Here is a 120,974-nt window from a genome sequence, read left to right as displayed (position 1 = left end):
CTCACAAAAATGAAGGGAGGTGGGGAAGCGCATTCAGACTTGAAGGCTTTTGTTACTATAAACTTAAAATGAAAGTAGTAATGGCCTGCATGTTTTTGTTTTCCTAGTCTGTTCTACTTTGAAGGGCTGACATAAACAGACAGTTCTAGGGTCTAGCTGCCCCTCTGATAGTCACAGTGAAAATAGCCATGGAAGTGCAGACCCCAGTGATGGGACCGGTGGTGGGTCAATCTAGCAGTAGGCCAATTGGAGACTAGCAGAGTGCTGACCTCTGAGGGGTCATCTCCCATGAGACCTAAAACATCCACATGGGAAATCTTCTCCTAGCTTGGAATGGAAAACAATAGCTTTATGCTAGAATACTTCAGTCAGATTTCAATCTTCTTCAGCAGTATGCTGGCAATCAGATGGAAGCTTCATTGTGAGAAAATGTTTGTGTTAAGAGGGGCATTTTCACACCATAGCAACCAGGAGATGTGGATGAGCTCACAATTACTTGTCCCTATTCTCTATTCCAAATCTTGAGGTCAGAATTTCTGACAACAGCTGTTTCTGGGAACTATTCGTGTTAAGCAATCCTGTCAGTTTCTCAGCTGCTGAGATAGTTGATTCACTGTGTGTCATAAGCCTCTCTGAGGCTCTGGCATGGAGAAATATAAGATTTTTATACCTATTTGCAATGTTCCTGAATCTTCTAGCCCTCCATAGTTATTCAAAAGCAACCTCATCTGAGTTCACTGGAACTTATTCCTAACTAAACTGTTACTAGGTAACAATCAGAGGTCGGTTTCAGCAGGTTCTGACCAGTTCTGAAGAACTGGTAACAGAAATTTTGAGTAGTTCAAAGAACCGGTAAATACCACCTCTGACTGGCCCCACCCCCATCTATTCTCTGCCTCCCGAGTCCCAGCTGATCGGGAGGGAATGGAGATTTTGCAGTACCCTTCCCCTGAAGTGGGGAGGGAATGGAGATTTTACAGTATCCTTCCCCTGCCATGCCCACCAAGCCATGCCATGCCCACCAAGCCACACCTACAGAACTGGTAGTAAAAAAGTTTGAAACCCACCACTGGTAACAATCCATAAAACCCTTTGGTTTAATAATCCCACGATTCCAACTTTGTCCCAACACTTATCCTGGTTCCAGTCTGCACCCTTGAGATAAGTAGATGAGCCTCAGCTTTTTGCATGCGATGTGCTATGATGCAACAAGGAAGTGAGGAAGAGCCTTTGGCAGCAAGGGCCTTTGGCCTAGACCCCCAGCCCTAGTCACTGAAGAGTTCTTCTCTAATAGAAGTCCCTAAGATTGGCTTTGTTAGAATAATGCAGTGACCAATGGAGTCATGAAGTTGTGGCAAGCTGTGGGTGCTCCAACACTGGAGGTTTTTAAGAAGAGATTGGACAACCATTTGCCTGAAATGTTACGGGGTTTCCTGCTTGAGCAGAGGGCTGGACTAGAAGACCTCCAAGATCCCTTCCAATGTTGTTATTCTGTTACTATATTCTTCCCTTCCATTTGAGAGAAATGAAAACATGACTCCTGCTGTTGGGAGAAGGCTATTGGGTGTGCTGACCAACATGGTATATGGGCTAGAACACCACAGGAGGTATTTTCATTCCGCTCATTCTTAAAAGAAGTCATTGACAACTGGAGCTCATAAATAATTCCCGAAAGTGTTTTTAGGTGAGGAGTGTTAACACTTAAATTATGGCTGGAGTCCAAGTTGAGTAGCTGAATGACATGCTTCCTCGAGATGGAATATGTATTCCCTCTGCTTTTAACTCACCAGCATCTAATCAAATCATCAAGATCTTTGCTCAAGAGCTATGACCATAATTAATAGTTTCCAATCTATGAATGTAATGAAAATTAAAATTTTCTGGGTAAGATAACTTCAGGTTGCTTTCCTCTTTCAAAACAGGGAGAGATTCTGGGTGTTTGAACAGCTGAGAAATGCTCTTCTAACAACTTAAAGCTTCTCTTCGCTGGGTTGGGTCCTGTTGACCTGCTTTGTTAACCATGATACACTCCCTCTTTCCCTTTGTTCACTTTGATCATAGTTATGGTGGGCAGCTTGTGTGATGTGTGGTAAGTGGGCAGCAGAGAAATGCCTTCTCATAGTAGCCAAAATGACTTCTTCCCTTAGTAGGGCTGCAAAAAATAATAATAATATTCCAATGTGCTTCTCCTCAAACAGTGCTCCTTTATCATCTGCCTTTCCCCTTTTGGATCTTTTTAATATTCTAATGTTCACTTGTTAAGAACATAGCAAACTATTTTCTGCAGAAAGGTGGGAAATAAATTTCAGCAAGTAAATGCAATTAGTCACCATGTCTGGAAAACCCATGCAGAGTTGCTCTACCTGCCTGTTTGACTTGGCTAAAAGAGAGATGGAAATAAATTAATATAGCTGTGCAGTGGAGCATTTAAATCAAGGGCATCTTACTTATCTTCCATATTTTATGCCAGTGATCCATCAAAGTTAGACTCAAGAATGGATCACTGAGAGAGGAGATGCTGACAAGTTTTTGTTCTGGTGGCAGTCCTGGTGCCATATAACGATAATATTCACACCAGTCAAAATGTTTTGTGGAACAATTTAAAATGCATGGATTGGTTTCGGTAGGGAAGTTGAATGTCAAACTTCTCTCTTAGAACCCTGGTGGTGAAGTGGTTAGAATACAGTATTGCAGGCAAATTTTATTTATTTATTTATTTATTTGTTTGTTTGTTTGTTTGTTTGTTTATTTATTTATTTATTTATTTATTTATTTATTTATTTATTTATTTATTTATTTATTTATTTATTTATTTGCTTTTATTTATATGCTGCCCTTCTCCGGAGACTCAGGGTGGCTTACAGTGTGTTAAGCAATAGCCTTCATACTTTTGTATATTTATACAAAGTCAGCTTATTGCCCCCACAATCTGGGTCCTCATTTCACCTACCTTTGAAAGGATGGAAGGTTGAGTCAACCTTGAGCCTGGTGAGATTTGAACTTGCAGTAATTGCAAGCAGCAGATGTTAATAACAGTGTGCTTTAGTCCACTGTACTACAGGCTCCGTAGTGCTGTGATGCTGCCCACATCCTGGTGTTTGATCCTGATGGGTTCAAAATTGACTCAGCCTTCCATCCTTCCGGGGTCGGCAAAAAGAGGACCCAGATTTTTTTGCGGGGGAGGCATATGCAGACATTGTAAACTGCCCAGAGAGCGCTGTAAAACATTATGGGGCAGTATATTAAGACTAAGTTCTATTGCTATCACTGAAACCAATGGGACTGAAAGTTACTTTACTTTGACTGGACTGCGTCCTCACTGCGACCATTAAGAAGAAGCAAGCTATGTTTAGTATGCGTTCAGAAAAGAAAGTTCATTTTTAAATACCGTGTTTCCCCCAAAATAAGACCGTGTTATATTTTTTTGAACCCCGAAATAAGCGCTTGGCCTTATTTTCAGGGAGGTCTTATTATTTTGGGGCGCGTGGACCAAGATGGGGCTCCTCTTGCCGTCTTAGCTGATTTCCAACTCTGCATTTAAATATTTTCAGGGAGGGCTTATTTTCGGGGGGAGGCTTATTTTAGTGCATGCACTCAAAAGCCCGATTGGGCTTATTATCAGGGGATGTCTTATTTTCATGGAAACAGGGTACATTAGTATACAGTGTAATGCCTTTTATTTTTATCAGCTCCTCCTTATGATTCTCACCAGAAAAGTTAATCAGTTGAAAGCTTTGAAAATGGAAGGCAAGTGGTACTGTCTAGCCCGCTTAAAGAGTAGGGAAAGTTCTAAATTTGAACAATTTCCTTTCATCCATAGAGATGATCCTCAAGCTTTGCCCATCCCAGGCACTGCCTTCCAAGGAAATAGCAATTTTGACTGTCTTTGAAGTATTCAACATGATCTTGTGGGTTAGTTTTTTTTTTATTATTTTATTTTAATTTGAATTATATGCCGCCCTTCTCCGGAGACTCAGGGCAGCTTACAATGCGCTAAGCAATAGCCTTCATTCTTTTGTATATTTATACAAAGTCAACTTATTGCCCCCACAACTGGGTCCTCAATTTACTTACCTTAGAAAGGATGGAAGGCTGAGTCAACCTTGAGCCTTGGCGAGATTCGAACCTGCAGTAATTGCAGGCAGCTGGTCTTAATAATAGGGTGCCTTAGACCACTGTACTACCAAGGCTCCCAGATCTAGTTCCCAGATCCATCTACCTGACACAGGTGATTCAAGGCAGGCATTAAAGCCAATGGACCCTAACAGTTTTACATACATACTGTAATAATATTATAAACAGAACACTAAACTGACTGAATCCTGGCTAGGCCAGCCCTACTAGCAAACTTGTAGTGGAAATGAAATGTGAACTAAGGATGTCACTATTACATGTCCAGTAACTGTAGCCCATTGGTCCTAAACATGTACCTTTTATAGGCTAGACCCTATCTGATTAGCAAAGAAAGGAGACCAAAGTAGTGGTGAAATCCAAATTTTTTTACAAAATCCACATTCCCTCCCCACTCCAGGGGAAGGATATTGCAAAATCTCCATTCCCACCCCACTCTGGGGCCAGCCAGAGGTGGTATTTGCAGGTTCTCTGAACTACTCAAAATTTCTGCTACCGGTTCTCCAGAACCTGTCAGAACCTGCTGGATTTCACTCCTGGACCAAAGCCATTACTTTGAACTTCTAGGATGAGATCTTTCCTACACAAACCTTCATGTAGGGCTGGGCAGACCCTGCAATGAACAAGGGTCTACCCAGTGGTGGGATTCAGCCAGTTCGCACCACTTCGGGAGAACTGGTTGTTAACTTTCTGAGCAGTTTGGTGAACTGGTTGTTGGAAGAAATCATTAGGGCAGAGAAGCAATTGTTAAATTATTTGAATCCCACCACTGTGTCTACCCATTGATGAGATTTTATCATTATTTAAAAACCTTGATTTTTGTTGGAAAACAGGCACTTCTATAGGATGAGTTCCCTTCCCTTTGGTAGACAATATGTCTCTGTCCAGGCCAAGGAAAACAACAAGCCTCCCTTGTAAAGAAAGGAAGACACTGCCTATTAGCCTTCTTCTTGGCATTGCCCAATGTCAAGTATCTGGGTCACCATGGACAAGTTATGAATGGCTTTAGACAAAGACTGAATCATGTCAGACATTAATCAGGAGATGCCAGAAGCTGAAGTCAGTTAGCTCTCGCTTCCAGTCACATGCTGACAGCTGCAAAAACAGGTGAAGAGCATATCTGCTTTGCCAGCTAGCAGCTGATGGCCTTGGAGAGGAGCCAAGAGATTACTCTGAATGTGTCCTGTCCACCCTCTTCCTGGGCTTGGTGTGCCATTTCTATTCTAAGAGCAAGAGAGCTGACAGAGAGCTTTTCTTCTTGCCCCTGTGAGTACCCACACAGATTTCCAGCAGTTGGATGAATCGCAACAGCTGGAAGAGCTAACCTTAAAGAATTGGAAGTTTCCCCCTTTTTCTTGGCTGAGTATTTATCGAAGGGCTGACACCTGTCAAGAGACAAATCCATAATTGCTAAATTCTTCCTTGGGACATCTGACGGGAAGCCCTGTGAAATCCACCACATCTAGGTGTCATTGGGGTAGAACAAATACTGTGGAACACACAACCTGTGCTATTGATCGCTTGGCCTCCAAATCAGATAGGTTCTCGAGGTCCTGCCCCATTCATCAATGTGGAGGCAGATAGCAGCTGTTTCTGTTGGGTATTTTACCTGAGAAAATTAGTAAAGAAAATGTATATTCGATTATTCATGTAATAACTGCAGCGAGAATTGTATTTGCACAAAATAGAAAAGCAGGGGAAAAAATCCCTACAGAGGGAGAGGTAATTTAAGAAAATATTAGAATGTGCAGAAATGAATAGATTAACATTAGCAATTAAAGGGAAGGACGAATAGGAATATTACAACATATGGGGACAATTTTATTATTGGGTAGAAAATGAATATGAACAAAAAGCGGTGTAAGATTAAATATATCCGGAAGAAAAATGTTCTAATAGGAGATATATTAAATTGAAATGTAAAAGCAAATAAATATTTATTTAAATTTACGTAAAAGCAAATAAATAAATATTTATATTTGCCGGGTCCAGGGAAGGCCTCAAGAAGCCTTCCCTGGCAGTATTAGCCAACTATCGTCCTGTCTCCAACATTCGCTTTCTGGCAAAGGTTGTTGAGAGTGTGGTCGCGCGACAGTTTCCACAATTCCTGGAGGAAACATCTTATCTAGATCCATTCCAGTCGGGTTTCAGGTCTGGGCACAGCATGGAAATGGCATTGGTCGTGTTGGTAGATGATCTCTGGAGGGCTCGGGACAGGGGTTGCTCCTCTGTTCTGGCCCTGTTAGACCTCTCAGCGGCTTTTGATACCATCGACCATGGTATCATGCTGCACTGGTTGGAAGAGTTGGGGATGGGGGGCACCGTGTTACAGTGGTTCTCCTCCTTTCTCTCAGACCGGTCGCAGTTTGTGTTGACAGGGGGGCAGAGGTCGACCTCGATGCCTCTCATTTGTGGAGTGCCTCAGGGGTCGGTCTTCTCGCCCCTTCTGTTCAACATTTATGTGAAGCCGCTGGGTGAGATCATCCATGGCTTTGGGGTGACGTACCATCAGTATGCTGATGACACCCAGCTGTACATCTCCACCCCAGGCCACCCCAACGATGCCCTTGAAGTGATGTCCCAGTGCCTGGAGGCTGTGCGGATCTGGATGGGGAGGAACAGGCTCAAGATCAACCCTTCCAAGACTGAATGGCTGTGGTTCCCGGCATCCCGATATAGTCAATTGACTCCATCACTGACTATCGGGGGCGAGTCTTCAGCCCCCGCGGAGAGGGCCCGCAATCTGGGAGTCCTCCTGGATACGCAGCTGTCCTTGGAGGAACATCTGACGGCTGTAGCCAGGGGGACCTTCTGTCAGGTTCGCCTGATTCGCCAGTTGCGGCCCTTTCTTGATCGGGATTCCCTGTGCACAGTCACCCACGCCCTCATCACCTCGCGCCTTGACTACTGCAATGCTCTCTACATGGGGCTCCCCTTGAGGAGCACCCGGAGGCTCCAACTGGTCCAGAATGCGGCCGCGCGGGTAATCACGGGAGCCGCCTGGCGCTCCCACATAACACCGCTCCTGCGTGAGCTGCACTGGCTCCCAGTGGTCTTCCGGGTGCGCTTCAAGGTGTTGGTTACCACCTTTAAAGTGCTCCATGGCATAGGACCTAGTTATCTTCGAGACCGCCTGCTGCTACCGATGACCTCCCACCGACCTGTGTGCTCCCACAGAGAGGGCCTCCTTGGGGTGCCATCAGCCAAACAATGTAGGCTGGTGACCCCCAGGGGGAGGGCCTTCTCTGTGGGGGCACCTACCCTCTGGAATCAGCTGCCACCAGAGATAAGGAGAATCCAAGACCTCGGTGCCTTCCGCCATGCCCTTAAAACTTTCTTTTTTCAGCAAGCTGGGCTGGCTTAACATATTTTTTAACATATTTTTAATTTTTTAATTGGTTTGTTATCTTAAATTGGAGCCAAATTAATATATATCCTTTTAATTGTTTTTAATGTTTGTATTGTATGTTTTTATCTGGCTGTACACTGCCCTGAGTCCTTCGGGAGAAGGTGCGGTATATAAATTCGAAATAAAATAAAATAAAAAAATAAATATATTATGATGACACAAAAATTTGTACCCAGATGACACACTGAATGATAAATGAGGTAATGTTTGTTTTAAAAAAAATATATATATATACCAAAAAAATGTGGAGGCAAATGGTGTCCATGCTTATGAATTAAGCAGCCTTTTCAGCACAGCCAATCACTGTTTCCTGGACTATTAAGCTTGCTATAAAAGGGGTGACTTTTTTGTGGGGACTGTAAATACTAGCTAGACCACTTTGCTTTATGCTAAGATCGGTCCATCTTAAGGGAAAGCATATTGCTACAAAGACAGATAATTAAGTCTGCCCCATTATGCTTTGGCACTGAAAGATAAGAAAACTCAGGCAAAGCCCTTTTTTGCCCATTCCTAGTGTTCAAATCTCATGTCCAAAAAGTTTTTGCTCATTACAGATGCAATTGATTGGAGCAATACCAGGGGTGGGTTCTAAATTTTTTTACTACCGGTTCGGTGGGCATGGCTTATTTTGTGGGCGTGGCTTGATGGTCATGTGACAATTATTTAGAATTTAGCAGAGGTACTGGTCTACTAGGCTTTTAACTGCTTGCAGAGCTGTACCGATCTACCCATTTATTTTTTGCAGGCACTGATCTACTCATGTATTTTTGCCGGCACTGGTCTACCTATTTATTTTTGCAGGCACTGGTCTACCTATTTATTTTTGCAGGCACCGGACTACTCATTTGTTTTCTTTTACCACTGATCAGCTGTAGGGCAGCCCTTTGAAGCCCCCTGGCAAGAGTTTAAACAGTTTTTTTTCCCTCTAGCCATCAGCTGGGACTCAGGAGGCAGCAATAGATTGGGGGTGGGGCCAAATAAAAGGTAAGAATAATGTGGGGGGTGGGGAGCGGGGGGGCAGAACCGGTTTGGTGACATCATATCATCACCGCTACCGGCTTGGGAGAACCGGACTGAACCGGGAGGAACCCACCACTGAGCAATATCCTTGTCATAATTACAAATGTATAGAGCTAGCTGTTATAGAAGACTGAAACCTATTTGGCGGGGTGTGTGTGTGAATGAGACTGCCAAAATAAGCAGATGTAATTATTTGGTATGTGAACTCACTTGTGGATGACAATTTCTGGAGAGCCAAAAAGGAACAAGAGTCTAGGCCAGGGGTATCAAAACTTGTGGCGTCACATTGTCATCCTGTGACGTATCGTGACTTTTTTCCCCCTTGCTAAAATGGCTGTGGGTGTGGCCAGCACATGACGCATCCGGCCCAGGGGCCGCGAGTTTGACACCCCTGGTCTAGGCAAACACTGAAAAGTAGCTTAACTTGAGAAGGGCTTCCACTTTGTGTGCTCCTGAAAGAATTTTAAATTCTGCTTGAAGACGAATCAGATAAATTCAGTGAGAAGAGCTCCAGTGATACCTATTCACCCTGATAAAAATGTTGAAGCAGGGCTTCTGTCCGGAGGAAGTGCTTCCCTTCGGGCATGAAGTCATCATAGTCATTCTGCAAGCTACTCTTGCAGATTGTGTCTCAATCATGACAACCAACTGGAAGATGTGTGGACTTCCAACTTCCAGAAATTCCCCCAACTGGCAAGGTTGGCTGGGGAATTCTGGGTGTTGAAGTCCACGCATCTTCAAGCTGCCAAGTTTGAGAAACACTGTTCTAAGCTATGAAGGATTGAACAAAGGAATCTTCCTTCAAAAAAATAATTGTTTTTGACTCGGGGCTCAGGTATAAGTGTACCACGGGTGGGTTCTACTTACCTTTACTACCAGTTTGCAATGGGGCCGTGCACACGTGCTCGTTTCACGCATGCATGCATGCGCAGAAGTATTCTGATGACATTGGGGTTGGTGGGCGGAGCCTCCCTCTGGTTTTACTACTGGTTCTATAGAACCGGTCCGAATCGGGGGCAACCCACCACTGAAGTGTACCCATTGGCTATGCTGATTGGGGATGATAGGAGTTAGGGTATATTCCTCTACTAACAGTTTTCTGAGTTCTAATCCACCATCTGCCCTGATGCTGATACAAAACAAAGGAGAAAGGTACCCTTATTTGTATAAGGGCAAAACACTAAATGATTTTGTCAGGATGGAATCCCAGCAGTAGGCCAGACGGTTTCTGTGAATTCCACAAAAGTAAAAATAAAATGTCTCCTTGCTTTCCTTTCCTAGGTTGTTTGTATTCCCACTGCACAGCCTGATTTCACTTCATAAAGGGCAGGGGAAGTTTATGGAGCAAAGACCTTAGAGTCTACTATATCAAATGGTGAGGTGACCTGAAAGAGAAACATATTCCTCAGAGGGGTGGGGGGGGAAATAGGAGAAAACAAATCCTCCAGCCGCCTCCCCCCACACTCCATACAGAAATATATGGTCTCTTCACAAGCCTTGGATGTTTTACCCACCCAGATCTGCTTTGGTGCTAACATGTGTTTCATATGAAGCTATATTAAGATGAATTTTACCCTACAAATAACTAGATACAGCTATGCAGTAGGAGGGAATTCCTCCAAGATGATGTCAAGTCTCTTAAGCAGTCAAATTAAAAATAGCACATAAAACCTGACCAGTCATTTTGGCTCTGAGTCCAACCAACACATTTGGGAAACATTATCAGGTTTATTGGGAGGAAACGTATCACAGTAAATCTGCTTCTGTTTATATATCATTTTATTATTCATTTTTGACATTTTCCTTTTTTCTTTAACCAGTTCTTCCTTTGCCCCCAGCAAATAAACATTACCCTGAGTTGAAATGCAAAACAACAGTGAGATTTTTCCCCTGTGCCACCCCAAAAATCACTTTGAAGCATATACAATGGGAAAACATTGATTTTTTTTTTTAACATTTAGAAGTTCTTGACTGTTGAAAAAAGCATGATAAATTTTGTGGTAGGCTAAACTGTTGAATAAAAGTAAAATAAATGAAATAAAACAAAATGGAACAATATGTCAGATGAGAAGAAAATTGGATAAAATAAAGTTTTACAAGATACTTTGCATATAGATTGTCGGTAAAGTTTGGGATGACAATTTATTTACTATTGTATTACATCTAATAACCAGAGTTCTTTTTGCTGTTTACAAAGTCTTTTAAAAGTATAAAATGGTGAAAAAATACATAATTATATCAATATAATTGCTTAATATATTGCTTAACGCATTGTAAGCCGCCCTGAGTCTCCGGAGAAGGGCGGCATATAAATCAAAGTAAAAAAAAAAAAAATAGCACAGGAAGTACAATTCCACAAAAGCATATATTTTAAAAGCAGGCATTTAAAATAAAACAATCAAAACCTATATGACTATTCCTTTATAAACTTTCAAAGGGCTGATTCAATTCCGAAAATTCAAACTAATTTTCAAATCAGATCAGGTCCCTATGAAGCTATTCAAAGGCAATCCAGAAAGTCAGTGAACATTCTGATGCTTACTGATTTTACAAAATGTCTATCATTATAGCTTTTTTTTTTTTCCATATTTGGAAGGTTGACTGGCCTAACAGGCTGTTTGATATTGGTATGTGTAGCTAGCTAATTAGTTTTCTCATCTCCATTAATTTATCCATAAGAGTACCTGAGACAATGCTGCTTTGCTGCTTGTGTGTCTCAATGTTGTGAGGTTTTGTTTAGGCAGGTTGACTTGGAGAAAGAGACACCTGGATTTTACTTATTTTGATTTTTACATCACCTTTATTACTTTGTAAGTAATTCAAGGCAGCAAACATACCTAATCCTCCTTCCTCCTCCTATTTTCCCCACAACAATAAACCTGTGAGGAGGGTTGGGTTGAGAGAGAGTGACTGGCCCGAGGTCACCCAGCTGGCTTTCATGATGAAGGTGGGACTAGAACTCACAGTCGCCCGATTTCTAGACTGGTGCCTTAAGTACTACACTAAACTGGTTCTTACTATTTATGATTTTGCTTTTGGTTCTTTCTACATTTCTCCAATTCAATATTCTTTTATCCTTCTTCTTCTCTAACCTGTTTATTAAATCTGTAGTACAGATGGTAATAAGCTCTTTTCATCTGTCTGTAATTAGTTTTCAGGACTGAGGTTTCAGAACTACATACCAACTAGTCTTGAAATCTAGTAGCATGTCTAATGATGCAGGTGGTAGATAGCATATTTGTCATTGATGCTACTGGTGCTTCCAGTGGAATCAGAAACACCCTAAATTGCAAACCTGATTCCCCCCACTTCCATTGAAAGCTCAACACTCTCCCAAGAGGTGAAATGCAACTCATCTGGGCAACTGGACCATACATTACTTCCTTCTGGATTGAGCTTTAAGTTAAGTTTCTCGTGAACTTATCCCACTCAGAGTCAATTCAGAACATCCATTGCCTCACCTGGTTAGATGAAAAGATGAGGTAACCTTTGACATTATCTCCATACTGATGACAGCCAGTTATCTCTTCCACAACTGATTTCATAGAACTAGTTAATAGTATTATTCATGTATATCTGTGTATTGGCAGGGAACAAATTGAGTAGGAAGTAGGAATCTTACCCCAAATAAGTTATTTCAGAAGGATACAATTTTTGGTAGTATTAAAACTACCCCCAGGCTTAATAGTAGAAACATCAGCTCTGAGAAACATCAGGGTTGCATTTAACAATGAAGGTGGTTTCCGCCCCCAAACTGGATACAGAACTGATTTGAAATGGATCTAGAACAATATTATCTAAGGCAGGAGTGTCAAACTTGATTTCATTGAGGGCCACATCAGGGTTGTGTTTGACTTCGGGGAGGCGGGGTGGGCGTGGCCAGCTCGACATCACTCGTCGGGGCACCTGTAGTGGCCCAAGTGCTCTGCCAATGAAAACGGGCTCCCGAGGTCTGTTTTCGGCTGCAACGGCCTCCTGCAACCTTCTGCCGGCAAAAACAGCCCTTGGGAGGGCTGCCTGCGGCCCTCGCGAGCACCGTTTTCTCTGGCAGAGGCACCGGGGCCAGTCCTTGGCTATTTCCAAAGCAGCCCCGTGGGCCAGATCTAAGCACCCTGTGGGCTGGATCTGGCCCCCAGGCCTTGAGTTTGACACCCCAGATCTAAGGGATGGAGTCAAGTTTGCAACCACTTACTGGAACATCTAATCTAAGGAAGTGGTGTTAGCAACTGGCCTGAAGGCCTACATATTTTTTTCTCTGTTAGTTTTCTTCAAAAGAAGAATTAATCTGGAGAATGTCTAGAAAGCTGCTGAAGCACAAGAAAATTTATGCCTTATGACTCTCCATTTCAGCATTGCCTGCTGAGTATCTGCGTATGCATTAAATCTGCAGGTTGCAAAATCTACAAATGGAAGAAAAATGCTTCTTTGGTGTGTAAAGTGCACATATGGGATGAGATTATAATATTCTGGAGCAAACATAATCTGGTCATGATTTCATTGCATCCTTTCAGGTTTGGCTATCTAATCTATCCATTATCCTTTGTAGCACAAGTGAGTGATTGAGACTGTGATTAGGTGTTTCTGCTACTGAAGTGTGTACCTGGTATCACACTAACAGTTATGGAACAATTTTGTGTATTTCTTTTGTCTTGTCTTAAATTAAGTGCTTCAAAAGCCCCAGCTTCAAGGATATAGACACTGCCAAAAATAGTTAAAAGTATAATTTCCATTTGTCTCCTCCTCAACAGGAGCAAGGAGCAAGAGAACAGATATAGGAGATATTCTTGGCTTCAGAACCTCTAGAGTAGGGATGTCCAATCTTGGCAACTGTAGGACTTGTGGACTTCAACTGCTGGTTGGGGAAGTCTGGGAGTTGAAGTCCAAAAGTCTTAAAGTTGCCAAGGTTGGACATGCCTGCTATAGACTATGAAGGCCAGCGTGCATACATCCAATCAAAGAGAACATTGTTCTATGAAGGAGGTGCCTGTCATTGCATTACTCAAGTCTATATGGTTAGACTTATTCCAAGGTAGCAGTTTCCTAATTGTTATGCACACCAAAAGCACAACAAATGTAATCTCATTCACGAGTTATAGAAAACTTCAGATCAGTAGGAAATATGGTAAGAAGGAACTATAGAACATCTACTTTGTGCATTCGGGAATGGAGATTTTTTTATTTGATGTTTTATATTTTTTACAAGTTTTTTATAACTAAGAAAAATATGTTCAACTATTAGCCTAAGATTTTCTTTAGGGTACCTAAGTAACTTTAAATTCAGGTTTTTAGAATATCAAAAAGCCATGCCCCCTTTTTAGATAGATCAAGCAATTAAAAAATTCATTGTGTCTGTAAACAACCTTTGTCCATTATATTTAGTAATTAATGCCTAGTGATAATGCTGGAATTTTCCATTAAAACATTTTTTTTTCATATTCTGCTTAAAGCAGCAAACCGCAAGGAGCTACATTGTCATGGCAAAAGTTCAACATGTATTTGATTCATGTGTGAATATACTACATAATAAAACATCAAGAGGTCAATTGTCAACACAATTTCTGTCCAAATTAGCCTTCATTTGGATTAAGATTTATTTTTTTTTAAATTTGATTTATATGCTGCCCTTCTCCGGAGACTCAGGGCGGCTTACAATGCGTTAAGCAATAGCCTTCATACTTTTGTATATTTATACAAAGTCAGCTTATTGCCCCCACAATCCGGGTCCTCATTTTACCTACCTTAGAAAGGATGGAAGACTGAGTCAACCTTGAGCCTGGCGAGATTCGAACTTGCAGTAATTGCAGGCAGCTGATGTTATTAACAGTGCTTTAGTCTGCTGCGCCACCAGGGCTCAGAGAGAAGACATGATTCAATATGAGTTTATGTTCCAAGAGTCAAGTCAAGGGCAACCAGATTTAAGATTTGTTTGAAAGGAAATTTGATACCCAATCTATAATGGGGAAACTTCAAAATTGCTGCTGCTTAATTTGGAGGTGGGGGCAGAATGTGATGAAAATAGCAATCGCGTCTTTTGAGACAAATGTGGCAGGGGCGAGGACAGTACACGAATCTCCAACATTTCCATAACACCTAAACAGAAATTAGCTGAACAAATGAAGAAAGAATCCTATTCTAAATTGAAAATGCAATCTTTCAAAGACATTTTAAAAAAAAGAAATGTGCCTTTCCACTTGCTTGGAGCAACACTAAAAAAACTGGTCACTGACTTCCCTTTGTGGTGTGCTTTGCTGTCTTTAATAAGAGGATCCTCTGCAATGTCTGGAGAACTGATGTATCTATTCAGTTCAGTGAAGGACCTTCTTCACTGTCAGTTTCGGTGCCAAATTCTGACAACTCTTTGCATTCGCAAGGCAAATTTCTATGGAAAACTCCAGTGAAGGATCACTGACTTGCCCTTGTGGGATGGAACAGTTTTGCTGCTTTTGATAACTGGGATTTTTGGAGTACACGAAGAGTTGTCAGGGCTCATTTACTTTTCACATTTCTACCTTGCTGCAATCCAGAAACTCTCGGTGGTTTATTTAGAGCTTAAAAACCCAGTAAATATGCACCCTGTAACAACTTATAAAAACAATAGACCACTACCCACCCAAATAGAAAAACAATAAATGAAACTGAAAATGGCTCATTAGCAAACTTCTTCTCTTACATAAGGATGCCCTTAACATTAGCTTTAATGAAATGCCAGGTTGGGCACAGCATATGGCAAATTGGCAAGTCTAGGATGTCTGGGTGCCAGGAAGGTTGGCATTACAAATGGCAAGCTTGACCTCCCCTGGAAAATCCCTCCTCTCCACTGGACAAAGCTCAGCTGTATCAGGGCCATGGCTTACTTGCAGTAATCTTTGTTAGCAGAAGCAGAATGGCCCAGCCTGACACTGTGTGAAAAAAGCATTCCTTTAGAGCAATTCACTCTCTTAAAAAACAACGGCCATTGTGTTATGCTGTATTTTATATGTCTTCAATCAGGTCTTTTATTGCTTTCAGCTTTACCGCAATGGTGAACCACCACAAAGTTGTTGTCCAGGTTTTTTTATAATTGCATTCCCCCCCCCCCCAAGTAGACTGCTGCAACGTGAACTCAAACAGAACAGGTCCATGTGTGCTCAAAATTGCAAGAATAACACAATTGGTTTTTGATTTTTTTTTTATTATACAGAAGGCAAATAATCATTCTTTTGGTTTTTGTTTTGTTTTTTAAAACAGAACTCCATTGTTAAAACGTTAATTCTAAATACAGTAAAATCTGAATATTCCATTATGAATAAAAGGAATGAAGTGCATCCCTCTATTGTAGAGAGATCTGTATGGACTGTTGCTTTTCCAATGGCAGGAAGATTTTACTCTGAAGCTAGGATAGGCGTTCCTCGCTTGAGCGGTGAAATCTGCTACAAATGGATCCTGGTTTTTTTTTTTTTAATAGATGATAGCATCTCCTCTTCTCGATCAAGCTCTGGGGTAACCAGTTCCATGTGAATACAACACAATAATTTAGATGGTGCAATCATGACCCTCCTTTACCCATACGTACAACACAAGGAAAATAGAAAAAGAGGGATTGTCCACTTAAAAATGGGGACAGAGGCAAGAAATGAAGAACTTGGTCTCTGATACATTATGAAGTAGATCAAGCCATTTGCCCTAAGAAGCAAGAGTCACTTCATGGAGAATCCTGTATTGCTGAGTCTTCAAACCTGGCAGCTTTAAGACTTGTGGACTTCAACTCCCAGAATTTTCCAGCCAGCATGGCTGGAGAATTCTGGGAATTGAAGTCCACAAGTCTTAAAGCTGCCAAGTTTGGGGACCCTTGCTGTATTGCAACATTGCCCCTTTCTCAGTATTATCTGGACTATTTCTATGTAAAAAATAACCATCCAGAGGTCTAAACCAGAGATGGGTAAACTCTTGGCTCTCTACATGTAGCTGAGAATCTCGGCACCTTTTACTGTGGCAGACCAGCTCTTCTGTGAATGTTTCTTCAAAGGCAATTCTGCAATGACTTGGCAAGATTTTTATTTTTATTATTATTATTGCTATCCAATAAACAGCCAGGACAGCTGTATTCAGTTCATTTCCTGATTCTAGTCTGGTTGAAAAGGGATAAAAGCTCCCTGCATAGAACATAATAATTTGAATAATTATCAAAGAAGGGTAGTGAGAAGCAATAGTTTGGTTTAATGCAGGAGTTGAAGTCCACAAGTCTTAAAGTTGCCAAAGTTGGACACCTCTGTTTAACGCATCAGGCTATATACGTATAACTGAATTTATTTTAATCATACTGATCTAGTTTGATTTCTGTATTGAATACTTCAATATATTAGCTTGACTGCACAATAGGAAAATATTTCATCAAGCTATGTTCTGTGATAAAATGTGCAATGTTTTCTAGAATTTTGAAATCTAATAAAATTACTTTATGAAAAAACTGTCAAATCTAAACACTCACAAAGAGAGAGGGGAGAAAAACTATATATGCTGAGAGGCTCACTGCTACAATTGTCTATTTTCCTCCTAGCATTAAGTAGGTAGAAAATGGGGTCCATTCAGAGCTAGCTGAGTGGGGATGAGATAAAATCTCTTGACATTATTTTGGCCAAGATAGCTGAACCTACTGCAAGATGTAGTTTAGCAATACTTTAAGTCAACCCTTTGAGATTCTTCATTCATGAATTGCCTGCCTAGATGTTGGAGAAGAGCAGGTTGAGCTGGAAGGCAGAGTTAAATGTGTCATCAGTTTGGAGTCATTGTGTTACCCCAAGAGATCTAATTCCAGCCCAGTCCCCCCATGAATTCCATTGACCCTTTATCTAGTGCCAGTTTAGCTTTGACCATTAGTTAATTAGATTCTTGTGTATGGGTAGCAATAATAACCTGTTCTGTGCTTTGAACTCAACAAATGCTCCTGGGTATTTGTGCATGACATTAGCATCACAAAATGGCAGTGGTGAGGATTTCAGATCTACACAACAAATTTATAAATTCAGTAAGAGATATAAAAATAGAGAGTTTCCACTTGTCTTAAACAACTTTCAACAAGGCTTACAAGACTGGCACCCCAAATAGCACAACCTTATGAGTTCAAATCAACATTGCCAGGATTGCTCTTAAATCCCTGGTTTCTAAATTTGTACCAAGAAGTCATGTTTCCAATTTAGGCCCTTTTATCTCCTAATTTTTTGAGGAATCCAAGTTTCTACAAACATACAAATATTTATTTTAGCTAATCTGCACAAACGTAGTCGAAGTTAGACATACATTTAAATCAACTGATTTAAATATATGAATACCATATTCCATATACTGTACAAAATGAGCATGTTTTCTAAGAAATCTTACAAGTTGAGCATTTCACAGCTGCAGCTCATCATTTAGAAGAAACATTCAAAAGAGAAACAGGCAAAAAGTTCCTTGTCTAAGGACCGCAATATGAATTAAAACAAATGCAGCTCCAGGAAGATTCTAGCACCACATTTAAAGATACTAGCTAGTTCAAATTGATTAATATGCAGAAAATCAACACAATGCTATGCCGAGTGTTTTGAGTTATACAATCTGAACCATATTTCTGAACTTTAGGAGATCTGTGAGTACGAAGAACTGCATTCCCAAATCAGTAGTGTTGGGTAACATAAAACTATCTAGGGAAATTGGCAGCAACTGGAGTGTCATTAAAAACTATTGACTGTTGTTTAGATACCATGACTTGGGGCCCCTGGAAGCTAAACTCACATTTGTTTTTCAGAAGTATTTCTTTCTATTATACATAGGTGGAATCTGTGAAAGGAAACAACCATAACAACTCCAGCAGTATCAGCATAGTATCAGATATGATGTTGCTCAGAAAAGGCAAAAAAAATAATTTTACAAGTTGTATTCCTAGGAATAGATATATTGAGAGTTAATCATGCCATGCAGTCAACCGAACTAGGTTTCATGAGAGAATCTCTTTCTACCCAAGATCTCTTCCAATGCCACAAATAAAACTATTTATTTTTTTTATATTAAAAAATCTTACTATGTGGCTCATAGTAAGTAGAGTGGAGTAGAGCCACTTCACTTTCAGCATTAGAATGCACAACACAGTTAACAGAGATAGCTGAATTACAATTTCAAGTTGCTTGAATTGTGAAATACCTGTTAAATACATCTTTTAAAATGTCAAAAATAAATGCTTCTTAGTGTCTCCCCACCCCCTTATTTACCTAGTGAATTTATTGGATGTTATACAAAGAAAGAACTAGGCCTTAAGTAAGGTCTAAATCAAAAATGGCACACATATTAATGCCAAGATGCAGTGCATGGTTAAGGAATCATTGTGGTAGGTCATGTTTCAATCTTCTAAAATAGAAATATGAAGAAGACAGCAAAAAAGTGCCTTATACCACAAAGCGACTCAGTGCTGCTGTTGGTATGGTCACAAGCATACATAGACACAGGCAATACTATACACAACAGCATTGTCTCTCATTAGGTTTCTGCACAGTCCTGCATTCTGGCCTGGTTCGAATAATATCTTGCGTTTACTGAGTCCAAGAGATGCATAGGCCTTGTGCTGCATATATGTCCTTGCACTGCTCCTTCTCTCCTCCAGTTGGAAGTTTGTTTTAAGATTGGGGCTTCTTCTGATACTAGGAAGGAAAATTTCCAGGTATGGACATGATAAGAAATTATGGCTAATTAATCCATGAAGCACTGCTTATGGTTCACAATGGGAAAAAAGAGAAGATAATACAATGAGAGAATGCAAGGGTGCAAGTCTTACACATATTCTATCTTGGCTTAATAAGCTGAGAATTCTACATCAAAACTCGGCTGGCATTGGTTTACATCCATTATTCATAGCTCACTTATCTGCCTAAAGGCACAAGGCAAGCATTACGCATATAAATTTAAAAACTTAACAAAATTATTGTATATACATGTGCAGGCCTTGGTGAAAACCCTGCTAAATTGGTTAGAAAAGGAGTTTACCAGTCTCAGAAAGAACTGGCTAACTGGAACACACTCCTTGCTCCACACAACACATGCACTCGGTGTTGCAAAAGTTAAATGAACGTGGAGACCAAGGGGGGGGGTGTTGCACCAAGATCTTCACAGGCACACCGTCAAGAGTTATGACTGTTTAGAGATTATCCCAAAGAGTTATTCTGCATACAGCCACACACACACACGCACACACAAAAACCACCTCTCCCCAAAACACAACCCTCTTAACATAACAAAAAACAAAGGCACATAGACACTTTCATTATTTATATAGTCAAATTAAAAGGTACCTCTTAAAACTTTTTGAATGGTAATACAAGCACATAAATGGATGTCGTGCATTACGAAGTCAGTCATGTTATTGATACAAATCCACACACACTGCAGCAACAGGAAGAAATCAATTGTTATATCATGAAAATTATGCATCTTTACTAACACCACCACAAACTATTAAATTATGTAAACAAACACCTTCTCTAAATAATTTAAAAGTCCATTTCTCAAAGGGGGGGCATTACTGAAGCATTGCTCGAACTTGCTTCGAAGTGGATTCATCATTCAGGTGTTTTGTGGTGAACCTAAAAGTGAGAAAGACAAAAATCAAAAGGCTGGTATTACTTCCATGCAGAAAAGCAATTCTACACATCCCTTCACAGCAATAGAGCTGACTCCCAGATTTAATCTGTAGGGCTTTCGGTCTTAATTATATAACAATTTCCCCCAAAGCCATTTTGAGAATAACTGATAACTGATACCAAACACCATCTTTATACTCGCATTATACTACCGCAAATGCAAGATGAGCATGTAATGAGTAACCTTAAGAAATTCATGGATTGAAATGTGGCTTATGCTACTTTTACTATAAACCTAGTTACAAATGAGCTTGTGGTACTGCTTCTCTAATGCAGATATTGTATACTCCAAGCTCATCAACATTTCCTATTTTTCTCCAGCCTTGTCCCCATTTCCCTCCTTCCAAGTTTCTCTCGGGAGACCCGTTTCCTTGCAAAATGCAATCTACTTAACTAGTCAACCATATACCTCCATAGCTGATGTTTTAAAACCTGGAGATCCTGTGTAATAAGTAACTGTTCTTACTGTGAGCCAATATGCAGTTCACTCACGCCTGTCCTTTGGAGGGGTGGAGAACTGAATGCATCTAGAATAGCCAATTTAACAACTTTCACAGTGTGCAACCCAGTGATGGGATTCAAATTTTTTTACTACTGGTTCTGTGGGCGTGGCTTGGTGGGTGTGGCAGGGAAAGGATACTGTAAAATCTCCATTCCCTCCCCATTCCAGGGGAAGGTTACTGCAAAATTCCCATTTCCTCCCGATCAGCTGGGACTCAGGAGGCAGAGAATAGATGGGGGCGGGGCCAGTCAGAGGTGGTATTTACCGGTTCTCCAAACTACTCAAAATTTCCGCTACCGGTTCTCCAGAACTGGTCAGAACCTGCTGAATACCACCTCTGGTGCAACCTGGTTGAAGTAAGGCCACAGCTGTATGGGCAACTCCTGACATTTTTGATCCTAACAATTCTCTCTGTGCATGAAAGTAAGAGTCAAATTCAAGATGGAGAAGAAAAGTGGCCTCACTGAGTCCTATTTTCTCCTCCTCCTCCCCTTACAAAAAGAAAAGCAGCTCTTTTTTAGAAGCTTCCTCAAGTGAAGAAAATAATCTGATGGCTGACCTCATTCCTTTGTGGCAGTTTTACAATTAGTACGTTGTACAGTTTTGCAATTAGTACATTGAGGGGAAGGGGAAAATCATGCATTACGCCCCATAAAAATAAAATATTGTTGGTCCAGGAGGTACCTGAGAGCATTCAAAAGCCCTTCAACAGTGTCTGGTGACTGTTCTCTTAAAACCTTTATGCAACCCTTCATCTGTGAAAAAAAAGAAATGTGCAAGAAAAAAAGCCTGAATTTGGGTGCATGCAAAATACCCAAAGATAAGGAATGAAAACAATGAATTCTATCAGAATGGTGTATTTCCCTTGAGGGTTTTTTTGTTTTGTTTTTTTGCCCCCCTAAAAGAACGCTTGCTCTGCCAGACTCATGGGACAGAAAAGAGACAGGAAATAATTTGCTCTGCTCATCATACCCAGAGAGCCTTGCTGCCTTCAAATCAAGTCTTTATAAAACAGGACTCTCTCAGCAAATTATGCTTCAATTATGCCAAGAATCTCAGTCATTTTCCAACAAGATGACAACAATTTTTAGAAATACAATTACATGATCTCCCTGAATCCACGCCTCAAAATCTTCACATAGTTTTGAACGCTGTTTAGAGCTATTAGGCAGAGCTGAAACTCCATAAATGATTCCAACCCTACTTTTATCTAGGGAACACTGCCGCCACTATTTTCTAGACCTCTTATCTTCAGTTTCTGCAATAGGGGGTTTACCCAGCACTTTATCTCTCAATATTGCTTTGAGGAGTTAAAATGGTGGGGACAGAGGCAGGCATACACATTTGAAACGATAACAATATAAAAAGAAAAGTGTGACAAAGAAAACATCGCACTGGGAAATGCTCCTCATTTTCTTCCTTGTCCCCCGCTTTTCAAAATGCTGATGGTAAACTCTGAACCTAAAATTTATAGTACAGCCTTGGGCTCCAATAGCGGATGGGTCTTCTTTATCGGCTGGCCTGGGGGAATCTTCCACCATGAGGAGAGAAAAAGCAGCCACTGCTGTTGCAGTAGCAAGTGACAAAACTATCATCTTTATTAGCTGCTCAAGTTCCTGAAAGAACTAAGAACTTGCCTCCCGCTCCCAACAGCATACAGAGGCCAAATGCTCTACAAGGAAAAGCAGCAGAACTATATTATCTAAAGGTATCAACTCCGTCTCCAATCCACTTTATAAACAGCATAAAACATTTAACTGAGGCAGCTCATTTCCCTCTTTATCCCCATTTCTCTGCATCATTTTAAATTGTAAATCTGTGAACAGAGATTGCCACTGAGGGGCCCTGCGCTACTTCGGTAATCCTTTTAACCCAAGGCATTTAAACATGTTTCTGCTATATAGCTTGGCTTGGCTGGGTTTTACAGCTGCTTTAAATTTTATTATTTGCTTTTATTGTAATTTTATTATTGCAAAGAGTTTTATACTCAGTAATTAATTATCTAAAATGTTAGCATTTGGATAAGGTGCAGGTTGTCTTCAGGAAATTATTGAAAATTATTTTCCCGTGATATGGAATATTAGCGAGTTTCCAATTTTTTACTCCTTCTTTGCGTGTTAACGCAACATTTCATTGCATTTTATTCAGTACTGTAAACTGGTTTGAAATTCTTGCCATCCTATATGTCAGTGTAGAGATTTTAATCAAGTATTTTTAAGAGCAAATACCCAGCGTAAAGTTTTTTCTCTTTGCCATACAAATATGGTATGTTTTAAACCACCGCTGAACCCAACATAATCGTCTTTTTCCACAAGACCTGTGAATTTTTGCTAGGAATAAGAAAACCTTGCTGATCATTATTCTTACATCTATTTTTGAAGCCTTTGAGAAAGCTCCCACTGGATGAACGTGGTCGTAGAGAATAATTACCCCAACCATTACTCTCATGCAGAACATGAGGGTTTCTTCGCTGGTGAATCTACTTCTATATTCTCTGAAACATAAGAATTTTTTTTTTAATGGTATTAATGTTAGTATTTTTAAAACAAATATTATTTCAATACATTTCCATCTTTCAAATTAAAAATGCTTTACCTTCAATATCGTGTAGAAAAGAATTATTCAAGGGAGAATAACATAGAGGACAATATCAATGACTGTAAAGATTAGCAACAGTAGTCACTGGCAAAATAGAAGGCTTTGTAAAAAAAAAAGTATGAGAGAGAAGAGCAAAGAAGACAGAACTCAGAATGAACACAAAGGTTTGTTTCCTTTCCAATGAACATTTATTTCACATTGTTGATCCCAATTCTACCGCTGAAAGGAAGTGGGAGTGTTTGGTTCAGTCATAAAATGACTATAAGACACAAATAAAAATACAGGCGTGCCGATATCCTGCAGATGCACACATACTGTAGGCACAAACGCAAATGTCATTGCCCTTGATTTGGCTAAAGTTACTTCACACAATATTGTCTTTTAGAGCATTGTGTTGCATCCTGAAATCACGATACATTTAAAATGGAGAGCTGTGGAGGAGGATTAGTCTCTCGTTGCCACTTTGGTGTTGCAGAATCATTATAATATAACATTAATATGCTTTGATAAGTCGGGAAGCTCTTCCAGCAGTGGGAAAGTAACACCTTCACAGAAAACTGATACCTTCAGCTGGTGGGAGGATATAGAGGAACATAATGAACTAGATTAGTTGTTTGAAGTGAGGTAGGAGTGGGGAAGAGATAGCAAACGGGCCATTTGTTGCAACATCTTTGGGGGGGAGGAACTATTCTTTCTTGGCATCTGATGCAAGACTAAAAGGTATGCCTCCAGGATGGTTTACTTGTATCTTTTTAACATTACACAAATCTTTTAAAGTTATCTTAGGCATTCAGAACTTTCTGAGGAAATTAAATTAAAACCTGGCATAGGAAATTCATAATTCAGGAAAATGCAGGGAATATGTAACAATGTCTAATTTTAATCTTGCATTCTTTATGCTGCAAAATTGTTATTTTATAATGACTTTGAGAAAGCTGTGCATCAGCAATTTTAAAATTAATGGATCGATAGAAATGAAGTGTGTGTGAAATTTTTTTTTTAACACTATTCCATTTAAAAGTATTTTGGCTTTAAGCACTATTCTATTACCAAAACCTATTTGAAAAGAAGGTGCAAAGGAAGGATGAATAGGTAGGTTGCTGGATGATGAAGAAAAGTAACTGTTGGCATTTTCTATACATAGTCATTTCAGCATGGATGATGGGAGCAAGGTTCACTGAGTTTTCCTGATAGAATGACCAACATCAAAGCCTGTAAAAATACACAATCGGCTAAAAGGATAAGTCATGTGGAAAGTGACCTGTTTTAAAGATCTTTAACCTTTTCATCCTGCCATATTGTTTTCCACTCTCCCAACTAAATATTGAAGCTTTAAAAAAAAATAAGGATAACAAGCCAGTATAATTCATTTAAGGATTAATTTATAACACAGCATCGCCTGTTTCAATATTCAAAAGTATTTTAAAAATGCTTTTAGCTGTTCCTTGAAGAAAGAATACACTCAGAAAAGTGACTTATAAAAATACAAAATAAAAATGTGACTATTACAACCAGCAACCAGTAGCAATATGACTTTTTAAAATCATTTGATTGGAAGCAAACGAAGAAAGAAAACATTCCACTTAATGGACTACCCATATATACCTGTGTGAACAGAATGCAAGTTTCCACAAGCCTTTAATCTGTATTCAGCAGGACTTTCCTTGTGTTATGGTAGCCTCAGCAGGAGACAGTCACTGGGATCTTGTGGGGACCCAGAAACTAACAGGGGGCAGGCCTACTTACTACTTGTATGGGAGACTGCCAGGGCTACCTCAGAGGAAGGCAAAAGCAAGCCACTTCTAGGAGACGGCCAAGAAAACTACACTACTGTGTTCATAAAATCACCAAAAAATTGAACTCAGTTTGCAGGAGGCTTGATTTCACCAACTTAAAGTAAAAAGTATCTAGGTAAGTGATGATAGGTTCAATTGACTAGGAATTTCCCAGAGAAGAACAAGAGAGACCTTGGCATAACTTGTACTTTAACTCCAGAGGAAATCAAACGAGAACTAGACATTAGAAATGTTCAAGTTACTGCCAAACATGTCTGACATATACAGATTATCTCTAGATACAGCCAATGAAGTCACATATTTTCTGTTTAGTTCTGCGTTGAGGATTTCAAACACCAGCAAGCCAGTATTCACGGAAGTGCTGGGTCAGTAATGAATGATCAGCATGTTAGCCTACATTTTTACTTCAATGGCTCCTTCTTAATTCTTCTGACAGAAAACCATGGACAGCTCCTACTGTGATGTTTTTAATGCAGAAAGGAGTAGGCAACCTGTGCCATCAGGGCTGCATGCATCCTCAAAATCCTTTTCTAAAGCCACCAGAGCTTCCTATATCACAACTGCTGAAAATCATCAGGTCCTTTCCTTTTCAGGTAGGAAATAGTCATGCAAGCCCTCCAGAAAATCACAGCCTCCTGTGTGTGGTTCACTCCTACACACTTTGCCTAGATGCCCAAACTACCGTGACTCTTAGCCCCGCAAATATGACCAAACCAGCCCCAACATCTCAAATGTTTTTCACCCCTAGATATAGTGTTGAACAAGGGCCTTTGTCTTATTTCACTGTGGTTCAGATTGCAAAATACATCACCTACAGCTCGTGTGTGTTAGGGCTGTGGAGTGATTCATATTTGAGAGAGAAAAGATGATGGATGATAAGATGGACAGACATTAGATGATTGATGAAAAGATATAGCACCTGCTGGCAACTCATTAACAAGCTTATGCATTTTCCCAGCCAAAGTACAGACTCAATAAAAGTTTTTACAAGTAGTCCTTGACTTACAACTGGTTGTTTAGAGACCAACTGAAAGTACGTACTTATGACCCAGTTCCAAAGATCCCATGGTTTTGTGACCAGATTCTGGGCACTCTGCAACCAGCTAACATTTAAGACCATTTGCAGCATCCCCTGGTCATGTGACTGTGATTTAGGACATTTTTGCTGATAACCAGTTTACTTTACTTCCGGTTTTCGATGAAATGCCCCATAGCAAACAATGGATTTTACTTAATGACTGCAGATTCACTTAGCAACCATGGTGATTCTCTTAATGGCTGCCACAAAAAAGGTCATAAAATTGGTTTTGTCACACGCCTATGGAGATTCTCAATCATCCAGGTCATGGTTGTCCCAAAGGTGTTTTTTTTTCAAGAGGCAACTGGATTTGCTGGTCTTTCTTGGTGGGGAATGGAAGGATTTATACTCCTTGCAGAAAGCTGGTCATCTGCATTCTTTTTAGAGAGCCGTTGAGGCCACTTGGTGGTTTATCTGTGTCGTCAGGGTGACCACCATTCTATTCCTCACCATCCAGTCAGAGCTGAAGAAGCTTCTTGGATGAGGAGTGAAATGTCTTCAAAGAAAAACCAGAAAGTCCAGTTGCCTCTTGGAAAAAAGTACCTTTCGGTTTGTCACATGATGACCTGCTTTACGTACCCTCATGCTTTACAACCATAATAGGCAAGCTCCATTATGGACATAAGTCAAGGACTACCTGCATCTGATTTAAGGTAGTGTCAAAAGGTGTTCCATCTGCTTCCAATTGCCTTTCCCTTTCAGATCTGGATTGTGGTGCAGCTTTCATCCATGCCTTGCTTAATTGCTGATGAAGATAACGGAAGAGTCAGTGGAAGCTATTGGAGCACTGCCCACCAGCAAGCTGCTCATTCATTGCTAAACCAGAATCTTGGCAAAAGATGATTTGATTTTTTTTTAAAAAAATCATTTCCTTATTATAGCAACATTGATACATATGTCCATTGCTCATAACTTACGGTGTTTCCAGCATGACTTTACATACACTGGCCATCGTGCTTAGACAATCTGTTGTGTTCTCAATTGGCAACGTTTTATTCTACAAAAGTTAAAACAAGCCAACAAAAGAGGTCAGTTAGGGTCAGTCTAGACTTCTGATTCGATTTTGAGCTTTCTGAAAGAAATTAAAACTTTTGCTCACTTCTACAACAAAATGGGTGGTAGCATTACTCAGCGTTTTCAGAACCGGTGTAGCTTCTGCGTAGAACAGTGACATCCTGTTAGCCATCTCATTGTTCACTTCACTCTCAATGTCAAGCTGTTTAAAACATGAGAGAAGATGAGTGTTATTTGCTTTTTTAGAAAAGCGCTTTTCATACATAAATATATGAGAGGTTCCAGCTCATATTCAAAGTACAAAAATGTTCCAAGCCTTGTAACCAAGATTGCAAAATTATGCAATCTTTGTGTCCTAAGGAAAGCTGGAATTCTGGTTTTTTAAACAGTATTTCTCCTTTAGGGAAACAGCTTTTGAAGTGGATTTTCAAAAGCATTGTATAGCACTAGGCAAGTTGTTGTGTTCAAAGAAAAACTTAAAATACTACTATTTTTCATTGTTATGAACATATATGGTAACTTTATATACATACACACACGTGTGTGTGTGTGTATGTTACCATTAACATATGGCTTTTCCATGCTAATCAGATTATCTAGTTTAGCAATCAGAAGAAAACATCTAACCCCACTGCACAGAGGGATTCCGGGATGTGTTTTGATCCCTGTGAACAAAGAAGTAGCAGCACAATAGAAGTCTAAAGGCAGAATCTCAAAATTTAAAAAAAATGACTGACACCATGCAAAGAAAACATTTCACAATTTTCAAAAAAAACAACAACATATTTATAAAGTTATAAGCACGCCATTCAAAATCATTATCTCCTGCTGATGTCAGCTGCATCTACAGCGGTGGATTTTTTTTTTTCAAAAGCATCCCTGCTACAACACTTTTAAGCAAAACAGGCAAAAACAAAACTCGTTGATTTAACCCACATAAATGTAAACAAAATTTCCCTTTAGCATAACTACAAAAATTATAAACAATGTGGCAGGGAGGAAAGGTAGTAGAGTAGTAGAGCCTGGATGGTTTAGATCAGGGGTGTCAAATTCCATTTCATTGAGGACCGCATCAGGGTTGTGTTTGACCTTGGGGGGGCGGGGGCTGGGGGGGCATGGCCAGGGTAGGCATGGCCAACTCGACGTTACTTGTGTCAGAGGCCTGAACACTCTGCCAGTGGAAACAGGTTCCTGAGCTCCATTTTCGGCTACAACAGCCTCCTGCAACCCTCTGCCAGCGAAAACAGAGCCTGGGAGTGTCACTGATGGCCCTCGCGAGCTCCATTTTCAGCTGCGATGGCCTCCTGCAACCCTCTGCCAGGGCTGCACTCAGCCCTCCCGAGCTCCATTTTCACTGGCAGAGGCACCATGGGCTGGTCCTTTACTTTTCCAGGGCAGCCCCGCAGGCCAAATCTAAGCACCCCGTGGGCTGGATCCATGGTGAAATCCAAATTTTTTTATTACCGGTTCTGTGGGCGTGGCATGGCTTGGTAGGTGTGGTTTGGTGGGCGTGGCAGGGGAAGGATACTGCAAAATCCCCATTCCCTCCCCACTCCTGGGGGAAGGATATTGCAAAATCCCCATTCCCTCCCCACTCCTGGGGGAAGGATATTGCAAAATCTCTATTTCCACCTCACTCTGGGGCCAGCCAGAGGTGGCATTCGCCGGTTCTCCGAACTGCTCAAAATTTCCACTACCGGTTCTCCAAAACCTGTCAGGACCTGCTGGATTTCACCCCTGGCCGGATCCAGCCCCCAGGCCTTGAATTTAACACCCCTGGTTTAGGTAATATTCAGAGAAATAGGCCAAGTTGATTCTCTAACTTAGTATGATGGAGTTTCCTATTGTTATGCCTAATTGTCTCATAAATGAAATCCCCAATTCTGGAAAGAAACATTTTACTCACATGCATATTGTTTATTCTGTTGCGATTTAATGTCCTTCTATAATAGCTAAAGTCGTTTTGAATTGCTGGGTTTCTCATCTGAAACAACAAAAGGAAGATCAACTTCAATGTTCTTACAGAGAACCGACAATTAAAACATTCTGCATTGTCCAAGTATTGCTTTCTCCTTACTAACCTTAAGTTCATCAAAGCGGAGAGTAAAATGCAAGATCTCTGCAAACTGTTTTGCTAGGGCTTGCTCTCGCTCTAAGTGTTGAGTTGGTGTGTAGGGTGGACAAGTCAAGGATTCTAATAAGCTCTGCAATGCTTTTTCTGGAAAAAGAACACCAAAATATTCAATTTTGTTTCATTTTTTAAAAAAGGAATCTTCCTGCTGCTTTAGAAAAGCGATTGCTTAAACATTCCAAAAATGTTCAGTTGCATAATTGAAGGCTACTTGGAGGAAAACAGCAAAATACACTGCTCAAAAAAATAAAGGGAACACAAGCAGAAGACATCCGAGATCTGAATGAATGAAATAGCCTTATTAAACACTTTGTTCGTTACATACAGTACTTTTGTGTTCCCTTTAGTTGTTTGAGCAGTGTATAAACTACTGTATGTAAAGAACAAAGTATTTAATAAGGCTATTTCATTCATTCAGATCTCGGATGTCTTCTGCTTGTGTTCCCTTTATTTTTTTGAGCAGTATACTTTAAATGTTAAATAATTTACAATTTATAGAAACAAGTGATAAAACTTTTAGAGGAAAGGATAAGCTTTAATCTTTCACCATTTACTGTTCAGTAAGGAATATGGAGTAGCCCAGTGCAAGATTTCAACACAACTCTTAGAGAGATCAAATCTGGAAGCTGATGCTTGTTGTAAACTCAACCAGTGTCAGGGACTGGGGTAGGAGAAGGGAAAGAGGGGAAAAAAAGACCTTATGGTATAACTACATGGGACTGCAATTCAAACAGGTGAAAAAAGTATATACTGTATTAGCATTCTTCTTGTCTGAATTTGATAGATAGTCCTCGACTTAATAGCTGCAATTGGGATCGGATTTTTTTGTCGTAAGTCAGCACAGTCATAATGCAAGTCACCGTATGACCAGACTCAATTTTATGAACATTTTACTGCAGTTATTAAACGAATCATGGCTGTTAAATGAATCATGTGGTCATAAAGCAAATCCAGCTTCCACAACTGAATTCTCTGTTAAAAACTGGCTGTTGCAAATTGCAATCAGGTGACTGCAAAATGTTGAAATTAGTCACAAGTGTGAGCTGGATGCCATATGCCCAAATTGCAGTCACATGAGCACAGGGATGGTGCACAGTCATACATGCAAGGACAGATCATAAATCACTTTTTCCAAGGCTGACGTAACTTTGAACCATTGTTAAATGAATGGCTCTTAAGTCGATGAGCCTGTTAAGGCTTATAGAATTGACATTGATAACTATGGCCAGTCTGCAACTAATTAATCTCATGGAATAGAATTTAGAAAGCTAATGCTACCGTATTTATTAGTATTCAAGTACCACAAGTTTACTTTTTAGTTTTTGTTGCAGCAAATCAACATGGCTCTTCTTTTGCATGCTTTATCTTTCTGGATGTTTTAATAGGTATGAGTAATTGGCAGCCTGCAATTCACAAGCTTTTTTTTTAAAAAAAACAAAACTCTTTAAACTTTCACAGCCCTTAGAAGCTCTGCTTCTAAAGTCTGGTAACAAACTAACAAGTAATAAATTTGTGCCAGTTTTTGACAGCAAACTAACAAAATCAACTAAATTATAAATCCTGGGAAAAGTGCAGAATTTTCCCTTTTCTAAAACCCAATAAGAACTGCATTTTTTTTTAAAAAAAACAAACCTGTTTAATAAAAATTATTTTTTTAAAAAAAGAACTGCATTTCAAACTTGATAAATTCAGATCACCATCTATGATACCATCATTCTATCCTTGCAATTCTAGCAATTAAAAAAAATAGCAAGAAGCTTAGTTTTCGACAGCCTCCAAGGTACTGTATGTATCGCTGCTCTAACTACATTCTTCGAAGAATTCATGCACACAATGTTCAGAGATGCCTATATCCAAGGAAAAAAATGTAACAGGGCAGTAGAAAATGTCCAATAATATTCACAAAAGTTCATGAGCTAGCCAGTTCTTGAGAGCATAAAAGAAAGAACCTCACCTAGTCTGAGAGAAAATTCATAGAACCGCTTTAACCTCACAACCAGAGGGCATACTGAATTCCATGCTCTTTCCTGCAGCTGAATATCATTCGGGTTTTGTATTGCCTGGAAAACAGTAAAAACTTGAAAAAAACTTCATTTATTTAACGTCACAGTGCCATCCTGTCCTTCCCATGAATGAACAGTCAGAATGAAAGCTAATTCTCATACACTATGGCATTTGTCTTTCTCTCAAAGAATTTAGTGTGTCCCATTTTTTTTTTAAATCCCAGAAGCTTTTGACAAGAAATCTCTTCCAACTTTTGGCAAGAGTGGTTTGCCCCTATTTTAGGAGTTAATGGGATGAACGAGAGGAAATTTGTTGGGATGGGGAGACAATATATATATATATACAGTCCTTCAACAGAACATGTATATATACATACATACATATGTACACTGATTTATTAGGATGAATTTCACTGAGAGATCTTAATTATTTTGTCAATTTCTTACTTTTTAAAATATCTTTTCTCTTTTCCCCCTCTCTCTACTTCTTTAAATAAATAAGATAATAATTTAAACAATGCCTATTTCGAGTCAAGGGAATAAGAGTCTGTTTTATTAGCCCCCTCCATATCTATGGAGATTCTCAGTCATCCAAGTCATGGTTGTCCCAAAGGTGCTTTTTCAAAAGGCAACTGGACTTTGTTTTTTCTTGAAGTTGTTGATTCAATTCTCATCCCAGAAACACAAATCAATTGCTGGTCTGGCAAGTATGCTAGAAACTTTTTGGCCACTATTCACTTCTCAGGTCCCATTATTATTGAGTTTAATAACAAATAACCTTAGGAACAAAGTCTTATCTGATGCAAATGTATACATCTGTATATATCCACAGACTGAACTACTAGTTTCTAATTAACAATAGGAAAGTGTAACACTCTTAAATTTAAATTAGATTATCATTTTGATAATTTCCCACAATAATTGGCTGCAGTGATAGGGGTTTTTTTTTGGTTTTAGTTCCCAAAAGGAGATCTCTGCAAATGTCTCTTAAAATGTGAATAGCTCTTCATTTTAAATTTTCAGTTTTGCATATTATAATTCCAAGAAATCCTGGCTGCATTGTTTCAATACAAAAAAAAAATTACATAAATCGCACACTTGCGTTTAATTTGCTTCTTGAGAATATATTGTTTTCCTATAATATAACTGAACGCACATCTCTAATCTCTTGTCCAGCTCCTTTGTAAGACTGCAGGTCTGAAAGCATATTTTCTGAGTCCTGTAAAACAGCGTTGACTTGGTTCCATATTTCCCTTTCTCCATCAGTAGGCTGAGCATCTAGATAAAACATAAAAAGCAAGTATTGCAAAAAGCAGACAACTGTAATCGGGACAATAATACAAAGTATAATTATTGTCAACTAAAATTCATTGGTTATTTGATCCACATTTTACTACTTTCATATAATTCTTGTGACTATCCATTTTCAGATCCATTTCATTAAATTATAACCAAGATCAAAATTTGCGCTTCTTGCCACTCATACATACAAATAGGAAGAACTATTTGCAATTTTTAAAATTGTAATTGATTAACCAAAGTTGACATCAAAGATGTCCCTGGACTAAAGTCAGCCTAGGTAAGGAAGGTGAACTTTTAATTTTTTAATTAAACTTTATATGCATCTCCAGGAATGTGATTTATTCAATGAGTAAAGAGTTCTCCCTGTTTCCAGTCTAAATAGTCCAGTGTTGTGTCTTGCCGATTACTCTTTTCATTTTTACTTCAGTAGCAAAATTATTGCCCTATAACATCAAATTTAGAAGAAAATTGTTAAATTAAGTATATCAGTTAGAATTATGACTTTAAAAAAAGAATTAAAAATTAGCAATTTCTTTTGGACTCCAAAAGTCCACCCACAATAGTGACATTTTCAAGAGACTGGAAATACCTAGAAGCCTCCTTGTGTCCCTCAATATTTAATTTAAACCAGGTATTTGCTTGGTATTTGACATGCTGTATATTGTTGTTGTTTTTTCCTGAAAATATCGTAGGAATGACAGTAGTGTTGGGAACACGTCTTTATCAAGAATCCAGGTGCTATTCCCAGTACAATCTGAGCCACAAACATTTTTCTAGGCACAAATCTTTATAATGAACCTGTTGGATTGTTTGTCCATTCTATACCGAGACTAAATGAATGAAGGTTTTACTATGGTCTTAGATCAAAGTACTACTAAAATACAATTGATATAGAGCACAGATTAATTGATAATGCGATGGTATCCAACTGAAAGAGAGAAAGAAAGGGGCCATATTAAAGTCATCTCAGTCAGCAGAACTGGGGAGGGAGCAGCTCCAATACCCAGATGCAAAGAGAGGGGGTATGACTTTTCCCACCCTTCTTGTGGTGAGTGACGGTAGCAGAGGGAAGCCTTCTCTATCCATACAATGTTCTAAATCATGGGATGGAAGGAGAGCTTGTCTGGATAAAGGCTCCACAGTAAACACTGAGGTTCTCCAGAAGCCCATTCCTCATAACTATACTCCCTGAAGGACTAGTTCATCATTGGCTACATAAAACTGGATATGTGGATCACTATTTTTAGAAACTAAATATATCACTAGATGAAGGTATAGGTAAGCACATAATCAATTCTTCCAGACCCAGGAAAGCCAATCCATGCTATATATATATATCCTGAATTCTGCATAGATCATCTGGAAAAAACCCCTCTCCTGCCATCCTTCACGTAATCATCTTCTAACAGACGAGACCACACTATCTGAATGTGCCTGTTGACTGAGCCTAATAACTAGTTTTCTGTTCACTCAATGCTGTTTCATCCAGCAATAGCATGTACTTATTTAACATGTCTTAGAGTTCAGCTCTGAGAATTGTAGGAAGTATTTCCAAAGAATCAATTTCCTCCTGCTTCGCGTGCGTTAAATTAAAGTGCAGTTGTGAAACCTAACAGCACACATATTATGAGAGAAATGCTTCCTGCAAATGTTCAAAATGTACTGTGCAAGTTATTAATTAGGTAGGAACAGTGTCTAAAAATCTTTACTTTTAACAATGCTGCAGTTGAAAACACTCGAGGTGCAAAGGAAAAAAAACCTTTAGGAGAAAAAAAAGAAGTAAAATCTTGTACTTCTTCATCACCCACAGTTCATTTGGGTAGATGAATGATGTTACACAGATGAATTCATCTGTGTAATAAATAAATCTGGAGGATCTAGACTGAGTTAAGATTTTGCATTTATGACTTTAACATCTTAAACTCATTCCAATATGACAAGACAAATGAGGCACTGGGGATAATGGCTAGATAATGGGTGTAAAATCTTCCCACTGTCTTTGGCAAGGTTTGACTCAGCCATTACAGAAAGTAAAGTTCCTATTCCCAACTAATTGTTCTATCCAACTAATAGGTTCTCCTGCTTAAGCAGGGGGCTGGACTAGAAGACCTCTAAGGTCCCTTCCAGCTCTAGTTTAGTCTAGTCTAGTCCAATCTAGTCTAGTCTATTATTTCTATTTTACTCTATTCATTGTATTTTTATTAGCAATCCTCTTCTATCCATGAAACCTGACAAGCCTTCAATATAAGCTCAATATACATTGATGCAAAGTTCAAATCCTTTTTATTGTAAAATCCACATGCCTCATATCTGAAATATCACAGAAATATATTCAGTATTTTTCATACAGTTTTCTACGGACTGGGAAATTATAATATCGAGAAGGCACTTTCATAATCAATCAATTCAAATTCATAAGTAATATGAATCTCTTAATATAATATTAAAATTGTATCATTGACTCATACTATTTTGGATGTCAACTTCTGTCATAAAACATAAAAAGGTAGACCTCGATTTACAACAGTTGGATTAGTCACCGTTCAAGTTACAACGGCACTGGAAAAAATGACTTATGACCGTTTTTCACACTTACAACCATTGCAGCATCCCCATGGTCATATGATCAAAATTCAGATGCTTGGCAACTGGCTGAAACATATGACAGTTACAGTGTCCCGGGATATGTCATCCCCTTTTGCGACCTTCTGACAAGCAAAGTCAACGGGGAAGCCAGATTTAATAACTGCGGTGTTAAATGGGGAAGCCAGATTTAACGACTGCATTTAACAACTGTGGCAAGAAAGGTCGCAATATGGATCGAAAATTCACTTGACAAATGTTTCACTTAACAACAGAAATTTGGGGCTCAACTGTGGTTGTGAGTCAAGCACTACCTGTATATAGTTCTTTTTCTTTCTAATTTCATAGTGAACACTCTGTAAAGGTTTCCCTGTCCAGTCCTGTCTGACTCTAGGGTGCAGCTGCTCATCTCCATTTCTTGGCTGAGGGAGCCAGCATTGTCCAAAGATATTTTCTGTGGTTATGTGACCTGAATGCTATAGGCGCACGGAACACTGTTACTTTCCCACCGAACGGGGAAGCATTTGCATGCTTTCGTACTGCTAGGTGGACAGGAGCTGGAGCAAGGAACAGGAGCTTATTCCATTGCACGTGCCTGGGTCTCAAACCCGGTATGTCAGTTCTCCAGCTGACAAGCTCAGCATCTTTAACTGCTGAGTCACAGGGTCCAGCTAAACACAAAATGCACTGTGCTGTAATTTGCTAACTTCAAATGGAAACAGTAACATACAATAGTTCCTGTCTGGCATTTCAGCTGTAATATCACTTTTGAAATGTTTTATAGCAGAAGAAGACACAATGTGAAGCTAGTCATATGTTGGTAGATAGCTGGAATTAGAAATCCAACAACATCTGACAGTCACCAGTTTCTCATTTCTGAGTTGTACTATTATATAAGCATTGTAGGCAAAGTGTCATGCTTTAGGGAAATCTATCAGTGTAATCTCTTTTAAAACCACAATAATAAGAGAATATAATATAACCTTTGTGTTAGTTGCACAGAAATAGATTTTCTATGATGACTCTATTTTAAATATAATACCAGTGTTCTTCAGAATTTTTTTTTCATTTTAGCTTTCCTTTTACATTTTTTTTAAAAAAGATCGCTGCATATCATCTACTATTCTGTGGTTCTGACATGATTTGTTTCTTTAATTTTGTACCATTATCTGGTAATAGAAATATATTATATGAAGCAGCAGATTTGAAAAGTTTATTGTAGCACGGATATTAATTTTGAATAGGAATCTGAACGCCTAGAATCTCTGCATTCCATACAAATACTCATGTAAATATTTTTCAGGACTCTGAGAAAATTCAAGTCTAAATAAAGTATTGAATACTTTGAACAGGAAGCTCCTATGAGGCCTGAAAGTGATAAAATACCCCTTAGCAGAACTTCCAACCAAATTCTTATTTAACTGCTTGTATTGAGCAGCAACGTACACTTACCTTATTGTTTTAAAAATAAGGTATTAAATAGCACACAGGGATAGAACCCAACTGAGTGGATAAAGGGGATTTAATGCAGTAGTTGATCACTTTCATGAGAAAACTCAAGCTACATGCACACTGCAAGCTGTAGTACACTGCAAAATGTAGCAGAAAAATTAATGCGTAAAAGTATATTATTTCACCTGCGTTTATACAAAAAGCTACAGGAAATGTAGTCAAGGATTTGTTCAGTTGCTATATTTTGTTTGTATTGATAATAGAGATTAATTCTCATATGGGGTGCCCTTAGTCTACATCTGGTCCTCAACAGATTTCCATGCAAACAGTGACCCTCCCTCCTAATAGTAATCAACTAGGCACCAAGAATTTTTCATCGAGAATTTTTATAGTTTATCAGAAAGGAAGATTATTCCCCCTCCATGTAATTTAAGAGTTGCTGAAAGTCAGCCAGCATACTGGTAACCCTCGATGTATAACCACATTTTGGACCAGAATTTTTCGTTGCTATGCAAGATGGCTGTTAAGTGGGCCATGCCTGATTTTGCAACCATTTTATGCCATGGTTGTTAAACAAATCATGGCGGTTCTTAAATGAATCCTGTTAATCCAGCGAATCCCCTATTGACTTTGCTTGGGAAGATTGCAAGTCTGGTATCTTGCAATTTGTAAGCTTGCAATTATCACATGACCCTAGGATGCTCTAACCATTAGAAATACAAGCTGGTTGCCGACTGCCCAAATTTTGATCATAGGCCACAGAGGTGTTGCGACTGTCTTAAGTGTAAGGACCAATTATAAGTCACTTTTTTCAGTGCCCTTGTCTCTGAATAGTCACTAAACTAATGTTTGTTGGACTGTCTGTACAAATTTAAAGATTAATAAATTTAAATCATTAATAAATTATTATCACATGTGAACGGGGAAATGATTGTCTTATATTCACTGATAAGAACAGAAATGAGCTACTGGAAACAAAATGAGCAAAAAACACGATACTAATAAAGTTAAACTGTTGCATGGTAGAGGCAACTTGTTATACAGCTAATCTTTGACTTACAACGGTTCATTTAGTAACCGTTCAAAGTTACAATGGCACTGGAAAAAATGACTTATGGCCGTTTTTCACACTTATGACCATTGCAGCATCCTTATGGACACATGATCAAAATTCAGATGCTTGGCAACTGGTTCACATTTATGACGATTGCAGTGTCCAAGGTCATGTGATCCGCTTTTGCGACCTTCTGATTCTGGGGAATCCGGATTCACTTAATAACCATGTTACTAACTTAACAAATGCAATGATTTGCTTAACAACTGTGGCAAGAAAGGTCGTAAAAGAGGGCAAACCCATTTAACAAATGTTTCACTTAGCAACAGAAATTTCAGGCTCCATTGTGGTCGTAACTCAAGGACTACCTGTACTTAATAGAGCTCTCTTTTGCTTCTATATACAGTTACCTCTTTATCTCTCTTTAGTCATTTAGTTTTCTCCCCTTCTCTTTTCTTCCCAGTGTAATTGGAATCCCATCTTCCCCTACTTTTTTTCTTTGCTGTTTCTGCTGAAAGGGAAAAGAAGAGGGCATATGCGGTGCAGGCATATGCGCATGCGTGTATACTGGGACAAGCAAGACTTATTTATGTGTGCGTGAAAGAAAAATTCTACACGCAGATGGGTATCCATTAATTTTGTAAACGAGTAGCTTATTTTATAAACAATTAATTTAATTAGCTTTAATCAATTTTATATATATATATTTCGTCAACTCAACTGATCCGTTTGGGGATACACTGTTATAATTTTAAACTGTTTTAATAGGGTTGTTGATTTTAATTTTTTTCATTGTGATTTGTATTGGAATTTGTCATTTTGTAAGCCGCCTTGAGTTCCTAGGGAGAAAGGCGGCATATAAATCGCAATAATATATATATTATTATATATATGTTTTCTGAGGTTTTCGCGGGTATTTGTATGTAGGTCTTTGGTTATTCGGGTTTTCTCCCGCGTAAAATTGGAAGTGTCTTGGTAAAATTGGAAGTGCCAAGACACTTCCAATTTTATGCGGGAGAAAACCCGAATAACCAAAGACACACACACACATATATATATATTCTATTCTGGCCTATGCCAACTCCCTGAATTGGAAACATTTGATTGACAAAATAGAGAAGCATTAAACAGGATTTTGGTTGTTTACATTTAGTTATATCAGACCCTTTGAATTTGCCTGTTTCCTTTTCATATACTATTCAAGTTTTGAAATAATATACCATAGAAGTTTAGTAATGTGCTTTTAGACACACCAATAACACAAGAAACAAAATAATTTACTTGCAAGTTTATTTTGAATATAGCACAAGCCACTTATAAGGATCGGTTTAGAATAGGCTGTGGTGATTTTGAGGCCCATTATTATTATTTTTTGTGTAAAGATATAACACAGGGTCAAAATTTGGATGTGTGAACCAAGAAGCACTAAATCTTCTCTCCACAGGCTGTGGTCTTCATCCGTGTTTTGAACCCTTTTCAAAATGGAGGCTGCTGAACTAATTAGAATTTGTCCCAAAATAAGCCCTCAAGCCAAGTTCTTTTAGCTAATGTTCACAATCACAAGCAATTATTACTGGGATTTTGGATGAACCAAACAATGACTTTTCAGAATGAAAGAGGAGAACTCCAAGTGGCGTGAACTAGAGTACTTGCATGGTAGATTAATATATGCTATTTATTAGACTTTTTTAATGTTAAAAAAAAACCCTCCAAAAATAATGCAGGCCAAACTTTGCTCACTTTCAAAGTCTAGGAAAAAAAGAGGCCCTTGATCAAAGTCTGTACAAGTGAGAACTTTTAAAAGATTTCCCATTTGGTTTCTGAAAAATAGAAAAGGAACAGAATAAAGGTACTCAGGAACAAATCTTGAAAACACTGTTATGTCTATTGTACTGCTTGAACAAGTTTTATCTGTCAAGGCAAATCAAGCTTAAACATTCCTTCTCAACTAGTCCTTAAGTCAGGGAAAACAATGTTCCGAGCTTTGAACTTACTTTCAAAATCCAGGAAAAAATGTGGGTAGTTTTCAATTTCTCTGGTAAGGACTTTAAGAAGATTACCCATACCAGCGAAACCTAGTGAATGCAACAAAATCATAAAGAGTTATATATGCAAAAGCAGAAGATGAAAAAAAATAAGGGCTTGGCATGCACTGCTAGTTCAAACTGAAACAGGAACATTCAGACTCTTTACCAAAGTAATTAACGATCAACGCCACAATAAATGTATTGGGAATATTGACCAAATATGAAAAATATATTCAGAAACCATACTTTGTGACTGAGAGAAACATGTAATGAAGGCAGAATTTCCAGTGGTGTGCTGTGCACGTTCTTTCCTTGTATACAGGTAATCCTCTATACTTACAAGTTAACTTAGTGACCATTCAAAGTTATGTCATTGAAAAAAGTGACTTATGACTGTTTTTCACACTTACGATCACTGCGGTATCCCCATGGTCATGTGATCAAAATTCAGACGCTTGGCAACTGACTCATACTTATGATGGTTGCAGTGTCCCAGGGTCATAATATGATCACCTTTGGCAACCTTCTGACAAGCAAAGTCAATGGGAAAGCCAGATTCACTTAACAACTGTGTTACTAATTCAACAACTGCAGTGATTCACTTAACAAATGTGGCAAGAAAATGTGTAAAATGAGGCAAAAATTCACCTAAAATGTCTTGCTTAGCAACAGAAATTTAGGGTTCAATTGTGGTTGTAAATCGAGGACTACTTGTATCTGGACAAGCAGCATTTTGTAGATTTTGACTGCTTTAATGAAAGTGAATGTTCACTCTTTGAATGCATCCACATTTTAAAAGTGGATATTTATATTTATAGTTTAAATATAAGCTTAAACAGTTTAGTATACGGTTCTGCGAAAGGACATTGTTTCCTCTTTTTTCTTTTCTATGATTCATCCATTGTTCCAGAGCAGATTTCAGGAAGCATGCTGGGGGTTTCATCTGGAAGCCAATCAATTTCTTTGGAAGAAAGACACCACTGGAAGAAACTCAATATATTTATGATAAACATTAAAAATCCCTGAGCTCATATATGCATACAAAATATAGCTGAACATAATTACAGGACTTGTTTATATCTTAATTATTTTTCTATTCTGCAAATAAGATCTGATAAGTTTTCTTTAGCAATTACTATTGAATATTACTATTGAATGTAAATGATTATTAGTTAATTACAATAAGATAAAGAGAATGGGCCATTATCAGATCATAAGTGGTTTGCATTGTTACATCTAGCAGTGTGGTAAAATTAGTTCTGTCTAAGAAACTTTGGTTGATTTATTTGACAGAATGATCTAATCCTGAATTGGTTTTACACTTTATTATTTTGTTTACAGAAACTGAATGAACCTGATTTCAGTTAAAAAAAAAAAAAGCAACGACTCAGAAGTAATATAGTACTAATTCTCATATTAGGTATAGATATCGTAGATACAGTAAATACACTCTAAATCTCTATTTTGAAATCTCTGAACAATACTGGGCAAGAATTCAGAACAATACAGTATCTGAACAAACTTATTGGTACAATTAATTTTAATATATAATCATTCAAAACAAATTTACTCATTTCAATGAATTTCAAACACACTAAGGCTTAGAAACTCCTAGATATATAGCAGTCTTTCTGTAAAAGTAGGTATATCAAACCTTTTCCATTACTACTGTAAATTTCCCCCAAAATAAGACCCAACTGAAAAATAAACTCTAGCATGTTATTTTAGGATGCTGGTAATATAAGCCCTACCCCAAAAATAAGGCCCAGTTAAGATCGTCAGCCAGGTGGATGCATTTAGTACTGTATGTCCCCGAAAATAAGACCTAACTGTAAAATAAACCCTAATGCATCTTTTGGAGCAAAAATTAATAGCTGGTCTTATTTTCATGGGAAACACGGTAATATTTTGCATGCAATATTAACAAATGAGGGAGGGAGGGAGGGAGGAAGGAAAGAAGGAAGGAAAGAAGGAAGGAAGGAAGGAAGGAAATTTTTATGTTAAAGTTGGCAACGTGGTATAAATACAGTTTTAAAATACAACTATATGATTATCTAAATTTAACTCTGAATCCAGCAACACTTTTATATATCATGCACTGTACAAAATGTAAGAATCATGATTAAAATGGATTTCAAATATAGTACAATTAAGAACCACACATTTCCAACAAGAATTTAAAAGTTCAACTTACCTCATGGAAAAAAGGAAGTCACTGTATAATCCTAGTGTATTTTTGTCCTAAACCATTAGCATTATTCTCCAGAAACACTTAATCTCAAAGCATCCTTATTAAAAACAAACAAGCTATCCAAGATTGGTAGTCATGTTGACTATATTATCTCTAATATCAGAGGTACTATGTCTTTGAATGCCAGTTGCTAAGGAACATGAGCAAACGTGGGCTCTCAAATGCTGGTTGGCTTATCCTTGAAAGAGAATTCCATGCTAAGTATACAATTGTTGTTGTAAGTCAAGGATTATGTGTGTGCATTTTTTTCTTATTGAATTATCACTGTATTAATAATAATGTGGGTTGTTTTTTTTACTTCACTGTTAAAAAATTGAATATTCCATGTTCCTTCTTTCACTACTATTAAGCCTGAGTTTTCTCTGAATACAAGTCCTGGATTCTTTTTGCAAAGCCATGGCTTCCTAGCCTGGATTGAGGAAAATCCTAGTTACCCTCAACTATTATTAACAGACACACACACAAAAAACCCATTCACAAGAATGTAACTCCAAAAATCTACCCTACCTCTTAAAATGCTTAGTCAAGATGCTCAGGAAAGCTGGTAAGTAGGAGAGGAAAACAATGTTCTACAATAACTGGTATTCAGAACTACATGCTTTGTAATTTAAGATGCCTTCTATACAAGCACAGTAACAAGAAACACAGAGATGGAAATTAAAACATGACTATTGACTCAGGGATACTTTGAAGCATTTAAATTATTAATTAAGTAATTGAAAAGGGTAAATTGTTTTAAATTAAATTTTCCAGGCCTGCCACCTGGAGTTTCATTCCTACTGTAAGTAAAATTTGCATACTTAATTTTTCACAGGCGATATATTGAATAACAGGTATGATATTAAGCAGTGAATAAGTCTATGCTAATTTTTGTAAGTTGAACTCTCACGCTATGGTGGTTCCAAGAAAAATATTCTCCATCTCATTAAATATAAACAATTCCTAGTGGAGATCTTGAGAGCTTTCAAATGACTCAGTTCAATGAAAAATTACAATTGAGAATTAAGTACCAAGGGGGAAAACGAATGAAATAAGTTTTAAATATTTTACAATGGCAGTAAGAAATATCATAAGGCTACCTCATGATAGAAACCTTACCTATCTAGAAGGAAAGAAGGAACTGGGCTGCACAAATTTAGAACTCTATGAGGAACCTCCATCCCAAAATTATAGTTTTTAATGTAGCAAAAAAAAAAAAGTTTAACCTTAAATTTATTAAATTATTTTCATGTAATCTTACATTTAGATTGAATTTAATATTTGTACTTGCCCTAACTCCAGTTTTTGTCTGTCCTGCCTGCCTAACTACTAGAGAAAATTTGCCTGCCAACTAAAGTATCTGTGGCTCTTACACTGAAAGTTGTATATACCATTGAAAAAAAAAATCGTTCCTTAACATGTTAGTGAAAAAAATGACATCATTCTTTACTTATTAAGAAAAAGCAGAATACAAATCTACTACAGGTAATCCTCGATTTATGACTGCAATGGAGCCTAAAAATTTATGTTGTTGAAGTGAGACATTTGTTTTAAATGAGTTTTGCCCCATTTTATGACTTTTCTTGCCACAGTTATTAAGTGAATCATTGTAGTTGTTAAATTAGTAACCTGGTTAAGTGAATCTGGCTTCCCCACTGACTTTGCTTGTCAGAAGTTTGCAAAAATGATCACATAACCCTGGGACACGGCAACCATCATAAATATGAACCAGTTGCCAAGCATCCAAATTTTGGTCACGTGACCATGGGGATACTGCAACAGTTGTAAGTGTAAAATACAGTCATAAGTCATTTTTTTCCCAATGCCATTGTAACGTTGAATGGTCATTATACAAACTGTATTAAGTCGAGGACTACCTGTACGTATATCTGAAAATGACTTCTAAAACAATTTTGCCTCCCCTTTACAAATCAACCATTACTCCCACCCCATGCACAATTCTACATCCTATCTAATGAAACTAATTCTCAGTTCCTAAAACATAATTTACAGAACAAATTTTGAAAAACACTTGGAGATAAAGAACATATTCATACCAGGGGCGGGTTTCAAACCCCGTTGCTACCGGTTTGCTTGTGGGTGTGCGCGTACTCGCACACACGACGCTTCTGCGCATGCACAGAAGCGTTCGGGCCGGTGGGGGCAGCCTCCCACCACCGCCATCAGTTCACCCGATCCGGGGCGAACCGGTAGCAACTCACCCCTGATTCATACATTCATTTAATATAAGGAATCATATCCGTAATGTTAGAAGTCAATGTTTCTATTCCATGTTATGTCCTAAAGCTGGTAAAACACTTTTAAAGGACTCTTTAAACAGGTGAAGAGGGGAATCTCATCTTGACAATCTAGACCAGGGGTGTCAGACTCGCGTCGTCACAGCGGCATCATGTGACATATCACAACTTTTTCCCCCTTTGCCAAACCAGGCATGGACGTGGCCAGAACGTGATGCATCTGGGCCGTGGGTTGTGGGCCGCGAGTTTGACGGCCCTGATCTAGACTGACCATTGGATGTGAGATAGCACTGCTTGGGCTGATGCTATGTTTACTCTAAGACATTAATCTGCAGAAACATCCTAGGCCCAGACCTTTGCTTTTTCTGTTCATAGGAAGAATCTTCCAGAAAAGGTATAATATTTTTCCTCTCTAAGGGCCCTCTACTACATTGTTTCTTTAACCTGCTGAGACTAATCTTTGAGGACTTGATGAAGAGCATGTAGTGCTTATAAGGCCAGATGAACTTTAGGAATTATAGACAAATGCAAGGTTGAAGGGAACAAAAAAGCAAGAATTCTTCACATTGTATGCAAACATAGTGCTTGTTGCATAGACGAATGAAAAATATTATTATCTGTGAATTCTGGAAGAGTTAAGAATCTAATCCAATTGCCCAAGTATGACACATTATGCAGATATTATTTCAGAATGACACTGTCACACTCCATCTGGATATCTGCCTGTGGGTGACAACAGAACAACAAACAGCTCTGATGTCTGATTACTGTTTACTAGGAACAGATCGTGAAGTTTTGGAATTCACCTTAGATAAAGTGGTCTCTGAGCAAATGGAACACAGAATTAAATAGACAAACAGGAATCCTGAGCAAGGGATTAATTATCTTAGTTGCCCTTCTTTGCACTTTTTCCAAAGTCTCAACATCTTTTTTTTTTTTGTAATGGGGTGACCAAAACTGGATGTAGTATTCCAGGGGTGGCCTTACTAAGGCTTTGTAAAGCAGGAGTAATACTTCACATGATTTTGATTCTATGCCTCTGGTTATACAACCAAAGACTACAAGTAGTTCCAAAAGAAATACAGCTTACAAAATAATAGTTATTATTGCCTGAAGATTCACGGATAATTGTTTTAACTTACTTTCCTTCATGAGCAAAAGCATTCAACCTTTTATAATCTAGTTTCTATTTAAAATACTTCAGTTAGTTTATGAGTGTGCTTTATTTGAGAAGAAATATCTCATTTTTCTGGCATGATCAGACATACGTTCAAAAGAACACTGCAAAATAAAAAAACAACACTGAAGTATATATGGGTAGTAACTAAAGCTGGCATGTTTAAAATTGTGGGGAGGGTGTTCCTTGAATGAAGGTTTGGGCTCGCAATCTGAATTCCACAAGAGTTTGAGATTAGTTTCCTAACCTTGAATTAGAAAACCTTGCCACAGAATAACAGAGTTGGAAGGGATCTTGGATGTCTTCTAATCCAACCACTTACTCAGGCAGGAAACCCTATTCCATTTCAGACAAATGGTTGTCCAGTTTCTTCTTAAAAATCTCTAGCGTTGGGGCACCCACAACTTCTAGAGGCAAGTTGTCCCACTAATTAATTATTATAAGTGGAGGCTGTTCCTATGATGCTGATCTCTTCCCCATAGGACAAAGCTGGCCCTTGAAATTGCTTCGGTTCTTCTCATTCAAGTAAATCCAGAGTGGGCTACTTCCTTAGGGCAATGAAGGCCCTCAGAAATCCCATGCCTCATCATCTGACAGGATGTCCTTTTTCTTCATCCCTCTACCTACCCAGACTCATATAAAATAAATTTTGCAAGATGAGAATGACAGGACATTTTATTTCTGCCCATTTATTCCTCAATATAAGCATTCACCAGTTGAACCCACTGGATATTGGGGAGGGGAGTTGTTTTATTTTTGCTGGCAGGACCTTCAAAGACTTCTGTAAATCAAATGCAATTGAGCACTGAAGCCCACAAAGTCATTCAGGTTCCTTATCTGGCAAAGTGGATAAGGAAATGGCCCATTTAAGAGGGCGACAAGATGATAAAAACTCCACTTTAATTTGGTCATCTAGAAAAACCGTACAGAGATATGTGCATTGTGCATTCCACTAAAAATAAAGGGTAGCAACTAGGAGTGACCTCAAGTTTCTGAGGCCATCATTTGGGTGAGCCATGGTAAAGGCCATGGACTGTGCTGCACAGATGTGAAGCATCTATAGCAACAGCTAATTGAGCCAGCTACATTTGATAAAGTTTATTCTGTTATTTGAAAACCTCCTTCTAGCTAGGTGAGGTGTTTTATGGCTTCAATCTGTCCTCTTTTATGGCCTGAAGTCAGCAATAAAACACTTTCAAGGAGATGTTCAACTAAGAAGTAATAAGAATAGGAAGAAGGCTGTTTTCAAAGTCAGAGAAGACAGGAAAGCAAAATAAATATAGTTTACTAACTAAAACAGACTACAGGAACAGATCTTTTACAACAGAGGTGAGAAAGTTCAGAGAATCCAGAAACCCAGGTTCATGACAAGCCAGGGGGACTGAACAACAGAACCAAGGTGTTTGTTGTGTATAGCATTATGAATGCATTGTCTGTCTGATTTCTTTCTAGGGCTGAGATAGAGTGATTGGCCCAACCCAGCTGGCTTCTCTAGGCTTGACTAGAAGCTATGGTCTCTCAGTTTCTAGCCTTATACCTTTAACCATTATATTTGTGTTGAATTTTTATGTTTTACCGACAAAGAAATAAAGGGAGACTAGTACAGATCTATTTCAAGCTATTTAGCTCTCATCAGCTAGCCATACCCTTCTGGGATTTGAACCTGGGCTACTTGCATATTAAGTAGATGTATTAACCTCTAAGCCAGCGGTGTCAAACTCGATTTCATTGAGGGCCACATCAGGGTTGTGTTTGACCTGGGGGGGGCGGCATGGGCATGGCAGGGTGGGCGTGGCGAGCTCAACGTCACTTATGTCGGGGGCGCTGGTGATGGACCAAGTGCTTTGCCAGCGAAAAGGTGCTCCCAAGCTCCATTTTTGGCTGCGACAGCCTCCTGCAACTCTCTGCCAATGAAAATGGAGCTCGAGAGAGGCACTGTGTGCCGGTCCTTTGCTGTTTCCAGGGCGGCTCCACGAGCCAGATCTAAGCACCCCGCGAGCCAGATCCGGATCCCTACTCTAAACCATGGGCTCTCCTCCCTTTGTTGGCTATACCAGGGAAAATATTAAGTGTTTTTTGTCAGGGCAACCTGGTCTATCCAATTATGGGACGGAGCATACTGCTTCCACTTTCGCCTTTCAGTCCAATCCAGGAGCCTTCACAGGCGGTCACTTTCGCGACAAACTATTTTTGTGTTGAATTTTTAACCACTATACAAAACTGGCTCTCAATCCTTACATATACAAAACCTTAAAGCAGGTTGATGCAGTCTTTGGTAGCAAATGAACCTTTAGAAGAACATATGGTCTTGAGAAGCCTTATGATCCTTTCAAGAACCTTCTTTTTTTCGGGCCTGGGAGGGAGAAGAGTTTATTCTCTTCATCAAGACAACAATTATCTATAGCTGTGCTTGAGTCAGCACCTTGTTCCAACAGAAGGCATCTGTGATACCTCCTGGGTATCTGTTTATTTTTTTTTCCTTTGTGGCAGGAATCCATCAGGAGAACCATAACAGAAAATTACCTGTTATGCTAGCAAATATATGCTATATCTGTTACCAGATATATGCTAGCAAGCTCATTAAGAAATTATTTACAAGGCTGACACAGCATGTTCTCTACCTCAAATAAAGTTTTTTAATGAATTAACATAGCACGAGAGAAAATGGAAGCACAGTCCCCACGCTCAGCAAAAGATTTAAAGAAAAATTGAGAGAATAAAAGTGAAATAAATGGAAACAAGTAGCCTTAACTGCTACTTCGTGCAGTTTGTGTCGGCCCCGCGAGCTGAACCAGACCAAAAAGTCAATTCAACAACAAAAAAACACAACTAAAGCTATTTTTTTGACATTGGCTATAATAGCAGACTCTTGCGAATCTGATTGTGTGGTAACTCCATCTGCCTGAGTTATTGCTGAATGTTATCTCATTTCTCTGGATTTAAAATATGTTTCAGTCACCTTTTGCCTAGATAATGGTTCTTGCATATTTCAACCAAGGTAATCTTCCTTACTCTCTATAGTTCGCACCTTATCACATTTGCTTATCACTCTGAGTTTAATGGGGCCTTTTCCCAAGTAAAGGTGAACAGAATTGCAGCTTTGAATATACATCTTGATTCCAAAATGGTACTTGGAAACCAACATCAACTATTTAGCTGATTTAGCGTGTTTGTGTGTATATTTGTCTGTGTCAGCTTCTTTTTTTAAAAAAAAAACAAAACCCATTGACTTGTTTCTCACAGACAGCTAGAGGGAAGCAGGAAAATCTGTTATTGTCCAATGCATGATTCTTTTTGTAATTAATAGCAAACGGATGATGGAATTAATAAGCAAAAATGTATTCTGGTTAAATAAATAGAAATTCCTGGGCAAGTCATTTAAAGAAAGACTTAAAATTAACTAGTCCTGTTAATCAATTTAGGACAAAATTTCTTATTGTAACTTGAAACAGGAATCACTCCCCTAAAAAGCAAGTAATTGCTAGCTCAGCAACTAGAAAAGCAAAATCAAATTCCAACAGCTGATTAAAAATACTGTCAAATACGATCAAGGAAATATTCCAACTTATATTCCAATTTATACAGTATTTTTAAAGATGGCTTATTTAATAGGAAGCAACTAGAAACTAAAGTCAATACCAAAAGTTGTATATTAAGATGTTAAGACAATTTACGTTGTACAAATTTTGTTCTAAAATGGTTAGTTCTAAGCCATAACAAATCTGCATGGTGATTAATCACACCCAGACAACCTTCATAGTAAATATCACTTGGTCCTTTCATAATATTAGAGTAGCATGTGATTAAAGTGATCTATTATTCAAAGAAAACAGACATTGGTCAATGATATGAGCAAAGTTAAACATATGCACAGAAGTGGACATTGTGCCGATGTTTGGACAACCCTGCAGTGCTACACAGTGGATTTCCTGTGAAGGAGACATTTAAAACTCACAGACCAGTCTATAGACATTTGCTCATTCAACATGGCTTCACAGGAAGGAAGAATTTTTAAAAAGGGAATAACAGAAACTCAGAATTGATTTTGTTAGTGACAGAGTGCCCTCTGCTGTTGGACTTTAGGAATAAAAGGAAAATGTCTTCTCTATCTGTTAGTCTGTTTTTCTACGGCGGTTACTCTGCTTTGGTCCAATTAAACATTTAATTCCTCTGTATGTTCACCAGGTAGATAAATACAAGTTAAAATTTAAAAATAGGTGAGTAACATCAGTTTCAAACATCAGAGTACAATTTTAAACATCAGACTATGTTCACATGATAGTGATTATAGGGTAGATATCTATCATACAGTTCTATATGAATTTTACTCTAAAGTAAATCCCAGGATTTATTATTAATTATTCGTTGGAACCATGGCTTCCTAAACAATTCCTTTGGTCCTTGTGTATTTCTCACTCACACATCATACTAAGTTATGAATTTTTAACTGTATCTTATGAAAAGCACCTGTTAGCCAAAGTTCACCCAACAGACCAGGCCTGTCAAACTCCTGGCCGACAGGCCAGATGTGTCATGTGTTGGCCACGCGGTTGCCCAGTTTAGCGAAGGGGGGGGAAGTCCCGATACGTCACATGACGCCACCATGACAACGTGGGTTTGACACCCCTGAAACAGACTAAACCAAAATCAGGTAGCTTAATCACTTACTTTGTTTCCTCTGCCCTGACTTTCTGTAAGTTTCAAACAGGGTTTCTATATGACAAAATCTTCCAACAAACTGGATGAGATTAAAAATGGCAAGACAGATCATCAAAATAATGAAAATTAAGCTCTATACATAGTGAAGGAATTTGGAGGGACATTGTTAAATATTATTATCTTCCCATTTTCAATGTAGGACTGGAATAGATTTAAATGACATAAGGCATGTCCACATCTTACTCCAAGTCCACAAATGGAGCTAACTAGTTAAAGATGAATGCATTTTTGTTAAGTGCCACATGTGAAACCATAGTTGTGGTTTACAACTATGGCACAATGATATAATGTCCTTGTAAATTTGTATAATTTAAGATGGAAAGCTGAGTGAGGGGTTATATATATTATTATCATTTGTGTTTCTTAGTAAACTTGTAAGAATAAATAATTAATTCTTCAAATTCTCCTTAATCCCAACCAATTTTTTCATAGTTAGGAAGAGAAAAAGGTAAAAGACTGATCAAGAAATCTCCACATGTACTTTTGTTTTAAGAGAATATTCTAGATTTTGGACTTACCATAGGAGGGATCAAGGTGACAAAGAGTTCAGGAACCCATTTGGCTATATAGTTGATTTTGGGCTAGTTAGCATCTTTCTGTGTAACAATTCTCAAAGGATTGGTTTGGTGAGAATAAAATAAGAAAACGCCCTCAAATGTGCTACACTCAACTTGGAAAGAAAGGGATGATACAAATGTGGTAATTAAGAAACAACGCAAACGTAAGAATTATTCATTCATTACTGAATCTGTTCAGCTCACAACAAAAATCTAATTAACATCTGTGTTTAAATTAAAATTTCCTAATGATGATCAATGATTTATTAAAATTTAAAATATATTATTGTTACTGTAATTTATTTTTTATTCAGTTATATTAACTAGATAAAAATGATGGTAGACACGTAATCTGTAGCTGTGAAGATCATTGTCCTTGGTGTCTTTATCGTATTTGTGGAGTTTGGTGTCATTTAACATTCCGCGTATAGGCACTGGGATAAAATCCTCTGTCATTCAAAATGGACACAAAGTGGAAGTTATTTAAGAAATTAGACAACCAAGGCTAATTCCCTTGACATAAAAGTAAATCCCAAATCAATTTCAAAGCCTTATTATTGCTGGGAAAAGCTTGTCATTAGAAGATTTGACCACTAAGTGGCAATCTTAGCTTGCCAAAGTAAAAACAAAAACACAAATCTTCTCCACCCACTCCAGCGCATTGCAGATACCTGATCTTAGAACAAAAATGTAGGTGGCAACTCAGACCGCCAATAAAATAGACAGTAATAAAGGCTGGAATTTATGATATGCTATAATTAAAATGAAAGATCAGCAGGAACAGATTTTTTAAATCTTGTCAAGGGATGAAAAAACAAGACAAAGAAATTCTGGTGAGACTGGCTTTCAGGAATGCTTCCCAACCCTTTTACCAGCAGTGGCAATAGGAGATACCTGTATTTTCTTTTGTGTCACAACATAATATGGGGTGTGGGGAGGTATGCATGTGTGCATTCACATCTTCTCCTAGAGACTAATCGGTGTCTGTATATACTGTTGTATATGTTTGTCTGGAACAGTATAATCCTTTCTGGTTTGTGTGCATGTGGGGATGTTGTGTTTTTGTATTTGCTGCCCCCCCCAAATTTTGTGTTGTCTTTGTCAATATATGCCCTTAACGCACAGGATCAGCTATTTGGGAATGTGGTTCTTATTCTTTCCAAAACCTATCCTGCGCTAACTCATAATCAGTAATTTTTTTAATAAACATCTTAGAAGAACCATGTTGGTTCAGCCAAATGCATATTTATTCCAGCATGTTGTTCCAGAAATTGTCAAGATTCAGATGAATCCGGTAAATTCGCACAAAGAAGACATGAATATAATAGTGCCCTTTTGCCTGATTTCCCTAATAACGTATTAACTGTGCCTCATGGGCAAAACATGGGATGTAAATAATAATAAAAATAATAAAAATATTTCTTCTGATACTGGAGAAAATACACAGTATCATTTGTAGTAGCCACAATTAATTCATTAAAGTCAACCCTTATTTAAAGCCACCCAACTTGATAGCTATTATACTTTAGAGTAAGTTATAAAGACCCATCTTCTTTTATTTGTTATGGAACTTCCACCGTTCATCTTTAATCAGTTTCTCAGACTCTAGTTATTATGTAAGAGAGATTCCCTTTCTCCACATTTTCTGCACCATGCATGAATTTAAATATTCTATAAAAATGTATTTATTGCAGTGCAGACTATTATAAAAACAAGAGAGCATGCATAAATATATCTTTCTACGATTAAGGGTACTATTATTCTACGATTAAGGAAAAAAAGAGTACATCAAAACATATACATGTCATATGATTTTATGTTTTAATGATTGTTTCATATATACTGATCCTTATTTTAGCAACACGTTTGCTTTAGTATTTTACTGTGCTTTACTGTGTCCTGCCAATTTTGCAAGTGGGTGGTATAAAACACTGGAAATAAATAAATAAAATATATAATCCAATGACTCCAAAAATGTATCAGTCCTCCCTAAAATCTCAAGTTCTGAATTCTCTTTTCCTAGCCTGCAATATCATAACAATAATATAATCCTTTAATAAGTGCACTTTGTAGAATTTAGAACCTCTATCAGATACTTCAATAATAATGGCAGGATAACCACTTCCTTAAATTCATAGAATAGCAGATAATTATTGTTTCCACTTTTCTTTCTAACCAAAATGGACAGGGACACACATTTTTGCTTTTCATTTTGTATTGTACTTCCAAAAGGAATATGTTGTACTGAGCCAGATTAAAAACTTTCCTATAATTAAGAACTATTAAGCAATCAAATTTAAATTATCCAAATCACTCTCTACCCCCAACTGACTTGATTCTTGACCAAGCAAAAAAGTTACCATGTTTCTTTAAAGGGAAAGTAATTTAATCCCTGGGTCATTTGCTTTGCACGTATTTACAAAATCCTTGTAATACTCTGTAATAGTTCAAATCTAGCCACATCACTGATTTATGTAGAAGAATTAGGATACTGTTAATTTCTATATTTCTTCCCTAATCTTCAATATGAATGTGTAAGTTGCTTTTTTTCCCCTTGACATAAATAGACATTATTGGGGGTTGAGCATTACAATCTTAAAATGATTTTCTTGATTGATAATAACAGAGCGTCTAAGATGCCTTGCTTCAATATTCATGTTTTAATGTGTATACCGATCTGCATTTTAGTGCCTATTTCCTATCAAACCGGTGTAAGTATAATTTATGTAAATGAACTCTGAAACCTTATGTCTGCATTGGTTAGGAAGAGAAAACAGGATATTGACACAAGAAAGAATAATACAGGATTGGGAAAGTACTAATGCTACCTATTTTTCTGCTTCTTTTATGTTCATGTGATTTATTTATTTTTTCTGTCTTGGAAACTGCACAATTTTATTACTTTTATCAATAGGTTTATTTATTTCATAGTATGCTAACTATACAGGACTTCAATAATTTCAGGTACTTTTGTTAATAACACAATCTAGCTTTTCAATAAAATATATATGAGCAAATAATTTGAGGCAAAACCTATCAAACACAAGATATAAATTATTAAGTAAATATTGGATTAAGATAAGTATAAAATATAAAGTCATGCTGAAGTAGTTCAATTATCTGAAATGGATAATTCAGTCAGTTCCTTTTTAGGCATCTGGTTTACATGGATATGTTAACAATTTACTTTAGAAATCTTGATTTAGAAATGCTTCATTGTGTGGAGGTTGTACTATGTTAAACTATTATTTTGATACATTTAGCCTCTTTTGGAGAAATCAATGCAGATAATCCTTGTTTAGCAACCACAATTGGGACCAGCAACTCAGTTATTAAGTGAAGCAGTCACTAACTGAAACCACAACTATGCTTATGATCTTTACATCCATCTTTGCTTTGCTTTATAGACCCATGAAGGTTGTACAGTAAGTGTGGGGATTGATCTAAGATTATTTTTTCATCACTGTAGTAACTGCAAATGATTGCTAAATGAGGCAGTCACTAGCTGAGGACTACCTATAATCCAAGAAATGTATACATTTCAGATAGCACAATTCAGGAATTTATTTTGAAAATGTATCTTGTACAAAAATATCAGGTATAAACAACTAATACTAGAAACCAACATGTTTCACATTAGTTATGGAGGTTTTGACTGTGTCAGCAGTATTAATAACATAAACACTTTACTAATTTAAGAACACTGAAGTTACATATTTTGTTAAAATATACTCTTTCCATTATTTAATTAGCTAATGATCCAAAATAAGCAGTTTTGGCATATGTTTTAGCAGGTGTATAACTAAAGTGCTAATAAATTAAGGAAATTTGAAGAAATCAGGGATTTCTTAATTCAATCACAGCTAAAGACATAGTCACTAATATGTATATATGAAGATACCATTAATTTCAGAGAGAACCACATAGGGACAGGACTTAAACTTTTTGAATTGGGGTGTACATAAATAGACTAGATTCAAAAAGTATATAAAAACAATATGCAGTTTACACTGATACACTTGATACAATGACTATTTTCTTACCTGATAATATATTTCTTTTGAATCAAGTTTCCAATCTGTAAAATCAGAATTGTATAATCAATTACACCTCATAAGAAATGGTAATATGCGCACAGACATAGACAAACCCTGTTCAAACATTTTCTTTGCCTTCACATTTTGGATGGGTTTTTATTGGGCTATCAATATAATTCAACATTCATAATCTTTTTTTACATTGCATGAAGATATGCATAATAGAGAAAGAAGCATTTTAAAACTAACTAAGACAATAAAGGGTCATCATTTCAGAGATATTTCTTTACTTAAACAGAGAAATAGAATGACCAAGAACAAAAAAGCAGTGAGAGTGGGATCAGCTTTCTTGCGGGCTTGACCATGGCTGATCATCAGGGCCGGATTTTCCTATAGGCTAACTAGGCTTCAGCCTAGGGCCTCAAGATCAAGAGGGGCCTACATTCAAATTGTTAGCAAAATTAAAATTACACTTTCACTATAGGTGAAAGGGCCTCATAAGTGGAATAGCCTAGGGCCTCTTTTCATCTAAATCCGGCCCTGCTGATCATCCTGCAGCAGCCAGTGATAGGACTGGTCTACCTAGCTTCTAGAAGGCCAGAGCAGGACTGGTCTACTGGTTCTCTAGGTGACAGAACAGCAGCACTGAAGTGACCACAAATTTGCCAGATTTCAATCCACAGGAGTCATGTGTCCTGGATTTTGGACCATTTGAGGTACCTTGGTCACTGTTTCACCCAGTTAAAGGTTACAAGCACTAGTTATACCTTTAAAACTGAGCTATTGAATAACTCACAACTGGTTGAATACAAAAACCACAGTAAATCAGACAGCTTCCTTATAACCCACAGTCACTAGAATTCACCCGGTGCACTAAAGCCCAAGTCAACCAAACCAATTAGTGCAAGGCATGAGCCATGCATATGTCACTTTAAAAATCCATTGCCACAACAAAAATTAAAAGAAATAATCAAGACAGAACTGCACATTACTCTTAAGAAATAAGCTTGAATTTAATACGATGGGTTGTAAAATTAACAAAATAAAAGCCCTGGCACTCCCGAAATCTGACTTACAAATGATTTTATTTTTTTATTTTTAATAATATTTAAATGTTTGAAATGCTAATGTTATTTCATTTGTGATTTTACAGTTGAAGGCTGTAAGGTGTGTGTGTGTGTGTGTGTGTGTGTGTGTGTGTGTGTGTGTGTGTGTGTGTGTATGAAAATCAAGCTTGAGATTATGACCTATTTCTTCCCACTTCTATTTTACAACTTTATTCTCAGCACAAAATAGACTACTAGAACAGTAGAGATATTATAAAAACATCTAGTTGTGACACTTTTTCCCATTTATTCCTAATACATATAACATTTAATTAAAAGCCATAAAATTAAAGTTTCATACTTTGTTTCAATCTTAATAAAATGCAATCCAAACCTTTTGCAGGATATTCCGATATTAAAGCAACAAAATTTATAATGGATCCTTCTGCAATCTCAGAGTTCTTCATCTTATATCAATAAGTGTCTTGATGTTTTTATACCAGCATCACTATCACTTCACTGAATATAAATAGTTCCAAAAGAGGAAGGGCAAATTTCTGTTTTGATACTACCCTAATTATATCCTCTAGGTCAGCATTTACTACAGAGGAAGTATACACATTCAGTAAGACTAGTTAGAAAATAGGGGAACTCTAGAAGTACATCAATGAGGAAATTGATGTAGGATTAAAAACTCCATGTTTTCAAATCATTATATGCACTTTGAAAATCATTTCACTACTAACATTTAAATTTAAATATGAAGAACCAGCAATATCTTAGCATCACATAAATCTGTTGATTCTGAATTAAAGTTTCTACAGATACATTATATTAAATAAAGTATGTCACACTTTTACTTACTAAAGATGTAGTGTAAATCAAACAAATGAATTAAAAATAAACTTTATAATGCATCCAGATTGTTAATGCTGGGTAGTGTTATGTTTTTGTAGTTGTATTTCTACATCCATTTTTTAAAAGACCATCTGTCATAAACATTTATAACATGCTCTTTTAACAATAAAAAAGGAATGCAAAAAAAGTGTCTGCAGTATGTCTAATAGGCCTGACTGCAGAATGAATAACTGAATGAATGATCAGGTTTCAGCAATTATTTAGGATTATATGAATGGTCGAATCAAAAAGGAATTTAAAGATCAGTTACCTTAATAACCTTTCCTTAATGATTCAAATGATGATAAAATTAGGAAGGTTTAATAATACATTAGTTAAGCTGGGGCAGGGAGCCTATGGCCTCCAGATTTTTAGACTTCTATATCTCCAGATACCGAAGTCTCACTACCTCAGGTATTTTATCTGGACCCAGTAGTGAGTTCCACTTACCTTTGCTACCAGTGGAGATCTGTTCACTGGTATGTTAGTACCTACTAGATTTCTTGCACTTGATAGCTATCTAGCAGGAACTTGTCCAGGCGATTTCTGAGAATGGGACATGATTAAAGGGAAGAAAAAAAAACCTCTATTGATCTATCTATCTATCTATCTATCTATCTATCTATCTATCTATCTATCTATCTATCTATCTATCTATCTTTTATCAAAAAAGAAAAAGAAAAAGAAAAAAAGAAAACTACAACATTGTCTCCTATGTGGGTGGAAACAACCCAGAACTTTGTGTGGAAATACTTAAAAGAACACATGCCTCAAAAATTTTAAAAAGGTAAAATGAATACTTGAAGTGGGTAAATCTGAGAAGTATTTTTACCAATTTGCCTTTTGATAAAGGAGTATTTAGAACGATGAGTTCTAAGGTTTTTAATGTTTTTTAATCTTTTAAATGTTTTTAGAATGGTTTTTTTTAAAAAAAAATGTATTGTGAGCCGCCCTGAGTCTCCAGAGAGGGGTGGCATATAAATTTAATAAATAAATAAATAAATAAATTTAATGTTTGGATAAATTTACCAAAGCAGCTACTTGTGAGAGTGCTCATATTACTCTTAATAGCTTCTATTTAAATCAAAAGAGTTGTAACTACACCACTAGTATTTTTTTCAGGAAAAATAGTTTAATAAAAAAAAGTCCCTCCCTCCCAAAGAATATATTCAACTTTGTAAACTCACCTGTTTAAAAATTCTCCAATTTCTCCTGGAGATCTAAGAAGAAAATGAAACCTGCAAATTTAAATTCAGAATGTTAATTTATTGTAATCCATTGGTTTAAGGAAATGCATTATAAAAAGGGTAGACTACATAATATACATGTTGATAAATACTAGCAAGTATTTTGGAAGTCTTTCATCGATATATAAACTGATTAAGACACTGGGAATATTCCCTTCTATACAAATTATCTCATTTAGTGTTCTGCAGTTTGGCATTACATTTAAACATTCTTCCTGTGTCATTCTTAAGACTTTCTAGTGAACTTCCTTCTCTTTTCCCATATTAAATATACACTAAGAAAGTATTTTTGAATTACAGAACAAGGATTATAAATGGGTTATTTCCAGTCAAAGCCTCAACTGCTAAGCTCAAACATGTTCCGATAACTTGGTCATCTCTTGCTCATCACCCATGATTCAGCTACAGTAGTGCTGGCTGTTCTCGGAATCACAGACAAGGTGGAATGGCCAGATTCATTTGCTGTCTTGTTGAGTAAAGCTTAACTGAAATCAAGAAAAACAAGGCTCCTCCAGACCATTATAACTATAGTAACAACAAACCAGGGCACTTTCCAGGTAAAACTGATCTCCAATGTTTAAAACATCCCAGCAGAGGTACATTAGCATCATATTGCCTCCTCCTCCTCCTCCTCCTCCTCCTCCTCATTCCACCTCCTCCTTATTCCACCCAACTACAAATGACTCAGGGTGGTTCAGGGATAAACAACATTAAAAGGAATAAACCATACAAGAATAAACAAGAATACAAGATGATAAACCAGAGAGGCGCAAAAACCCACACAACTTAAAGTTATCCTCACCAAAGGTCCAAGCAAGAACTAGTTCTTCAACGCTCTTTGAAAAACCAGCAGGATGTGGACCATTGGGATCTTATGAAAAACCTTATGAGAGAAGGCTGGCATTATGACAGACAAGGAGTGCTTCCAGGGCCCCAACAAATGTGTTGTTTAAGCGAGGGCATCTAGTGTGGGTCAAACCCATGCCTGATTGAATCAGCTGGGCAGATATGATGGGGGTAATCACCATCCTGAATCACACTCAGAAGCAAACTGGCAACTCATAGGCAGGAGTCTTACATGGTTATGAGGCATGCTCATCACTGCCTGCCCTGCTGCATTCTGTACCAGAGTGGTCTTCCAGGGCAGTCCCGATACAGTGTATTGCGGCAGTCAAGCCATGATTTATTTATCTAGGAATAAAAGTATTTTTGCCTCTTATCCAATAAGTAGTTTTAAAATGCAAAAAGTTATTTTACATTCACTGAGAAGAAGACAATTGAAACAGGTAAGTTTTATTTTTCTAACTGTTAGGTCCAAAACCAAGAATAACATGCAATTTTTCCAGGATCAGCTTCTCTATTGATTTCATACCTTTTGTCAGACTAAGGACTCTACTCCACTATCTGCATATACTCTAAACCAGGGGTGAAATCCAGCAGGTTCTGACAGGTTCTGGAGAACCGGTAGTAGAAACTTTGAGCAGTTTGGAGAACAGGTAGCGGAAACTTTGAGTAGTTCGGAGAACTGGCAAATACCACCTCTGTCTGGCTCCAGAGTGGGGTGGGAATGGGGATTTTGCAGTATCCTTCCCCTGGAGTGGGATGGCAATGGAGATTTTGCAGTATCCTTCCACTGCCATGCCCACCAAGCCACACCCACGAAGCCATTCCCACAGAACTGGTAGTAAAAAAATTTGGATTTCACCACTGCTCTAAACTATTAGGGAGGGGCTGTCTTCACCCTTCCTCTCATTGGTAACATACAGACTGAGTTGCTTCTTACTCCTCTGGAATACACCCCTCTCTCCTGGAAATTCACCTCCTTTCTATATTCCATTACACTGACCTTCCTAGGGTAGTAGAGAAATGTCTAAAATTCAGGGTCAACCTCCAATTAAGTCAATCCATTACTTTTGTGGACTTCCTCAAGAATATTTTAATCATTTAAATACTGCGGCAATTACTTGTTCTTCTAGTTGACCCAAATCTGCATCTTATGTAATTTAATTTCTGACAGCATGCAAAGTTGTTCATAATAGTGACAATCAATTAGACAAGAGGTATACTGAATCTCCACTTTGTGGAGAAGTAATATTTTGCTTGGTATTCCTAGAACTCTCTGCATCTAGACAGGTTAAATCCATGACCCTTCTTTGAGCTTAGAACAAACATGGAGCTACTTCACAATTGCCTTCCATTAGATACCTGTGAGGAGATATAACCCTAATGTAATAAACTTCATCCACCTAATATTCTGCATTATATAATCTGGCAGAATTATTACGTTTACCTATCCCAATTAGTATCTATATTCTCTATAATTCCTGATACCTTTCTTAAACTGTTGTAGGAAGTTAGCACCCACCCCTTTCCTGGAAGAGTGAAATATTTTAGAAAATATGAAAAAGGCAGAAATATGAGAAGCATATTTTACAGACAAAGCAGCTCCCACCTTCCTGCCCCCCACCCTTTGTCAATGGGCCATTAAGGCCTGGGCCAGTCTACTCTACATAACAAAGATCTGCCTCCTTCAGGCAGAGCCATAGTAGGAATTGCCAAAGATGGGATTAGCCCTCTACACAATAGCAACAGAAACTCACCACATGTGACCTGGGAAGCACATGTGACTATCAGCCAGCAAGGCCCCCACCCCCTGGGGGTTTGACAACCAATCAGGATACTCTTTCGGGGCCCCAAGAAATGCAGAGCCAGAGAGAGCATAAAAACCCGAGGATTTACTGTATCTGCCCTTTTCTGTTCAGGAACTCAAGCCATGTGATCTTGTCCACCATTAAACCATCTTTCCAAGCAGTCTCCATGTTTCCAGTGTCTGTTTTCCCCACTTGGAGCAGAACCTAGAAGGATGTTTCTTCCAACACTGTCTTCCTTTTTATTAAATGCCCACTTTCAACCAGAAAAAGTCTTCCAACAAGTTTTCCCCCCAAGTCAAATATAAACTATTGTTATTGTTGTCTAAGAATTACTTGAGCTACTTTTAAAAACTGTTTTTATATAAACAGCAATTCCTTATGTTAAAACGAATTTCAATGTCCTTATTTCAGAGGCAATTAAGAGTGTATAGTATTAAGGTCAATCACAAAAGAAGGAAGATGCAAATTTCAAATTTGTTCAGGTACTTCAAAATTCAAGATGCATGTGATAGTTTTAAGTTCTTGGCCTACAAAAATGATAAATCGCAACAGTGTAATACTTAAGTGACGGTTAGTGAACAAATCCACTTAACCGTATTTTCTAAATGGCCAATTCAAAACCTGTAACACAGCAGTCAACTATGTATTCTGAGAAAAAAGCTTAGTGTACATGACAAGTTTGAGCAATCACACTTTACAATCAATTTAACTCAGGGCAATACACAACTGCTGATGTGGAAGTTTCCTGCTGTGAAAGAAAATGAAGTCATTATTTCCCCCTCCTCACCAAAATGGGGGGGGGAGTGTAACAGCACAGTCAAAAACAACTTACAATATGACTACAATATGACTTACAATAAGATAAAATATTCCAAAATAAAATGTCTAGGCCGCAAACAAATTTTCAATAATATTTTGTTTGTCCTCAATTGTTATTCTCTCTCTTCTTTTCAAAATGGCACATTAAACAGAAACAAAAGATGTCCATCAGAAAATATGGGTCAACCAGTCTTTCTGCTTTTCTCTTACTGATCTTAATTTGCTGTAGGAATATTGTAGTATTAACTCCCATTGCAAATGGATGTTTTCAGGATGGAGCCTGGATATCCTAGCAATCAGAATGTTGATCGTCCATCTCTAGTTCATTCAACATCTGATGATGTACGAGACATAGAATTTTAAGTTTGTCTTGACATTCTCTTTACTCTGCAGATGAATAAACACTTCTTATATATAGAAGATATAATGTACTTAAGCGTTCTCCCTTAACCATTCTGAATATCTTCAAATGAAAATGGGATCACTTAAGAATGCACAATAAATATCTACCTTAATTATTTTTTTGTATTAAGGAAAAGTTGTTTTTTTAACACTTGCTGATCTTTTATGGCTCAGAAGCCAAGGATGGGCCTGCTTAGTATTTGAATGGCAGTCTTCCAAAAATATTTGGCTTGTAGACTATATAGAGAAGTTTAAGACATCATCTTGGAAGAAAGCAGTGACAAACCATACTACAGAATCACCATGTTTGACCTCAAGGAGACTGAACATTTAAGTTTGGCTTCAATTGATTGTGATGAAGGTTTTTCTCTACTCAGACAGCAACTCCTATAGGATGGGATTACAGATATGTTAATGTAAAAATTAGCAACTCTCAATTCTAAATGAGAATTCTTTGAAATTCACATGGGATCACAGGATGTAGATATCTTGGCAGATACCAACATAAAAATGTGTTAAAAACAACAAAGTGTTTCTTTGATTCTGTGTTAATGTGAAGTGTAGAATGGTTTCCATTCAAGCCCTCCAGCTGTGTACTCACCAACAGCGCGCAATCAAACTTATCAGCAACACAATAAAAACATATTAGTGGTCAATATTATTGTGCTGCTGGGCTAAACAACCTTGGCAGTCATCTTATTTCTGAACTCAGTTAAAATTTCAGGATAAAACTTTTCCAGTTTTTTTTTTTAAAGGAAGGAACCCTAGTTTTTATATATTCTTATATTCTTCTTCCCTTCTACTTTCACCATAGAATAATTCAAATAGCACAGCTAGTAGAAAATTAAATTTCAGATATACCTGATGTGTGACTGGAACTGACAGCCATGCAGTTAATCTCTTGTCAGGATAATTAATAACATTTCCTGGAAATTAGCTCTCCACTCTGAGAGAATCAGGACAGGTTGCCCCCTATGACTAAGACGTACAAGCTGGCAGGCAACGTAATCTTTGTAAGTCTTAACATAATTTCATGTAAGAATGAAATTGGAGAACTACTAAATTATGATACTTCATCATATGGTTATAGAAATAGAAATAGAAATAGAATCATAGGGCTGGAAGGGGCCTTGGGGGCCTTATAGTCCAACCTCCTGCCCAAGACAGGAATTCTTATTCCATCATAGATAAATGGTTGTCCAGTCTTTTCTTTAAAAAATCTGCAGCGATGGAACAGTTACAACTCTGTGTTCTTCCAAGAACTAAAGGCTACTCAGAATTATTAATCCACTGTTGATTGATCATCAAATAAGCAGCAGAAAAATTATTCTGAAGTTCAGGAAAATACCTGGACAAGCAAACTGAATATTTATTGTTATAAATAGCAGCTTTTTTAAAAAAATCAAGAAGCCTAAGACTGAAGAAATGCTGTAATAATTGGATTTATCCTGGCCTATCACCATAATAAAATCTGAATCAAATGCAGTATGCATGGTTCTCTTATAAGCAGCATTATGCTGAAAGTTAATGATTACATTATGAAATAAAAACTGTAAAAGGTATGTTTAAAACTCTATAGATTATCATTAAAAAAACCTGAAGACAAACCTCAGTGAAATAGATCCTGTATTTTAGGAACTCCTAAAATTAATTGTGCAGACTTTAACTGTGACATTTCTGGTCAAAACCTCAGCACCTCATCTTCTCAAGATAGACAATGTTTTGATCTTATATAGAGGGGGAGGGGAATCACAAATGGCACCACAGTTCCTTCTTTTCCTTTTATGGACAAAAAGCAGAAGAAAAGCAATTCAGTTCAGTAAAATGCTCATTTCAGGCATTCACTTAAAAAAAATGTGCAAGTTGTAATGCAAATCTCCCTTTCTCCCTTAATGAAAATGGACACACCCTGAATGAATAAACAAACAAACTTTTGTCTTCTCAAATATTTGGGGAGTTAGATGTTGCTCCTATAATGTATAGAATAAATGCATTCTATACATTAGTTTCCATGATGGTTTAAGTGTGCTCATGGTTTTATCAGTAGTATTTGACTCATTTTTAAAACAGATTAAACTGAACAGAAGAGTAGCAAAAATGCACATATGCATTAGTTGCTATTTACAGTTTTTACAGATGTCCTACAGTACAAGGTCTCCCTCTATCAACATGCTAAATGCTGTCTTTGAGTTTTAAAAAAAGTATCTTAACACAAATAGGGAAAAAAAGGCTGAAAAGCTAATTAAAAACCCATTATTAGTCAGCTTGTGCAAGTATCAGGAATATTATACAGGCAATTTCCTCAGTGGCTTGAAAGATTTTGTTATGCCCTGGTTAGATGTCCTAATTTAGATCATATGCAATTGAATGTGACAGTATTCATATGGCACCAGAGAGGGCTTTTCCTCTAGAGAAGAAAATATTTTTCTAATTATTTTACTTGATTAAAAAAAAAAGAAAGAACTACACTGATCTAATTCTGCTGATTGCTGGCTGCCAGCAGTTTGGCAGTTTGAGTCTCACTGCCTCAAGGTTAACTCAGCCGTCCACCATTCCGAGGTCGGTAAAATGAGAACCTAGATTGTTGGGGGCAACATGCTGACTCTGTAAAATTGCTTAGAGATGGCTGTAAAGCACTGTGAAGTGGTATATAAGTCTAAGTGTTATAGCTATCCGAGTTAAAAGTTTATGGTGAAACAGCAGGCCATCACACAGGCACTTGGAGAAGAAACAAGACCCAAAAAGCTTGATAACAAATAAAGAAGGAAAAATTGTGCACTGCAACTAACTCATATCTTTAATCTCTGAATCAAACCAGCACTATTGTGGCTGGACGAACTAGTTCTACATAAAACAGATGATGCGGAAGAAGTTCAAAATCTTATAGAAGTTTTCATTAATCCAGTACTGTCAGATATATCAAAATATAAGAGAATTAAAACATCCATCACCCTCCAACTAGCTTGGCAGAAATGAATAACATAGTACGGCACATCTGGAGGACAATAGATTGGAAACGACTTCTATATGAACTTTAGGTTAAAAAAATGTAGCGTTTTCATACCATGTTGAAAAATTTACATACTATTGAATTGTATTTTTTACTTTTCGCAGATCAAAGAAGAAATAATTGTGTTCTAGATGCTTATGAGAGAGACAGTGACACAATTAAAGTCCTTTGGTCCAGGCTGGCTACTTTTGAGGAATCATAACCTTCTAAATGACTGCAGAAAGCAATTCAGTGATACTCTAGCCAAAAACTGTCCCCTTTGAGTCACATTTTAATTGTGTACATGGGAATGGAGGTTTCTCAGGGATGAAGTGCTCCTTCCTCACTCTTAAACCCCAAATTTCCCACTACTAAAAGTCAACCATCTTGTCACTGAACTTTGCCACAATTTCAGAGTGTTTGTGGTCCACAAATAGGGTAGTTGGGAAGATCACATATGGTTTATGAGCTGCCCATCGGTCAGTTTCACAGCGTGCACAGATTCAAATGAGGGTTTCTAAACCAAACTCAACACTTTAGTTCTCCAGTTTGCTTTGGACGTTGATGAGATAGAAAAACAAAAATATGTGGCTCCTGAAAAGAGGTCAGTTTAGTGGGTCACTAATGTGCAAATTTAGTCCAAGTGCTATAACATACTGTCATCAACTAGACACAGCATTGTTGTATATTTAGATTGAAATTATAAACAAATGCAAAACTATTAGCTTCAGGTTGATATTCATTCATTCAATTTCTATAGCCACCCATTTTAGTCAATGATTCTGGGCAGCTTACAATTCAAAAATTTTATTTATTTATATTTTACATTCCTAAATTGCCCATCTCTCTCAAAGAGATGTTGCAATACTAAAAATACTAAAAACATTTTAAAACGGTAAAAACACTAAAAACATCCAAATATACATAGGAGCAAGATATTGGCCAGTTAGCAATATAGCCAGGAAATGGGGCCCTTGACATATTCAGCACCCCAGATCGCTGAAAGCCTTATGGGCTGGGGCCATTCTAATTGCCAAAGATAAATTACATATTCAATATTAAATACGTACATACAACAGATACATATGTATACAGAAAAAGGAATTGAAATATCCAAGTTTGGAACATCAAAAGACCAAAATTTTAAGAAAGAAATATAAAATGCACTTATAACTGAAGACTAAAGTTAATTCATCAGACAATCTTGTTCTATGTATTATGGACTCCTCAAGAAAGATTTTTAAAAAAGATGGATATCAATTTTTTTGCGTTAGCATTATAATTTGAGATTTCTCTGACTCATATTATTTGGTCAGGTTTCTTTATGGCTCTTTTTTGTTTTCAAGTCATTACATCTGTTAACATAACCCTGAGAAAACCCACAGTAGTTAGTAAATGAGATGCTGAATTATACTCCAAAATATGCAATTTTATGAAGAACTGGCTGTATTGAGTCTGAGAGTCAGCAAAGAGAATTACCCTACATAAGTCGAAATGAATCAACATTTCACATATTAAAGAACGGATTCAAAATATGTGTTCCCTCTTGAACTTTAACATTTCTTAATATTCTTAATATTATAAAAACAAGATGATGAAACAGGATGTTTCTATGTGGCCTAGTTTAATAAAATAATAATAGAAGCAAACTAATTATATATTAATATTATAAGAACCAGTTGGATGTAGTTGTTAAGGCACCAGAAGAGAGATATTGAATTTTAGTCCTGTCTTAAGCACAAGGCCAGCTTGGTGACTTTGAACCAATCACTCTCTCTTAGCCTTGGGAAAAAGGCAATAGCAATCCACATCCAAAATGTTGCTAAAAAACTCCAGGGACTCATTATCAGGTATAATTTTCCCTCTGATTGTATTACTACTATTGTTTTTATCTTTATGGACTTTTACAATAATTATGTATTTCTGTGCATAAAATGAATAACTACAGGTAGGCGTATAAACACAGAGAGTAAGTTCTGTTCGATTCAGTTAGCTGTGAGATAGTTTTCAAACACCCATCATTGTCATTCCACAACTAATCAGAGCAATTTGATCTATGATTGTCTTCACTTTTGCTGCCTTGAAATTTTAAGAACAAAGAGCAAAGGTGGTAGAAGCTCAGGAACCAGCAGGAAGGGTAAGGCAAGACTCCTTGTGTGAAGAAACATCTTAAAAATAATACAAATAAATAAACCAAAACATCATCCCTCAGCAACAACAAGCTGATCTAGAAATAAACCAGCTCAGGTTTCCAAAGCTACCGACACCATGAGAACACAGAAGTTTGGAGTTGCTTTTGATGTGGTACAGAATCTGTCTGTAGAAGTAGCTTCAGTACTGGATAAAGATGCAGATGAGGTACTTATAGTTACCCAAAACAAATCTTAAACAACCTAAGCTTGCTAATGTATGAAAAAAATAAGAAACCGTTCATTTAACTGCTATTTTGTATTTGTCTGAATTATGCTATATAATTTAGAAATCTTATTTTATGTAATTTTCTAAGTCTACTATAAGTTTTCACCCCATCTGGAATTGTCTACTAACTTTAATGAAATTGTACTTCCCATGACTGGCATAATGCCATAACAACATTTTTCAGATTTTCTTCTTGTTATTACTTGCTGTTTCAGACAGAATGGCCATTCTCACATTCAGACTCTCTGATATTCCTTGCACCCTTCTCAAATTCTCTCAATCAAATCAATCAAGCTTATATTCTTTGCCACGTGTGAATGGGTTTACACTTAAACCATATTCAAAGCAGATCTTTTTCAATGCCTTTACTAATTATCATTTTCAACATAATCATTTTTTCTGTACTCTTTTGTCTCAATCCTAGTCATATATTTATGTCATTTAGCAGAATAATTTTCCCAGATATTATTCAGTCAAACCCTTGTAAAATATATCCCCAGTCATTTCTAGTTATTTCATAATCAGCCTTCGTTGAAATGTGGTGCAGTGGTTAGAATGCAGTATTGCAGGCTAACTCTATCCACAGCTTAGAGTTCGATCCTGACAAGCTCAAGATTGACTCAGGCTTCCATCTTTCCGAGGTCAGTAAAATGAGGGCCCAGATTATTGGGGGCAATATGCAGATGTTGTAAACTGCTTAGAGAGGTCTGTCAAGCACTATGAAGCGGTATATAAGTCTAATTGCTATTGTTATTGATTTCAAACACACCATTACAGCCTAGGTTACTCCAGTTCATTTGCTGATGTATATTTCAGGTCTATTATTCATAATTAAAATTACATTTCCACTTCTAGGCATGCATTCATCAATTATATCCCACAAAATCAGATCATCTTTCTTCAATTTCATTACATATTTCCCCTTTTTCTTAGTTTCACAGGCACCAAGAAATCATTTTTCTTTCTTTCTTTCGTTTTTTGTCATATAGTAATTCATAATCATTAAACTGATTAATCATTAAATTGTTCTTACATTCTGAATTGCAAACATCTATAGCTGCAGTCACCATGAGATAGGCCATAGAGATTGACCTTCACCCACACCACACAACATTGTGGTGCAACTGCAACTTTCACCTAATGCTTTTTAATAAGATAAATAAAATAGAGACTAGATGCAAGAATCATATAGGCCCATGATGGTGAACCTATGGCACGCGTGCCACAGGTGGCACACGGAGCCATATCTGTGGGCACGCAAGCCGTTGCCCTAGCTCAGCTCCAGTATGCATTCCCCTCCCAGGAGTCTCCACGCGGCCCGTTTTGGATGCCAGGTAAGTACAGGGCTTGCGCAGAGGCTCTGGGAGGGTGTTTTCGGCCTCCGGAGGGCCTCCAGGAGGCAGGGGAGGATATTTTTGCCCTTCCCAGGCTCCAAGAAAGCCTCTGGAGCTTGGGGAAGGCGAAAAACGGGGCTTCTGGGCCCACCACTAACCTTTTTGCCATCGCGTGTCAAAAGTGTGGGGAGTGTGGGGGTTGCGCGTGCATGTGTGGGGTGGGGTGGGGTGCGGGGGGCATTGAATTATGGGTGTGGGCATGCCCACGCATGACCCCCTCGCACTCTCCCCACTTTTGGCACGCGACAGCAAAAAGGTTAGCCATCACTGATATAGGCTATGATAAAACCATTTAAAAATTTTAAAAAGTAACAAAAATAATACAAAGGTTAATGCAGTTTTATTATTTCAGTAATTCTTATAAAATGTAAAAAAAGAGTCACTAGCAGCATAGAACAAAGTCACAGAACTAATGCATTAATTAAAAGCATTCCAAAATTAAAGCATAAATCAATGAGACAGAGCATTATACATTCCTCAAGACAGAATGTTTCAACAGAATCACACAAAGGTTAATCTGTTAGCGTACTGAAGTTTTGCTGGAAATTGAACAATAAAGAGAAAGTTAATCCAACCTACCCATTAGATAAATAAATAAAAGAGAGATAACATGGAAAACATAAACTGTTAGAAGGCATTTCCAGGGACAGGACTAGCAGCTATCACAGATTCCTAATCAACATACCCAAAACTCAATTAAGGTAAAGGTAAAGATTTCCCCTTTCCAGGGGGGGTCTGATCCTAGGAGGCCGTGCTCATCTGTTTCTCTTAACAAATCTTAACTCTGACAGTCAGCCTTCCACACAAGTTTCACTTCTTCAATTCCTTTCATACATGCATGAATGCTGGAAAGTATTCCTTTTTCGCAACAAAAACCACAACTGTAATGCCAAAAAGCACATACTCTAAAGAATTTCAGAAAAATGAATGTCCTTAGAAATTAAGACAACACTAATACAATACAGATAGTCCTCGATTTACAACAGTTCATTTAATGACCATTCGAAGTTGCAAGAAGTGACTTATGACCATTTTTCATACTTATGACTATTGCAGCATCCCCATGGTCATGTGATTAAAATTCAGATGCTTGGCAACTGATTCGTATTTATGACGATTGCAGTATCCTGGGGTCATGTGATCACTTTTTGTGACCTTCTGACAAGCAAAGTCAATGGGGAAGCCAGATTTAAATGCATTGTAAGCCGCCCTGAGTCTTCGGAGAAAGGTGGCATATAAATTGAACTAATAATAATAATAATAATAATAATAATAATAATAATAATAATAATAATAAATTCACTTAACAACTATGTTACTAACTTAACAACTACAGCGATTTACTTAACTGTGGCAAGAAAGATCATAAAATGAGGCAAAATTGACTTAACAAATGTCTTGCTTAGCAACAGAAATTTTGAGCTCAATTGAGGTCATAAATCGAGGACTGTCTTTATTGCTATTGGGGATTATGGGTAGCAAAGAATCTGAGAGAGATTCTAACAGGGCTCAAGAATGAGAAAAAATCTAAGTGCTCAGAAAAGAACTTTCAAAATAAGAAACAAAATGTTATTATGTCAGGAGAGGAAGCAGCTCTCTGGCTCTTCAACAGGAACATAATGATCTATGAAAGATTTACACTATAAAATGACGCACTATTAGGATTTATAGTGTAGAATGAAGAGCGTTTTAGAGGGTGCCAAAAATAACTAGGAGTTTGAACAAAAGAAGTTAGTAAGGAAAATCAGGGAGTCATTCAACAGATCTATGCCGATAAAGATTCCTATTATGTATATTTAAATTCTAACAAAATTCTGGATTTGGGATTAAATAGAAGCATCAGTGTCCTTGCTTACTGTATGTCACTGATGCTGCATTCTGGGGTATTCCACTACAACCTCTCTCTCTATTGCAACAGTGGAAAGCATCATGGTTCATTCCTTTCAAGAATCAAGAGATCATCTACAGCTATAATTGGTAACAGTTGTAAAACACATTTTTAAAGAATACAAAACTGATATAAGCCCTTTGTAGTAAGCTACAAAATGACTGTTGAAAACATAAAGATTCTTCTTGCCCTGGCAGAGCAATTCCGACCATCTCCATTCAAAAATAACTGCTAATTCCTTATAGGTAGTCCTCACTTAACCACCATTCATTCAGTGACTATTCAAAATTACAACAGCGTTGAGCAAATAGTACTGTCAGAATAATTTGGGCTTCCAAGTTGAGCCGGGACTGTGCAAGAATAAATAAAAATGAGATCCAGACAGCTGCGAGGAAAGAAGAAATATTTATTTCTAAAAGCAAAATAATTTGCATTTAGGGGCAGGCTGCAGAAAAATGGGGTACAGCAGCAGATTTTTATAGGGGGAGATTGTCTGGGGTGTTATGTTCTGATTCTAGAGTGACACTTGAGGGATGTGTGTGTGTAGGTATGTTTATTCTTGTGAACATGCAGTTCCTCTAGGCCAGGAGTCCACAACCCCCCGGTCCATTGACTAGCACCAGGGCACAGCATGCTATAAATCGGGCCGTGCAAACAAGCGAAGCCCCATCCACAGGATGCAGGCAGCACACAAAACCATGCCCTCTCTGGGCCGCAGAAAAACCTCTCTCTATGGAGCCAGTCCCTGGTGTCCAAAAGGTTGGGGGCCGCTGCTCTAGGAGGCCTAATTTAATTAACTCTGTGTTTACAGACCTTATCCACTGATATGTGGATTAGGTCTGGGTTAATTATTTGAGAAAGTTTGCTAATTTTAGTTGATTAACTTAGTTTCAGCTTGACTGTTCATTATCTAGTGGAGACATACTAATTCTCATTCTCATTGTGAATTCTGTTAATGTTTTAAGGGGAAGGTGGAAACAATATAAATAATAAAATATATTTGGATATAAAACTTCTCACAGTACTTACAAGCAACCTTCAAAGTTACAGCTGTTTCAGCAGCAGCAGCTTCTAGGTCAAGTGATCAAAATTTGGATGCTTGGCAAACATCTTGCTTTTATGACCACAGCATGTGCTTCAACTTCCCAACTAACTATAATCTTCCCGTCTCTACCTGTTTGGATGCTTTGCACTCTGCCACCTACCCCTGCTTCCCCGGATGAACTCTGCCCAAAGGCCTTGCAAAGAGCCAGCGGCTGCCTGTCAGCAGGTGGGGGGGACAGCAAAGGTAGGCTGCGGAATGGGGGGAGGGTAAGATGGACACAGCAAAAGCCTCACAAAGAGCCAGTAGCTGCCTCGGCCAGGCCTGCCTCTTCACCAGTGGAAGATGGTGAAGGTCAACTGGGATGGTAGGGGGCAGCAAAGATCGGTGGTAGAGATGAGGTGAGATATTGTAGGGGGGAGGATAATAAGTGAAGTTGAAGCAGTGATGAGAGTAGCAGGACAGAATCATGAGGTCTCTGCCTAACAATAAAGCAACCTTACCTAATGACTGCAACCGGAACTACTAGAACTGACTTCACTAAGTAGTGTGGTCACGTGATGCTTTGCCTAAAAACTGCTTTGCTGAACTGCAGAAATCTAGGTCCCAATGAGGGTCATTAAACAAGTCTAATAACTACTTACTAATAACTAACTACCTAATAACTACTAATAACTACTACCTGTATTTGAAAATTATTTGAAGCCACAGTACTGGATCAACAGCTTCATCGCACAGCGTATAATACAATTATGTCAAATTCCATTAATTATAGCTGTAATTCAAACTTAATGTTTACACACATTAAATAATATAATAAAATTGTACCCTTATCTGAGGAAACGTTAGAGGAGTGGACTTCAGCTCCCAGAATTTTCAAGGACAACCATGCTGACTGGGAAATTAAGGTCACACACCTAAAGGCAGAAAACATTAAATCCACATTATTGCTTTAATTGTTTACTGTTTTAATAATAGTACAGAATTTTTCTAAACTAAACTAATAAAATCATGAATAAAATATCTCAAAAATCTCTTCTACAGTGGAAATATTCTTTCTGTTTGCCTCAGAAGTAGACAAACTGATGTTTTCCAAATATTTTGGATGTTAAGTTGAATCAAGCCCAATCAGCCAGTCCCACACAAAGGGTTATGGAAACAGTGGCCTAAAACATCTAGAAAGCACTAAGTCGCATATCCTTGGTTACTGTTAATTTACAACAGGGCAGTACAAATCCTTCCAAAGAAACTGTGTACAAAGCACCTCTCTTTGACTCAATAAAGGACCTATATGTTTGTCCAGGCTTCGTGATGATGTCAAACACTCTTTCTAGCTGTATTTGCATGAATGTGCACACACAGCCACTTTGCTTCGCATGCAGGTGCATGGAGAGTCAGCTGGGAGCAGCTTACAAAAATAGCTGCACTGGCGTGGAAAAAAAAACATGACTGTTTCATTTGTTGAAAGAGGGTAGCTTCAAACATGTTCCTGCATGTTGCAGGCTTCTATTTCAAAGGATCTGCAGTCTTATTTTATAAAATGGCTTTTAAAAGGACCCAGCGAAAACAAACAAAGGCAATTTGTCTTTTCTTATGGGTACTCCGAGCACTTGATGATGTTTAAACTTAAAAGTTATGTGCTGCTTGATTTCCAGCTTGTCAATGTAATTTCCGCACTACATCACAAATGTGACTGCATAATATATCATGTAAGAATCGGAGATTCTGTTCATTGCATATTCATTCCTATACATCTATTGGGATAATTTACCATTTTTACCATTGTAAGATAGTTAATACTTTTTCTTTATTAAGCTCACTCTACAACCCCAAACAATGAATGCTACTAGTAGACCGCATAGAGCCGTGATGGCGAACCTATGGCACGCGTGCCACAGGTGGCACACGGAGTCATATCTGTGGGCATGTGAGCCATTGCCCTAGCTCAGCTCCAGCACGCATGTACGTGTCGGCCAGCTGATTTTTGGTTGGCCCTGCCCACGCTGCCCCTCCCCTCCCAGGAGTCTCCACACAGCCCGTTTTGGATGCCAGGTAAGTACAGGGCTCGCTTGGAGGCTCTGGTAGAGTGTTTTTGCCCTCTGGAGGGTCTCTGGAGGGGTGGGGGGAGCCGTTTTCACCCTCCCCAGGCTCCAAGAAAGCCTCTGGAGCCTGGGGAGGGCGAAAAACGGGCCTACCAGGCCCACCGGTAACCTTTTTGCCGTCACGTGCCAAAAGCGGGGGAGCATGGGGGGGTCGCACACGCATGCACAGGGGGCAGGGCACGGGGGCATTGAATTATGGGTGTGGGCACGCACACGCATGACCCTCCGCGCTTCCCCCACTTTTGACACGTGACAGCAAAAAGGTTAGCCATCACTGTCATAGAGGTACCTATATGAATCCTGACTGAGTTGGTGGCTTTGTGTACATATTATACTAAGCCATGTGAATTGTTATGGGCTTACACAATGTGTGAACTCACTACTATAGTTTTAATAGTATATACAGACCAGGTCACTATGGCTCGTTTAGCAAACCATGTAAAAAAATAGTTCTCAATTGTGCAGTCCAAACACAAGTGAAATCGAACAGCTAGTTCTCCAAATCTCAGGCAGCTATTGTAAAGACACATACCTAGAAATAAACAAGATCGTACTCAAGAGGATTTGTTTTTGAGTACCCAACATTGTGCAATTAGTTTTAGTTATTACACTACATCAGATTAAGTATTATTTATTTGTTTTTCATCCCATTTTATTATTGTTTATAAATAACTGAAGGCAGAGAATGTACCTTTCTCTTCCTCCTTCTATTTTTCCCACAAGAACAACCCTGTGAGATGTTTTAGAAAAGATGATTTTTTTGTAATGGAATGTGGAAATGATATTGGGAAAACAGTCAGACAAGAGAGGCAAGAGCTCCCAGTGTTTAAAAACAGTTGGAGAAAAAAACTTAAGAAGGACCCATCCTCCCAATGGATCAAGTAGTTAAAGGTGGCAATGGAAAACATTGCACTTTCAGACTTACAACATTTATTTATTTATTTATTTATTTATTTTTATTTTATTTGTCAAACATGTATTAGATAACAGATACAAGTATAAACATGATTATGAATACAGGATATGGATATGAATAAATGGGGATAGTAGGACAGGGATGATAGGCACGTTGGTGCGCTTATGCACGCCCCTTACAGACCTCTTAGGAATGGGGTGAGGTCATCAGTAGACAGTCTAAGGTTAAAGTTATGGGGGTTTGGGGGAAGTAATCCTAGAGTCAGGTAGTGCATTCCAAGCATTGACCACTCTATTTTCTGCTATTGAGTTTGGAGCGGTTTGTCTTAAGTTTGTATCTATTGTGTGCTCGTATATTATTGCGATTGAAGCTGAAGTAGTCATTGATAGGTAGGATATTGTAATGGATAATTTTGTGCACTATGCTTAGGTCAGACCGAAGGCGACGTAGTTCTAAATTGTCTAAGCCCAAAATTTCAAGCCTGGTAGCGTAAGGTATTCTGTTGTGAGCAGAGGAGTGGAGTACCGTTCTCGTGAAATACCTCTGGACTCACTCAATTGTATTAATGTCTGATATACAGTGTGGGTTCCAGGCAGATGAGCTGTATTCGAGAATTGGTCTAGCAAAGGTTTTGTATGCCCTAGTTTGCAGTACAATATTACCGGAGAAGAAGCTTTGCAAGATTAGGTTAACAACTCTTACTACCTTTTTGGCAATGCTGTTACAGTGAGCTCTGGCACATAGATTCTGTTAAATTTAGATTTAATTTTAAAAAATTTAAATTTAGATTTAAATTCTGTTAAAGTAGCTTTACAATAAAGTAGCTCATCTAGTCATATTTTTTGTCTAATTTACCTGGGAGGGCTAATATCAGTCTTGTCAATTACTCTCTTCCAAACAGAAGAATTTCAAGAATGGCCTCTGATCCTCAAGGAATCCTGTTAAACACTGGGCATCTGGCAGCTGTGTTCTTACAATACCAACAGCAAATAGATGCCCAGGTGACAACTTACAGAATGCCATAATACAACTAACATAGCGACTGGGGCAAAATATGTCTCAATCAGCAGCAGTGCAACAGACAGCAACTCAATGCTTCTGTGTTTCCATGACAGCTTGCCAGACACATTTGGGCAGGGGACCAGGATCAATTCCGGACATTCATCTCTCAGAATGAAATATTTATGGTCAGCAGACTGGATGGAGTGACTTTTGTGCTGAGCCTGCTGAAGGAAGCAACAATTAAGTGGGCAATAGTGTTCACTAAGGGGAATGATCCAGTGCTGGACAATTTAATGCATAAACTCAAATGGATGCCATACAGAGATCCCATACAGAGAATCATAGTTGTCAAGATTTTGGAATTGTAGCTAGTCAAGATTTTGGAATCATAGCTAGTCAAGATTTTGGAAGCTCAAGAACGGACAGAGGACATTAAGACAGGGGTGAAATCCAAATTTTTTCCCTACCGGTTCTGTGGGCGTGGCTTAGTGGGCGTGGCAGGGGAAGGATATTGCAAAATTTCCATTCCCACCCCACTCTGGGACCAGCCAGGGGTGGTATTTGCCGGTTCTCCAAACTACTCAAAATTTCCGTTACCGATTCTCCAGAACCTGTTAGAACCTGCTGGATTTCACCCCTGCATTAAGGGAATATCTTTCAGTAGGTTGGAATGACCTAATTGCTCTAATTGACCAGTTCATGGAAAGGCTAGCTGATGACCCAAAAGAGGAGCTGGTGAGGCAAGGTACCCCAAATACCCTGGAAGGGCTCAATCAATGTAGTACAGGTGGCCCTCAACTTATGACTACAATTGAGCCCAAAATTTGTGCTGCTAAATTGAGACAGTTGTTAAGTGAATTTTGCCCCATTTTACAACCTTTCTTGCCACAGCTGTTAAGTGAATCACTGCAGTTGTTAAGTTAGTAACATGGTTGTAAGTGAATCTGGCTTCCCCATTGATTTAGCTTGTCAGGAGGTCGCAAGTTGATCACATGACCCAGGACACTGCAACCATCATAAATATGAACCAGTTGCCAAGTGTTGGATCATGTGACTATGGGAATGCTGCAACAGTTGTAAGTATGAAAAATGGTCATAAGTCACTTTTCTCAGTGCCGCTGTAACTTTGAACAGTCATTAAATAAACTGTTGTAAATTCAGGACTACCTGTATAATTATAGCTTCTCAACTGGAGTTGAGGGAAGAGGGAAACGGGAAGAAGAAATGAACCTACATCCTGTCTACCCCTCCCAACGACCTCCTTGGAATCTGACATAGGAGAACCCGTGCAAATTGGAGCAGCCAGGAGATCCCTGACATTGAGAGAGAAGCCAAGAAGAAGAGACCAAGGACACTGTGGAGCCCCTGGACCCATAGCCAAGTCATGCCTGGTAAAAGCACCAACGATGGTCACAAGTTGCTCAACTTGTTGATGGAGCACGAAGTCAGCAAATGCTCAGCTTATGCCCAGACAGTGCCTCAGGGAAACTTTGTCACCTTCCCCAATTCCCCCAGCCCCAAGCTCCAAAGCATCCACCATTTGAGGACATCTCAGGCAGCTGAGAACAAACTAGCATCTTTAATTGTTTCTGTTATTGTTACTTTCAATTTCCAGGCATAAGGTGGAGCTTTCTTCTCTAGGGCTAACTACAGATTTCAAAGATATGGAGTACAGAATAGAAACTAAACTTGCCAGTTCAAACCCTAGAATGTCCTATGACTGTTGTAACTATTGATGGGCAGCCAGTAAGGCAGGACCGATCCTACATCACACAGTGCCTTTACAACTGACATTCAAAGATAACACAGAACGCATATCATTTTATGTAACTCCCTCCTTACAAGTACCTTATAATCTTGGGAATAGACTGGATTCAGCCGTATGGCCCAGTTATAAGCTGGGAGCAAGGGACACTCTCATTTCCCTGACTTAAGTACCAACAACATTGTTTACTAGCAGTGAAAGCTGACCCTGCCCCCACACACAAACACTTGCAGGATAAGGGAGGAATCAGTGCTGCCAGAAAAGTATGCATCCCCATCCGCCCCTGTCCCCCGCAGATGATTGTACTATCAATTTGAAGCCTGGAGTCCAAATCCCAGTGAAGAAACAGTACCCCGTGTCTACTCCGGAGTTAGCCACCCTCAAGAAATATCTGGATGCCAATCTCAAAATGGGATTCAACCACCCTTCACCAGCATTGCAGCTCACATTCGTCCCCCCTGAATCTGAAGGAGCTAAAAACAAGGAGCCAATCTGAAGCAGTCAATCTGAAGCAGGATGGATAAAAATTAATGATTAAAAAAAAAAATCAAAGAAATTGGATTTTTATTTTTATCAAATTTATTTTAATAAAATGCTTTTGGAGTAAAAATCTACCTAAAGCAGGGGTGAAATTCTCCTGGTTCGGACCAGCTCGGGCGAGTAGGTAGCGATGGCAGTTTGGAGAACTGGTAGCAAAAATCCTTGCCCCCGCCCCCCCATGCCCAGCTGAGCCGCGCAATCATCAGAGACTTTTTTTCTTTTAAATGGCTCTGATGATCCAAGCTCTGATGATCCCAGCTGAGTTGCCTGATCGGCAGAGGGTTTTTTAAAACCCAGCTGGGATCGTTAGAGCCTTTTGAAAGCATTTTTTTAAACATGGTTTTACATGTAAAAAATGGTTTTAAAAGAAAAAAAAAAAAATTGGCCACGCCCACCGTCACATTACACCCCCCCCCCCCCACCAAGCCACACACACAGAACCGGTAGTAACAAATTTTAGACTTCACCACTGACCTAAAGGTAGTTTTTTATTTAAGATACATTAATAATTTAGTTTCTTCAGCATGAAATGGAGCTGAGTTATGTAGCATGAGGCTTTATATTCTGCAATATTGGGACTGTCGGTGAGTCAACAGCAGGTCAGAGGAGGAGCCACTGTGGGACAGAGATGACAGTTGCTCTTTAAAAATTATGATTTAAATCGAGCTGATTTAAGTCAAACCTTTTTACTAGTGTTTTAAATCGTGATTTAAATCAAATCCACCCCGATCTGAAGGGAAAGAAGGGACCTCAAGTGCATATAGTTCATGACTAGAAAAAACTGAAGAAAGTAACAATTAGAAACCTTTACCTGTTCCTGCTTACCTCAGACTTACTAAATCAGCTACATCTTGGAGACAAGTGCAGTTCTATTCCAAGCAGAGAAGGAGGGAGGGGGGATTTATTTCCATGTGCATTTTAATTGAGAGCAGTCAACCCACAGAAAGGAATTATTACATTTTCAATAAAGAGATGCTGGCAATAAAATAAGTCCCTTTTTAGACCAGGGGTGTCAAACTCTTGGCCTGCAAGCCGGATGCATCACACGCTGGCCCCGCCCATCCCCAGTTTAGTGAAGGGGGGAAAAGTTGTGATGCATCTCGTGACAACGTGACATCGTGAGTTTGATACCCGTGATTTAGACCTACAAATTTAGAGGTGCTGCAAAACACCAAAACTCTCATGCTCCAACAGATCAGGTGAATACAATTTTTCTTTCACTTTGACTTTGACATCTCACACGTCCCAGGCTCTCAGAAGAACCTTCCAAACACCCTCACATACAAGCTGAAGTATCAGGTTCCTCAATCATCCCCACCCCCAGCTGCAACCAACAAATTTGACTTCCACCACAAGGCAGATCTACACAAAAGGCTGGAAGAAGGCAAGTTATTCATCTCTGATTGGATTAAAGCAAAGCAGCAGGATCCACACACCAGGGCCTGGACGGATGAACTCAAGAAAGACCAACAAAATACTGGTTCGCCTTTCCCAATGGCGGGAGGGCAGCTATTGCACAATGGATGTTTATATGTGCCTCTTCCCCTGAGGGAGGAAGTACTAGAGCTGTGCCACGACAACAAGACAGCCGGACACAGGGAGATATTCAGAACCCAACAAAGAGCCCTCAGAGAATTTAGGTGGCCCTGCATCCAAGGAGGAATTAGGGATTATGTATTCTCTTGCCATGTCCAACAAGCCAACTGGATTGTAGCCATTAAACATTCCTACCGCCCCCCCCCCAACAAATCCTGGGACATAGTTTCTGTAGATTTTATTACTGACCTTCCTCCAGTGTAGGGATATACTACCATACTGGTAGTACTGGATTTATTTGCCCAATTGGCCCATTTCATTCCCTGCAAGGGTCTTCCAAAAGCCCAAGAAAAGCTCAACATCTTTAGATATAGGTGATTAGTCAATCATTTCCTAATAAATAAAGGTCACTTTACTCCCAAATTTTGCAACTCTTGCAATTATTAAATATTAACATTTATATGTCATCTGCCCATCATCTTGCTTCCAACTGAAAAGCTAAGAAGGTTAACCAGTTATTGGAGCTGTATTTAAGATGCTATATTTCTTACCAGTAACTCAACTGAACGCATCTCATATCTCTTCTTGAAATTACTTACAACATTGCCGCACACCTCTTTATTGGTATGTCTCCATTCCAGGCAACGTATAGATTCTACCCATGAGTCTTACCAAAAACCTTATACACCTATATACCTGTATAAAAATTCAGTACCCAAAGAAAAAGAGGGAAATTGCTCTATGGTACCCATGTTTTCCTGAAAATAAGACCCTGTCTTATATTTTTTTTGCCACCAAAAAAGGCATCAGGTCTTATTTTGTGGGGGAAGGGAGGGATGTTGTCTACTGACTCACCTCACTTGCATGCATCACCCCCGCCTTTTCGCTGTCAGAGGCCTTCAGGAACAACTTCTGCAGTTGGCAAGGCTGGAAAGGCTTTCCTGAAGGCCTCTGCAGCCGATAACAGAGCTCCGGATCGATCCACAGCTCTGTTATAGTCTGCAGAGGCCTTCAGGAAAGCCTTGCTGGCTGCAGAAGAAATGGGCTGGCAAGGCAGGTGTCAGGATATGCAAGGCCTGGCTGCAATTGTCTGAAGGTAGTAGGGTTAGGGTTCTTAAGTTTTAATTAGGGCTTATTTTGGGGGGTAGGGCTTATATTGGGCGCACATGTAAAAATCAAGCTAGGACTTACTTTTGGGGTAGGTCGTATTTTGGAGAAACGTGGCACTAGAAACGTCAGCGATATCACCATCTACCTCCCACAATATAAACATTAATATTTGAAGTATCCTTAAATTCTGTATTTCCAGAAAAAACTAGAAATGCCAATATTGTAATAAACGATGACAATGTTACTGTTGCTGTTCTATTTACATCATAATCAATTATTTTTCAATGGAAAGACTAGTGTGCACTGTCTCCATTTGCCTTAAGTGCTGTATTTGCTAAATTAGATTGTCATAGCTTAATGGTCTATAGATCTACATAATTATTATAGAAGTGCATGAAAATGAAAGGGATAACTACTAGGAGTAACTTCATTCATTATGTATACGTATCAGGAAAATGAGCAACACATAGGTGAGTACCATACAGTACTGCACATATAGGCCATTGCTATATATAGTATAATATTCACAACAGTGGAAGCATTTCTACTACTGGGTACATTTCTAAGCTTCTCGTGATTCGTATATTTTGTCTGATGTTAGCTGCCACTTTCTTTCTTTCCAGCTCTCACTTCATCGTGATAATTCCTATAAATGTAAGATTATGCAAGAATAAAAATTTCTGCAGTTCAAAGTTACAAGAAGAATCTTTAAGACTCATCCAAAATTTACCTGGAATTTAGGTCACTAAACAATGAGGTCGTTAAGTGAGTCATCACACCAATTTCATAACTATTTTTTCCTATGGTCGTTTTGCAAATCATGAGGTTGCTAAGTGTCATTAAATGACTGGTTTTTCCCACTGGCTTTGATTGTCAGAAGTAGCTAAGAAGATTGCAAATCATGCTGCAATCATCATATGTGTATTGGTTGCCAAGCACCTGAATTATATGCATGTGACCACAGGGGTGGTATAATGGTTGTAACTTTGAAGATAGGTTGTGAGTCACTTTTTCCAGTACCGCCATAATTTGGAATTATTAAGTGGTCATAAGATTACCTGTATAATTTGGACAAAGTGGATAAACTGATCAGTGGTCACACTGATATGAAAGATAATGAATCCCACTGCCAATGAATTTGAACTGTGTAACAAAGGTGAATGGCCTATCTCATACTGCTAAGGCTTTAAAGCATCATTTCCATCAGTTATTTGAATAAACTGATGGAATGCACCCATGCTAGTTCAGAGAAAGGTTTTTATGCTGAACAAAAATTATCACATGCACACACATATGAATTATGAGACAGTTAAAGTGGTCAATCAGTAGATATTAATATAGTCCTTAAATAGTCTTACAAATATTTCATTTTGCAATAGTTACCTTGTTTTTGTGTGTAACAGAAATACATGGCTGGCTGTGGAATTCTGAGAGTTGAAGTCTACAAGTCTTAAAAGTTGCTATGTTTGGAGAACCCTGTTGTAAAAAATCAGGCAGGGATGGGAATGGTATTAAATGTGTCATCAGTTTAGAATCCTTACACTGCCACAAATGATTCAAGTCCAGCCCTCCTTGAATAGCTTTAGTATCTCTAGTACCAATTTAGTGCTGAGCATTAGTTGACTAGATTCTTTTCTATAGGCTTGAATAAATCTTCTGTGCTACAATTTAACATACGGTTCTTTGCACCTGACCATAACACATCATGGAAGAAGTAGTTCTACTACTGTAGATAAGATGGAAACAGCTTTGAATATGGGTTTAAAAATGACTGGCTGCAAGAATGATGTGGAAAACGATATACAAATGAAACCAGCTGATGTTTTAATAATTAAAAGGAATAAACAAATAATAAACCAGGAGAGTGACTTGGATAATTTTCCTATATTGAATTTACAAAGTAGACCTTTTAAAATTTTGAAAGACTTGGTGGGAAGTGATAAAGAAAAAAGAAAAGAAAAGAAATCTAGAATATTATTTGAAGGGATTACATTAAAGATTGTTAAAAGGAAAGGAATATGTTGGTTTATTTGATGAAAGTTAAACGTTATTTCTGATAACAATGGAGTTTTGCTAATATGGACTAAGTAACAAAGTTTTAAAGCTTGGTCTATAGATAAGAGATGTGATTTGAGACAAAGATACTGTTGCATTTTAAAAGAAATTGAGAAGTTGTTAACTATGTTTATATTTGTTGTGAGAAGAGGGAAGTTACTTTTTAATTTATTTTCTTTCTTTGTTATATTCTTATTTTTTTATTTCTTTCATATTTTTCCTTTTATGTTTTCTTTTCTGCACCTATTTTTATATGTTTTTTGTAGTTTGCACTAGTTTTTATTGATATAACTGTAACTCTTAATAAATTTATTTTTTAAAAGATGATATAAAACAGTTTTAAACCACCAGGATTTTATATGTTTAAAACACCTGAAAAAAATCCAAAAAAAATACTTTAATTACATATTTCAGTCAAAATATTTAATTGCTCATAAATCTCTAAGATTTGAAAATCAGAACTGTAATAAAGAACAAGTTCAAATACACTGGTTACCCCCATTTTAATATGTGCCATCATTTTCAGCTCCAAGAGACCACAGGGATTTTTTCCATGAATTTGAAATTAAGGTATTACATTATTTAATAGTATACCCAGTATGACTAATACAATATCATTTATTACAGGGTAGAAAATGCATTGATGCTATTGGGTCAAATTAAAAGAAACTACTCTTTTTAAACTGGGTCAACAGGAAGTTAAGAAAACAAGTGTCTGGAAGACAGAAACCAAAGAAATATGAAAAAGACTGAAATAGAAAAATTTAACCACAAACATATAACCAAAATTCTGTGTTACTTTCTCTATAACAAACCAATATTTCCTGTATATAGTACAGTAATTCTGGTAATTGAATATTTTGCAATGAATTGAAGTTGAAAATGATAGCATCAGTATTTTTAAGGTTATCTCATTCATATTAAAAGGCATTAGTGAAGTCATTTGATATGTTTTGTAACAATCTTTGGCTAATAAAATTGTGATTCTAGAAGCATGCCTATCTGCAAAGAATTTATATATTCTCTACATTTGGGAGTAAAAAAAATATATTCAAACTCTGCTTGACTTTGGAACAACTATTGCCATTATGCCAGAGGTGACCAAGTTATGGTCCACCAATACTGTTCAACACCAATTCCCATTGGCACTAGTCCGACTACTCAGTGATTAAAGATGATAGATACTTCAGTCCGATAATATCTGGAGGCCTGAAATTTGTTCAACTGCCTATGGCAAACCAACAAGCTTCCAATTTTAGTTATAGCATGTTATGATATATTCCAAAAGTTTAATGTGAGACACCTGTGGAGAATTGAAGTTTATAAAGCCAGAAGAAAAGAAAACAGTTAAGTAAACTGGTTACAGGCAATTCTAAAATTATACCTAAGTAATAAAAGTATACTGTATGTAGTAGAGCTTATAACAGAATATCTTTCATGTTCATGCAGATTGAATGAGAAGTACCTATTTAGCAAGTATAAATTACTACTATCCAAACCAAAATATAATCCCAAATATGAAAGATGTCATACTAAAATATAAACACTAGACTCCAATAAAATACCAGCAGTGTTCCCTGATAGTTGCTTATACATGCATTTGTGTATTTCAGTACCCTTCATTTTCTTACATGCAACAAATATGCTGATGCAACCTGTTATTCTCTGAATTAAAAATAATAAACAGAATAATTCCTGTGCTGGGTCACATTAGTACAGTTAGCATGTGGAGCAGTACTATAGGAAACGAAACAATACAATCCTGAGATTTATCAATAAAGCAACAAACTCAGGAAATTTGTCAATTCTGTAATTCAGCTTTGAAATATACAAATATAACAAATCAGAACATCAGTCATATTGGAACTACTTTCTCATTCCATCACTTGACACCACATATTCTTGGAAGCAATAACTAACATTCCTTCTTCAAGGTTCTTCAATGAATAGGCATGTAGATGCCCATTCATTGAGATGCCCATTCATGAAGATATGGCTCCAAGAATGCCACATCTTAAGCCACAGAGAGGTTTATAGACAATAACAAACACCATGAATTGCATCCATAAGCCTATCGGTAACCAACCCAGCACAGTAGAGATACGGTAGTCCTCCACTCATGACCACAACTGAGTCCAAAATTTATGTTGCTACTAAGTGAGACATTTGTTAAATGAGTTTTGCCCCATTTTACAACCTTTCTTGTCACAGTTGTTAAGTAAATCACTGCACTTGTTACAATTAGTAACACGGTTGTTAAAGGAATCTGACTTCCTCGTGGACTTTGCTTGTCAGAAGGTCGCAAAAGGGGATCACATGACCCCAGGACACTGCAACCGTCATAAATATGAGTCAGTTGCCAAGCATTTGAATTTTGATCCCATAACCTTGGGGATGCTGTAACTGTTGTAAGTGTGAAAAACAGTCGTAAGTCATTTTTTCAGTGAGGCTGTAACTTCAAACGGTCACTAAACAAATTGTTGTAACTTGAGGACTACTTGTATTACATGGGGAAAACTAGCTGAATCCATTACTACCCAGGCTGCTACTTTCTGGTATCAGTTTTCAAATGATCTTCAAGGATATAAACAACTACAGTGAAATGCAGTAATGTTGGTGTGAGTCAAAAACATGAGTGAAAGTTCTTATAACCTCCCATTTCAGAAATAGCCATAACTGAATTGTACAAAGTCCCTTCCAGCTACCTATGCCCTTTACCTATTTTTGAGCACAAGCTGAAAATCCAAGAGGAGTTTCATCTTGAGGATCTGCCCACTTAGGGCAACGTAACTCCATGCAGAGTATTATTCTGAATGCCAAATATTTGGTTTAACTCCAAGCAACTTGTAATACAGACTATACCCTGCAATATAGATACTGAATTCATTCATTCAATATTCCACTTTACTGTTTTTATACATAATTCAAGGCAGTGAACATACATATTCCTTTCTCCTCCTATTTAGATCATGATCATAATTTAAAATGGCCTAAATGCAAAAAATGTACCAAATTATAGAATAGTAATATTCTACTTCATAGTGCTTTAGAGCCCTATATAGTTTATAGAGTCAGCATATTGCCCTCAACAATCTGGCTCCTCATTTTACTGCCCTTGGAAGGATGGAAGGCTTAGTCAACCTTGAGCTGGTCAGGATCGAACTCCTGGCAATGGAAGGCAGAGTCAGCCTGCAATACTGCATTCTAATCACTGTGCTACCACGCAAATACAATATATCCTCATGAATAAGCCAAGGATTTTAACTTTCAAAATACACCCCCAAAATTGAGTTCAGCTTGTCCACAGAGGGGCTTCTCTGCGAGTATATACAGTATTCTTAAAATACCCATATATATAATTGTGTTAAAATACCCAGATATAAGCCGACACTCCCATTTTTAAGAAAAATAGCATGAAAAATGTGTCACCTGTGGATAAACTGAAAAATAAAACACACAAAAATTTTGAGGGGTCAAGTTATTCACCGATTGCACATTTTCCATGGTATTTTGGTTAAAAATTTGAGGTTTGGTTTAGCTGCAGATGGGCTTATATGTGAATATACACAGTTACAGAAATTTTATTTTTACTTTTTGCTGTTCTCAAAGGAAGCATGAACCAAATTTATATACTAATACAGAAACTTGAATCATACCACTTAAAGATATGATGCACTAACACAACAGAGGAGAAAAATAAGCTTGCCCTTATGTTGATAAATATGTTGCTTGCTTCAAGATATAATCGCACTCTCTCTGTTTTCTGTCTCTCTCCATCACCATCATTTATTTCTTTACAAAGATAGGAGAATGAGAATTGCTGGGTGGAGAAGAGGGATGTGAAGTGATAAAATACTAAGAGAACATGAAAGTAGAAAGCACTTTTTAAAAAGTTCTCCATGCCACTAAATACGCAAGTATTCCTATACATTATATTATACATTAAAGCAGTGATGATGGGAAAGCAGTATCCTAAACACAGAGAAATCTGTACAATTAAATTTGGCAAAGAGAGAAAAATAAAAACAAGGCCAAAGACAATTCTCAAGAAATATATTAGTGTATAAACAGAAAAAAGAGATTTCACTCAGAAACATAGTTGCTATTACAAAGAAGCTTTTCTGATCTATATTTCCCTCCCATGTAAATGATGCAAAATTGTATTATTTTAGACAAGGAGAAAATCTAGTTGTGCCACAACTACTTTTAATAACAAGCAAAAGATAAATAGGCTGAACAAATTGATCAAGAATGGCTCATTTTAGGAGTAAAAAAAAATAAGTGGCAGATTTTGCATTTCAAGTTAGAAAATTAATGTATTTGACCTATTGTTTTTGTTATTATGGTTATTTTTATATAAAGATGAAGTAAAAATCTAATAAACACATGAAATGGTAAAATTATTTTGTTATGAAATAATAGAAAAGAAACATAAATACTGCATTCACTCAGAATTGGGTTCTCGTTGCTCATTGCAGATATAGAAAAGAGAAAATCCAAATGCTAAAGCATAAAACATAATACTAATTGAACAGCATTTGCTTGCTTTCCTCATCAATTATTTTCCCTGTACCATTTTCTGTTGGCCTCCAGAATGGCCTGGCACAAGATAGCAAACTGTCTGGAAAATGGATTTTTCCATCTCTTGGCTAATGTATTAATGACAAAGTGAGAACACAGAAACCCTTGTTGCCACTATGAGGCATTACTATGACCCAAATAAGTCATAACCACTAGAAAGAATCTCAGCGACATTATCAACTCATGATGTCTCCCAAAAGAAAACTTTTATTGTATTTGTAAGTATCTTAAAAGTCTTAACTCCTGAATCCAAATTTTAGTTTTAAGAACTAAGAAGATTTTAACATTCATGACTGCGAGTGGAATGCAGGTTATATGGAGGCAGTACGAACTGTGCCAACTCCTGCTTTGTCAAAAACATTTCAGATCAAAGGAGCCAAAATAGAACAATAACTTAAAATAAATCTTAATTAATAGCTATTTGCTTCATGCAAAGAGCAAAGGGAGTAATGAATTTGGCATTCATGTAATTACTGAGATGCTACAACAATGATTTTAATTCCATGAGATGAAAGAAGGATACCAGGTAGTTTGCCGGCACAAACATTAACTGGTGTTAAAGCTGCACAACACTATACAGGTAATCTCAACTTATAACCACAATTGTACCCAACATTTCCTTTACTAAGCAAGACAAAATCCACTTAAGTGAATTTTGCACCATTTTACGACACTTCTCCCCACAGTTGTTCAGTGAATCACTGCAGTTGTTAAGTTACTAACACGGTTGTAATGTATGAATCTGGCTTTCCCATTGAGTTTGTTTGTCAGAAAGTCGTAAAAAGTGATCGCATGACCATGGGGATGCTGCAATGGACATGTGTGAAAAATGGTCATAAGTCACTTTTTTCAGTGCTGCTGTAATTTCAAATGGTCACTAAACAAATGATTGTAAATCAAGAACTACCTGAATTGAAATTTCAGGTCCAAAATAATCCTAATTAGCAAGACCACTTAAGATACAATGAAGGGATAAATCGTATAGCATTGGTCAGCTATTGCTTAATACACATGGGGAAATATACATGGTGTAAACAACAACAGCCAAGCAACAGAACCAGGCTAAATTGTAACTGTAACTAGTAACTTGACATCTTTGCCATTGAAAAATATGGAATTTAACTGAGGTTGGTGAAACAATATTTAAGAGTTATTTTCCTTGATTAAAATCTCACCTCCGCCAAAAGCATTCTGGGGTGGAAGAGAGAGAGGTAGAAAACATCAGCTCTTGACCCAGAACATCTGGACTCAGGAAACTGAATAAAACAGCAAGACTGATGTTGTCTTTCTTACACTACTACTTCAATCAAATTTGCAGTCTGCAGTAAAAGCAGAAAGATCAGGAAACCCAACCATAAAACTATTTAAAAAGGGGAACCATAATTTTATGCAATTGATTTAACAGTGTATGCTAACATAGACATTTATGTCAGTTTAATCCTTAATACATTTAAAATATACTTCTTTGGGGTCGAACCCTACTGCAGACATGTACAAAAAATCAAAATCCATATGGGATAATTTGGGGGGGGGTTTGCATTCTGAATCCCTTCTGGACATCTGAAACGACTCTTTGCTAACTCAAACCATCTGCAAGCCCCATGAATTTTGCCATAACACACAAAAATCTATTTTCCATGATGGGCCGCCTTTCCCCCAAAGCATCAATAGCCTCATTATAGTTGGGCATTCAAAACAAAGTCCATCCAGCTGCCACATCCAAATGTAAAAAATGTGGCGAGGAGCACTTTTTTTTTTTTTATCACACAGCAACAAGAGCTTTTGACAGCCGCAATCCTCCCTTCCAATCATCTCAAGTCAGCTGTACCTATAGCATGAAGACATATGAATCTCATACAATCTCTCTCTCTCTCTCTCTCAAGCTTGGTCAGCCCACAGGACAAACTGGATGCAGTCCATTTAACCCACACTGTCGAAGCAAATCCCTATACACAGCCTGATAGCTACATGATCTGATATCTAGCCTGATATCTACATGAGAAAGAAAGGGGAAAAAATGGGGGGGGGGAGCTCACACCATCAATTAACGCTGCACATGACAGGAGGAAGAAGCAGGATCCAACCCAAAGGGATTTTAAACGCAAACTACGTCATTCATGCCACCTGCAACAGGGTGGATGAAGAGAACAGAGAAGGCAGCCCAGCACTTCCTCCAAGGCCTATAACTAACGCAATCGAAGATCAACACACACACACACAACTTCGTTGCGAAAGGGGCGGAGGGAAGCACAAAAGCAACCGCAACCTCTATTATCCTTTCCCTCCAAATCACAGTTGAAGCACAGGTCACAGCAAGGGAGGAAGGGAAAGCAGGCAAATCAGCAACAGGTGTCCTTTACATACACACACACATACATACACCCACGTCCAGTCGTTCCCCTTTATTTGGAAATAGGCTTCGGAGGGAGGAGAGGAGAGGAGGTTACATCCCCCCACCCCCACCCCCCACCCCGAGTAAAACGTGCAACGGGACGGGACTGCCCTGGCCGAGCGAGGATGGCCAAACTGCATCCAAAGCTACCCGGGGAAGGTGGGGTCTCATCAAAGATGGTGATCAGGAGGGCAATCCGCAACTCCCCACCCCCCCACCCTTCCCGCCCCTCCTCCCAAAACGCGACCCTGGATTAAATACGGAGCGGTGCAGTAATTTACAAGGTGCCAGATCTCGAACCGCTCCCGCACAACTGCGCCCCTTGCCAGGCGCCCCGGGACGCGCGCTCTTCTCTGGCCGTCAGCTTGCAGCGAGGTCTTCAGATCAAGGCTGCGCATCGCAGGACCGGGCCCCTTCCTTCCTTCCTTCCTTCCTCGCTTGCTCGCTTGCTTGCTTCCCTCCCTCTTTCCTTCTCGCTCCCGCCTTTCTCATCCCGGCACCCAAGAGCCGCGTCTGTCTCCTTGCTCGCCCACTCCCCCCAACCTGGCTTGGCTCCGGCGCTCGCTGCCCTTACCTGCTCGCCTTGCCTCGGCCCCGCAGACCAGGCAACGTTGAGCCATGCCCAGGCGGCGCTCGCCAGAGTGACCCGACTTAGCTCAGCAAGCGCGGGCGGACGGGGGAGAAAGGGGGAAGGGAGGTGATGATGAGGGAGGAGGCGCAGGCGGGCGAGGGAGACACTCCCCGGGAGCAGCTTCTTCTTTTCCTTCTCTCGGTGTTGGGCGTCGGGGGAGGGGTGGGGGGGGGAGGCGCTCAGTGCCGCTGTCAGTCAGGGCGCGCTCGGCCCTCTTTCCCTCCCTGAGCGGCCACCGCCACAGACAGACGCCGCCTCCCTCGCTTGCCAAAGGGGGGCACCGAGGCAGTAAAACACCCCCACCACACACATACACACACTTTGCTGGAGCCTAGGCGTGCGCGCCCACCCCAGCCGCTCGCGGGCTGGCCCTCGCGGCTCAGCCCCCGGCTGCCACGTGAAACGTGTCACGCAAGAAAGCGGAACGGGTTCTGTGCCACCCGCTCCAAGAGAAGTTGTGAGAAGGCTCGCTCATAACGTGGAAAAAGAAATGGATGTGGAAAAAGCGCGCGCGCACACACACACAAAAATGCTGCAAACTGGTGCCAAGCTAGCTATGACGGTGTATTGGTGTAACAGGTTCCCTGCCAGCCTGTGGGGGTGTGCAAGAGAGAGAGAGAGCAGCATATTGGTATGCGATGCATACATACTTAATGCATTAATGGTGGAATAGCATGGGGGATGTGAAACCTTCCCATGGTTCAAAAATCTTTTGGTTCCTCCTTCTCTTGATATATATTACCTACCAACCTGGTATCTCCTATGTCACTTCTAGGTAATTTAAGGCCATTCCTCTAAAACAGTGGTTCTCAACCTGTGGGTCGGGACCCCTTTGGGGGTCGAATGACCCTTTCACAGGGGTCGCCTAAGCCCATCGGAAAACACATATTTTCAATGGTTTTAGGAATAATTTTATTGTTGGGGGTCACCACAACATGAGGGTATTAAAGGGTCGCAGCATTAGGAAGGTTGAGAACCACTGCTCTAAAAGATCTTTCAGCTTTTAAGAGTGGTTCAGGATATTCTAAATCGATTTTTAATACCACGGGTTCCTACCAAATGTAAACTTAAAATATAACTTACACAGGCCAGGTAGCCCTAAAACAGGTGACATTTATTACAGAAAGGGTTTTGAGGTCTGGAAATCTGTGACTATGGAGAGGAAAAGTTTACCACAAAGGTTAGAAGCCTTGAGGGGGTTGTGTGAAATGCTGAGAATGTGTTGAAGGTAGTCCCATTCAGCGGCTGCCATTACGGAGTTTCGTATCTACTAAACACCTGCCATAGAAGCTGTGGAGGATTACAAAATACCCATTTATTTGTCTAAATAAAGTGATAAGTTTGTTTCTTGCTACCTTTTAGCATCTTTGGATACTTCATGGAGGCAACCGGGGAAAGCAAATCATAGAAACGTCTCCTCCACCCATGCCTCAGATTGCTCCCTGTTGTGACTATGCAAAGTATTCAAAGCAAGGCTCTGTAAAATGCCCTTCCTCAAAGGGTTGAGGCAGCCATTTCCTCTGGCAGATTCAGCATAGCTGCTTCATGGTCTTTCCTAGGTTCTCTGCACATCTGATGCACAGACAGCATTTTCCCTCGGCCTTGCCAGCAAAACAAAGCAGCTGTTCATACCCACAGTGGTAACAACCTAGAAAATCCTCAAAGCAGCATCACAGAGATTGCCTCAACAGATTGAGGAGGGTTTTCATTGCGACAACAAGCTTTGTGAATGCTTTGCATAGCGCTACTTCCTACCACAGCTCGTTTGAAACACACTGGCATAGCAGTCGGTCCTCTTCTTCTTTTTTAATTAAGGATGCTTATGTGGTTTCTATGAGTCAAGAGGAACTATCACCATAATGTCACACCATTAGATCTGGTAGGTGTTACTTTCCCATACTTTATGTTGCATATTATTCTTCTCCATTCCTGTTAAGGAGGAGTGTATTTCTTCCCCACACTAACATTCTTTGAGGCCACTGAATACTCTCAACTATCTGTCTTACACCTTCAGAAATAGTTATACACAATCCTGACTAAGATGTGTGAGAAACTTTCTCTGGGTATCCCCACTTATATAATTTTTTAAGGGGATTTTTTTTTTTTTTGCCTTCCTGCTTTGCCCCACCAGTCCATATATTCCAAAACTTCATTCCTTGTTGATTTTTTTTCCCCCAGAACTGTTCACTTTTTCTCCAGCTTCCCTGAATAACAATCCTTGCTTGGTTAATTACTCGCCCCCTCCCCCTCCTCACAAATCAAAGTTATAATGTTAAACCCCCATTCCTGGGTCTCTCCTGGCCTACAAAAGAGCCTAGTGGAAATACTGTGGCTATCCAATTATAGAGAGCAATTTAGAAATGCATACATGTTGGAGACTGGTGGTTTCCTGTGCAAGATGTCAGCTTAATCATTTTTTAAAAAAGGTTTTTTAAAAAAATAAAGGCGAGACATGAATTATCACAGACACTACAAAATACTTTTTAGAGAAAAGATTTCCTTATCTCCAAAAAAATGAAAAACAACCATACTATGTGAGAGAATATATTTCCTTTGCAGTTAATCCATAATACATTTGGGATTTATTAAATATGATTTCTGAACACATAATTTGTTTTCTGCATTTTGTAAACATAAGCAAAGATTATATACTGTACACCAGAGGTGGGTTTCAGCATGTTCTGACCAGTTCTAGAGAACCGGTAGTGGAAATTTTGAGTAGTTCGGAGAACCGGTAAATTCCACCTCTGACTCGCCCCGCCCCCTTCTATTCTCTTCCTCCTGAGTTCCTGCTGATCAGGAGGAAATGGGGATTTTGCAGTAACCTTCCCCTGGAGTGGGGAGGGAATAGAGATTTTGCAGTAACCTTCCCCTGGAGTGGGGTGGGAATGGAGATTTTACAATATTCTTCCCCTGTCAAGCCCACCAAGCCACACCCACCAAGCCATGCCACGCTCACCAAGCCACAACCACAGAACCTGTAGTAAAAACTTTTGAATCCAATCACTGCTGTACACATATAATTAACCATTACCATAATAAACTAAGAATCTGCCTTTTTTCAGAAATAGGTCCAACTGAATCCAGTAATTCTTTCTTCCAACTAAGCATGTATCATGCAAGGCAACTCAACGTAGGCATAAGATATACATACCTGTTCAGTAATCACATTAACCTAATGGGAAGATGGAATTTAAAAGGCCTACAATGAGCAAAGGAAATGAGACTGCTAAAATGGTTAAAAACAGTTTGCTCAACTTCAATTCTAGTGTTATCCAGAGCTGATATATGGTTAACATTAAATTTTCTCAGATGAAGGCAGCCATGACATAGTTATTTTAAATCACTGCAGCCTAAAGGGAATCTTGGTAATAAATTCTAATCTATAACATCATTATATAGTAGAACAAAAGAGTTGGATTTCCAATCCTGTATTTTATTATTGCATTTTTCACCTATGACAATAGCATGCACATAAGCACACACATTGAAACCCCTATATTTTCAGACTAGTAGAGGAAATACTGGAATTTCATACTTATATGCTTATAAAATTAACATACTTTGCCAATGTAATTCAGACAAATGACATTTAATCAAAAACTGTCATCATAAACTTTCAGAATGTTAAATTTCAGCTTAACTTCTATTTCTTTTCTCTATGTTAGAGATTTTGATTTTGAATGGTTGTTATCCGAATTATTTAAATATTATTTCTGTATTCACAAACAGTTTATATATTGCAAACAAAAATATTAGTGAAGAAAAAAGCACTTCTCTATCCCCATCATGAACTAAGTCTCTGGTTCTAGCATAAAGAATGACTCTTTCATGTTCCTCATAGTCACCATATACAGTAGTGGGTTTCAATTTCAGTCCCTACTGGTTTGCTCGTGGGTGCGCGCGCACTGACGCATGCGTGTGATGCTTCTGTGCATGCGCAGAAGCCTCTGCACATGCTCAGAGACATCCAGAGGGGTGGGCGGAGCCTCCGCCGCTACCGCTACCAGTTCACCCGATCCGGGGCAAACCGGTAGCAACCCACCACTGACCATATAGTGTGACTAAATGCTGTAGGCCTCCTGTTCTTATAAAGCTAAGGGAAAGAAAAATATGTTTTTATATATTTCTAATCTATCTTTCCACATATGTTCTAGGCCAGTGATGGCTAACCTGCCCAAAGCACACACGCGAACCCACAAAATGCAATGCACGTGTGGCCCCTGCGCATGTGTCCCGCCCCCATGCATGCGCATGCACCCCCCACATGTGTCCCGCCCCCATGCATGCGCATGCACCTCCCACATGTGCCCCGCCCCCCATGCATGCACAGCAGAGACCCGAAGACCAGCTGGCTGGCGGGAGGCACGCACACATGCGCAGTGGAGCCAAGCTGGGGCGACAGCTTGCATGCCCACAGAGGGGCCACTGCGTGCCAACTCTGGCACATGTGCCATAGGTTCACCTTCACTGTTCTAGGCCATCTTCTAATCTGAACATTTAAAAATAGATCATTACGGTAATAAATTGATAGGCAAAAAAAAAATTGAAAGTATTTTTTTCCAAACAAGAACTTCATATACTAAATTCCTGCTGCCTGAGCCATTATTAAAGAGTCTCAAGTTCTGTCACAAAATTTAGAAATCCTACTAAGTTGTTGGAAATTAATATCACTAAATATCTGTTCTTGTTCAAATCATTTCAGCTATGTTACAATTTCATAAATCACAATTTACAATTCACTATATCAAGCATCTAGATAATACTGGTTGGTTTGTTAATTATAAGATTTCTCAGAATCAAGACCTGTTACAGACTTTTTATTCTTTATATTTATGGCATAGATTTGTTCTATAATCTAGCTACTAGAAATTGGCATTAAAATGCAATTAAACATAATCTCTTCTGTCTGCAAGAACGGAGTTATCGTAAATCAGCAGTGAGCATTTCCTGTTGGTCTGAGAACATCAAGTTTTCTGCTCCATATAAAAGATTAGGTCCGAAAGAATCTGCTTTTGAGAGATTGAATCAATATTTCCAAAAGTGGTCCAAAGTTTGATTGCACTTATTCTGGGGTCATCTGTTTCTGGGGACTGAAAAGGGGAAACTGAAGTGTCACATCATTCATAGTCTTGTTATAAATAAAAAGGTGTAGGAGAAGGACAGACTGAGCTGGAAGGCAGAGTTAAATATGTCATCAGTTTGGAGTCATTGCATTGCCACAAGAGACTCAAGTCCACCCCCTCCCCCGTGAATTTCGTTACCCTTTATCTAGTATCAGTTTAGCTTTAACCTTTAGTTGACTAGATTCTCGTATATAGGTAGCAATAATAAACTCTTCTGTGCTTTGAACTCAACAAATGCTCCTGGTTATGTGCTCCTGACAAAAGATTCCTGAATAAGAATCCCCAGAAATCAAAATTTCAATGAAAATCTCTGAACATAGGAAATTTATGAAAATATATTTATTGTCAATATTGGCAGACTTAGGTTTTGTTACATTTCTGGCTCTACAACTACTGAAACAAGAATGACAGATGATTATCAATCTCAATGGAAATCATTAGGTTTGGTGCAAGGAAGACAACTGGGCTGATTATAGAAGGTAAAGGTTCCCCCGCACATGCGTGCTAGTTGTTTCCAGCTCTAAGGGCAGTGGTCATCTCTGTTTCTAAGCTGAAGAGCCAGCGCTGTCTCCATGGTCATGTGACCAGCATGACTAAATGCCAAAGGCGTACAGAGCACTGTTACCTTCCCACCAAAGTGGTTCCTATTTTTCTACTTGCATTTTTTACGTGCTTTCAAACTGCTAGGTTGGCAGAAGCTGGGACAAGTAATGGGAGCTCACTCTGTTACATGGCACTAGGAATTCAAACCACTGACCTGCCAACCTTCTGTTCGACGAGCTCAGTATCTTAGCCACTGAGCCACCGCATCCCTAGGGGCTGATTATAAATCTCAGCTATTCAGTGTCATCTCCATATGGCCTAAATCAGAAGAAGACAGGATCAGAGGGTCACGAGCAATATTACTTAGAGAGAATGTGTGTTCAGCAACAGCAACAATTGACAATCAGCACATAAGCAGCCAGGAGCCTAAGGAAAGCAAATCAAATGGAAGGTAATTTCCTGCTCTTGGCAAGTAACCACAGTGAAAGGATGTTCTCACTTTGTCACATGTCTCCCCAATTTTTCCTTCTTCCTTCTTCCCGTGCTTGGGTTTCCCCAGGTTTCTCAATCTGCCATTTTACACACAATGCTTCCCCTTCTATGCTTTGCTAGTCTTAATTCCTCTTGAAACTGCAGAATCCTCATATAAGTTCACACTGATAAAAAGCCTACATTGTCTATGAACTAGGAAGCTATCATCAGTTTGAAAGTTGCAGTGGCCGAGTGTTGTGAGAGTTGCAGCTCTAACTGGAGGTTGCCAATTTAAAGAAAGCTGTTCAGTTGCAGGCTAGTCAAAAATAGCACTGTGCTGTCAGCAACAGTGTCTTTTTCAAAAAAACAACTCATCTCCTACACACCGAACCATTAGCCTGTCCCATCCATACGCAGAAGATATTAAATCACTCCAAATCTATTTGCAAAGATTTAATATCAAGCTCCACAGTTGCAATGGAACAATACAAAGCAAAATGTCTGTGTACACAGATGAAGATTTATATAGTTGCCCTCCCACAGGAGTAAAAATTGAGGAAATTAAACAATAATTAATCACCAAAGATGCGTAAACCTTTCATTGGATAAGAAAAATGCATGCAAAATATACAGGGTGATGGTTGTGCCATAGCAACAGCTGATCTGGCCAGACTATAAATAGCATAAATTATATTTTGTTACAGATAAAAGAAAATTCCTTTGAACTGGCTAATAAATTAAAGATTATTGGTAATAATATTGCCAGATGCTGTTCAAAAGAACTGTTGTATTTACTTAAATCATATCAATACGTATTACCATGTTACCAACTGATTTCATTTACTTTGGTAAAACACATTTTGAGTTGCATTTAGAAAATGTAACCTTGGCAACAGCATTATATTTTTGGATCTTTGGCTATATTCTGTTTATTGTATTCAACTCACTGCAAGATGCTAATTCAGGGCCCTCAAAACCAAAGCTTTAAGTACCCAGCAAAAGAAAAGAAAAGGAAAAAAAACCCTAAGACCAACATAATGCTATTAATTTTTCATAATATCTTTGATCCATTAAAAATTAAAATCAGATTGATAGGTTTTTCAGTTGTGCAGCAACAAAGGAACATTTGGAATCTCTTGACAGTGAGATATAAATTAAATAAGTAAATAAATTAAACATTTACTGTTTAGCCACATTTTTTCCCAAGATTGTATATTAAAGCAACACATATTGTAAGTTTTGTTCTGTGGAAACTAAATTTGTAGGTAGAAAAACACTTTAATGCCTTCAACAAAAGAACATTTAATTTTAATCCTATTTATTTTACATAATTTTAAAAATGCTATATTTTTATGACCTACTTTATGCCTATTTTATTTGCTCAGTGTTGAATATTATATGTCTATTGTTTGTATTCTGTTTGTATAGTTTGTATAGTTTGTATTCTGACACGAATAAAGAAAGTTCAAACGAACCTCATAAGAATGAAAATTGTAGATGCCATTCTTACTTAATACTCCAACAATATTGCTAGCGTACTTTTTGGTTTGGCAGCCAATGGTACACAGCCACAACTAGATTGCATAGTTGCTATGCAATATGTGAAAAGTTAATCCATGCAGAACTGTGAACCCAACCAGCAAATACATTCTTGAAGCAAAAAATATTTTCTGTTTCTAGAGGGAACATATCATACCGTTTCCGCTTTTGAGCCCTGATGAAATAATAACATTTTAATGGACTTCTGGAAAACCAAGGAAGAGAGGGCTATTTGCATATCCAAAGGAACACTGTTTCACAAAGGGGAACAGCAACCAAGGATGATAATATTGTGATTATTAGCAAATATTTTAAAAAAAACTATACAAGGAATAAGTTACATATTTTTCTGATAAACGTGATACTTTTCTGTGTCTGTGGTGACACTGAAGATGAATAGTGAGGAAATTTAATAATATGTAATTCTTCTTCCCTGGTGTGTATAGAGGTTTTGTAGATTTCTCTCTATACAAATGATAAATTATATGTTTTGTAGATTTCACTAGGAACTTGGTAATCATTCTTCATGTTCATATTTGGAATTTATGCAAGGCAGGAATACTTAATTAAAACATACTTCTGAGTTATATCTCAAGGATAATTCCCTGGAGAAAAGGAATGTAAACTAAGGATGGTATCTCTGAAATGCCATTGGCTGCTGCTCAAGAAATAAAGACATATGGTATGAACATATAGTACATTCAATGGACAGGACACACATGACCCTATATTGATATATAAAAGTATACTATCAGATCATCAACAGGTGTAATGAATGAGCATTCAAAAGCATATGCTAGTAGGACACCATGATACTGATAAATCTCAGTGTAGACTTGCATTCTGAGAAGGGGCTACAGACATGCTGCCATCATCTTTGGTGTTCCTGACAAGCAGAAGAGTGGTATGTTGACCCTTGCTGTGTGAAAATGATTGCTACTCTGTTTCTGTTGATAATAATGTTTTCTTCGTTGGTGTGCCAAAATCCTAGAACCCATTACAGTAATGACAAAACACTGCCCCCATGGAAAAAAAAAATCCTCTGGTAAAAGAAACACAGAGATAGAAGTTTCTAATCATGCAACTAATGCAGACTTATAACTGCATTTTAAAATATATTCAAGGTAACTAGCTAATAAGCCTTTCAGTGCAGATGAGACTGCCTATATACATTGCAGTACTTGGTTGGATCCAGAATTCAATATAAGATAGAAATCCAGAATTTCCATCTGGATTTCAAGTCCTTCCTCTTGAAATTGTTGCAAATCCTCAACACTGCAATGCCCGGATTCATTTCTCTGCCATGGATCTTGCTGAAGAACTTGGAAAAAGAACTGCATAGAGATGATTATTGTGTAAAATGACAATGTCCATTTTATGACAAAATGGCATATAAGCAGCTCAGAAGGTAGTTTCTTTTTCCATTTAAAGTGATCTGTTTCTGAAACTTTGCTGGGATCAGATAATTTATACAGATGACAACAAAGCCTATGTAGGTTCTGGGTGGAAAAGCTTTAATTACAGTTTAGCCCAGTATCTGTAAACATACAAAGATGCAAAACAGGAAAGAAAGAATAAACTTCCACTCCCAGAGACTGCTACTACTACACAGAGAGAGAAAAAAACCCTACTGTACGTTCCTTCCTGTTATTTCAGAAGATTAAAATGATCAGAAATAGGATATGGTATGTTAAGCACCACAGGTTTTATAATTATCACTTAGGTATGGTGCTTTTGTGGTGCTGACTTGCATTTGCAGATTGATGGTATGAAAAGTTCTCTGAATAAATTGTATACTTTTAAAGTCTTTGCATTCTCAGTCATTGCAAAAACAATTCTTGGTGCAGAGTTGTTCATAGTACAAAATCTGTGAAACATTGAGAGGGTACCTTTCCAGAAAATTGTCATGAGCATTGGCTTTGGAACAGTTTGTAAGCAATCAAGAACTAGAAATGTTTCAATGAAAAAATTCTGCAACCTCTAGAATTCTCTTAAGAGCATAGCTTTTGAGGCACTAATGCATTCTCTTGTAAATTAAGTACTTTTCCCATTTTTGTAGCAATGTATATTAGCTGTGTGCGTCTCTGCATCCTCAGGATAGGCTGGCATAACATATCCTGCACTTCAGCAACTGGCCCTACTAATAGAATTTCTAGGAGTTGCAATCCCAAGTATATATCAAAAATGATTCTGCCACAGGGGCTGCTGGGAGCAAATTTGAGTCTCCCTTCTCGATGGATTCGTGACAAGACAAATGCAACATTTTTTCACCTCAGGGGAAAAATATTTCCAATTAAGGAGGCTATTCCTGTTTTCTCAAGCAGGCATAGATGTTCTTCCATCTTCATTTAATTTCCACACAGGTAGAAATTACTACTGCAGCACAGCTTACAGTGTTATGTGACTGTTTGCAGAGAACCAGCTTCATCCCCAGAGCTTCATGAATGACTATATGCCAATTGAATTTATTGTAAATTACACTGGGAAAGTGCTTTGGGAAGGGAAACTGATTAAAACAAACAGAAACAAAGAGTTCCTATCTGTCTATTTGAAAAGTCAGAATCCATGCGAGGGGATCTAGTGTAGACTAGTGTAGATGCTTGTAAATACAAAAAAAAAATGGAATGTCAAAATGAAGTCATGCCTTCTTCAAAATCCATGATGGTTTAAAATGGAGCTTGTGTCTAAGGGTACCAAATATTATCAGTGTGGTATGCACAGCCCACTTTCCCTCATGCTTTCAGAAAAAAAGAGACACAGGCATTACATTATGTTATGCCCTCAAGGATGAGATATACCATTCTGATAATGCTTCTAGATATTTGATCCCTGCAATATTTGAGTGCCAGGAGCTAAATAGATTCTAAAGCTAATGCATGGTTTATAATAATCTATTACTCCATTAGATGGAAACAAAAAGTTAGAAATTTCTGAGCTCTTTGCTGCCATTGATTGGTTATCTGGTCTAGTGCAATAGAAGTCTGATAATACTAAACTTGCTGTTGTAAGGTGGTGCAACTCCATTGTTTTGTATATACATACATACATACATACATACATACACACATACATACATACATACATACGAATCAACTGTGAATGGGCATGAAAGGAAGACAGAGAAGAAATTACAATACAGTATATGCATCATGACTCAAATGACTTAACTTACATACTTGCATCAGATGCCCTGATGCCTTTACATCATTGTGCTCCTTGCACAACATGAAGCATGTGCTGCTGTCATTGTGGCTTACTATAGATGCTTATGAAATCAACTACACTTCTAAAGTCATAGTTCAAAACTAAAGCTAGATTACATTCAAGGTGGCTGGATCTACAAAGTCTATTTAAAAGACTGGCTTCATTTTTTTTCCTGCAAAAAAAAAAAAATAAATAAAAGGAAAAATAATATATTTCCTCCCTGCAAAAACTCTGAATTTTGAGTGTCCAAAGTGCCAAAGCCAAGGACAGATTATGTTTTTTTACCTGAGATTTTTAGTGGGAAATTTGGCAGACTTTCTCCCTCGGCTCTAAAGAAATGATCAATGTCCTGATCAATTGATTTTTGAAGCACAGTAGCAGCTTGCCTGGAGCTATTCTTCATTGCTTCTGTTTTTCTTTGAGGCCAAGTAGCAAAAGGACAAAGCAGTTCTGCTTTTCTTTTGAGCAGCGGCCTGCTTTTGTCCCTTACTCAACTGAGCATAAGAACAAGAAAATACGTTGGAGATGGAGGTAGGGTTGGCAAAGAGACTGAGCAGGATTAGAGAAGGACAGAATCCACAGAGAGAAAAAGCCGAATGAGAAAAAGTAGGAATCGGGACAAAGAGAAGATGATTACCAGCAAAAGAAGGGGAAGAAAAGAACAGCTTTTTAAAAAATGTTATTTTTATCCCCATCCCATAATTGTTTTCATATGCACACTTGTTTTCAGGCATATTTTAAGAATCAGAATTAATTTTGAAATTAACTGTGCTTCATAGTTTATAAATAACTCGATAAGTGTTGCATTGATCTAATTACTCCTTCAGATTCCTAATGTGGTTTTTTCAGTCTCAGTATTGCAAAAGGTCTCAAAGTACACAATATTATTGACCAAAATTCAGTCTGGCTTCTCAACACAATAATAAAATGACTCCTTCACACTTTTGGACTTTAAACCAGCAGTGTAGCCAGGATCAGAATTGTAGTATTTATATACTACAGATATTATGTATCTGTTTTTATCTCTTTTACAATTGCATGCAAAAGTTCAGGCACTTCAGATCACCTTGTGTGCTTCAATGAATCCTGAAATTGAACAAAAGCTGACACAAATTATTTGATTGATTGATCAACCTTGATTAATCTCTTAGTGACCACATAGTGGTTTTAAACTCTTAGCGACTACATAGATAGTTTTTCTCCATGACAAGACACATCCTCTACATAATACAAGGCTAAAAGTGACAGCTTTTTGCAAATTTGAATGCCTGCCTACTATTTATGGCACAGCTGCTTCCCGATTCAGCAAAAGAAAATAGTGATTTTGGCAGGTGCAGAGGTTTGGATGCTTTTTTTTTTTGATCAGCACTTTGTAACTCTTCCTTTGGCAAAAATAAAAGCTTCCAAATGTTTCCTGAGCCAGCTAATTCTATATCTGCTTTTGGAATTGTTACCAACTTTTTCCTGAAGATGTCTGAACTGTGAAATATCCTTAGATCTTCCTATATAGCCTGCAAGCTTGAGATTTTACTCAGAGATATTTAAGAATGTTTAAGGACTGTAATATTTATTTTATTTATTTAGATTTAGATTTAGATTTTATTTGATTTGATTTATATACCGCCCTACTCCCGAAGGACTCAGGGCGGTGAACAGCTACAGATAAAACACATAAATACAAAATTTAAAAGCAAAGTAAAACCGAATTAAACAATTTTGGCCCAAGACAGATTTAAAACACGCCAATAATTTAAAACAGATTAAAATTTACATTTTAAAAAAAGGGGAAAAGGGCCAGCCTGATGGAATAAAAAGGTCTTAAGAGCACGGCAGAAGGTGCGCAGATCCGGGATCCTCCATATCTCCGGGAGGAGCTCATTCCAGACAGTAGGTGCCCCCACAGAGAAGGCTCTCCCCGTGGGGGCCGCCAGTCGACATTGTTTGGCCGATGGCACCCGGAGGAGCCCCTCTCTATGAGAGCATACCGGCCAGTGGGAGGCTATTGGTGGCAGCAGGCGGTCCCGTAGGTAACCAGGTCCTAAACCGTGGAGCTGTTCTGTCCCCATCTCACACACGCACACAAACAGTCAGCCAGGAGTTAAAATAAACTTGCAGACAATAATTTCCTTTGATAACAGAATTGGCAGCAACCCAGTAGCTGCTTGCCAAAAACTTTACTCACAGAGGGAGGTGTTCCTCCTTCGTCAGATAAATTCACAAAGCCAAAGAATTCTCAAGTCCAGTCCATAATAAATCCAAGGAAGGCAGATAACGAAGTTCTAGAGACACAGTATGACTTGCTAGCTGTTCAGTTTTGTCCATTACAAAGCCTGAATGGCCACCACACCCCCTTTTATCCCCTGTGGGGTGTGGTCCAGTGACTCAGCCTAATCTCTGGCACGCCTCCTTCTCTGCTGCGTGCACTTGTCTTTCCGACGCTGGTGAGGATCCAGCCAAGACTTATCTCTGTTGCTGTCTAACTGCGGCTGCTCGGAGATGCCTGGCTCCAGGCCTATCTCTTCTCCTTCGGAAGACACCTGAGGCATTGCCAGAGAGGAGGGTCCTGGAGAGGGAGGTCTTGCCAACTCCTCTCCTTCACTTTCGGAGTCTTCTTCCTCCGATAAGACGGGCTCGGGGGTTGGAGTCACAACAGGAGCGCATGCTCAGAGGGTAATGGTTGGTTGGTTCGATTTAATGGGTAATTGGTTCGATTTATATGCCGCCCTTTTCTGGAGACTCAGGGCTGCTTACAATGCATTAAGCAATAACCTTCATACTTTTGTATATACCTGCTTAGTAGGGCTTTTGCCACGCACACCCCCTCCCACAAGCAGTATTCTTTTTTATACAAAGTCAGCTTATTGCCCCCACAAACCGGGTCCTCATTTTACCTACCTCGAAAGGATGGAAGGCTGAGTCAACCTTGAGCCTGGTGAGATTTGAACTTGCAGTAATTGCAGGCAACTGGTGTTACTTAACAGTGCTTAGTCTGCTGCACCACCAAGGCTCTTTTTATGGTTCCAGAGCCTTCACCTTTCTTTCCTGTAAGTACTTTTTTTTTTTTTTAATTTGATTTATATGCCACCCTTCTCCGGAGTCTCAGGGCAGCTTACAATGTGCTCAGCAATAGCCTTCATCCTTTTGTATATTTATACAAAGTCAGCTTATTGCCCCCACAACTGGGTCCTCAATTTAACTACCTTAGAAAGGATGGAAGGCTGAGTCAACCTTGAGCCTTGGCGAGATTCGAACCTGCAGTAATTGCAGGCAGCTGGTCTTAATAACCAGCTTAATAACAGGGTGCCTTAGACCACTGTACTACCAAGGCTCTTTTCAGCCACTTTATGGCTGATTTTGTAGTTATGTTTCTGATCACTGTCTTGTTGAAATATTCAGTATCTTTTAGGTTTCCATTCTTCACTGACTTTGGGACATGAGCTTCGAGAAGAAGTTGGTGCAGATAGTTCTTGACTTACATTCGGTCCAGTGGTGGATTTCAAATTTTTTCACTATTGGTTCTGTGGGTGTGGCTTGGTGGGCATGGCATGACTTGGTGGGCGTGGCATGGTGGGCTTGGCAGGGGAAGGATACTGTAAAATCTCCATTCCCACTCCACTCCAGGGGAAGGTTACTGCAAAATCCCCATTTCCTCCCGATCAGCTGGGACTTGGGAGGCAGAGAATAGATGGGTGTGGAGTCAGTCAGAATTTATACTACCAGTTCTCTGAACTACTCAAAACTTCCGCTGCCAGTTCTCCAGAACTGGTCAGCTGAAATGCACCTCTGATTCAGTCACTCAACAACTGTTTGATGTTACAACTGACTCCAAAAAAGTCTTTATGACCCCAATCTGAAGTTCTGATAGTTGGGACCCCTCTACTGTCACATGACTAAACTTTGGTTGCTTGGCAACACAGCCACATTAATGGCCATTTGCAACCTCCCACAGTCACCTGACAGTGTTTTACAATGGTTTAGCCAAAACCTGGCACTTCCGTTTTTTGGCAAAACCGCAACCATATCGAACCATTGGTTTGCTGAACAACAACCACATTCACTTAATGATCACCACATTACAATCACCACAAGTGATTGTAAAATTGGGATGGTGATTTGACTGACTCATTTTACAACCATTCTGACATACAAGTGTAATGGGCAGGTTCCATTACAGTCACATGTCAAGGACTATCCTTGTTTAATTCCATTTATTCTTCTTTCTGCTTGTATAATATTTCTTGTAACATTGGCTGCAACACTACCCCAAAAGAACCACTGCACGCCTAATGATTGACAAGATTCTTTTCTTCAAGCGTTTCCCTCCTCTGTCTCCAGATGTATCTTGTGTGGCTTTGGCTGGGATTTTGAATTGAATTTTTGTTTCCTCGGCCCAGGAATCACATGACCTTGGGACACAGCAACAGTCCTAAGTATGAACCGGTTGCCAAGCACCTGAAATTTGATCACATGACCATGGGGATACTGCAAAGGTCGTAACTGTGAAAAACAGTCAAAAGTCACTCTTTTCATTGCCATTGTAACTAAATGAACTGTTGCAGGTCGAGAAGTCCCTGTACTTCTTGTCCGATGAAGTCAGACAACTCCCTCATTTGCAGGTCATATTTGGATGAGCAATGCTCAACTGTAAAGCAGCACTGTAAATAAACTATAGATACATACTACTCTAGTGCCAGCTAAGTTTTTTTATCAGATCTTTTGCAGTGATCTGTGGGTTCTGTTCTGAGCTAGTAGCTTTCAAATCTAGCAGAGATTTGCCTCAGTCTTCCAGATCATTGCCATGGTACCCACTAAAAGGAAGAACTTGCTATATGGTTGTTCAGAAATAAAACATGACTTGGTGCAATTGAGGTCTGCCATCTCAGAGAAAACTCTGATTTTGAACCAAAAGGCAATCCTGTCACTCACAATTGCCTGCCCTCCAAACCACAGGCAGCCAACAATGGCTTCTCTGCCAGGTTGCTTCCTCAGCTGAACTAAAGTTGTTTTTTTTTCAAGTGCATTGCACCTGTCCTTAGCCTCTCTGTTAGAAAGACTGACTTCCCACCACATCCCCTGCTTCCCAGCAACCACAAGAAAACGGAGAGAAAATGACTTTAGAGGAGAATGACGCAGGCTGTGTTAACTATCCCTTATAAGGGCTTGAAACGGTTTCAAATCCAATAGAGAATAGTGTGGGAGGACTCACTATTTCTGACACTGTTAACACTCGGTGGCTTATTTCAGCTCTGTTAAGTACAAGAGTTATTAATATGCAGTCACTAAAGTCAAAGCTCTCTTTAAGCTGCTCCAAAGTGGTGCCAAAACTAGGACAAAGTACGTTGTTGTAGTAGGATGGCAGCACTATTGCTTGGGGCAGCTGCTGGAGTAACTTTCAGTCCCTCTGATAAGGCTATTTCTGAGTCAAAGTTCCTTTGCCACCCTTGCGGACTTTCTTGTTAGAAAGAAGACTTCAGATAGTCAGACTACTGTATTACTAGAAAACAGGCTATTATATGACTTCGTTGTGCTAGTATTAGCTGTCAATTCTGGTAAGTTAACACCTGGAGGAATTTGTTTAGTAAGAAGTTAATACTGATGGTAGTGATACCACCACAAAGGAAGACATTCTTGTTTCCCTCTAAACTATTTTACTTGAAGATTTTATGTGGAAATGAAAAACAAGACATACATCTTTGGTATAGGTGAAAATGACAAGAGCTAAAATAATATATTGCATTTCTTGCAGAATATTTTAGGATTTCACTATATGACTTGAGCAACTTTGGTAGTCAAGATGTTACTATTAACATTTAGGAGAGAAACACAAGGATTAGGTTCAAGGAGTTGGCCACTTGTACAATTTGTACAAAATTTGTACAAAACTTGTACAACGCTTTGTACAATTTAATCATTAAAATATATGTTCCCTTCTTTTTCACCTACAAAAATATAACTTCCAAATCCACATATTTTTTTCCTAAAATATATTTCTAGAATATTATATTATTATTCTATTGTCACTGAAAAACAATATTCTCTCTCTACTTCTCCCAATCAGGAACATGTTGAACAGGAATATTTCTTGACATAGGAGAGAAGTCAACTTTTATTCTGCTAACTTACAATTTTATATTGTGTCTTAAAACTTTTGAAAGCCTTGCACCCTCCCCCCAATTCCAGAAAGAAAGAGAAAGTTCCAGTGTGTCTGATGTTTGCCAGAGGGCTGAACTGGTCGTGTTTGGAAAATATAGTTTTTTGGGGCAGATCTTATGAAACCAGGACAGAAGGTCTTGCGTAGTTACTGTATGGTTTCTATTAGCCTGGGCAGCATTACAGAGATGGTTAATTCAATTCACATGGCCATCAAAGTCACCATTCTTCTACAAAATATTTTAAAGTTTGTTTATTTTGTATTCAATTTATTTATTTTTATGTTCTGGGAATCACTGGGTCCTGCTGTAGGAAAGACGGGTTCCAGAACCGCTTATGCTAGGATAGTTTCAGCTGGCTTCAGTGCTGCTTCAGACTATATTATCTCCTAAGAAAGCTAGTAATGATTATTTTTATACTGATTACTTTCCTGCAATATCTGTCAATTCAAAAGTTAATTTGAATGGCTAATCTGTCTTTGTGAGATTCTTGGGATATTAGCTATTCTTTTGATAAAAACCTGCCTTGTATTTATCAAATATAAATCTATTTGCACAGAGAAGATTATTCTCTCCTGAAGCCCACACCAGAGCCTATGAGAATGTTGCAGTAAACTCTGAGCTCTTTGTCACTGAATTCTAGGATTTTCTGAAATGTCAAGGCAAGTTTACCTACCAATTGTGCAAAAGGAGCCACAGCCTATTTTTCTCTCTCCACTTCCTGCCTCTTACAAGAAAATTAACATTTCAGCAATCCCAATTTAGAAATATAGTTTTGGTCCTTCAATAATTGTAAGATTGCTGTCCTTTGAGACTGGAGGTTTGTTGTAGAAGATGAAAGAACAGGAGGATGAGTTATATTATGTTTGGCTCAGTGGCTAAGACATTGAGCTTGTTGATCGAAAGGTCGGCAGTTCAGTGGTTTGAATTCCTAGTGCCGTGTAATGGGGTGAGCTCCCGTTACTTGTCCCAGCTTCTGCCAACCTAGCAGTTTGAAAGCACGTAAAAAATGCAAGTAGAAAAATAGGGACCACCTTTGGTGGGAAGATAACAGCATTCCATGCACCTTTGGCATTTAGTCATGCCAGCCACATGACCACGGAGACGTCTTTGGAGAATGCTGGCTTTTCGGCTTTGAAACAGAGATGAGCACTGCCCCCTAGAGTCGGGAATGACTAGCACATATGTGAGAGGGGAACCTTTACCTTTACTTTAATTGTTGGAAAATTCAAATGATCTTCTGCACCACCATAAATAAATGAGAAAAAAATTATCATTAGCAGCCAGGCCTAGCATAAGGGTCCTTGATGTCTTTGTGGGAACTGGGCATAACTGTTAGATTTGGAGTTTTTTTTTTTTTAAGGGATAGTGGGAGTCTAACATTTCTGGGAGTTTGTAATTTTTAATTCTGGTTAGGAAAAAATGGGAAAATGCATTAAGAGACTATGTGTGATGAGTGGTATAGAAATTTGATAAATAAATAAATCTGCAGTAACAGTTGGGTCCTTGTAATCTATGCAACAAATTACCATGGTGGTTAGAATGGGGTATTTGGAAAGGAATAGAAGAATACATTTTCAGTTTTTGTAACTTTTAGTCCTGAAGAAACATTTAAGGGGAAATATGTGCAAATATGTTCAGTTACAGTTAGAAATAAGCTTCTTTGAAATATAAGGCAAAAAAATGCATCTCATTTGGAATCAGAATAATATATTTTTTTCTTTTTACGACCCTATAATCCCTTGATTTGGGGTGGACTTGGGGCAACTGAAAGGAACTGAACATTTACTGGCCAGGTGCCCTTCCTGATGCCTACATGGAGTTCGGAGCAAATATATTCTCTTTGCGCCCTGATAGAGAAACATCTGTTGCTGCCTATGAACTCTCAACCTTCCAAGTGGAAGGTGAGCATCTTCACCTCTAGGCCACCGTGCTGTTTCCAGAGTGATAGACTATATACTATGCATAGTGAGAATCATCTGTTTCCATTTTTGGTGTATTGTAGTTTTAGGGAAAATTACAGGAAAATGTATTATGACACAAGATCCACACTTAGGGCTAGGGTTAAATCTTGAATCTAGCCTCTTTTATGAACTCTTTCATTCTGCTTTTAGTTGGGGAAAAGCTATCTTCTTCCACCAAATTTTCCTAGCTTTTTCTCCAAAAGAAAGAAAGAAAGCTTTTAAGGATGGAGCAGTGCTGCACCAGTATCTTTCTCCTTTGCTGCCCTATTGGGGTAAGGGCTATGCGAAGGGCTTGGGTAAGGTTAGGGTTAATTGGGACATGACCATGTGCAAAATCAGGAGGAAGGAGTGCCATTGGAAATCTCAGAGGATGTAAGGCACCCATTTGTCACAGAATCTGCCAAGAAACATCTTGAACCAGACTAGGGGTTGGGTGAGTGGAGGAATCATTCTCAGAAAAAGGAACCATCAACTCAGCTTGTCACCAAAAGGAGGCCTATCACAGGGCAATGATAGTCTTGAAAAAGGTCTCCTGGTATATGTCATGGTGGAGTGCCTGTTGCTTCATCCAGAGATCTCCAATCCCCTCAATGTCTCCACCCCCAAAAGTATTTCGAGGGGGACCTGTGAGGAGGGCTGATATGTCATAGAAAAAGGATGGGACTGCAGCCCACTCCCAGATGGTGAGACAGTAGCAGAAAGAACCTCTGTGCCACCATTTGGCCAGAAGGAGCCAGTGGACAGTGAATAGGTGTGAACATTAATGGTTAGGGTTAGGGTTGAGGTTAGAGTTAATCCTTACATTTCCATTTTTGTTAAATATTACTCTTGCAGTTAGGAAATCTTATTGAAAATATTATGATTAAAATCTACAGTAAGGATATTAAAAATAATTTATTCTATGTTCAGAACTAGTGTAATGGTAAAATAAGGACCAAATTTATATGAGTAGTTAGGGTAAGGGATAGGTTAATGGTTAGTTTATCTCAGAGTTATATTTGTGATTAGGATTAACTCTAAATTAGAGTTGGGCTACGGGTAATATTGGCCTTACCTTTACATTTAGAGGTATGGATCAGATTTAGGCAAGGTTCGGATTACGATTAAGGTTAAAATTTGTGTTAAATTTTACATTTCCATTTTTTTGTAAGTTTTCCTCCTGAGGAAAAACTTAAACATATTATGAGCAAAAATCTGCAGTTGATGTTAGGTTTAAATATCCTTGATGTGCATATTCAAATCTAACATAAAAATTAGATTCAGGTAGTCTTTTCATTGATAGACTGTATCTTTAAAAATCTTAGTTAGCAATTTTTATGATAGAAATAAATTAAGTGTGCATCTTAAAATAGCACTCAAATGTTCATAGTTCTTAAAGCGTCATGGGGGATTTGTATTCCTCAAGAGTGCTGGGCAACTTTATATTAAAAAAGTGAAGTGGGAGAAAAAGGAAGAAAAAAGAGACTGCAAGTGTACAACAGAGGTGGGGTTCAGCAGGTTCTGATCAGTTCTGGAGAACCAGTAGTGGAAATTTTGAGTAGTTCGGAGAACCGGTAGTAAAAATTCTGACTGGCTCCACCCCCATCTATTCTCTGCCTCCCAAATCCCAGCTGATCGGGAGGAAATGGGGATTTTGCAATATCCTTCCCCTGGAGTAGGGAAGGAATGGAGATTTTACAGTATCCTTCCCCTGCCATGCCCACCAAGTCACACCCACCAAGCCATGCCATGCCCACCAAGCCACACCCACAGAACCGGTAGTAAAAAATTTTGAAACCCACCACTGGTGTACACCCTCATAAGTGGGAAGTTAGGGGGGTGGAATGAAGTATTGCCATGAGTGGTTGTATATGTGAGATATCTTTCAAGTGAAATGTTATTCCTAGTGACTGCAAGGACACATCCATGTAGCTTGTTTGGCAACCACACACAAATGATTTTTTCTTTTTGTTTTTACTATTGCCTTCCTTTTGGATGCTTTTTGAATCTCAGTTAGTGACAGTCAATCTTCTGATAGTTTCACACTCAATTATTAACCAGATCCCATCTTTGGTTCAGTTGATGCTCCAAAAAATCGACCTTCTTGCGCTGCGAGACTCCCCCCTCTCGCAGGCCTGGCCCTCCATGTTATCGAGGGCCTATCTTGATGACGGGCTTTGGGACCCCGAGAGATGGCATGCAGCAAAGAGGGGGCTGAGGGGTTTTTTAGCTAAATTTTTAAGGAAAATTTTAAGGGGATCCGGGAGGACGGGTGGGGGTTGTAAAAGTGGACCTGGGGGGGTCCAGATAGCGACTGTGCGGGATGATGGGTTGGTTAGCTGCAGCAGAGGGGTCGTGAAAGGAAATTTAACTGGGGGGCAGGGGGACGATAGAAAGGGCTGTGTAATTGAAATCATGAGTGGGAGGGGCAGGTATGACGGGCGCAGGGGGTCATATCAAGTGTCGGGGGTGCACACACGCTGTCTCCGAGCGATTGCGCACTCTGGCCCCCAATGCGTGACTCGTGTCCTGGGTTGTGTAGAGCCTCAGGCCCAGGGTCCGCGGCTGATGTTATGTAATGCCAGGTCGGTGGTTAATAAGGCCCCCCTCATCTGTGATCTTATTTTGGAGGGGGGTGCAGACCTGGCAGGTATTACGGAGACCTGGTTGGGCCAAGAGGGGGGGGTCCCCCTCGTAGAGATGTGCCCGCCAGGTTTCCGTGCATTTCATTAGCCAAGGGCCCAGAGGAGGGGTGGGGGAGTGGCGGTGATCATTAGGGAGAGTCTTTGTCCGAGAGAGACCACTGTTCCTCAGATAGCCGGATGTGAGTCCCTTTGTGTGAAGTGGGGCCGTGTGGTGCAGATGGGTTTGCTGACTACGTACCTGGCTCCCTGCCACGTGGCAGCGACCCTGCCCGAGCTACTCGACGTCATTGCCGGGGTGGCGGTCGATACCCCCAGACTTATTGTCATGGGGGATTTCAACCTCCCATCTGCAGGTGAGGCGTCAGAGGTGGCTCGGGAGTTCATGGCTTCCATGACGGCCTTGGACCTGACCCAGTTAGTTCAAGGCCCCACTCACATAGAGGGACACACTCTGGACCTGATTTTTATCTCTGGTCAGTGGTTGAATGATCTTGGTAGAGGGGACCTAGATATTAAACCCTTGTCATGGACAGATCATTCACTCCTTCAACTAGACTTTCCTACCGCCTGCCCCCACCACAGGGAGATGGAACCGACCAGATGGTTCCGTCCCAGGCGCCTGATGGATCCCGAAAGGTTCCTGACGGAGCTTGGGCCGTTTCCTGAGACTCTAACACACGACTCGACTGAAGAGCTGGTGGCCGCCTGGGAAAGGGCGGCCGCTGGAGCTTTGGACCGCGTCGTGCCTTTGTGGCCTCTGACCCGATGCCGATCTCAATTAGCTCCTTGGTTCTCTGAGGAGCTGAGAGAGATGAAGTGTCGGAAAAGACGCCTAGAGAGCATTTGGAGGACTAGTCAATCCGATTCCGACCGGACACAGGTGAGGTCTTATATCAAGACCTACCTAGTGGCGATAAAAGCGGCAAAATCTAACCATTTTTCCGCTCTTATCGCATCTGCAGAGAACCGCCCAGCCGCCCTGTTTAGGGTGACCCACTCCCTTCTTCGGGGGGGAGTGCGGGAAGATCCCTTGCAGGGTCGTGCTGAGGATTTTGTGCAATTCCTGCACGATAAAGTCGCTCAGATTCAGGATGGCTTGGACTCCGATTGGATGAGTTCACGGGAGGAGACCGGGGCAGGTCTTGAGAATGTTATCTGGGAGGAGTTTGATCCTGTGACTCCCGAGGATGTGGACAGGGTTCTGGGTAAGATTAGTGCCGCCACGTGTTTATTGGACCCGTGTCCCTCCTGGTTGGTACTGGCCCCCCGGGAGGTTACACGAGGCTGGCTCCAGGGGATTATAACTGCTTCTCTGGGTGAGGGTGCCTTTCCTGCTGCCTTGAAAGAGGCGGTAGTGAGGCCCCTCCTCAAGAAGCCTTCCCTGGACCCGGCTGAATTAGCCAACTATCGTCCAGTCTCCAACCTTCGTTTTGTGGCGAAGGTTGTTGAGAGCGTGGTGGCACAACAACTTCCCCGGCACCTGGATGAAGCTATCTATCTAGACCCGTACCAGTCGGGCTTCAGGCAGGGGTACAGCACAGAAACGGCATTGGTCGCGTTGGTGGATGATCTCTGGAGGGCTCGGGACAGGGGTTGTTCCTCTGTCCTAGTCCTATTAGATCTCTCAGCGGCTTTTGATACCATCGACCATGGTATCATGCTGCAGCGGTTGAGGGGGTTAGGAATAGGGGGCACTGTTTTGCGGTGGTTCTCCTCCTTCCTCTCCGACCGCTCGCAGTTCGTGTTGGCAGGGGGACAGAGGTCGACCTCGAGGCGTCTCGCATGGGGAGTGCCGCAAGGGTCGGTCCTCTCGCCCCTCCTGTTCAACATTTATGTGAAGCCGCTGGGTGAGATCATCCGTGGTTTTGGGGTGAAGTGCCATCTGTACGCTGATGATACTCAGCTGTACATCTCCACCCCAGACCACCCCAACGGTGCCCTTGATGTGATGTCCCGCTGCCTGGAAGCCGTGCGGGTCTGGATGGGGAGGAACAGGCTCAGACTCAACCCCTCCAAGACCGAGTGGCTGTGGCTTCCGGCGCCCCGATATAGTCAGCAGGTGCCATCGCTGACTATTGGGGGTGAATCTTTGCCCCCCACGGAGAGGGCTCGCAATCTGGGTGTCCTCCTGGACGCGTGGCTGTCTTTAGAAGAGCATATGATGGCCGTGGCCAGGGGGGCCTTTTATCAGGTTCGCCTGATTTGCCAGTTGCAGCCCTTTCTGGATCGGGACGCCCTGCGCTCAGTCCCTCATGCCCTTGTTACTTCCCGGTTGGACTATTGTAATGCTCTCTACATGGGGCTCCCCTTGAAGAGCACTCGGAGGCTCCAACTGGTCCAGAATGCAGCCGCGCGGGTGGTTATGGGCGCAACTCGTTGTGCCCATGTGACACCCCTCCTGCGCAAGCTGCACTGGCTCCCGGTGGTCTTCCGGGTGCGATTCAAGGTGTTGGTTACCACCTTTAAAACGCTCCATGGCATAGGACCCGGGTACCTCCGAGACCGTCTTCTGCCACCAATAGCCTCCCACCGACCAGTTCGTTCCCACAGAGAGGGTCTCCTCAGGGTGCCATCAGCCAAGTTATGTTGGCTGGCGACGCCCAGGGGGAGGGCCTTCTCTGTGGGAGCCCCAGCCCTGTGGAACGAACTGCCCCCGGAAATTCGTAAGATTTCCGACCTCCAGGTGTTTCGCTGCGCATTGAAGACCCTGTTGTTCCGCCAGGCCGGACTATCAACACAATAGTTTTAAATTGGGGTATTTAAATTTATTGGGGTTTTAAATTTGAGCCACTTATTTAATTATTTTAAATTTTATATTATTGTTTTGTCTGTGTTTTTAAATAGGCTGTACACCGTCCTGAGTCCTTCGGGAGAAGGGCGGTATAGAAATAAAATTATTATTGTTATTATTTATTATTATCTAACTCTGTGTAGCTTTTTGTGATCAGCTATGGTCTCTGTGGCAATAAAGAAGACTGGCCAGCAGTTATGCTGAAGCTCCACAATTCTGGAAATCAGAGAGAAGCCTAGCAAAGTCCTTTATTTTAAACAAGGAATTCAAATATGTCATGTAATTTTTACTGTTTTTATGGATCCCTCTTTTAATAACCATTCCATTATTTCCACATCTGTATTAGAGTAATATGTTTATTGGATAGGCTCAGACATCACTCACAAAAACCTGCAAGCTTATGAGACCTGCAGATCACTTAAGGCGGTAATTTTGACAACAGTAGGGATGAGAGAGAAGAGAAAGAAGGCAAAACTGAGTGAATCTGAATTCCTGATCCCTGCACCATCCCAACCCCAAACCAGAACCTGGGAAGTTGCCTGATCTGGTCAGGATTTCAAATTGCAGCTAGAGATGCCCCCCATAATTTGTTTTGTGTGTGTGTGTGTGTGTGTGTGTGTGTGTGTGGTCCTGTACTACTGTAAATTAGAAGGGTTTCTCCCTGACACCATTTTTACATGGCTGATTTTGCAATGAGCAACTAAGATCTATTTGGGAGTATACACATTTTTTAAAACCAACCAGTATCTCAGAGCATCTGATCTTCAGCTTCAGTCCCCAGGATTTCAAGTTTTCCTTTTCAGACCGCCACTCTGGGAAGAATTGCTGTCTAAGAGATGTTGCTGGCGATAGTTTAGGCAGAGTTCCAGTATGGAACTCTGAAGCTCCTTCATCATGGAAATTGCAAATCTGAATGCTTTGTAAAAGCTCATCCCAACTGTGAAATAGTATCATACGTCTTCCCTGATAGCTGTTGGACTGTCTGATGTCTTTTTCATTTAATTTAGCCTCTTATCGTTGCTGTGTTCTCATTTCCATATATGGGTAAATTGTTCATATTATCTACCATCAACAGGAAATAATGTACTGCTTCTTTTTTTTAGATCTAAAATTAGGATTCAGTGTAGATGACTAGAAAATGGTGCCATCTAGTGGAAAATATGAGATTGGTAAATGGCTTTGCTTCATGTCAAGATGTTTCATTGACAAAAGAATTCCATATTTCCAGAGGCAGGAAAATGAAATAAAAGGCATTATTATGGTTGGTTGCACAGTCAGCCAGATGATTTGACATTTTTATCCATCTGTCAAGTCCTTCCCAAGGTTAAACCTATATGCCATCCAACTCCCAACAGCTTTGGGTGCCTAACAACAATCAAAGACATTTCAATAAAATGAATAAAACATAAAAATAAAAGACGACAAGTGTGATGAATAAATAATCAGTAATTTAAATCTGGCATGGGGAGAATATCTTTTCACAATGTTCTTCCTTATCACACAGACACTGAGAATAATTTTAATTTGTATTCTTGATTTTAAAATGTGACAACGAATTAGCACAGTGCATTTATTTATTTAAAGAATTAGTTTTAAAATAATTTCCTTGGAAATTTTATATAAATAAATGCAGCTTTATTTCAAATAAAGTGGTTATGACCAGAAGAACAATCTTATTTTAACCTATATATTGTATAATTATTAAAACTCGTATTAAAATTATTTTTAGAAGACATGTACGTGAATCTGTTTGGTGGCTATTACTCTGAATCATGACTAAAGGATAGGGGGGAGATGTGGAGGATTAAAGGAAAGTAAACACTTAAGAGACATAAAAATTAAATAAAATGCACACTCAGAATGTCTAAATGTCATTATTTGAAGCAACAGTGGAATCTATTCTGTGTCTAAAAGGCAACCAATGAAAAACAGAATTTTTGCTCCAGACTAATGATGGGACATAATCCTCCCTGTGCTGAAATCAGAAGGTGAGTTCATGAGGCAGAAGATATGATAAAAGCAGGGTAAATGCACTGCAAGTTATAGCCCTTCTGTACATGGGTGCATATCATGTTGTGTGTCCAGAAGGGATGGGTTGTACATTGCAACAGCAGGATGCTGCTTTCATCATTCCCTTGCCTCCTCCTATTTGTTATTACTCTAAGTTTTGTAATATTGTTATTATTGTGTAGTGGGCTTCAGTAGGCAAGAAGCAGACCAGCATAGCTACAACATTTATTGACTCAAAACTGGAACTGAGGAACAGCAGGCAAATGCCTGTAATTTATACTCTGGGCCTTAACCAATCATAATATTTGAAAAAGCCCGCCCAAATATGAATGTTCTAAGTTTCCCTCCAAAACAATTGGGGTTAACAGTTGGGGTCGTCTAAAGCAGGGGTGAAATGTTCCCGGTTCGGACCGGATCGCCCGATCTGGTAGCGATGGAAGTGGGTGGTTCGGAGAACTGGTAGCAAAAATCCCTGCCCCCACCCCATGCCCAGCTGAGCTCCGCAATTATCAGAGGCTTTTTTTAAAAAAAATTTTAAAAGCATTTTTTCTACAACCTCTTCGGCTGAAAAAATGCTTTTAAAAGTAAAAAAAAAAAAAGCCTCTGATGATCACGCAGCTCAGCTGGGATCGTCAGAGGCTTTTAAAAGCATTTTTTTACAACCTCTTCGGCCAAAGAGGTTGTAGAAAAAATGGTTTTAAAAGTGAAAAAAAAAAGTTGGCCACGCCCACCCAGTCACATTACCCCACCACCACCAAGCCACGCCCACAGAACTGGTAGTAACAAATTTTACATTTCACCACTGATCTAAAGGTTAGTTTCACTTTAGCAGGGCTTAACACAACTGTATACAGAATCTGTATAGATTCTGATGTGGTTCTCTTTCTGCTTTGCCATCCAACAAAATGTTAAAGCTTTTCATACCATAGGAATGGATTATTAGGGACTGCTTCTTCCTGGTTACATCAGATCTCACAGAGGAGATATGATGTGGGTACCAACCAATGATGGGTTTCTACTGATTTGCCCCGGTTTGGGCAAACTGGTAGTGGCTGTGGCAGAAGGCTCTGCCCACCTGCCCGGATGTCATCATGGATGCTTTGCGCATGCACAGAAGCATCACACCTGAGCCAAGCAAGTGCACACACACACACACGCTCCCAGTTCCGAACCTGTAGCGAAGGTAAGAGGAACCCACTACTGGTACCAACATACATTTGGTAGGTCTTAGGAGATGGGCCTTCTTTGCTGTGATCTCTGCCTTATGGAACGTTCTTCCCCTGAAATTAGATTAGCTCCATCCTTTTTGACATTACAGAATTCCTTTAAGACCTGGTTATGTCACCAGGCGTGGTGACATAATGTGATTAATAAATAAAGAAATAAAATTTGCAAAAATGAAGGAAATCTTTTAAGAGTGAGTTCCATTAACTGCCAGGTATAAAATTCAAGGTCTATTTACAGTAAGATCAAAGTTAAATTCTTGTGCCTCTTTCTCATTCCCACATGGCACAACTTTTAAGTGGAAGAATAATTATATTATTCCTTGTTGTCTCAATGGACTAGACTGGTTTCAAGTTGTCTGCCTCTGTTCTTGCCAGAATAATCCTTACATGTAATCAAATACTGTTTATTTATACCATTTATTTATACTTATTTAAATAAATGAGTTATAATTCCAGATATACCTACAAGGATGTAAGCTACATGGGTCATAGTGTAAATTACATGTGAATAAACATTCATAATATAGCAATAGCAATAGCACTTAGATTTATATACCGCTTTACAGTGCTTTATAGCCCTCTCTAAGAGTCAGCATATTGCCCTCAACAATCTGGGTCCTCCTTTTACCCACCTCGGAAGGATAAAATATGTGATAACATCTCATGTATTGTATACAGAAGTAACAGAAGTGATGAATTGATATTGTGGACTGGATAAGGATCAAGATAGAAGTAATGACAACTATACAGAAGAAGAAAGAACTTTGGAAGATAACACCGAGATGTCACAGGGAAGAGAAAACTGATGTATTAAATGTTTGTCTAAAAAATAAAAAAAACTTAAAAAAGAAGAAGAAGAAGAACTAACTCTCATTAAATTGAGTGAAACAATTTCTCCAAAAGTTCAAACTCAATTGAGCTTTTGATCTGAATCCATGTCTTATATCTAGGGAACATCTGTATTATTACAAACATGAATGTTACTTATTTCAATAGAAATTGCAAATGGGTCTCTGAGATTATTTGTCTCAGTTCAAGGAAGAAAACTCCAGATGAAATTACCTTTTGTTTATAGCATTATAAACAAAAGGTATTATAGCATAAGTTTCATAATCACTTTGACCCCATGCAGTGGTGGGTTCCCCTGGGTTCGCACTGGTTCTATAGAACCGGTAGTAAAACTGGCAGGAGGCTCCGCCCACCGACCCCAACGTCATCAAAATGCTTCTGTGCAGAAGAGAGCGTGTGCGCATGAGCGAAGCAAGCGCACGCACGCAGCCCCGCTGCGAACTGGTAGTAAAGGTAAGTAGAACCCACCCCTGACCCCATGGACATATTATTTCTCTCCCTGAACAACACATATTATGATTTTCAAATCTGTCAGAATGGCATATTCAGACAATCTTGTTGCCAGTTCTTAGAGTAGATTCAAATGTTACAATATGTCAAATTCCTGTGCATAAGTATTCTGTGGATCAGAAATGTTAATATGTGCCAATCACATGCAAGCGGTGAATTGTGGTGTTCAGCAGCCAAAATTTGGTGTTTCCTAAATCCAGGATAGTGATGACTTTGGTTTAACAAAGCATCAATAGAAGTCTCAGCTTTAAAGCATTTTAACAAAGAAATGTGATAGAGTGAATTCCTAATCCCAATCTTTAAAAGAATTTGGCCTTAGCTGATTTTAAAAATGGAAGATATCAAATTTAGCTTTATAACAATAGCAATATCATTTAGACTTATATACCATTTCACAGTGCTTTACAGCCCTCTCTAAGCAGTTTACAGAGTCAGCATATTGTCTCCAACAATATTTTACCAACCTCAGAAGGATGGAAGGCTGAGTCTCAACCTTGAGCCAGTAAGAATCGAACTGTTGGCAGTCGGCAGAGTTAGCCTGCAATACTGCATTCTAACCACTGTGCCACCATGGCATTCCATGGCAATATGCTGATTCTGTAAACCATTTAAAGAGGGCTGTAAAGCACTGTAAAGTGGTATATAAATCTAAGTGCTATTGTTATTCCACCTGGAACATTAAAACCATATATTGTCTGTCGAGTTCTGTTTACCCAAAATGAGTTGGCCAAGAAAAGGGGAAAGCAGGCAGAAGATCCCTGAAAAAGGTAACTAAGCGTAAATAGTATGTGGGAATGACCTTGGGAGACAGAAGTGAGAGCCACAGACTAAACAACTGGTATGTAAAAGACACCTCAGCCCACAGGAGAAGGGAGGGCACGAGGAACTTTTCAGAAGGGACTCTCCCTAGTCTTAGGAAGAGTAAACTGGAAGGAAGGGAGAAATACTTTCAGCCATTCATTGATGTTAGTCCTCTATACAAGAAGCACTACTATGAATACTGTACTAATTCAATTTTGATTGTAAGGTTACATTAACAGAATCTTGTAAGACAGTCTAGGTCCGTGATGGCGAAACTATGGCATGCGTGCCACAGGTGGCACACGGAGCCATATTGGTGGGCACGTGAGCGTTGCCGTAGCTCAGCTCCAGCATGCATGCGCACGCTGGCCAGCTGATTTTTGGGCCTTCTGGGCCCACCGGAAGTCGGCAAACGGGCTGTTTCCGGCCTCCAGAGGGCCTCCGGTGGGGTGGGGAAGGCTGTTTTCACCCTCCCCAGGCTCCTAGAAAGCCTCTGGAGCCTGGGCAGGGCAAAAAACAGGCCTACCGTACCCACTGTGCAATCACATGCCAAAAATGGGGGGAGCATGGGGGGTCACATGCGCATGTGGGGGGGGGGCAGGGCACATAGAATTATGGGTGTGGGCATGTGTGCACGCAACTATCCTGCACTCCCCCAGCTTTTGGCACGTGATTGCAAAAAGTTTAGCCATCACTGGTCTAGGTGGTCTTTGAACTACTATGCTTGCACAATGTTGCTTGCACAACTTGCATCACAAGAGGCCTTGCTCCATGTTCTAAACTAGGCGCGATACCATCTGCAAGCGTGATGGACATTCTTCTCACTCATGGTACCTGAAATGGTCAGACTGGACCCCTATTTTTACTCCTTTAGGCTTAGGGAGGTGGGTATTAGTATTTTATTGTTCTACTAACTATCTGTTATTTTAGTATGATTTGCTTAAGCTGTAGCATTGAATCCACAAGTGTGTCACAGCACAAATTTTAGTAAATAAACGAGAGACTGTGGAGAAGAGGATCA

General features: G+C 38.9%; 1 protein-coding gene across 6 annotated transcripts; it reads right to left on the bottom strand.

Annotated features, from left to right (window-relative positions):
• Positions 1-19,819: 19,819 nt before the first annotated feature.
• CYRIA (CYFIP related Rac1 interactor A) lies at positions 19,820-90,615 on the bottom strand. 6 transcript variants are annotated; one of them, XM_034432132.3, is made up of 15 exons: positions 90,090-90,520; positions 72,345-72,433; positions 57,854-57,904; positions 54,730-54,764; positions 39,713-39,793; positions 39,459-39,538; positions 32,484-32,605; positions 31,279-31,384; positions 29,275-29,411; positions 29,100-29,177; positions 27,279-27,395; positions 27,097-27,176; positions 23,075-23,201; positions 21,392-21,462; positions 19,820-20,148 (listed from the first exon to the last, which is right to left on the bottom strand). In XM_034432132.3, the coding sequence occupies exons 6-15, from the start codon at positions 39,529-39,531 to the stop codon at positions 20,085-20,087; spliced, it is 975 nt and encodes a 324-aa protein (XP_034288023.1). In that variant the 5' UTR covers positions 39,532-39,538; positions 39,713-39,793; positions 54,730-54,764; positions 57,854-57,904; positions 72,345-72,433; positions 90,090-90,520; the 3' UTR covers positions 19,820-20,084. The 6 variants fall into 6 exon arrangements, with proteins under 6 accessions (XP_034288023.1, XP_034288027.1, XP_034288026.1 ...); XM_034432136.3 differs by lacking the exon at positions 39,459-39,538 and having other exon boundaries at positions 90,090-90,534; XM_034432135.3 differs by lacking the exon at positions 72,345-72,433 and having other exon boundaries at positions 90,090-90,533.
• Positions 90,616-120,974: the final 30,359 nt, after the last annotated feature.

The sequence above is a fragment of the Pantherophis guttatus genome, chromosome 1 (genome assembly GCF_059756535.1).
Source record: "Pantherophis guttatus breed Tessera chromosome 1, ASM5975653v1, whole genome shotgun sequence".
Classification (NCBI taxonomy): domain Eukaryota; kingdom Metazoa; phylum Chordata; class Lepidosauria; order Squamata; family Colubridae; genus Pantherophis; species Pantherophis guttatus.
Note: the sequence above shows the minus strand (reverse complement) of the source record. Positions and strands in the feature narration are given on the sequence as shown.

What these genes read in the sequence shown, in the direction of transcription:
- CYRIA (XM_034432135.3), bottom strand. Translation starts at nt 39,531, where the DNA reads ATGGGAAATCTTTTAAAAGTTCTCACTTGTACAGACTTTGATCAAGGG. An exon ending in TTTTTTCCTAGACTTTGAAA is followed by an intron (nt 32,606 to 39,458) that starts GTGAGCAAAGTT and finishes TGTTTTATCTAG; the next exon opens with ATGCTCAGCCTACTGATGGA. An exon ending in CTGGACAAGAGATTAGAGAT is followed by an intron (nt 31,385 to 32,483) that starts GTGCGTTCAGTT and finishes ACTGTTTTCCAG; the next exon opens with GCAATACAAAACCCGAATGA.